Genomic DNA, 144,179 nt, shown 5'->3' with positions numbered 1-144,179 from the left:
TAACTTTAGGGGTGCATCTAGAATAACTTGTCCCCGATCTGACCAGTCCGCACTAGATAGTGTGATTGTAAGTACCCACAAGGCCCACTCTGCCCTAAAATTATCCCCAGCACTGTAATGCACTACTGGCATCTGTAACAGCCTGACCTGCGTACCTGAATTACCGTCCTCTAGCGAACGAGGAACCCACCTAATGGGAGGACACTGTTTGGCTTTTATTCTGGATTGGATGTGGTTTTCTTTTTTGAACCTTGCTTTGGGCTTGGTCTGGTAGTAGATTTGAATTAGATAATTATGCTTGTGACTTTGGATTGGTGAATCTTTTTGTCTCCCGTTGGTCTGAGCGGTTATATATTGAACATTGCTTCTACTAGATTTCACCTTTGGAAAGCTATCTATTTATTTAATTCTGGCCACACACATTGCAGTGACATCAGGTCGTTGACTTGACATCAATATATGCAGCCCTAAAACGACAGCAGTGCCTGATAACCAATCACAATCAATCAATCGGATAATTAACGGACATGTTAGTAAATGCAGTCAGAAGATTATGGCCACTATCTTGCTTGCGCAGTCAGAGGATCACCGCACTAAAAGGCTCAGTGGAAGCCGGAAGAGAATCTGGCGGCTCGATTTGAGCCTTGAATGGCCGGATCTCGGTCTGCCCATTGCTCAGGCTGAGCGGGAGGTTTAACCCATGTGAATCCGGCTTACCTTTAACAAATATACAATAAAATCATGTTCACCTCTGTTTACCTTGTAACCACTTTACCACTACAGCAACCTTCATTAACCTGCACTTGTATTGCTGCCCTGTGTGACCCAGAGCAAATGAGGCATCTTGTCTGCAGCTGTTCTCCCTAGCAATAGCCTGTAACTTATTTTAAAATTATGTTTTCCATTGTGCATGATTAAACCAGATCACTGCTCAGTTTGTCTCACTCATCTCCATTACTCGGCCATACTTGCTTGTAGTCTTTCTGTTATTATGGATAAGTAACAGGGTCTGGATCTACTAAACCTGACCACACAGGGTCTACCCTCAGGGATACGCAGACAATCAGATTGGTCTCCTGGCTAAACTGCGATGTAGCCAGACAGAAGGGGTGTCCGACGTCCAGCAAATTCACATAACGTTTTTGCTTCTGTGTTTTCAGTTTGAATGTGCTATGGCAGTGAGGGATCGCGTGGCCTTCGCTTGTCTCTTCCTAAATGACGCTCAGGTGAGACAACAATTGCTTACAGAGTAATTATACATTTGCGTGTACTAAAGCTGCTTATTACTGACTTACATGAACTAAAGTGTTTATTCTCCATTATATCTGCTTCCCGTTCATAGCATTAAATATCCCAGTGTTAAACAAGTAAGAGGAGGGGGATAATAATGCAGGACAGAGTGTCTCATCTGTAGTCGCTTGAAACTGACTTACACTCTCTTAAGTAACATAAGTATTCTCGTCCGTTGTTTAGCCATGGACACCAGGCTTTGGGATGTGTTTTGTTGCTGTTTCTGATGACGGACATGGAGATTTTACATATTAGTGGCCTTGTCACCTACTCCTAGTAGAAACGGAAAGAAAGCTTTCTATGCTCTTTATTGCAGTTAATTAAATATATCGACAAACTTACCCAAGATATGAAGGATGTTGGAAACCTGGAAGGGATTTTACTCACTGGATTAACCAAGGATGGAGTGGACCTAATAGAGAGTTACGTTGATAGAACAGGTGACGTTCAGACGGCAAGTTACTGCATGTTACAGGTAAGGCCATACTGTAATTGCCCATTATATATACTGTTTAGAATATTACTTTTAAGCCATTTCTAGTATATTAATACGTCTGCATGTAAAATAACGCTTGTGGGACACAGATAGCTGAAAGAATGCAGAATAAATGAGGATGTGATTTCAGTAACCACAGATGGTGACCTTGGAGTTATAGTGTTAATATTAAGGTCAGCACGCAGTGGGAGGAGCCAGTAGGATACTTGGCTGATATGAAGGTCAGCACGCAGTGGGAGGAGCCAGTAGGATACTTGGCTGTATAGGAAGAGGTATTGTCACAATGAGGTGTGATGTTATATTGTCACTGGTAAGGTCACTGTGCAATTTCCATAAGACTTTAATAATAGCAGAGAAGGGCGACTGAAATAATGCATGGGCCTCATAATAAAACTAGGAAAGACATCAGAGCTGAACATGTCACAGCTAGGAGGAGAGCCGGGACAGGGCTGATAGGAGAGAGAGGCATTAATAGACATCAGGATGACCGTATATTGCCAATAAGAGGATTCCTAGGACAAAGGGACACACTGTGAAACTCTTACAGAAAGGGTGATGGATCCATGGAATCACCCAGCAGTTGTGTTCGGGACTTGTACAGTGAAATAATTCAAGGATGCACAGGGAAAACATATTGCTATTAAGACTTGTATCTAAATATTACAATAAAAGGCAGACTAAATGGATACTTATAGGTTTTCTGCTACCATCATATTCTATTTCTGTATTTCACTTTATGTACTGTATATGATCTTTTCTATTTATTTCTGTTTGTCTGGTGTTTTTTGTTTGTTTTAAAGTGTATTTTTTGGAATATAATGTTGGGCTACCATATCCTAGAGTCTATTGGTCCATGATGCTTCACAGACAATTGCAGCACGGTGGCGTAGTGGTTAGCACTTCTGCCTCACAGCACTGAGGTCACGAGTTCAATTCCCGACCATGGCCTTATCTGTGTTGAGTTTGTATGTTCTCCCCGTGTTTGCGTGGGTTTCCTCCGGGTGCTCCGGTTTCCTCCCACACTCCATAAACATACTAGTAGGTTAATTGACTGCTAAGAAATTGACCCTAGTGTGTGTTGTGTGTGTTAGCAAATTTAGACTGTAAGCCCCAATGGGGCAGGGACTAATGTGAGTGAGTTCTCTGTACAGCGCTGCAGTGGTGCTATATAATAATTGATGATGATGCTTCCTGGGACGTGCAGCGATACTGGTGCGATCTACAATTTGCTCGACAGCGACAGTCAGGGACTAGTATTTCTACATATCTGTTTTTGACCGAAAAGTCCATGTCCGTCTTGGCAATCTGTCCCTGTTTTGGATCAAATTGATATGGGAAAAATTATCTACTGGGATGTAAAATGCTCTATAACCTCCTACCTGTGGCTGAAGTACTTTTACAATGATTGCAGTTTTTTTCAAATGTCTGGGTAATATTTGTATCAGGATCTACAATTGCACTGTCCTTCAGGATAGAAGACAACTTGCAGACACAAGCAATTCAACTGGCTTCATATCTTTTTATTACACCTAGTGATCCACCACAAAACTATGCGCACAAAAAATTATATAAACCAAATTCTAGTCCTTTGATCACAAACTAATACTTTGGAAAGACGCCGACCTGTCATTCAGGCAGCTGGGCATAATTATGTCAAACACGTGCACTCCCTTTTCTTTGTTGTGGCCCTTACTGCAGCCTTAGTGGGAAACAATATCCGCCCTCTTCAGGGTAACAACACTTTGTAACACAATACATACTAACAAGCGCTGGTTTATAAATATATGTCTACGTATATACCGTCACAGATCTACAGAGGACGGTCACTATCCGTCCTGGCTGAAACATTGGCGCTCTCTGCTCAACGTTTTTCTTGACTTCAATGACCTGTCATGGGTGTATATCTATGCTATTACATTAACAAATGTTGTCATTATGTTCAGGGTTCTCCGTCTGATGTCCTGAAGGACGAGCGGGTTCAGTACTGGATAGAGAACTATAGGAACCTACTGGATGCCTGGAGATTTTGGCACAAGAGAGCAGAGTTTGACATCCATCGGAGCAAACTGGATCCCAGCTCCAAACCTTTAGCACAGGTCGGTCTGTCAGTAAGAGAACAAATGTTTCATTGTGTAACCTGAAACCGCTAGAACTGGAGCTAATTCAGTGATATCGCGACAAATATCTGACATGAAACCAAACAGCTGCTGTACAATAGACCCTGGTGATGCTGCAAAATAATATTTTGTAGAAATATTTCGGCAAAAATATTTTATTTTGTCCCTGCAAATTCGGTACATTTTATTGATTGGTTTTAATGAAAATCAGAGGAAAATGAAATTATTATTTTTTTTGTGAATAAGTCCCTTTGAAGAGATGAGCTTCATTTGTTGTGACCTAAGCGATAAGATCAAGTAATAATAGTGGCCGCATTATTTTTATTTATTATGTGCACTATATATGTGACGCAGTCAGGACACACGGACCACATGTCTATTGCTTGTAAAGCGCACAGTGACCTAATTCACTTTAATACCTGAGAAGTACTTGGCACATTAGCTTTTCAGATGTTTTTTTCTGAATGTATTATGTATTTGCATGCTGCTTGCAGTTTCACCTTAACCTTATTCTGTCGGCTCCACGTTGATCTCCTTTTGAGTCCCTGTTGCCCTGTGCTTCCTTGTCATTGTCTCTAATAACCATGTCAACGAACTGGCATCCCTTGGTTTTACACACACACACACACACACACACACACACACACACACACACACACACGGCTCTGCACAGGGTGGTTATTTCAGCCTAAGGTAGTTTCATTAACGAAGAGTTGGTGGTGCCATGCTTGGAGCCCTAAGCAGGCTGCCCTTCTCTCAGTGGTTATGGGCACTGCCTACGGATCCTCTTGTCCAGGACAGAGGCGTTTGTGAGCTCTGTTTGTTCTTTTTGGTGGTCCTAAGACCAGGATGCCGGCTCTGTCACTCCAGATAGCGTTTCTACAGTGGCGTTTTGGCTCCCCCCTGGGCTTACAACACACAACTTTTTTTGGTTTGTTTGGTATTCTATATAACTTTTTTTTTTTTATTATTTGTTATTTAAATGCTCCTATTTTAACTTCATGTCTGTGTTTTTATTTTTTTCCCCACCAGGTATTCGTGAGCTGTAATTTCTGCGGTAAATCCATCTCTTACAGCTGCTCATCGGTGCCTCACCAAGGCCGCGGATTCAGTCAGTACGGAGTCAGCGGGTCGCCAACCAAGTCCAAGTTCACCAGCTGCCCCGGCTGCCGCAAGCCTCTCCCTCGCTGTGCCCTCTGCCTCATTAACATGGGAAATCCGATCTCCAGCAGTCCTGGTAACGTTGGGGGGCACACTTACATAATGTTTCTGTTTCATACATTGTTGTGTGTTTTTACTCACTGATCCAGGACTGTACAGTTGGTCAGCATGGTCCTCTGTGAATACACAGGATTAAACGCGTGCATCTGCACGTGATGAGTAAAACACATACATATGGCGACTACTTGGTATACAAGCAAAGTTAAGAAGGGTATTTTTACAGAATACAGTAAAGTGAAAGCTGACCCAATGTACATTATTTACAGTATGCCCCATCCACATCCCCAGAGTAGTTGCTCTCGATTTCCAGCTGTCACTATCAGGATCTGCAGGAAATAGCGTTGCTGTAATTAAGTATAACCCCGCTCTTCTTAGTGATTGGTTGTAAGCGATGGCGGCGCTGTTTTGTAGGGTGGCGACGGGTGTACTTTCACTAGGTGACCGTAAGCCCCAATCCCAGACAGTGTATCATCGGGTACATAACGCTGCTGTCTGGCCCTGTAGAATGAAGGCTGTGTGCTATGCCGTGTCTCCGTTAATAGACCTGTTCTCTGTCTAGGAGCATCGAAGTCTGATGAGAAGGTGGATCTAAGCAAGGAGAAGAAAGTGGCGCAGTTTAACAACTGGTTCACGTGGTGCCACAACTGTCGACATGGCGGGCACGCTGGGCACATGATGAGCTGGTTCAGGTGAGGATTTGCTGTCTGTAAACTAAGATTAAACACTAGAACATGACGTAACGTACGATACTAATGTATGGTCACTGCACATATAATAATCTAATTCTTGTCTATAAACTGTGTGTGCTGAACCATTCATCACCACCATAATGTAATAAGATCCAGTTGGGCACGGAAATGATTTTTAAATTAAGCAACCTCACTGATGGGGTTAGGGAGACTTAAACTAGTCCCTAATACTTATATGCCAATAAGTATCTGTTGCAGAAGCTGTCACTTCTGAGAACACCATTTATGTGGCCTTTAAGTATGCCTTACCCACATGGGCAAGTGCTGAGACTGAAACTTACCTATAGGCAGACTCTTTGGTCCTGCTAGGGACCCTTCAGTGTAGGATTGGGCTTTCCTGCTCAGCATATGAAGTAGTATAAATGTTGTGCATACAATCCTACTGTAGAATATGTTTGCACTACATACAATATACCCAAAAAATTATACATACACTAGGGAGATTAAATGTTTGGGATCCCTTTTCATGTGTTTCAGTTTCTTGTATAGCGCTTCACATGATGAGAAATAAACCTTTGCCCTTCACTGATGAGTAACAAACAGAAGGTGGTATTCTGTCTTCATGTTCTAATTGCTCCCGTCTCTACCATACAATTTGGTAAGATGGTAAAGTGCCCTTTGACCAGTGTGTCTCCATACAGATCTGTTACCTCCTGTGAGCTGCCATCACCTCTCCAATCACCTGTTATTTACAGAGGTCTCGGCTCTGTTTCTAACATTCGTGTTCACGTAGTTTTAAAGGGTTTACAGAATTAACGGAGGATTTTTTTTCTTTTGCTATATGAATAAACATTCAGTAAATTAATGGCCAATTCTCTGGCTTAAATCTTGGTCGGTGGACAATAATTCCAATAGATTTCCATGTCAATGCTGACTCTTTGGGGTGGAACTTGCTATGGGCTAGAACAGTCTCTTTATTCCTCAGAATAAACTAAACAAGTTTCATTCTGCTGCAAGATTTTCTTCTGCTCATTGCCCAGCAGTTTATAGGATCAGTCCTGGAGACCCCAGACCACCCACTCAGGGGTCTCACAGCCCCAAAAAAGCCAGTGAGAAGTCCTCCTGGTTTGGTCCTGGGGTTGTGGAAGTGATAAGGGCTGGGCTCCTCTGCTTTGGTAAATCCTGGGTTTGCTTTGTGTCCAACTCCTGGTTATCAGTGGGATTATTCGATCTTCCTTTCAAAGCTTCCTCTGGACAATTTCTGTCTCACGTGTTCCCCTCCTCTCCCAGAGACTGAGCATAGAAATACTTCCCAGTGTCCTGGATCATCAGAGGGGTAAAGGTATTTCTTCCAATCTCTTTATGGTGCCATAGAGAAGAGGTGCCATCTGAATTGTTGGATCTTAATGCCCTCAACAAAGGAGCAATGCCAGAAAGTCGCTTCAAGCCATGAGGAGCTTTCAAGGTCGCCAATATCAAGGCTTTATATCGCATATCACAATATGGGAGGACTAACGGTCTATATTCCCAATGTCTGCCTCTGTTCCTGGTCCTCCACTCACTGCTGTGCTTTAGAGAGTGTTCCTTTCCCAGGACAAGGTTCACTCTGTCCAGGAGCTAATCTTTGCCTCCAACCACCCCGTTGCACTAATATCCGATTCTGCATGAGTGTGATGGGGACGAGGTTCTTGCTGTTTAATGCACAGTTCCACACACACACTCCATACAAAATACACTTTGTGTTTGTGCAACAGATCTTTTGGGCATCGATTGTCATTCGTCTGTCTCGGTGAAAAGAAAACTCCAGGTTTACTAAACAAAAGCTCTTGAAAATCGTCACGAGTTCTACAAAACCTGATTTACTATAGTAATTTTTTTAGCGTAATGTCCCTTTTAGTCAACAATATGCTGCTCACAGACTTCAGTGGAATGTACAGATCCTGTGTAAGTTTAACTAAACTTCTAGCAGAACTAAGATGGGTTCAAACTGAGGAAGAATCTACAATCAATTTTGGTGAACATGGGGCTATATCAAAACATAATTACAGGGGCAAACGCAGGATTTGTAGAGGGGGGGGGGGTTCCACGCCACGCCACCAGTGGGCTGCTCTCCAACTCTTCCTATCCCTATAATATACATGGGCAATGCTGCATGCACTGCAGAGCCGAGTGAAGTGGGGGCAGGGTCCAGCCACCTCAATTATACAGTGCCCCAGGCTCGGAGGGGGGTTTCCAGGCACTAGGGCCCCCCCTCGGTTTGCCTATGCATTGCAACATAGATAATACTGTCCATTTACCAGTTTATGTATTTTGTGTATATTTGTGCAGTGACCTATTGCTACTGGTTTGCAGGGATCATACGGAGTGTCCGGTGTCGGCATGCTCCTGTAAATGTATGCAGCTGGATACCACAGGAAACCTTGTTCCTGCAGAGACTGTGCAGCCGTAATTCAGACCCTCGCCAAGGACGTTCTTGTACGAGACCGGATTCTGCTAGAGAGAGGGATTCACAGGTTACTGCAGCCAAACATTGTCTCCATCAACTCTGACAAACGCAGTTCTTGCTGCAGGAGGAGCAGATACCAGACGCTGTGGACTATAGACGCTGTGCTCTGACACTGCCGATGTTACAAGGGGTAGAACATTACACCGCTGTGTTACACTTCAATATTTTGCTATGAAGGATTTGTATAGTAAGTGTGAATTGGGAAGAAAAATTAATCAAGTAGACCTGCAAGGTAATAAAATAAGCAGCCTCTTGCAGGACTCGTTTTGTTAAAAATGAATGTGGAATGTATTTTTTCGAACAATTACAGATTGACGCAATTTATTGGTTTCTGTGCGTTTCATTATTTGATTACTGTTAATCTGACATACAGGACTCCTAAGTGCTCATTATAGACAAGGGGAGTAAAACACTGTCAAACATTAATGTGTTTTAAATCAAAGTAACTTTTCCTCTTTGCAGATTTTAGGACCATTAAATAAAAGTATAATCAGTTAAAATGTGGGATGTGTGCTGTTTAACAAATTGTAATCCTAATTGTACTCAATGTGCTGCCATGTTGATGCTCCTTCTGGCTGCTGTTAGAGGTATGTGTCCGTGTGATAGACTTACCAGCATGGCTGTGACCCCACTAACCTGTGACCCCACTAACCTGTGACCCCACTAACCTATGACCCCACTAACCTATGACCCCCTACCATGTCTTTCTCTAATTTCATGTCTGCTGGAGACCAAAGAATATTATTTCTTTTAAATTTTCTTTACTTTTGCTTCTTTTTGACCAACGAATTCTTAACCCTCATTAATGACCCAATAATTATGTCTACATGAACCTCTCTTGCTGTGCTTGTAAAAAAAAACCAAACAAACTGATAGTTGACCTTTTGACAATATTGTGCTACATAGACCTCATGACCAAGACATTCTCAGATTACAAGATAACGTACTGTCCTGTAGCCAACAGTGATGAAATGAAAATACACAATTCCAGATGGAGTCACACATGTGAAGGACTCGCAGATTTAATATAGGTCATGGTGTGAAAAACATTAATGGACCCAGTTCTATACCAGATCTGCGCAAACTGGGGTCGGGAATTTAAGTGCGGCACTAAAGCGTGTTTTTTGGGATCCTGAGTGTCAGATATGAAATACATTCTATAGGAAACGGCCTCTTTGGAAGTCACAGAACAATACCATACTTGGGGGTGAAATATTTATATAAAAAAAAAAACAATCTACCCACCACTGCTCAAAACAAATTCTTGACTTCACAGGCATAATTCTCTCTCTTTAAAATAAATCATAACTAGCTGCAAAACTTAAGAGAAAAGGCTCTGAGCCCGTTACACATAGTTATAGCATTCGCTTTCTCATACAAACATGACATTGGTTTCAAACAATTTCTTGCATTTTTGGAAATGTCTTGAGGCTCCGCTGTCAATCACCTCTAAACTGGGTGTGAGATACACTATATGGACAAAAGTATTTGGCCACACCTGTTAATTATTGAATTGTAGTTTTTCAGTCAGACCCGTTGCCAGAGGTGTATAAAATCAAGCACCGAGCCATGCAGTCTCCATTTGCAAACATTTGCTGAAGAGTTCCGAACATCCACTGGCATTAATGGAAGCACAAAAATGTGTGGTGGGAGCTTAATGGAATGGGTTTCCATGGCCGAGCAGCTGCATGCAAGCCTCACATATAAAAGACCAATGCCAAGCGTCGGATGGAGTGGTGTAAAGCACACCGAACCTGGACTGTGGGAAAAGTGTTCTTTGGAGTGACGAATCACACTTCTCTGGCAGTCAGATGGCTAAGTCTGGTGGATGCCAGGAGAACGTTACCTGTCTGACTGCGTTATGCCAACTGTGAAGTTTGGTGGAGGAGGGATACTGGTATGGGGCTGTTTGTTAGGGTTTGGGCTAGGCCCCTTATCTCCAGCGAAGGGCAATCTTAATGCTTCAGCATACCAAGTCATTTTAGACAATCCTATGCTTCCAACTTTGTGGCAACAGTTTGGGGAAGGCCCTTTTCTATTCCAACATGACTGTGCCCCATTGCACAAAGCAAGGACTACAGAGACATGTTCTGATGAGTTCAGTGTGGAAGAATTTGACTGGCCTGCACAGAACCCTGACCTCAGCCCCATTGAACACCTTTGGAATGAACGGGTATGGAGACTGAGCCAGGCCTTCTTGTCCAACATCAGTGCCTGACCTCATAAATGTTCTACATAATGAACAGTCACAACTTCCCACAAAAACACTCCAATAATCTTGTGGAAATCCTTCCAAGAAGACTGGAAGCTGTTATCACTGCAAAAGGGGGACCAACTCCATATTAAAGTATATGTATTTAAATACAATGTCATTACAGTCCCTGTTGGAATAATGGTCAATTGTCGGAATACTTTTGTCCATATAATGTATGTTGTGAAGCCTTAATCTGGGTACACACTACAGAAAATTTCTCCCAATACAATCTAACTGTTTTGCCAATGATTAAAAGTCTTGATCAGCAGCTGATTCCTATCTACACACTATACACGAGTTACAAGATTTACCTTCAGATCTGTGTTCTTCATCTGTGATAACCAGGGCTGCCAAGAGGAATTCAGGGCCCCCCTTATAGTCGAGTATGCAAAAAAAAATTGCGCCGCCTTATGGTGGCGCAAAATTTTTCGGAGGTGTGGTCATGCTTTTGGGGGCGTGGCAAATGCACCATTGGGGCGTAGCTAACATCAAAATCACTAGGCTCTCAATTCGGCGGAGCGTCACATATGTCCAAGCACTCCTGACTTTCAGGACATCTAGCACCACAGTGTAGTACAAAGAGTTGTCTTGGCCTGCACCTTACATTGGGCACAACACTCACCAAAAATTGCCATTGTCCTTACTAGAATCACAACATTTCACATACTGTCCTGCTCTCTCCTACCTGTTCTTCTCACTTTCACCACCTGTGGCTGCAGGTTTCTTTAGTTGCGGCTTGTCTGGATCCTGGAATGCTGGGAGCCCTATTTTGAAAAAAATGGCTACATTTAGATAATTCCAAACAACCCTGGCGTTAAATCAATACCACCCACGATTAATAATTAGGCCTTCCTCCAGCTCCAATATTACAATAATGTGCCCCTTCATCATCGCCATGCCTTATGATCACACTGCGCCCTCCATGCTGCTTTTGCCCCCTTCACCTGGCTCCCCTTCATCACACTATACTATGCTGCTCCCCCCCCTTTTTCAATCCCAATGTGCCATGCCTCCCCCCCTTTTTAACCCCACTGTGCCATGCTGCCTCCGTTTTTTAACCCCACTGTGACATGCACCCCCCTGTTTTTTAACCCCACTGTGCCATGCTGCCCCCGTTTTTTAACCCCACTGTGACATGCACACCCGTTCTTTAACCACACTGTGCCATGCCTCCCCCATTTTTTAACCCCACTGTCATGCCGCCCCCCCATTTTTAACCCCACTGTGCCATGCTGCCGTTTTTTAACCCCTCTGTGCCATACCCCTTCCTCGTTTTTAGGCTCCTCTGTGCTATGCTGCACCCCGTTTTTAACCTCTCCGTGCCATGCCCCCCCCTCGTTTTTTAACCCCTCTGTGCCACGCTGCCCCCTCATTTTTTAACCCCTCTGTGCCATGCCCGCCTCATTTTTTAGCCCCTCTGTGCTATGCCGCACCCCGTTTTTTTAACCCCTCTGCCATGCCCCCCTCGTTTTTTAACCCCTCTGTGCCATGTTGCCCCCCCTCATTTTTTAACCTCTCTGTGCCATGTTGCCCCCTCGTTTTTTAACCCCTCCGTGCCATGTTGCCCCCTCGTTTTTTAACCCCTCCGTGCCATGCTGCCCCCCTCGTTTTTTAACTCCTCTGTGCCATGCCCCCCATTTTTTAACCCCTGTGTCATGCTGCCCCCTCGTTTTTTAACCCCTGTATCATGCTGCCCCCCCCCCCCCGTTTTTAACTCATCTGTGCCCCCACTCATTTTTTTAACCCCTCAGTGTCATGCTGCCCCCGTTTTTTAACCCCTCTGTGCCCCCTCGTTTTTTAACCCCTCTGTGCCATGCCCCCCTTCGTTTTTTAACCCCTCTGTGCCATGTTGCCCCCCCTCGTTTTTTAACCCCTCTGTGTCATGCCCCCCATTTTTTAACCCGTGTCATGCTGCCCCCTCGTTTTTTAACCCCTGTGCCCCCCCTCGTTTTTTAACCTTTCTGTGCCATAACCCCCGTTTTCCTCCCATCACTTACCTTTTCTTCTCTCTTCTTTCTTGGTCTTCTCTGCTCCTCTGTGCTCCATTGCTCCAGACTGACTGAATGCTGGGCGTGATATGATGACGTCACACCCGACATTCAGTCAGAATGGAGCACAGAAGAGCAGAGGGTTTTTTTTAACCACCCTGCTCAACCCCCCCCAACAACCGACCCACCCCCAACGACCGACCGACCCCCCCCCCCCCCCCCCCCCCCTCTGCCGCAAAAAAAAATTGTAGGCGCTAGGGCCCGGACCAGGCCCCCTGACATGCCCGGGCCCGGGTAATTAGTACCCGCCCCCCCCTCTCAGCGGCCCTGGTCATAACCATCTGCTGGAAAGATTGCGACTCTAAACTCTATTGAGATCTGCCTACACTGCTGCTCGTGAGTGCGCACACACTGCAAAATTTGTTTATTGTGTGATTGGCACAATAATCGGTTGAAAAACCTGTAGTGTCCCCCAGCTTAAACAGTGGCTGCAGCACCTGTGTTAGTGTAACTGCTCTGTGCACACAAACATCATTTATACACTTTAAGAATCAACAAAGGGGAGGGGGGTTGGGTTATGAAATTTGCAGTAATCTGTAGCACAAACAATTGTTTACAGTCTAAATTGTACTGCGTCAGTGCAATTCAAACGATTGCTCTGGTACATGTTTACACCCTTTTAGTGGCCCCCACTTGTGTTAATACTTACATTTCGTTTATAACAGCGACACATTTAAGGTATACTTGCCTACTTTTTTGTTTTGGGTTCTAGGAGGTCCAGGGGCAGATGGGCGTGTGGGGGCGGACCTTGGAAAATCATGTTGCTAGCACCACCCCCTAAGCAGTCAGTCATTTTGCCCTATACCAGCAGGGGTTGGGGCCAAGATGACGCATGATTAGCGTCACTAAGCCCCACCCCCTCCATGTAATTTACCGATCTTTACGTGATCCAGGAGGTTGCTCTGCCCTCCTGGGAGGATTCCCAGAAATTCAGGAGTCTCCTGGACATTCAGGGAGAGTGAGCAACTATGATTTAAGGTGTGCAAGAAAACAGCCACATCACAAACTTTATCTGCTCACAGCCGTACGGTGCTACGTTAAACTCTGTGGGGTATATTTACTAAACTGCAGGTTTAAAGAAGTGGAGATGTTGCCTATAGCAACCAATCAGATTCTAGCTGTCATTTTGTAGAATGCACTAAATAAATGACAGCTACAATCTGATTGGTTGCTATAGGCAACATCCCCACTTTTTCAAACCCGCAGTTTAGTAAATATACTCCTGTCTCTCAATTCCAGAAAGTAGTTTTTGCCCCATGAAACAGACTTTTGATATTTTATATCTGTCCATCACAGACATCTTGCAATTTTCTAAATAAATATATATAGCATGCCCACCACAGGCGCAATGATAGTAGCAACTTGAGATATACAGTTCAAATAGGATCTACAATATTTTCAAAAACATGAAATATAGTTCATAATCTCTCAGTAATCAATAGTCCGTGACAACCGCTAATGATTGATAGTAACAATAAAAATTGCTCCCACGTCTAAAGAACTTTCAAAATATGATACAGTTCATAGTCTTTCAATAGTTAGTGACCCGTGAGAGCCAGTGATGGTTAGTAGAGTGAATAATCGCTCTCCCGATGAGGACAGGGTCTCTTCATCTCTCGGCCACAAGATCATTTCGTAACACACATGAAAAAAAATGAAGAAGATGGATGTGAGTATGTTACAAATCAAGAAACAGATAAACCACCCAAGAGATGTTATTCGCCCTCCTTCATCTCCAGTGGTCGTCTTATATTAGAATTACCACCTTGTGAAATCAGTAATTGACAAAAACTACAACCCATATAGGGATGCACTTACATAAGTCAAGGAATCTTTTAATCTGAAATGATCTTTAGATGTGATCTCCACATTTGATCCAAAATGTCATACATGTAAAGACGTACATAGAAAACATCCAGGGTGATACCTTCTTAAAAACAATTTCAACCCCTTATTATAAAAAAATATATATTTATATTCATGAAGTAGCTTCCTATATTGGAACCACTCTATTCTCTTTCAGAGACAGAAAAAAAAATCCTCGTTAGAAAAGAAAATATACTCCTATCGGAGCCTCATGAAGAACTCAGCATATCATAGCTGTAACAACCTGGGGATTCTTTGCTGGAGAGCTCAATCAGCGTCTTCTGTTCTCTATGCCAGTAATTTACCAACGCGTTTCGACCCGCCCCATGGAGTCTTTTTCAAGGTGTATAGCCTCCCGGGAAATCTTAATTCATTTAAATACCATCTTTTTGATCATACTTATAATCCTTTTGGTATTACAAAAAACTCACATAATTGTCCCAAAATGGTAGAAAACATTTCATCAAACATTAAAAAATATTAAAAAATACTATATTCATAGGGCTCCAGATTTTTATCTCTCCTTTCAACCGCAAATAATCATGTTACTAGACCATAGAAGTAGATCAATGGCAGCAGGTGGTGAAAGGTGGGACTACAAAAATCTACCAGCCCATTTCAAATTCGAACTCTCAAAATCATGAGGAATATGTTGAATCTCCATGAAGAGTCGTGATGGAGATAATACAATAGATAGATACCAAATGGTAAACATCAAATGGTAATGTACATAAATATTAACATATTCCAACCTCCAATCAATCTCCCGAACTTAAATCATGCAGCTTCCATAGAGACATAAATACATAAATGTAAAAAAAAAAATATATATATATATATATATATATATATATATATATATATATATATATAAATCAGTGACATAAAAGCTAAATAAACATACATTTCAAAAGGAGAACAAGAATAAACATGTAATTGGACCATATAGGACATAAATGAACCACAAACATATAGAGGGAACGTTGTTATTCATAATACAACTTAAACTTCCATCTAGATTATCATCATTCCTGTAAAAACCATTTAAATTCAAAATCAGCATAAAGTGCATCAGGAACTAAAGGTTTAAATGTATTTATATTTTCCATTTCTGTCTTAGCTAATCTATTTTGTACATAATTACATCTCCAGTTGTTCCTGATTAGTCTAATACCACAAAAAGACTTAGGGCTAGATTTACTATACTGCGGGTTTGAAAGAGTGGAGATGTTGCCTATAGCAACCAATCCGATTCTAGCTATCATTTTGTAGAATGTGATAAATGACAGAGAGAATCTGATTGGTTGCTATAGGCAACATCTCCACTTTTCAAACCCGCCGTTTAGTAAATCTAGCCCTTAATCCCACTAGTGGAACATTGATGTTTCTCTGTACAATGTGCCGATAGTGTATGGTTAATATTCCCTTTGATGTTACGCAGATGTTCACCCAATCTGATCTTTAAACTTCTACTGGTATTTCCTACATACTGTTTGTTACAAATACATTCTATTAAATAAATTACATCTGTGGAATCCTATAGTAGTGTAGTAGTAGTAGTAGTAGTAGTAGTGTAGTATACCCATCTTGTATGTTTCTAGGCAACACACTATGTACCAAAGTCTGCTTAAGATTTGGCGCTTTCCGATAGATACATTTTGGTTTAGCAGGTATAAAGTCCCTAAGATATGGGTCGCTAGTGAGAACCTTCCAACATTTTCTCATAACTTCTTCATATTTTTTATGATGATTATATTGCGCTTAGAAAGCCACATTGGATTCTTTTACCATTTTAGATTTTTCTTTAGGTTTTAAAAGGATTGATCTTTCGATTTACTTTCTCATATGCTTTTTGAATCGTTGTTTCTAAATAGCCTTTCTGTGTAAATTGATCTTTCATTCTTACAATTTGTTCTTCATATATTTCTTCTGTACAGTTCCCCTTAATTCGCATAAATTGACCAAATGGAATATTTTCCAACCTTCTTTTATGATGGTGGCTATTGATATCGATATAAGAATTGCTGTCTGTTGGTTTAGAATAAGTTTTTGTATTAAGCTTACCATCCTTGAAATATAAAGTAATGTCAAGGAAGTTGACACTTGCTTGACTTATAGCAAATACCAACTTTACATTAAATGTATTCCGATTAAGATGATCACAAAATGAATTAAGTGATTGTCTACTCCCTTTCCATAAGATAATATCATCGATCTATCTGTGCCAGGACACCAGGCCTGCCCAGTGTCCAACAGATCCCCCCACATACAGATCTTCCCAACAACTCATGAAGATATTGGCATAACAGGAGGCAGACCTGGTGCCCATGGCAGTACCCACTAATTGTAAATATTACTATTAAATCATTATTTCCAATAAAGATTTAATAGATTCCAATCCTTGTTCATATTCTATTATAGTATAGTATATTCTATTAAGTGATGATACATCGGCTGTTTCAATGTATGAATCCTCCTGCCATTCCCAATCTCTCAATTTTTCCAAAATATCTCTCGTATCTTTCAAATATGATTTAATGTTAGTCACATATGGTTGTAGTAGATGGTCAATATACATAGATAGATTTGAACTAATCGAATTCTTTAATGATTAAATAGCCTGTCTTTCTTTTTTGTAAGAATATTACTTCGTCCTTACTTCTTCTAATACTAATTTACCAAAAGTCTCCATGGATCCTTTTGTAAATAGGTCAGATTGAAGACAGATTTATTTTTGAATATCTTGTTTCCTGTTCTCTTTCCAGATATTTTTTTTTTTTTTTAAAGACAACTTCCTCAAAAATTTCTGCATATCTATATATAATAGAAAGAGGTTGATAGTATTGGTAGGGGAGAATTTTAAACCTTTCTTTCTTACACTACTTTCATGTTCAGATAATATGTAATCACTCAAATTATAAATTTTTGTTGAACTTTCTTCCAAATTTATCTTTTTCACTTTATTATGATTCCGTTTCACTTGATTACATCTCTGTATTTTATACTTAAACTTTCAACTTATTAAATCTCCTCCTCTTTTCCCAACTCCTTTATTACAGGTATTTATTTGTGTCGTGCAAGTGTCTCCTTGCAATGTCCTAAAAAAAATGTGCAGACTTCCTTTTTTCCATGTTACACCTATTTACTGGGGACAGAGGCCCAAAACTACTAGGTGCTGTGTATTCATCAAATACTAGAAAGTCATTTTTACTTCTATAGTACCTGCTTGGCACTATGTTTTTTCTGTTTCTTGATTTGTAACGTACTCACATCCATCTTCTCCCATTTTTTTTCCGTGTGTTACAAAATTATCTAGTGGCCGAGAGATTAAGAGACCCTGTCCTCATCGGGAGAGCGATTATTCTCTCTATTACCACCATTTATTTATTTATATATATATATATATATATATATATATATATATATATAGCGCCACTAATTCCGCAGCACTGTACAGAGAACTCACTCACATCAGTCTCTGCCCCATCGGAGCTTACAGTCCAAATTTCCTAACACACACACACAGGTCTATTTGAGAGCAGCCAATTAACCTACCAGTATGTTTTTGGCGCATGGGAGGAAACCAGAGTACCCAGAGGAAACCCACGCAAACACGGGGAGAACATACAAACTCCACACAGATAAGACCATGGATGGGAATTGAACTCATGACCCCAGTGCTGTAAGGCAGAAGTGCTAACTACTTAGACACTCTACTAACCATCACTGGCTCTCATGGGTCACTAACTATTGAAAGACTATGAACTGTATCATATTTTGAAAGTACTTCAGACGTGGGAGCAATTCTTATTGTTACTATCAATCATTAGCGGTTGTCACGGACTATTGATTACTGAAAAATTATTAACTATAATTATGATATTGAAAATATTGCAGATCCTATTTGAACTGTATATCTCTATTTGCTACTATCATTGCGCCTGTGGTGTGCATGCGATATATATTTATTTAATGTCTATTATTGAGTGAAGTGGAACTGTTCATGTTAGACTGTGGCTGCATTATAGAGGAAGCACTAAGTAAGGGAAAATAATTCATTTGTTTTAATATCTTGCAACTTTCTGTCAGTCTTTTTTTTTTTTTTAAAAAAAAAAACAACTTACAAAATAAAAAAAGGGTCACTTAACACCAGAGAGCATTTTTATAAAATGTACCTTAGTGTATTGTTCGATTATCAAACTGTGAAAAGACAGGAAATAAAAGCCACATCAATTTATATAAAAGAGTAACTGTATTGGAAATACACATTTATACGGTCCATTAATGGGACATAACCAGGTGATATGTTTCTCACTATAATACAATATGAAATTACCCCTAATTCTACCAGTTTACCATTTATTTTTTTATATCACTGACATTTCTGATGATTGGCTTTATTCACGTAGGCGACTTTGTAACAGTGGCAGAAGGTGAATTACGAGCAGATTATTTGTGTTACTGAAAGTCCATTTATTCTTCAGATGAGAGTCTGGAAATAATCTCCAAATCTCCTGCTCCCATTTGTTTATGAAAAGGATGTTTTGTCTGTAAAAGCAGAGATGACATTCCAGAACTGGTTGGAGCAATGTGTAGTAAAATTATAAATATTTTTGAAAATGGTGGCAAAAAAACAAAAAAACAAATGTAGCAGTTCTTGTGTTTTGGGCAAACAAACAAAATTATTCAAATCCTTTGTGTCCGAATGGATAATACTTGGGAAATTCATGAATTATCTTTAAAGCTTCATCGTAAAGTGCGATATCTGGGGGAGGGGGGTAAAAAATATATTAATAGTGAGGAATGCAAATAAAGACAGGAACAACAATTACAGTATAGGATATAAAGCACATCAGGGCTCATTCATAAAGACTGGATTATTCTGTAGCATTGCTGAGTGACAACAAACTCTAAAATACAAGCTGCCTTACATAACAGCGATTAAATCTCAATTTCACATACTATAAGTATTTCTCAACTCCGGTCCTTGAGTAGCCCCCAACAGGACATGTTTTCACAATTTCCTTAATCATGCACAGTGGACGGGGTCAGCAGTTCCACAGATGGAAGTCCTGAAAACATGACCTGTATTTTAGGGCCCGAGTGGAGTTTTATGCTATAACAGAACTGGAGAGTAACAACATATTGTACAAATTCAGCCAACTTATTGTTCTCTGTGAATTTAGACAGAGGCTGACAGTTGTGTCCATTGAATTACTAGTATCCAGTCTGCTGTGTGTAGAAAGATGTCTCCCTCACAACATAACTTCACATATCTTACACCCTGGAAAGCCCCAAAAAACATAACCTAAAAGGGGAAAATACACACAGGATAGTCCATAAGTGTGGAAACACAAAAGTATGGAAATATTAACCCAGTGTCTACATCTGGATGTGGTGGAAAACTTTGTAGGGTATGTGACCAGTATGGCAGCCATCTTGAAAGCAACTATTTTTTTTAAAATAGGAAGGTAGCCATGTTCTTTGCTTTAATGTACCATTATTCATTCAAGTTTTAATTAAGTTCTCTTTCTTCCAGGTAGTGACGTTAATGACAACGGCACCAACATAAACTGAACGTATTGAGATTCTCCTGATATTTGGAGAACGAAGCACACGTGCTATAGCAAATTATTTCAACCAATGTCACCCAAATAGCCACCCATTAGTCACACTGCAGTTGCCAAATTTATCTGCAGTTGCAGATAAACCAAAAAAGTGGTCGAGCAAAATCTGCAGCAGAGACAATGGATTCATATTTTCTTACTCATATCCATTTTAAAAGGGTGTTTCCACACTTATGGACCACCCTGTACATAACATTGATTATCTTGTTACAACGGCACCTGTCAAGGTGTGGGATGCGCGTGGTGAACAAAGGCTAGAACGCCTGGTGCAATGACACAGAGCTACTGTAGCACAAATTGCTGACAAAGTTAATGCCGGGTATGATAGAAAGGTGTCAGAACACACTGTGCATCGCAGCTTCCTGCGTATGGGGCTGCGCAGGCTGGTGAGAGTGCCCATGCTGACCCCTGTCCATCGCCGAAAGAGCCTACAATGGCCATGTGAGCACCAGAACTGGATCATGGAGCAATAGGAGAAGGTGGCCTGGTCTGATGAATCACATTTTCTTTTATATCACGTGGACGCCCAGGTGCGTGTCCATCATTTACCTGGGAAAGATATGGCACCAGGATGCACTATGTGAAAAAGGCAAGAGGGTGGAGGCAGTGTGATGCTCTGTGCAATGTTCTGCTGGGAATCCTTGGGTCCTGACATGTGAATGTTACTTTGACATGTACAACCGACCTAAACATGATAACAGACTAAGTACACCCCTTCATGTCAGAGGTATTCCCTGATGGCAGTGGCCTCTTTCAGCAGGATAATGCACCCCGCCACACTGCAAACATTGTTCAGGAATGGTTTGAGGAACATGACAAAGAGTTCAAAGTGTTGACTTGGCCTCCAAATTCCCCAGGTCTCAGTCCGATCGAGCATCTGTGGGATGTGCTGGAAAAACAAGTCAGAGCCATGGAGGACCCATCTAGCAACTTACAGGACTTAAAGGATCTGCTGCTAACGTCTTGGTGCCAGATACCACAGGACACCTTCAGAGGTCTCGTGAAGTCCATGCTTTGAGGGGTCAGAGCTGTTTTGGCGGCACAAGGGGGACCTACACAATATTAGACGGGTGGTTTTGATGTTGCAACTGATCTGTGTATCACACTAGACTATCTTTTGGCCAAGTACTTGATACATACATCACGTGTTACCATTACTGAGTGAACCTGAACCCTACTCCAGAGGACCTTTCCACCCAGACATGAGACTCAGGAGAGAGATGCTCATAGTTTAAGTCTATAAAATCAGCTTATGTTCTGCATTCTGTATGCGAGTTATAACAGACTTGTCACTTACCAAAGGAGTTAATATCTTCTCGGAAAGACACATAGGACACCCCCATTATCGTAGCCTTTGGTGTAACCTTCCCGACAACTTCAATCACCCCGGATAGCTCTTCCTCCAGCTTTGTGATAAAGCAAAATTATTCATATTAGAACAAAGACACTTTCATATATTAAGTAAAAGGAAGGATATTGTGATATGGGTTTGACGAGACAACAAGACTATACTTTATTCTGTGTGTTCTTCTGCATTTGAGCGATTAATGTTTAGCTCAGCAGTTAAGGAACCCTCACCATCCAGGTAAGTGATGGGAAAATATTTAATTTTTACAACCACTCTTTAGAAAGTGCTGCTCACTTTAAAAGGACTTAAATGCTCCCAAAAATATTTTTTTTTTACCATCCATCACTCATTTCTAATTACTGCAGTGAATGACGACACAATGGGCGTATAATAAGCACAGCTTCCCTCAAAACCCTCCATCAGTGGAACAATGCAATCTATGGCACAATCCCTGATGCTCTACTGGCCGTCCACAGACTAGATGGGGACACAGACTTTCCAACCAACTGAACTAAGCACGCACTGGTACACCCCGCTGTCCAATTCAGCCCCATGTTTGCCCCAGCACAAAGAGGGTAGAGACTGCAGGGGTAAAATTTTCAATTTTTTTTTCTATCATCTTCCTACTGAATCAAAGCTGCCAACAAACCCATGCAGAAAAAGCAACTGGATTTCTTACAAGAGGGATTAATAATCTCAATTAATCTAGGACTAGTTTAATAGAGTGTTAAATATATAAATCTAAGATAAGTCAACCTGAAGATGACCCCATATACGTGCATTATCCATTCTATGAGTGTCCTGTTTTACCTGAACCACAGTTATACCCTGTGTTTGACTAACAAATATCCCAATTCCCATTATCTAAGCTCACTCCTATTGTTTCACTAAATTCATGGGCAATAATTGTAACCAGACTATTATTTACACTAAAATGGTTTTCAGAGACCCTTTCATAGGCAGGTAAATACTAGGGGGTAAATTTATCAAGCTGCGGGTTTCAAGAAGGGGAGATAACTAGAATCTGATTGGTTGCTATAGGCAACCTATCAGATTGTAGTTATTTATTGCTATGGGCAATATCTTCACTTTTTCAAACCTGCAGCTTGATACATTTATCCCTAGGTCAGAGCTACACGAGAGACACATGCGTTTAAGCCTTATGGGGCAGGTACATTATTGTAGCAAGGGCAGCTCTGATTACTTCTACTTATAACTAGTAACTGAAGTTTTCCAGCCCATACAGCGATATACTTACTGGTTCTGTTAATTCAACAGTTGCATTCTTTCCTGCTCCGTCAGAAAGCACAAATGATTTCCCCGTCGGGTGAACCTACCGTGGAAAATGCACTGGTCAATGTCACGTCACTCAATTTCTACAACTTGATTTCTTTACAGTTGTATTAATAAGAAATGTGCTATGAGCCTGTATAGGTGCTGGCACCTAAAGAGAAAAGTGATTGCACTGCAGCAGTTAGTTTTATCTGATGAGCCATTCACCGATCGACAAACATGGAACTATATATGCTGCATGGCTCTTTTGCAATTATCCGGATGTCTGCTGCATATTTATAATTAAAACATGTATCTGAGCCAATTACAGAATGCATATTACCTGTATGCCCAGCTGACCTGCCAACCTTTGTAGTAGAGTAGAAATAAAATCAAAAGATGCAAACACACTTTGCACTGGTGGACCATATGCACACACTTTTCATAGAGATCAACAATTCTAATGCAGAAAGCACTCAACTGTAAATACTGGACTCATAATAGGGCAAAGATAAAATTACAAACCATGCCCATGGTCTATCCAGTCACATGAGTGCTTATACTACTGTATGACCCACCTTTTCATAGGTATCCATGATCCCTTTCCAGATGTGCATTCACCCTGCATATGAAAAGCTTCCATTTGTAGATGGTTTAAACAGCTCACCCATTTCTAACTGGGGGCGGATTATCGCCCCACTCAATAGGTGGGGTACTCTGCTCTGTATACTAGAATGCCATCATGTAAAGAATGTACCTGTGCTCTCCAGCTGTAGAGGAACTACAAGTCCCAGGTGAACTGAGTCCAAGCACAGACTGACAGCTAAGCGCTCACAAGAAGCCTTAAAAACTTGTCTCATTGGCTGTGGCAGAACTACACATCCCAGCATGCCCTGACAGCCATATTCTATTACTACAGCTCGTGGACTACAACTCCCATCATGCCTTGTTAATTGCAGCCTGCACAGCATGATGGGACTTTCAGAAGAGCTGGAGCGCCACTGATTGCCATATGGCAGCATGCAGTGAGCAACAGTCCCAACACTTTCCACAGAGCTGGCACATGAGGCAGACAGGCCCCAGGTAGATGTATAATAAATACAGCAGCTACATAACACATCTATATGCACAGTGCCGTCACCTTCTCCACCCGGCCCACGAAGCACACGGGCTGCCCCACGTACTGGGCCAGCATGCTGGTGTTGATGCGGGTCCGGGGAACCTCCTGCAGATCTGCCATCGTGCAAGTAGCCTCTTCTCCGTACAGCCGGCAGCTCTACACTAGTCCTGGCGGGAAACCTGCGACACAGCCGCCAAACACCGCGTCGGCCAATCAGTGGGCTCTGCCATGCGCTGACGTCACTGGCGACGCCGTGCTCGCCAATCAGGAAGAACTGACAGCCACTAACGTCATTAGTCCACGCTATCACCACACCCGCCAATCAAATGAGACCTGACATCGCGCTGCCGTTTCGTCAGCCAATCAGGGTAAACATAACGTCACACAATCGCCTCGTTGACCAATCAGGGGAGTACGTCTGCACGTAACTACTTTGCAAGCCAATCAATGGGCACGTTTAGAAAGCAGCAAAGTCGGCTGTAAACCCAAAGACGCCATGATTGATAGGGGCTAACGATTTAACAGTAATAACCTAGCTCCGACTACTGAGTTCTGTGATCAGGCAGCGAAGCTTGTTGTGACGATATGATAGCTAATAATGACACCGAGAACTTGGTTTACCGACCTGCTATTTTCTAGGTAGGAACTATTAGAGTAGCGGAACTTAAGAAGCTACCACGGGAATTATATATGTGCCGGACACCGGCGCATGCGCAAACTGGTCACATTTGACGTCTTGTGCGGAGTCACCTGAGTGACATGTGAGGGGGCGGGGTCAGTAGCGCTCGGTGCTGTGAGGTAAGTGGGGACCGGACACTTGTACACATAAAACATATGACGGGGGGAGTCTATATATGTCATGTATGTGGGCTCCAGCCCCCATGGAGCTGCTGTACAGCAACACTCTGCGCTGTCTAGTAGGAGCAAATGCGTTTCCATGGCAACACACCGCTTGCACCTGACAGCCATAGGCTGATGGGACATGCTGGAACTTGTAGTACCCTTGTGCCTATGCTGGTGTATAGAGTTGCAGCTAATTCCTGTGGTCAGGGTATATATAGATGACATGGACAGGGTAACCCCTGGAAGCATTGCTGGGACTTGTGTTCTCTTCCTCTCCCAGAACCACAGGTGTCTGCTTTCTTTTTTAAGCTTTTTTTAATGACTACTTAACCTGTCTGCCTCATCGTGTGTACATACTGTTACCTTTATCTTGTCTTCACCGACATTACATGCCAAGCCAATAACAGAGCTGCACCGACATACTTTATATCCCTCTCCCTAATATCTGCGCCTCTCATCCACCCTCATTACCTGCTCCTATTCCCGGTTAAAGGACTTTTCTTGAGCTGCACCTACCCAATTCCCTCATTCACACAACAAGACATTCCTATAAGTTTGGGGCTGGTGGCACCCATTAATATATACATTTAAATGAATAAACATTCCCTTTAATACATTTTTACCTCCCCAGCGCTGGGGTTTCAGGGGCGCACACAGGATTTTTAAGGGGGGATACCCCCCAAATTTTTTTTAGAGAGAGAGCAGCAGCAGCTCCATTTCGTCGGCACTGTATTGTACAGCAGCCGCGGCGCTGTCAAGGAAGCGTCCGCGGTGGTGCTGTATTGTACTACAATACAGCACCGCCGCGGACGCTTCTTTGACAGCGCCGCGGCTGCTGTACAATACAGTGCCGCTATGTAGGGGCACTGCTTTGCCCTCGTTCTTCACTGGGGGGAGTGGTTTCTGGAGAACCAGAACCCCCCTACCTGCGTGCGCCCCTGGGTTTAACCTATTTGGCACAAGAGCATTGGGTATTAACCCATTTGATGCTGCAGCAGCCATCTTGACCATGTGGGAAGAGCCATGATCCTACAATTTGACTCCTGGTCCCCCAGTCTCTTGGGGTTACCGGGGGGGTGAGTGCGGGATCCAACTCTTCATGCCAAGACAGTACATTCTCTTTGCTGTGGTCCTTTCTGTGCTTGTTGACAATATGAAAGTCATAATTTTGAAGTGCAAGGCTCCACCGCAACAGTCTGCCATTCTCCCCTAAGGTACGTTGTAGCCACTTTAAAGGTTTGTGCTCAGTCACCAGTCGTCCATACAAATAAGGGTGAAGTTATTCCACTGCCCAAACATTCATCCTGATTCAGCAGTTTCCTGCTCAAATAGGCCACATGTGCTCCTGCCCATCAAGCCCCACCTGAGTACTGTTCCAATTCTGTATTGTGACCCATCAGTCTGTACAATGAAATCCTTGTCATAATTGGGCACCAACAGTACTGGAGCATGAACCAGGGCTGCCTTTAATGACTGAAATGCCTGCTCATAAGCAAGTGTACTGTCCACTTCTTTGCGGAATTTATTCGTGATGTCGGTCAGGGGCTTTGCTCCAGTATTAAAGTCTGTGACAAAATGTCTGTAATACCCTGCAGTTCCTAATAAGGTTAGTACTTGTTTCTGGGTTGTGAGCTGGGGCCAGTCATGGATTGCCTCTACCATAGCTGGTTCTGGCTTAACCCTACCTCACTCTACATGATGCCCCAGGTCCTGTACCTCTGACATTCCCATTTCACACTTGTCTGCTCTGATGGTCAGTCCTGCCCATTGAATTTTCCCCAACATTTGTCCTACATGTTTCAGGTGGTCTTCTCAGGTCTTACTGAAAATGGTAATGTCATCCAAGTAAGCCTGAGCAAAGCCTTTACACCAGGCAGTCCAACCTGCGGCCCTCCAGGTGTTGTGAAACTACAAGTCCCAGCATGCCATTCCAGCTATCAGCTGGTTGTCTACCGGCAAAGCATGCTGGGGCTTGTAGTTCCACAACACCTGGAGGGCCGCAGGTTGGACAGGCCTGCTTTACACCCTTCCAATGGAAAAATCAACCACACACTGGAAGGTGGCTGGTGCTGTCTTCATACTAAATGGCATGGACTTGGACTTGAACTCAAACAGGCTGAATGGATTGATGAACGCAGAACGTTCTTGAGCCTCTGGTGTTAGTGGTATCTGCCAATACCACTTGCTCAAATCAAGTGTTGAAATATACTTTGCTCCAGCTTACTAGTCCATCAGAGCGTCAATGCGGAGCAAGAGATAGACATCAGACACGGTCACCTCACTCAAGCGGCGGTAGTCTACACAAAACCGCATTGTCTTGTCCTTCTTGGTAACCAATACAGTGGAGGACACTAACTTAAGCATCTCCTGCACCTCACTGTATATACATTCCTTGGAATCTGGTGAAATCCGATAAGCTGATTGCCAAATTGGCCTATGCTCACCAATGTGAATATCTTTAACCCATTGTGTCCGAGCTGCGTTTTGCTGGAGCGGGTTACGATCTCACTTGGATGTAAAAAAAGATCTTTGTATCCGGTCGGACTTCTTACTAAACTTAGTCACAAAGGGCCACAGCACTGCCTCAAGCTTCTCTCTCTTGCGGGCACTCAAATGCTCATTCCAGTCCTTTTCTGCTACACCACCTTCACCTCTAGCATCCGCGAGCAGGTAAGGGAGGGAATTACTTCCTGGTACTTTTCGTTGGCAAGCAGCACACCACCGCTACCGACTCCAGACGTTCGTGGGATGCCTTTAACATATTCACATTGTAGGTCCGGTGCCGCCTACTTTCGCTATCCAATGACGCCACATAGATGTTGTCACTTAGGCGACTTGAGACCGCGTACGGTCCAGCCCAGGTAGCCTGGAGCTTGTTCTGATGTGTGGGCATCAGAACAAGGACCTTCTGCCCCACCTGAAGTACTGTGACACGCGCCAGGCCTTGTTCATACCATGTCTTCTGCTTGGTCTGTGCTTACGCTAGGTTAGCTTGTGCAATATTCTGTAACCGATCTCTGAACTTGATCACATTCTCCACCACAGAGACATCCTGGGTGGGTAGCTCCCTTTCCCTAGACTCCTGGAACAAGTCAAGAGGTCCCCGGATTTTGCGGCCATATAGTAATTCGAAGGGGGGAGAAACCGGTAGACTCTTTCAGTACCTCCCAATAAGGAAACAGGAGGTGTGGCAGGTTGCGTTCCCCCCCCCTCCAAAGTTACATGCTGCTACCGCCGACATCAGTTTCCTCCTCTAGGGGACATTGCCAGTCCCTCAGCGCCACCCTCATCTCCTCCATTTACTATGAAAAATGCTGCAGGTGTGAGCAGGTGAAGATACTTTTGATAGCCACTGTATAGGCAACACATGAATACTTCTATATCAATGGATTTTGTAACATAAAAGAACAAATCCCTCCCCAGTGTTATTATATGGAGATGTTTACTTGTACATTACATTATACAAGTGCCTTTACGACTGATTAAATGTGTAATTTCAATAAATGGGTTTCTGTGACTAGCACTTACAGCACGTGGCTTTTTAAATGCGTGTTAATCGTCTTTATTTTCTTCCCACCTCTGAAACCCTTCCGTTGTCCTTCCCCAGCAGATAAGCCAGAGTAAAACCCGGAGATGTTCAGTTTTTTATTTAAAAACCAGAATGCAAAGAAAACGCCAGTGCCAGATAAAGAGGCGGACGGTTTTGTGTTCCTGGGTAAGTGGCTATTACAGATATAATGGCTTACTTATTAAAGGTAAATAGACATGCTCTGTATGGAATGTACTGATTAAAACAAGGAATTACCCGTGTTCCAGAGAAGCTTTGTAAAAAAAAAAATGTGAACTCAAGCATTGTATAGTTTTCCTTAATAATAGATATGCCATGTATGTACTTGAATTTCTATATACATGTTCAAAGTCTTTTAATCATCATAGCTCAGTAGGGAATGAGAGCTTGTACCCTGCAGTATTACTTGCTGTCACTGGATGGCAGCCTAACAGTAAGTGACGCAGTTCGGAATAATATTATTTTCCCAAACATGAAATGTCCTGCAAATCTACAGAAAGTACTGTCACATTGCAGCTTTCCTTACCTTTAAGTGCCATTTGTTGACTTCTAAGAGTTAGTTCTGGTTAGATTATATGGGAGGGAATTAAATTGCAAAGAAATCCGCGCAGGGGTCACATTTTCTATGGCATGTTTTGCATACATTTACACCATGTTAAAGTCATGTAATTATAAACAGGCAAAACATGTACAAAGCAGATTAAAACACCATGTAAATGGGCTTTAAGGCATCCATTTTTTAGTGCACAAATTGTTTTATTTTTTTTCACTGGAATGAAACCTATATATATACCTTTATACTTCCTGAAAGCAACAATAACACATTTATTGTGTAGATACGGATCCAGTTTGTGTGGGAAATTGCTACTCTAGTTACTTCCACAAGGTGGCGACACATTTTGTATCAAGTTCATCGTTGGTTTTTCTAAATCCATTGTGCTTTCATTAAAGAACTCGTAGCTATTGTCCTTCCTACAGTATATATCTTCTTCAAAGGTCCCCTGTGTTTACTTAACATACTCTTAAAGATGCCCTACAATCTAGGAAAATATTTTACTAACGTGCGACCTTCCTCCTTCGGGACCCCTGTGAACAGTGGGTGTATGTGTAACACAGGACTGGCAAATCCGTTAAACTAACCATCTTTACATGACGGAGGAAGTGGGAGAACCAATCAGCATCATCACCATTTATTTATATAGCGCCACTAATTCCGCAGCGCTGTACAAAGAACACACTCACATCAGTCCCTGCCCCATTGGAGCTTACAATCTAAATTCCCTAATATACACACACACAGAGAGAGAGACTAGGGTCAATTTTGATAGCAGCCAATTAACCTACCAGTATCTTTTTGGAGTGTGGGAGGAAACCGGAGCACCCGGAGAAAACCCACGCAAACATGGGGAGAACATACAAACTCTACACAGATAAGGCCATGATTAGGAATTGAACTCAATACCCCAGCGCTGTGAGGCAGAAGTGCTAACCACTGTGCCACCGAACCAATCACTGTGAATAGTTCTCCTGCTCACACCCCTCTTCACCCCTAATTTTTAGCTGATGCTGTGAAAGAAATGGAGAAACTCCAGGGAAACCGGCAGAGTTGAGCGGCCCCAGGGCTGTGGTTCGGGAGTGATATTTCTCTAGGTGGTAGAACATATTATATATATTTTTTTCTAACTATACATTACTTATGAATGATTGCCCAAATTAATGTTTTGTTTACAAGTTATCTTTGCAGCCCATCCCAGTATTTGTAGCCCTCACACACTACCATATCACTGTCATCAGTATTTTCTGCCAGAACAAATCAATATCTGATTAATCCCAAGCAATGCTAATCAGTATTGGGCCCACCCATATAGCGATTTTGGGGTCTATTAGATATGTGTATTTGTAGTTTTGCTATCAACTTTCTCCTTATTTTAGGGGGTAAATGTATCAAACTGAGAGTTTTTCGGCAGGTTTAAAAAAAACAATCAGATTCTAGTTACCATTTATTTAGTACATTCTACAAAATGACAGCTAGAATCTGATTGGTTGCTATAGGCAACATCTCCACTTTTCAAACTCGCTGGAAAACTCTCAGCTTGATACATTTACCCCTAGATCTGACTTAAGAAGTGTCACCAACCTGCCCCCCCCACCTTTTTAACTCCCTACCCCGACTCTCCCCCAATTTACAATCCATAAAATGTTCCCTCAAAACCCACCCCTTCATGCTCATCTATCCTACCTCCTCTTGTCCATCATCTCCATTTTATCTCAGTTGCTTCTCCTGTCTATCACCTCCCCTCCCTCTAGAACGGGCAGCGTCCTCTCTTTTTAAGGACAATCATTAAAATATTGTTGATCTATTTTGAATGATCATCTGTAAATTTGTAGCTGTAACCAAAATCATATTATAACAGATATTATTTATTTTAAATATTTGGTTGTTTATTAACAATAAGATAAAATGAAAAAGAAAATACGACTTTGAAGCTGATTTACTAAAAGTCATAAAGATCACTTGTCCTTACAGTTTGAGTCAGTTTATTATGATGAAATTCTTGAAATACCACGTGTTAAGATTAATGATTTTTTTTTAGAGATACTGTCACTGAAAATTGTACTTACAGCGTGATTTGCTAAGCTGGAACATGTGAAATAGCTGAAATAATTGGAGATATTAATGTTCTTTTTTTATCATCTAATTAATTTCTATGTAACCAATTTTTTTTTAGTGATGAAATGAACTCTGATAAAAATATAAATGTGTATAATGATTCTGAAAGGAGCCAGCATGTAGCATATGTGATATACCATGCTCACAAACTGCGAAGAGGGGCTGGGACCCATAGCGGTCCTATAGTTTGACACACAAGCCCATCATTAGTGGTGATGGGGGATTGCTCTCTTGATTAGGTACTTTCAACCATTGAAGAAGTTGGGAAGAAGCTTTATCCCACCTTTCTAGGGGGATAAAACAGCAGGTATACTCTCTTCCTCGCACAATAAGACTCTCCTCTGGTCTACAAGCTTTCAAGCGTTCTCTGAAAGCCCACCTCTTCGGACAAGCTTATAATATTCCTCAACCACCCTCTTAACCTCACTACATTACCCTATTACCACCCGTTATACAACTACCCCTTGACCAACATTGTTGTGTGACAGGATCATTTAGCTTATGAGTCACTTTTACCTTTACAGTCTGGCTGGGCTGACTGCAATTGTAGACTTAACCTCATGTGTCAAACTCCCATTGTCCCATAGATTGTAAGCTTGCGAGCAGGGCCTTCTCACCTCTTTGTCTGTGTTACCCAGTTTGTTTATTAGTTTACTATGTTTGTCCCCAATTGTAAAGCGCTACGGAATATGTTGCCGCTATAGAAATAAATGATGATGATGATGATACAAAATTAACCGGGGTTATAAAAGAAAACCAGGGCAGAAGGGCAGATGGGGTGACCTCCCTAGAGCAGAACGAGGACCCCCGGCTCCAGCACCATCCAACTTATAGGCCACAAGAGGAGCGTGGGGGCGTAAGTGACCAGGATAAAGTGGGCGGGATATGTGACAAGGGGAGTGTGGGGTGGAGGCATACAAAAGCCTTAATCCACCAATGGTGAATCTGACCCTCCACGATGGAGATCATTCCATCGCTGCCACATACAGAAATCCTCTTTCCAAACTAATGACTGCAGCTCTAGCAGTTCATGAGATTCTGCTGATAAAGCGCTACGGAATTTGCTGGCGCTATATAAATAAATGATGATGATGATCCTCCCAGGTGACACACCGGTACCTCTGGGTATCGTGGCCGTGGGCTCTGGACAGTACCAGGGACAGAAGAGATGGGGAATAACCACTGAGGGTACATTAATGACCTCAATAATACATAGACCCTGATCTATCTTAATTTTCATTACTTGTTGTAATGACATTTTCTGACATCTGCCGTTTTATCAGTCTTTTACTAACCTGCAGGTAGAGCAGACTAATCCCATATACTAAAGAAAAGCGTAATCACAAAATGGTAAAGATTATGTCAATACAGGTTACGCTTTTTGTTTTTCATAACACAAATTTTGTTTCCATCTCATTTTCAGTCCGTTATCAATGGTTTATATAAATAAGATTTGTTATGGAACCCTCTCTGCATTTAGTGGTTGGTTTCATATTTAACATTACATAACTGTCCTATTGTGTCACTGTGTTACAGCACTGTCTGCTGATGTCATGACATGACAATCATACTGTATATTACTGTGATTCCTGGTCCTCTCAGATGGGAATTAGGGCAGTTATGGGTCTGGCAGCCATCTCTTATTGGCATGTAATACCTGCCCTGCTGGCTGTAATTGTACATTGTGAAACCTGACTCTTTCTGTAGTTATCAGACAGGAGGAGAGTTCCTTCAATAATACAATGTCAGCGTATGTGCCTGGTTTATGATAGGTCACCAGCCTCCATTCACTGTAATACAATCACCTTAGTGTTACACTGGGATCCATGCGACACAGGGCCCCTATAACCTGTTTGTTTTATTCTAGTTCATCATTCTTCTCAAAATTCTGCATAACAGTATTAATAAGAGTAACTGTGAGCTCATTACCCTCATTCACATTACTCGGTCAGTGGTGTCTGTGTAAATCATCCTGCTGCAAAACGCTGGATTGTCTGAATTGGTTTATACTGCTCAGGCTCCCATGTACACGTGTCAGGAATGCACATGGGTTAAATGCCCCCATGAAACGTGCTGTGGTTATACGTGTATAATTGTTGCAACAACATTCTGTGATAATCAGGAAATAGTCTTTGTACCCCACTGTCACAGTGTCAGCTGCTAGGTTAGTAATCAACACCTGCAGGCATCCTGCGGCATATCACCACGTTCTTCATGTGTTACTGTAAGAGATGTGCTGCGGCGGGAGTAGAGGAGGAAGGATTCTTTATTGCCACTAACAGTCACTGTCCGAGGAGGCACTGAGCTGGGGTGCTGGTGGTACTGAGGAGACACTGAGCTGGGGTGCTGGTGGTACTGAGGAGGCACTGAGCTGGGGTGCTGGTGGTACTGAGGAGACACTGAGCTGGGGTGCTGGTGGTACTGAGGAGGCACTGAGCTGGGGTGCTGGTGGTACTGAGGAGGCACTGAGCTGGGGTGCTGGTGGTACTGAGGAGGCACTGAGCTGGGGTGCTGGTGGTACTGAGGAGGCACTGAGCTGGGGTGCTGGTGGCACTGAGCTGGGGTGGTGGTGGTACTGAGGAGGCACTGAGCTGGGGGGGGTGGTGGTGGTACTGAGGAGGCACTGAGCTGGGGTGGTGGTACTGAGGAGGCACTGAGCTGGGGTGCTGGTGGTACTGAGGAGGCACTGAGCTGGGGTGCTGGTGGTACTGGGGAGGCACTGAGCTGGGGTGCTGGTGGTACTGAGGAGACACTGAGCTGGGGTGCTGGTGGCACTGAGGAGGCACTGAGCTGGGGTGCTGGTTGTACTGGGGAGGCACTGAGCTGGGGTGCTGGTGGTACTGAGGAGGCACTGAGCTGGGGTGCTGGTGGCACTGAGCTGGGCTGCTGGTGGTACTGGGGAGGCACTGAGCTTGTGGTACTGAGGAGGCACTGAGCCTGGGGTGCTGGTGGTACTGAGGAGGCACTGAGCTGGGCTGCTGGTGGTACTGGGGAGGCACTGAGCTTGTGGTACTGAGGAGGCACTGAGCTGGGGTGCTGGTGGTACTGAGGAGGCACTGAGCTGGGCTGCTGGTGGTACTGGGGAGGCACTGAGCTTGTGGTACTGAGGAGGCACTGAGCTGGGGTGCTGGTGGTACTGAGGAGGCACTGAGCTGGGCTGCTGGTGGTACTGGGGAGGCACTGAGCTTGTGGTACTGAGGAGGCACTGAGCTGGGGTGCTGGTGGTACTGAGGAGGCGCTGAGTTAGGGTGCTGGTGGTACTGAGGAGGCACTGAGCTGGGGTGCTGGTGGTACTGAGGAGGCACTGAGCTGGGATGCTGGTGGTACTGGGGAGGCACTGAGCTGGGGTTCTGGTGGCACTGAGCTGGGGTGCTGGTGGTACTGAGGAGACACTGAGCTGTGGTGCTGGTGGTACTGAGGAGGCACTGAGCTGGGGTGCTGGTGGTACTGGGGAGGCACTGAGCTGGGGTGCTGGTGGTACTGAGGAGACACTGAGCTGGGGTGCTGGTGGTACTGAGGAGGCACTGAGCTGGGGTGCTGGTGGTACTGGGGAGGCACTGAGCTTGTGGTACTGAGGAGGCACTGAGCTGGGGTGCTGGTGGTACTGGGGAGGCACTGAGCTTGTGGTACTGAGGAGGCACTGAGCTGGGGTGCTGGTGGTACTGAGGAGGCACTGAGCTGGGCTGCTGGTGGTACTGAGGAGGCACTGAGCTGGGCTGCTGGTGGTACTGGGGAGGCACTGAGCTGGGGTGCTGGTGGTACTGAGGAGGCACTGAGCTGGGGTGCTGGTGGTACTGAGGAGACACTGAGCTGGGGTGGTGGTACTGAGGAGGCACTGAGCTGGGGTGCTGGTGGTACTGAGGAGGCACTGAGCTGGGGTGCTGGTGGTACTGAGGAGGCACTGAGCTGGGGTGCTGGTGGTACTGAGGAGACACTGAGCTGGGGTGCTGTTGGTACTGAGCAGGCACTGAGCTGGGGTGCTGTTGGCACTGGGGAGGCACTGAGCTGGGGTGCTGTTGGCACTGAGGAGGCACTGAGCTGGGGTGCTGGTGGCACTGAGGAGGCATTGAGCTGGGCTGCTGGTGGTACTGAGGAGGCACTGAGCTGGGATGCTGGTGGTACTGGGGAGGCACTGAGCTGGGGTGCTGGTGGTACTGGGGAGGCACTGAGCTTGTGGTACTGAGGAGGGAAGGGTGGTTAGAATCTTGATTGTACTGCAGGTGTCTCAGTGGGTAAATCCACTAAGTTAGATAATTTTACATTTGTTTCTCATGTGTCATCATTTGATATTTTTGTTTTGCTAAATGGACAAACTCCTTCATTTAAAAAAGATTTGAAAATAAGTAAATCATGATGATGTCCCTTTTAACCCTCTATATATTTTCAAACTACATGACATTAGGTCGTTGCATGTGACTCCTCCGTATAGTAATAATAATACAGACTAATCCCATTTAATCAACATTTATGGCGAGCAAATGTGCTTAATCTTAAACAAATTCTAAGGAGGCGTCTGATCCGGAGATTAGTTGTTCTGACTGTAGGTTGTTATTAGTCCATTTTGTGATGTTGATGTTGTTTATCGCTAATTATTCAGAATTGCTGTCAAATAAGCCAATTTTTTTACAGATCACACTTTTTTAAAGAGCAAAACCTGAGCACATACCATCCATTATCTATACACAACACATGTATTATGTGTGTGTTCGTAATAACGCTACTATCTTTCTATCTTTGGAATAAATCCAAAAACATATATGAAAACGAGATAAGTGTTAACAGCAATATATTTTCTTCCCACATTAAGTTAATTATAACTCAGTTTTAAAGGGCAATATTAATGCAAATATTTTTTTCCCCTGCAAAAAATGATGTAATATGTGTATTTATGCCTCAGATGTGTGTCACATTTAACAACACACCAATAATACAATGTTCATGTTTCTGGTGTTGGACATATAGGTCTTCATTTATTAAGGCACACAAAACGCACGTCCGTATTAGCAAGAAGCTGATGCAATGGTACGTCTGTTGTTGAATACGGGGCTAGGTCTTCCCCGCTCTAACAGACAATACACTGCAGGATACGTCCAATACCTATATGGAACAAGTCACAGAAGAATGCACAGATGAAAAAATTATGTATATATGTGTTACCTGTTAATTTTATAGAGCCTGATTCATTAAGGAACGTTAAGCAAAAGTAAGTAAGGCAGGACAATATTGCATTGGAGGGGGAGGTAAATTTAAAATGTGGGGACAGGTTTATATTTGGGCTAGGGCCTAGGTACCCAAACTGTGCGTCGCCGCTCCCAGGGGTGCCGTGGCGCTGTCACAGGGGTGCCGTGGCGCTGTCACAGGGGTGCCGTGGACAGGAAGAGGGGGGGGGGGGGAACCAAAAACTTACCAATCCGGCGGCGCCCGGAACCCAGCATCCTCCTCCCTCCTCGCTTCTTACTGAATGTAGGGCGTGACGTCATCATGTCCGACAGTGAGTGGCAAGCGTCAGGAGAGAGGATGCTGGGTCCCGGGCGCCGCCGGATTGGTAAGGTTTTTTTGGGGTTTTTTTTTGTTTTTTGTTTGTTTGTCTTCCTGGCCATGGCAGGATGCAGAGGGGGCGCAGAGAGTGTGGATGCAGAGGAGACGCCGAGTGTGTGTATGCAGAGGGGGCGCGGAGAGTGTGGATGCAGAGGGGGCGCAGAGAGTGTGGATGCAGAGGGGGTGCAGAGAGTGTGGATGCAGAGGGGGCGCCGAGTGTGTGGATGCAGAGGGGGCGCAGAGAGTGTGGATGCAGAGGGGGTGCAGAGAGTGTGGATGCAGAGGGGGTGCAGAGAGTGTGGATGCAGAGGGGGCGCAGAGAGTGTGGATGCAGAGGGGACGCCGAGTGTGTGGATGCAGAGGGGACGCCGAGTGTGTGGATGCAGAGGGGGCACCGAGTGTGTGGATGCAGAGGAGACGCCGAGTGTGTGGATGCAGAGGGGGCGCCGAGTGTGTGGATGCAGAGGAGACGCCGAGTGTGTGGATGCAGAGGGGGCGCCGAGAGTGTGGATGCAGAGGGGGCGCCGAGTGTGTGGATGCAGAGGGGGCGCCGAGTGTGTGGATGCAGAGGGGGCGCCGAGAGTGTGGATGCAGAGGGGGCGCGGAGAGTGTGGATGCAGAGGGGGCGCCGAGTGTGGAGATGAAGGAGGGCACAGAGTGTGTGGAGATGAAGGAGGGCACAGAGTGAGTTAGCTGTAAATTATTCTTTGACAGAAATATATTTGAAAAAAATATATAAAAATATTATTTTCCCTTGGATTTATGTGTATTTTTGCACACAACTAAATAAGTATTTCTGTCCTGATCTAAATACTTATTACGTTTTTTGACCCAACTACTTATAAAATGGGACTGCTCAGTAATTATTTTGGAGGGGTGCCTTAAAACAATTATGGAGACTCTAAGGGTGCCGCAAACTGCAAAAGTTTGGGAACCACTGGGCTAGGGCATGTTCTAGATCAACTTTAAATTTCAGTGTGCAAATAAGCTATCAGGTATTTGTGTGCAACATGAAAAAAAACAGACAGTATTTTCCTTATGTGCAAAATAATAAACTCATTTGCATCCCTTGCATTGCAACATAGTTTTGTTCAGAAAACTTGAGTAAGAATACTTAATCAATTTTTTGCTTATCTTTCCTTAATGAATCAGGCCCATAGTCATTAATGACAGAACATTAGAAAGGGATAAGGTTTTGGACTCTGCAGCGTGCACTCAAGCTTGTCATGCCCCTACTATACATTACTACGTGGGTCCTTTGCACTCGTGGATGAATTGGATGTAGCTGCGTTCACTGGCGTATGCTCTAGTACTGAGCACGCCCAGAACGTTTCTATGAAAAATACAGCACATAGCTGCATTTATATTCCTTAATCCAGCCCATGATATTTCTTAGATGTCACAATCAATAAAAACATCATTCCTAAATGCAGTTTGTAGTCGCACCCTAAACTGCTCCACCATTGTAAATCCTGCTCCTGTGACAATTTACACAAATAAATAAAAGTTCATTGCATGTTCTTGTAACCTAGATATTCCCTTCTGCAGTGAGTCTCAATAATGTCACTGGTTCCTACTGAATTGGTAGGCTGTATGTACGCATTTATATTAAGTTTAGATTGTAAGTTCTTCAGGGAAAGGCTCTGTGTTAACGTGTCTTTTGCCCTTATTGTAAGACCCACTTTAGATATGAGGCACATTTTTCTGTCCGCCTCTTGTGGCACTACATACACCCTGTGTATTGCAAGGCATATTGACATGAAAGTGATTGCATTTATATGTTAGCGGTACGTCAACATTATATAAGTAACTGTATGTCATTTCCTTGTGTGTTGTACAGAACAAGCGTCTGCTGAGCAGAGAGACAGTACACCTCCATATCCTGGGACCGATCTCCCCTACAATCTGCCATACCAGGTAATCCAGCACTCTCCTGCCATTGATAGTTGTATTAAGGATCTCAAGCAGTGCTTTTTGGCTTTGGTTCCCTGCCAATTTGCTGTAGCCTTTTAGAATTAAAAGCTTTGGAATCCAAGAAAGGTCAATGAATAATGGAAGTGTGTGTTTCAAGTGAGCAGTGTCGCTGGGTTTCTTGAAAGCATGCAAGATTCAAGACATTCTTACGTCTAAAAGCCTCACCATGGTTATTCTGTTCCGTCGTTCATTTTACACTTCTAGTATTTACATATATTCTGTATATATTTTACATTAACAAAAGATCCATTTAGACAGTGTCAAATTTATATATGTGTATGTCTAATGCAATATCTGTCACAGTGCCATTAATAAGAAATGAAAGCTTTGGCCCCTTGTCAAATGGAGCCCACCCCCTGAAATCCTGCCATGTAGACAACATATATGTTTAAAGAAACAGTAAATTTGAAGAGGAATTAATGGCACTAGAAGACATTAATACATAGCAAGGGCTGTGTGAGTTGAGTAATGTAGGTGAAATAACCATACAGTAACTATGTCTGTGCCATATTAGGAGGAAGGTACTGCTCTTACTACAGCAGAGAGTGACTGACAGCCTTGCAGACATAACCGGAGTCCACAAATACCTCACTTCTCACAGTCCCTCCCTTCTGGTCTGTAGACAGGAAGAGGTGAGGACTATGAAGACTATTCGTGATGGAAGCACGAGATGACTGAGCGGGGAGGAACTGTACATCTCTGCTATATAGAAACATTGACACAGTCACCTCAGGATGTCAGGGCCTACATTAGTCCGTCACTCAGCTTCATGGCTTATTGTCCTGTTTTTCTGTGTTTCTTTTTATCACTTTGTTGTTGACAAGTTAGAATTGGAAATTGTGCATTTGTTTTAGAAATTATGATTAGTAATTGTGTACTAGTTGGTAGTATGCAGTAAGTTTTCTAAGAAAGGATTTTATATACAGATTGATAGCTGCCAAGTATCCCTAATATCCCAGGACAGTCCCATATCTTATAGATTTGTTTTTGTACCGTACAAGCCCTCTTGCTCTGTTCCGCGCGCGCGCCCCCTCCTGCCGTGTGCCGCGCGCGCTCCCCCTCCTGCGCTGTATAGTGAGTGTGGTTCTTCCTGTCTGTTATTCCCTTTGAGTGGCATATTGAACAGACACCCCACTACCAGCCATGTGCCCAACCCACACTTTACATTATATTGCCACGTGTCACCCATATATCATACTATCCCACATTGTGCCCCCTTTATACCAGTGCCCAACCCACATCACATTATACCAGCTATGTATCTAGCCCACATGTTACCAGTCATGTGCCCAACCACCTGTCACATTATACCACATCATGCCTCCTTCACGCTCTACCTGCCAGGTGCCCCACTATACATTATACCAGCTATGTACGCACATTACATTGCAGTAACGTGTGCTCTCCCACTCTCTGCCCAGTGTGATGGGATATGGGCAGTAAGGGCAGATACTAGTGCTGTAGTGACTAGGTTGGTGTGTGTCTCACTGGTGTTACTGATGGGCCATGATTGGCTGTGTGTACGGGTTCGAAGGTGTATATGAAGAGATGTGTGTTTGTGGACACAGCTTTGTCCATGGACACACCACCACAACATAGTATTTGTTTTCAATTGTATGATTTGCTTTAGCACATTGCTGTCCTATGTATCCGCTTTACACGAGTTGAATCATCTTGTTTCTTAGGCTCACTGGTCTTTACTTGCAGCCTGTCTGTCAGTGATAACATGTTCTGGGCTCATTGTGTCTCACTAACCGTAGGACGTTGCACCTTGTTGCAGACAGCCAAAGCGTTTTATTTGTGTGTTCTTTCCTTGACGTTTTCATTGCACTATTGAAGCAATGTAGGTTTCTCAGGTGGTTTTGTATTATCTTCCAGATGCCACAAGGAAATGTCCCGCAGTTAAACAGAAATGACTCTGAAGCTGCCAAGATGAGTAGTCAGGTGTCGGAGGGTAACCCAGCGAAGGCGGAGGTCCTCAGTGACATCCCCTTTATCCTGGCGCCTCATGTCCTGCAGGTGCAGAGTATCTGCCAGGAGCTGCCGGAACCAGGCCCAGCGTACAACGTGGACGAGAACTTTGCCAGATTCCACTACGACTTCACCCTGGAGAACTCCGTGTTGTGTGGACTTTAAGTGTTTGCTGTGTGTTGTGTTACATGAACATTTCTTACTTACTCTGGCACTTTGTGTATTATTACATACTCACTACTCTTCGTGTGTAATATTACAACCTACCAAACCCCTTCTTGGAGTGATATTGATGAAAGTGCGGCCTGTTCAATAGGAACCGATGAGATAACTGAGAACGTAAGTTACCAGCTCGCTAGGAGCCGGTCACATGACCGAGCCGGTCACATGACTGGGGCATGAATTGGAGGAAACCCTTTTGCAGTCGGAAGCAATATTCACGACAAAGCAGCTTATGGATCCACTGGGAACCGGTGACGTCACTGAGGGGCTTCAGGACTGGTATTCACCAGGCACAAGTGCTGAGGGAACCGATAGGCCGCGTTCTCATGGATATTGCTCCATCCCACAAAATGGCTGCCTCCTTTGTGTGCAGACGACAGGTACTTTTATATGTTCTTCAGACCATGTGGCTGTCAGATAAGGCTTCTTAGAAGTACTTGGCCATAGTTCAAACAGCAGGTATTACACTTTGCATCATTTAATAAATATCCATCAGTGCTTCTGATTATATACTGACTGCTGGAATTGGTTCTGTTGTGCATATATATAATTTTTGTACATTTGTGTGATATTTGGGTATAATTTGGGACTTGATTATGTAGTTGCAGAGCTCACCCTTCTGTACAGTTGCCATTGTTTCCCTTCCCATGCTGCCTCTATTTCCTTCCAGAGCCCTCCGGCCAGTCTTATTGAGGTGTATCATCCTCTCACAATACAGTAACTGGGGGCGTGTTTAGCAGCCAAGGATATGTCTGACATCAGTGGGGTGAATTATGATGTCACTGGGGGCGTGGCCAGTCCCAGGAAGGACTGAAATATGTCTGACAAAGAAGTGGCAGAGACAACCCTGACTTTGCTTATAGATTAGGGATAATAATGTTTATACTTTCCCCTAGGTATAATAAAGCAAATACAATTTTTGAGATTATAATTACTTTACATGAAATATCTAATAATGTATATTTTATAAATAAAGTTAATCTGTCACCTACATCAATGGAGGCCAGGATAAATGGTCCGGGGTACTCCAAAGTCTAAACGTAATGATGTTACGTCCTGGGTTCATTGTATGTCAGCGTTATGTTGCTCTAATGTCTCTTTTAGTGAGTACGTTTGTACATTCGGATTTGAATCCACTTCTTTGTATGTACCCATCACCCCGATACATTGAGGCAGCCATTTTGTGGGTTGAACCAATATCCCTGAGAATGCAGCCTATGTGTACACTAGAAGCTGGTGACATCATTCCTATTATGCCTCAGTGATGTCACTGGCTCCTAGTGAATGGATTGGCTGAATTCTCATGAATATTGATTTGGTCTACAAAATGGCTGCGTCCATCGTGTGGGGACACTTGCATTATTCTGTAACTGCTGAAGTTTACTTCAACATGTACCTGCTCCTCAAATTATACTTTCATTTATTTGTCATGATTATTTATTTCTTTTTTGCTATACATCCAAAGCTAAGGTACATAGTCCGGATCATTTAGCTATCCCTATGGATTTCTTTCAATAACACTTTGTAAATGTACTGTATGACATAGCAACCAATCAGGTGTTAGCTTACATTACTTTACTTTTCATCGGTGAAAGCTGATATCTGATTGGTTACTATAATTTATAGCACATCTGGGCTATTCACATTCTTATAGTGTGTTACCTGTAATGATCCGATGATGATGGAAATCTCTGAGGTTTATAATAAATACGTTTACATCTTTCATCACTGTTTTTACAGATCTCTTTATACATGTGTAATACTGATGATAAAATATCTCTGTATTCGTTAGCTACACTGGTCTATGAAAGGCATTGAGTTAACGTACTGCGAGGATGTTAGTAGTCGCTGTGTGATCTGTTCATTTCTATCAGACTTGGATAACCTGTGGATTTCCACCTGTTGTGGACTACAAGTCCCAGAATGCCCAACCTGTGTAGCAGTGTACATCGGCTGTAGAGCCAGAAGTTACCTATTGTACATATGCTTATACCTAACACATGGGGTTCATAATGTCTCTAATGTATAGTTTTATTCAAAGTGTCTGCACTACAATCGTTAATTGTACAAGAACACTCAGTAATTACTATGTACAACACATGCACTTTGCACCATAGGGAATGCAAAATCTCCTGATTTATCACATTAGCCTTCAACTATCCGCTGGTGACATGCTCATTGGTTTATCCCTCATATAGAATCACACTATATGTCTGTATTTATAATTATATTTGTGTTGTATATACTGTTTACATGCAAGGAAATGCCCCATCTCTGATAATAAAACCTGTACCAATTCCTTGTACGTTGGTCTTGTGATATCAGTTTACTTATTAATGTTTTATTTGATAAAAGTACAATATAATGAAAGTGGAATGAACTATGGTCACATATAGAAGTTAAAGCTGTATCATCATCTATAACTGACTTGTCCCTTCCCTTACGTTATTCCCAGAGATACTGTAACACTGTGTGACACTGCGGAAGGTGGGTGTGAGCGACCAATCAGAAGACACAATCACAGAGACCGACTTCTGATTGGTCGTGCCACTCACACCCCCCCTTGCAACCAATTTAAAGAGGCAAACTGAAATGTTCTGTTCTGGGTGGGGAGGAAGTGCTCAGGATGCAGCTTTAAATAATTTTCTCTTTTCATCCAGTCTGGGGGACACTGCTTACCATGGGGTGTGAAGGGGAACATGGGAGTTGGCAATTCTAGCATTGCTGACAGACCCCTCCCCTTTATAACTCCCCCCCCCCCCCCCCCCCCCCCGCCTCTTCCTCCTCAGTTTTTTCTAGGTGCCCATGGAGTTAGGCACTGTTTTAGTTGCTGCTAAATTTTTTTTTTTTTTTATTTTTTTTTAGGGAGAATAGCTTGGGCAGACCTGGAAGTGTGTTCTATTATAGAGAGCACACTCCCAGAACAGCAGCGCAGGCACTGCTCTGTCAGCTGAGAGCCAGAGGCTCTCACTGGCAGAGCAAATTAGGGTGCTTGAATACAGAGTGACTTGCGGTCTCTCCGGACCGCTGTCACTCTTGGGGCCTCACCGATAACCGGCGCTGCCATTAGGCATGGAGGGCCGGTTATCGGAATGAAAAGAATGCCGGCGGCCATTTTTAAGTCCGCGGAGGAGAGGAAACGGAAGGGGGCCATACCAAGATCCCCCCCTCATACATAGGAGGGGGCATCGGGTCCTGGTCTTCTGTCCACACATTTACCAAATTCTATCAATTTAATGTATTCGCATCCGCAGATGCAGATTTCGCTCGTAGTGCTCTGCGAGCAGGGGTTTCAGAGCGGTCCCACCCTTAGAGGGCTGCTTTGGAATGTCCCCATGGTAAGCAGTGTCCCCCAGACTGGATGAAAGAGAAAAGAGGATTTATATACTTACGTTAAATCCGTTTCTCTGATTCCGTCTGGGGGACACTGCGATCCCTCCCTTCTGCTTTTCCTCTGTGTGCTCTTGTTTGATTGACCCTTTAAATTAACTGAGGAGGAAGAGGCAGGGGGGGAGTCATAAAGGGGAGGGGTCTGTCAGCAATGCTAGAAATTAACTAGCTAGGTGCCAACTCCCATGTTCCCCTTCACACCCCATGGTAAGCAGTGTCCCCCAGACGGAATCAGAGATACGGATTTAACGTAAGTATATAAATCTTCTTTTTTCATGGCTAATTTTATATATTTACAGTAATCCCAGAAAATGACCCTGAAATGTATTTAATTCTCCTGGTTAGCAGGGATAATAAATGTGGTCTTATGGAAAGTAACTGGATACATTTATTTTATTTTTACAATTATTATTATTAGTTTACCAGTAGAGAGACCTAGGAGTCAAGGTGATTCCCATACATGATACCAGGGCTTCCAATCTGGAGGAAATCCCTAGTGAAATCTGGATATTTGTAGCACAGGGGTTGTCAGACTTTTGCAGCATGAGATCTACTTTTTGCACCGTCTGTGTTTGTTCGTCTAACTTATTTATTTGGTCCCCAAATCCGTAAAGTCCTGGAATTAATCACTTGAATGAAATATCTGGATTCTGAGGCCCTTGCATCTCACCAACCCAAAATCTCCTGTCGTTCTTTTATCCAGCAAATAGGGCAGCACCACCTGACATATTGCCTAAGGATAAATAATTAGTGGTAGCCATTTATTGCAGAGTACTATCTCTCACTGCAAACCACACTCTGCAGTGATATACGCCCCAATTACAACCAGTATAGTGCCCCCCCCCCCACAGCAAACACCGTACTGCAGAGAAATAGCCCCCACGCTGCAAACGACATACTGCCCCCCCTATTGTAAACTGCATACTGTACTGCAGATGAATATATCCCACATTACTAACCACAAACTGCAGAGAAATACACCCCCTGCCCATTGCAAACAGCATATTGCAGAGTAATATCCCCCCCACATTGCAAACCACATACTACAGCTAAATATAGCCCCCCATTTGCAAACACTTTATTGCAGAGAAATAGGCCCCAGATTGCAAACCACTCCTTGCAGAAACAGCCGCGACCGTCCAGTTGGACTACACTGATCTAGCGCAACAAATATGAGCTATTGCTTCATATCTTGATGAAAACACTGGGGGCTCGTACACAGGTATGCACTGGGAATATGGGCATAAATGCATGAAAGCTAACTTGCTTTAGACGTGTTTTACTGATGCGTTTTTAAGATGTTTTCCATGCACTTGTCCTGTCTTGTGCTCTTCGCCAATATAATCTACTGTGCTGGTAGTGGGCTTTAACGCATGAGAAAACGATGATGCGTTTACTAAACTTTTAAAAGTGATATTAGAATTTTATAACGCAATGATAGGAATGGCTCTACTCACTTATTTGACCTATTTTTAGTCCACGCGTTTATTAAAATGAAAAGTACAGATAGGTGTGAACAAGTCCAAAAGTTTGCAACCCAATGTCAAGGTTCCTAATTTTTTAGGCGTGAGAGGATTGTACCTATCTAACTGCATTTCCGTGACATTTAGCACATAGATGTTATTGTAGCATGAAATGAGAGCCTTGGCGTTTCACAAACTTAAATGTTTTGATTAGTATATAAACCAATATCTGCTATTTTCGTTGCACTAGATCTATACAGATCTGTACAGATTTACACTGGCAAGGACAAGCAATTATAAGAAGTGTGTTCTTGTTTAAGAAGTTGTGTTCACTAAGATATTGTCTATAATATAATTTTACACCTTTCCGTTTCGGAGTAGTATTTTTGTTTTTCAGCTGTAGGTGTTATTATTAGACTGCAAATTTGTTTGCAGTGTGGAGTTTGCAGTGTAAAACTGTCCATTAAAGTAGTGCATTTTTTTTTTATATATTTTGTACCAGAAGTCATTTAACAACATTTTAAATTGGTGTTTTTTTCCTTACACCACTTTATACCCTTGTTTGTGCTGTACAGAATGTAATCATCTGAGCTGAGGTTTCACAGCTAAGCCTCAACAAACAGGTGAGTTCTTAAGCTGGGTACACACCACCGAAGGTTTCGACTGAACGACTGAAAGTCCCGGTCAGCCTGCTGGTTCTTGTGTACACACTTATGGTGATCTGCCTGCGCTGCTGGTCGTCAGTGCGTGCACACTTCAGGATTTGCCCGACATTGTTCCATCGTTCATAGAGATTTTTGGTCAGTTTATAAAATCAAATCAAACAATACAATGTGCTTTGAAACGATAAAACGTGATCATGGGTGCGTACACACTAATGCAATATCGGACCTAACAGTCTTTTATCGTGTGATTGGCATTATAATCGGGTGAAAAACCTGTAGTGTGTGTCCAGCGTTAGTCGTGTTACATAAGTCCTGGGATGGGGCCTTTCGAATTGTAATGGACAATGACTCCAGTGCCAGAGCCGTGTGAAGAGAAACCATACAATCGTACAGTGGATATATTCGTACTCTGAGTTATATAATTATACCCATCTTGCAAAATTTTGGTTCAAATGCGAGACTGAAAATTTTGGTATAATTTTGTAAAGTACTATCAAAGTGGCTCTATGCAGTTGCCTGTGTGTGTGTGTGTATATATATATATATATGTGTGTATATACACACACACACACACACACACGCTTTACCATTATACCAACAGGGACTGTGATGACATTGTACTCAAATACATATACTTTAATATGAAGTTGGTCCCTTTTGCAGTGATAACAGCTTCCACTCTTCTTGGAAGGCTTTCCACAAGATGTTGGAGTTTTTCTGTGGGAATTTGTGCCCATTCATTCTGTAGAGCTTTTATGAGGTCAGGCACTGATGTTGGGCGAGAAGGCCTGGCTCGCAATCTCCATTTCAGTTCATCCCAAAGGTGTTCGATGGGGTTGAGGTCAGGGCTCTGTGCGCGCCAGTCAAGTTCTTCCACACTGAACTCCTCAAACCATGTCTTTGTAGTCCTTGCTTTGTGCACTGGGGCACTGTCATGCTGGAATAGAAAAGGGCCTTCCCCAAACTGTTGCCACAAAGTTGGAAGCATAGCATTGTCCAAAATGAATTGGTATGCTGAAGCATTAAGATTGCCCTTCACTGGAGATAGGGGGCCTAGCCCAAAACCCTGACAAACAGCCCGATACCATTATCCCTCCTCCACCAAACTTCATAGTTGGCATAATGCAGTCAGGCAGGTAACATTCTCCCAGCATCCGCCAAACCCAGACTCGCCCATCTGACTGCCAAACAGAGAAGTGTGATTCGTCACTCCACGGAACACATCTCCGCTGCCCCACAGTCCGGTGTGTTTTACACCACTCCATCCGAAGCTTGGCATTGGTCTTGGTGATGTGAGCCTTGTATGCAGCTGCTCGGCCATGTAAACATATTCCATTCAGCTCTTGCCGCACAGTCTTTGTGCTTATATTAATGCCAGTGGAAGTTAGGAATTCTTCAACTATGGAATCAGCAGAGCGTTTGTGACTTACGCACCATGCACCTTAGCAGACGTTAACTCCACTCTGTGACTTTACGTGGTCTTCCGCTTCGCGGCTGAGTTGCTGTTGTTTCTAAATGTTTCCACTTTCTAATAAATCCAGCAGGGTTGAAATTTCACAAACCGTCTTATTGCAAAGGTGGCATCCTATCACAGTACCACACATCCTATCACAGTACCACACATCCTATCACAGTACCACGCTTGAAGCCACAGAGCTTTTCAGAAAGACCTATTTTGTATCACAAATGTTTGCAAATGGATGAATGCAGCATTAGTAGTTTGTAGTCTGGATGGAGCATTATTAATTAGTAGTCTGGATGCAGCATTATTACTTAGTAGTCTGGATGCAACATTAGTAGTTTAGTCTGAATGCATCATTAGTAGTTAGTAGTCTGGATGCAGCGTTAGTAGTTAGTAGTCTGGATGCAGCGTTAGTAGTTTGTAATCTGGATGCAGCATTATTACTTAGTAGTCTGGATGCAACATTACTATTTTGTAGTGTGGATGCAACATTAGTAGTTAGTAATCTGGATGCAGCATTAGTAGTTAGTAGTCTGGGTGTAACATTAGTGGTTAGTAGTCTGGATGCAGCATTAGTAGTCTGGATGCAGCATTATTACTTAGTAGTCTGGATGCAACATTAGTAGTTTAGTCTGAATGCAGCATTAGTAGTTAGTAGTCTGGATGCAGCGTTAGTAGTTAGTAGTCTGGATGCAACATTAGTAGTTTGTAATCTGGATGCAGCATTATTACTTAGTAGTCTGGATGCAACATTACTATTTTGTAGTGTGGATGCAACATTAGTAGTTAGTAATCTGGATGCAGCATTAGTAGTTAGTAGTCTGGGTGTAACATTAGTGGTTAGTAGTCTGGATGCAGCATTAGTAGTCTGGATGCAGCATTAGTAATTAGTAGTCTGGATGCAACATTAGTAGTTTAGTCTGAATGCAGCATTAGTAGTTAGTAGTCTGGATGCAGCGTTAGTAGTTAGTAGTCTGGATGCAACATTAGTAGTTTGTAATCTGGATGCAGCATTATTACTTAGTAGTCTGGATGCAACATTACTATTTTGTAGTGTGGATGCAACATTAGTAGTTAGTAATCTGGATGCAGCATTAGTAGTTAGTAGTCTGGGTGTAACATTAGTGGTTAGTAGTCTGGATGCAGCATTAGTAGTCTGGATGCAGCATTAGTAATTAGTAGTCTGGATGCAGCATTCTGTAGTTTGTGCAGCTCCTGGTCTGGCAGATTTATATACAGGACATTTATGTTGTCTTGATGGATTTATTGTAGAATGTATATTATAGTTGGTTGCCAGCAGCAGCACCGCGTTGTTCAAGAATCTCAATGTGTTGCACTCTTTTTCAGATGCATTTATCAGCAAAAAGCTCAGATATGACTATGGTTGTCTCCCATTTATTTCTAGGTATTTCACTAAATTTAACCAGACAAAATATGAGATACACAATGCTATATATCTTCCTTTTTAGTTAAAAGCAGTTGATTTTCATCCATCCTTATAAATTATCTAGCCTAGTTTTGCATTGGTGGTCTAATGCTGTTGCTCGGCCTGAGGATAAAACTCCAGTTTGGTGACTCAATAGTCAATCACCTCCGGCGGTGTCAGGCTGTGGGGTATGAACGGCTCCCAGGGTAAAACAGGCCAACAAAATAGTGCACTGCTGCAGGAGCAACGCAAGCCCAAGTAGGGGTTGTGACCTGACCAGAGAGGCCATGACTATCTCTTAACTAGTCCACCCTCCAACCACCACATTCCCCATCCATTATTCCTGTCTATGTGTAGGGGGAACACCAGGAATTTCCACAGCATCCACGTGAGAACCCGACAAGGTTTCCGGCATAATTGGAGCTTGTTGATGCAGGCGGACGGTAACCACACACAGGCTGACCGCAGTCATCTTCCAACAGCCTTGACCCAAATGGGCAGCAATGATTTACAATCAGATATGTCCAAGTGTCTGATATCAGCCGCAATATTGCAGCATGTGTGGTCAGATTTACTGACGCTGGATGTACTTGATGGTTTATTAGTACCAGCTACACATTTATCCCTTGTAATCCCTATAACAGGTATGTCACATAGCATGGACTGAGTGTATATCATGGACACAGACTAGTAAATGAAACAATTACACAAATAAATGCTGATATATTTAAACTCCATATACAAGGTAAACTTTCACAGCACTGTACAGAGAATATTTGTCATCCACATCAGTCCCTGCCCCTTTGGAGCTCACAGTCTAAATTCCTTAACACCCACTCTAGAGTTAGTTTTGTCAGCAGCCAATTAACCTACCAGTATGTTTTCAGGGTGTGGGAGGAAACCGGAGCACCTGAAGGAAACTCACGCAAACATGGGGACAATATACAAACTCCTCATAGATAAGGCCATTTTTTAGGAATCAAACTCATGACCCCAGAACTGTGCGGCAGAAGTGCTAACCACTGATGCGAGTGCCTGTCCATAGGCAAACCGAGGGGTGGTTTCCTAGTGCCTGGAAACCCCCCTCCAAGCCTGGGGCACTGTATAATTGAGGTGGCTGGACCCTGCCCCCGCTTCACACTGTTCTGCTTGAAAAGGGAGAGCTGCGTGCACCTAACAGTAGTGCATGCAGCATTGCCCATGTATATTATAGGGATAGGAAGAGTTGGAGAGCAGCCAAGCACTGTCTAATATTATAGCCACGCCCCCATGCGTGTTGGTCACGCCCACTGGCGGCATAGTGTGGAAACCCCGCTCTACCAATCCTGCGTTTGCCCCTGCTGTCATGATACTCTTCTAGAAGGTGGTAACTGCATATTTTACAAGAAAATCCAATTACAGGCTATGGATTGGATGTTGTGTACTGGCTGCTTTTATTTAATAAATAAACTTAATAATAATAAAATAATAATAATAATAATATTTTATGAGGTAAGAAGTGTTTCTTGGAACAGAGTAGTTTATATATGTAACCCAAGCTTAGTGACTTGGAATGTACAGATTCTGCAGAAATACAGCTGCAGTGCACAAATGACTTTCTGAATATGTAGAGAAGAAATTCTGACAAGTATAATTATTTCTTCATTTTTAAGTGCGTGTTTACCAAGAAGAAACTTCTTCACTTGTCCAGTCCTGTTTTTTTTTTAATACTTAACTATTTCATATCTAGGTGTGAGTTACACTTTAGTGACCAATCCTATAGTCATGTGTATGTTTCACCGGATCAGCTTTCTTGGCCCAGCCAAGAAAATTGTATTCATTGATTCTGTCCATGGCTACCTGTGTACAAGTACCAAAATATAGTTCTATAGATTATAGTGACACCAGGGAGTATATTTACTATACTGTGGAGATGTTGCCTATAGCAACCAATCAGATTCCAGTTATCATTTATTTAGTACATTCGACAAAATGACAACTAGAATCTGATTGGTTGCTATAGGCAATGTCTCCACTTTTTCAAACAGGCAGTTTAGTAAATATATCCCCTAGTCTGTGTTATCACAACAGCTCACATGGTGCAAAGCCCTTAGGATAGGTGTAAGAGGGTAGTGGACAGACAAAAAGTAGGGGGTCAGTACCAAAATACATAGTTTTGAATATCACTTTAATTTCCATTACATTTGTGCAAAATGATGCTGAATTGTACAGTATGCAGGTTGTGATGTGTGTTTTTAGAAGTTTATCTGTTTTTACTAACTTTTTTGTTTAAATAAATGTATTTTTGATATTTTCAAACGGTCTCTTCGGTAATCCTCCCTATTACATCTACATGACACAGGAACGCATAGATCTAATGGGACCTGATCAAGGACTCTCCTGCTTCCCCTATAGCTGTGGATTCTCTGGAGAGGTCACTATGACATCACTACATTACTCTCTGCTGAATACAGGATCTCACGGTACTTTCCTATTGAGAACACTGTATAATAATGACATTCATTAAGCACCATATTGATAAAGCGGGTTGTGCAGGCAGTTGTCCTATATCTGTGCCCCTTGTAATTTGGCACAATAATGACTAAAAAGGGGTGCTTTTGGCACCAGAAAATGTATAAGATGAGGGCTAGATCAGCGACATGAAGCCACTTGAAGTACAACAAGTGTAAGGTGCCAGCTGGGGACATTTTATAAGAGCATACTTGCCAACTTTTTCTCATTAGCTTCAGGGAGATCCCGGGGGGGAGGTCTGCATTCGGGGGCGTGGCTTGACAAATCGCATTCTTTTGGCCCCGCCTCCTAAGCGATTGTCACAATTTTGCCCAATTACAGCAGGGAATGGAGCTAAGATGATGCGATATATGCGTCATTTAGCCTCGCCCCCGCCACTTATCTATTGTGGGGGTGAGATCTGGGAAGTTGCCCTGCTCTACCTGGAGGTCTCCCAGAAATGCGGGAGTCCCCCGGACATCCCGGGAGAGTAGGCAACTAAGGGCTAGATTTACTAAGCGGCGGGTTTGAAAAAGTGGAGATGTTGCCTATGGCAACCAATCAGATTCTAGCTTTCATTTATTTAGTGCATTCTACAAAATGACAGCTAGAATCTGATTGGTTGCCATATGCAACATCTCCATTTTTTCAAACCCGCAGTTTAGTAAATATACCCCTATGTGTTAAAGAAAAGCAGCTAATGAATCTCTAGAGACTGAAGTGTCTTTTACATTTCTGTCTCTATTACTGAAGTCATGTTGTCTTACCTGTCAGTCTTTGATTAAATCTTGGTCTCCATGAAAATGGCCACCTCCATAGTCATCAATACATGGACATAGGACACAATTTCTGATGGTGAAGCCAACCACGTCTTGTACTGGCTCAGCATCAGGGAGAATGCCAGACTCTTCAGGGAGTGAGGGAGATCACCCCTATTTCAGGGAGTCTCCCTGACATTCAGGCAGAGTTGGCAAGTATATATAAGAGCTGTTCATGGATCAAGCACAGCATAACGTGCAAATAGCTTTACAAAGCCTGAACACCGTGGCGGCCATTTTTGAAAACCGATGCATGGGTAACCGTGTAGGAAAACTGGTGTAAACCATGGCAACCAATCAGAAGTTTGCTTTCATTTTCTTAACTGTACCACTAAAATAACAGTTACAATCTGATTGGTTGTTATGGGTTACACTGCATTCTATGCACCGTTTTCAGCTTAATAATTATCAGCTCTTAACTCAATTTAGCAATTTTTTCTTTTTTTTCTGTTGACTAAAAGTCTTTTGCATGAACCATCTGTCACCTTACCACATGCCCCATAAAAAATGAATTCCATTTACCGTTAAACACTTAATTTACTTGACCCGCACCTGCGTACCCCTGCCCGCTTCAGTGCCGGAATTTACATGAAAGGGATGCTTTTGTTTTCTCCTGCAATTTTTTTTTATTTGTGGTTTACATGATATGCAATAAAAAGACAGAAAAAGGTTAATGGGTCATAAAAAAATATTCCTGCAGATGTTGACAGCGTTCGCTATAGAGGAAATCATCGTTGTAACAGTTGAGGTTTGCGTGTGGACTTGTGGGGAAGTATCATAAACATCTGTTTAGCTAGGTACAGTCCCTAAAGAATTCTTCTAGCTGTGCAAAGCGTGTGTGAGCCTCTTGTACACCAGCCAATGCACTGGTATTTAGAATTATTACAACAGGTGGGGGTCAAAGATCATTCGATAACCTTCACCCTTTATTGAACCCCTTCAGGACAAACTTAGTTGTTGAAATAAACAATTTGACAGAGTTCTTCAGTAGTTGTCAGGTTTATATCTCCTACCCTCTTTTTTTAGAGGCAGTGGTGCTATAACTTACATGCCCCCCGTCGTGTGCTGGCAGTACTATATCTAGAATGTGGCTGGAGAAATGGTTTCCTATGTGTTTATAAGAGCTTTGTTATGACAGGACAGCAAAAGGCTGTGTAATAATGGAAAGCGCAACATTTCGAGGGGCTTCTCTTCCCTTTTTCAGGTGTAGATAAGTCCTGCAGAAGAGCTAGCACTCACTGTCACTGTCTCCTCATACACTGTTCTTCTTAGCAACTCCCCTGATTTCTCAAAATCAGGGGGTAAATGTATCAAGGTGCGATTTTGCAAATCCAGCGATTTTCTCGGGAGAGTTGAAACTCGCCGATGTATGAAGCTGAGATTTCATGTAAAATCGCCAGAGTTGTGCTTCTGTCAAAATAGCTATTTCCAAAATTGATAGAGAGCAAGCTCCCGACTGTTTGCCACTGTAGCTATACAAGGCTCAAATGTATAAAGCTGCGATTAAGCAAACTCAGGAGAGTTTGCTTTCAAACACGCTAGAAGCGTGTTGTATAAACCCATTACTGCTACACTGTCCTGTCATACCGCCGAGGCTCCGGCATCTGTAAAAATTGTTAAAAATAGATCAAAGCGTGGGGTCCCCCCCTCTATTCTTTATTAGCCCCAGTGCTGCCAGACTACTGCTGGTTGCATGAAAATCGGGGAAAAAATTTGCGTGGGGTCCCCCCGATTTTCATGGAACCAGCACTAGGCAAACCAGCCGGGGTTGGAGGCACTATAGCAGGGGGATACGTGGCAGGGGTCCCCCTGCCATAATGACAACCAACCCCAGGCGGTTCAGCACTGGGCTGGATTCCCTAGGGCCGGAAAAAAAACGAGCGGGCCCCTTCCTCTAGGGCCACCAGAGCCCCTTCAGCGTTGCGCCGTGGGCGGTCGCCCCTGTCGCACAGCCCTAGTTACGGCCCTGCATCATACCCAAACGGACCACCCAGAACAAGTGCTAGGGTTCGATTACAGAGGATTTCTGAAGAGCTTTTTCTTGAGTCTCAGAGGGCAGTTTTTTTAAATCCTCAGATCCCGCCACTCAGGTTCGTTTGTTACTCTCAATCTCCTTGTTTATGGGGAACAGTCCACTAAATGGCGTTTAGCCAAAGGGGCTACTTACATTGCAGAGTGCAGCTGGGGAGAAAGGCTTTGGAATATGGGCAATAACAAACCATGTAGGTGAATGGATTTCATTCATTTCAGAATGGGGCTTATGTAGTACTCAAGGGGATGTAGGTATAAATTTGATACTTAGGTGGCGGTGGATATAGTATAATATGTCTGTGATAGAGGTAGAACTAGCAAGCTGTGGGCCTGGTGCAGGGAGACAGGGATAAGGGAATCGGGGCCCCCGACCCTCTGCATCTGCCATGCAGAGGGCCCCATTATCTCCATGGGCCCCGGCGTGGCTATATTAGGGGGACACAGTCTACCGTGCAGAACTTTGAGATATGTATAGAGGTTTTAGTGTAGAAAATATAGTAGATTATTGATGCCAATCTATTTGTAGAGTAAGATGAGGCATATATACATAAAGCATATACTAGGCAACTTTCTCACTTTTGCTGTCAATCAAGGCTAGTATATTGAATACCACTGATTGAAGACTTGGATGCAAGCTTTGCTGTTTATGCAGAAAGTTAGACTGAACTATACATTTACCTCTGTGTAAAGCTCATTTTTCAGGTTTAGTTCATATGCGTCTGTATTTAGGTGTCTCACTGAAAACAGTCATCTATACACTAAATAGAACGACAAAGTACATTTTTTGCATATTTCTTTTTTGCTTTGGATTTTACAAGCAGAACATTAATGTGCCGTATAGGCTCCTACCTCATGACAGACCCTCTAGTTTACACCTCTTACTCATCTGCACTTAATATATATATATTTCTTACTGGATGACTGTGGGAGACCCCATTAGAGTTTTACGTGGTTTTAGTTTACATTGTGGTCCACGGTGTTACCAGTCACAGAGAGCAGAGCTCTGCTACAGTACAGGTTTCTGTCATCTCTCGCTATATCAGCACATATAACATTGAAGACAGAATATAACGCAAGCCCCCCATGACCTTGGATCTTACGTGTAGTTTCGCTGTACCATCTTTTTGTGTTTTTTTTAGGCTCTTGGACAACGTGAATACGACATCTGTGCAACCTAAGACATAAATACATTTAACTCAGGAATGAATGTCAAAGAGAATTATGACTAAAGAATTCTATGTAAGTCAAAATGTACAATTAGTCAAATTTGTGGCTGTCAGTGTGAGAAAAATAGAGATCAGTAATAAAAATAGGACATTTTTACTTGCAATCCCAACAGCAACTGTTTGAGCCCACGGTTTTCTGCCACTGGACCCCTTTTTTGGCTAGATACTTTCACATTTTCATATTATTATTATTATTATTATTATTGTAGACTTGTGAGTTGCCACAGTGCTTCGCAGAGCCATACAGTAGGGAAAACAGGACATACATAAAACAGGGACATTTATTACTGTATGAGGTTCTGATCAATGTATGTGCTCCAGATCATCATCATCGTATTTTATTCATATGGCAGCACATAGTCTGCAGCGTCGCACAAGCAACAAAAATTAAGCTGAAAAAATAGAGATAAGTAAGGGACAAGAGAAACAATAGAATCAGTAAAAAACAATACAAGAGACAATATAGAAATCAACTACATAAGAAGGGATAGAGGTGGAATGAAAGGGGCAGGTGGAGCATGAGGAGGGAATTGTCTTAAGATTTGGCCAGGTAGACAAAGGTGAGTTTTGAAGGAGCAATTGAAAGATTCGAGGTTGGGGGTGAGTCTGGTTGGACAGGGCAGGGAGTTTCGAATGTGGGGAGCAGAGCGGGCAAAGTCCTGAGTGTGAGGCGGTAACAGACATTTGTCAGGCGAGCCAGTGAGGAGAAGATTGCAATAATCAAGGCGGGATATAAGAAGAGCATGGATGGTGGGCTTGGTGACATCCAGGGAGAGGAAAGGGTGAATCTTGGCAATGTTATGAAGGTGGAAGCAACAGGATTTTGCAAGGGACTGGATGATAAGCCCCAGGCAGCGGGCATGGTTAACACGGGAGAGGGCGACACCACCAACCTTAAGGGATATTAAAGGAGGGGGTGAGGCGCTAGGCAGTGGAATGATAATAAGCTTAATTTTTATATATGTTGAGCTTGAGGTAGCATCTAACCATCCAGGTGGAGATGGCAGAGAGGCAGACGGACATACGGGAGAGAAGGGAGGGAGAGTGGCCAGGGGAGGGAAGTAGATTAGAGCGTCGTCGGCATAGAGTTGGTATTAGAGGTCGAAGGAGCGGAGGAGTTGACCAAGAGAGCAGGTGTAAAGAGAAAAAAGTAACAGGCCAAAATCAGAGCCTTGGGGAACCCCAACAAAGAAAGGGACAGGAGGGGAGTAGGCACTAGAGGAAGAGACATTGAAGGAACAATCAGATAGGTAGGAGCTAAACCAGGAAAGGACAGTGCCGCAAAGAGAGTTAAGTGTGTCAAGGAGGAGAAGTTGATCAACTGCTGTGCTGAAGTATTATTATTATTATCATTTATTTGTTAAGCGCCACAAGGTATCCGCAGCGCCGCACACAGTACTAACAGTAGACTATACAGGGTGAAACCATACAGAACAATGAACAAAAAGTACCAATACTTCAGAAACTCCGGCTAGTCATATGCAGTAAAGACGGAGAGGAAGAACAGGTGTGGAGACAGGAGGGGAGGGGGCCCTGCTCATACGAGCTTACATCCTAAGGGAGGGTAAGCAGACTAGGCACAAGAGGAGCCAGTTGAGGCAAGAGGAGAGAAAGGAGGACGAGCAAAGGGAGGAGATGGGGGTTTAGTAAATGGTTGGTAGGCTTTGAGGAAGAGGTGAGTTTTGAGTGCACGTTTGAAGGAGCACAGAGTAGGAGAGAGACGGATAGAACGAGGGAGGTCGTTCCAGAGAAGGGGGGCTGCACGGGAAAAGTTTTGGATTCTGGCATGGGAAGAGGTGATAAGGGTGGAGGAGAGGCGGCGGTCGTTGACCGAGTGCAGGGAGCGGGCAGGAGTGTGAATGGAGAGGACGTTAGAGATATAAGGGGCAGTAGAGTTGGAGAGAGCCTTGTAAGTGGTGGTGAGGAGTTTGAAAAGGATTCTGTAGGGGAAGGGGAGCCAGTGTAAGGCAAGGCAGAGAGGGGAGGCAGAGAAGTAGGCAATATATATATATATATATATATATATATATATATATATATATATATATATATGTAGCGTAGACGTCCATGGGGGATTGTAGACCGACTCAGACCCAGCTGCATTTCTGTCACGAGGTCAGGTGGGTCGGACACCTTGGGGTAAATGTAATAATGTCCGGATTCTTCAACTCCGGCGTGTTCAGCGTCTTCGGCGATTAAATTTAAAGCGGCACTGCATTGTAAAGGGAAACTTCCCTTTACAATGTAGCGCCGCTTTAAATTTAATAGCCAAAGACGCTGAACACGCCGGAGTTGCAGAATCCGGACATTAATACATTTACCCCCTTGTCTTAAACAGTGGGATGGGAAAATAAGATATAAAACAACATTTTGCATTAACTTGAAAACTTTAAACATTGTTTCTAACCTGCTTTCCAGCGCCTATCACCTGTGACCACACCCCTCACTCTGATGCAGGAGGTGATTGGTCAGTGAACGACATTGTCACCTAGTGCCTTCTGCTGAATGCCCAGGTGACGGAGGAGATAGAGGTACTTGCGACAAACGCCATCCCTTGCACCTCTATTCTTCTCCTCCCCAGTAAGTTCCTCATACATAGATGAGTTAACTCTTAACACTCCACATCAGCTGACTATTCCTCCTCTGTTTTGGCTATATATTTTTTTTTAATAAATGTTATCAATAAATGATTTTCGATGATGTTTATCAGGAATATCTAAAAGGAAACATTACACCAGAGTGTACACAAAGGCGTATGTGAGATTTATTGTGTGAGAAACGTGATTTCCATAAGGTGCCTCCAGCCCATTTGTAACTCTCCTTGGTTTTATTTACTAATAAAGTACAAATGTGCAGAAGCCCATAGCAACCAATCATCAGTTAGCTTTGATTGATTCAGTGCAAGTTATGCAATGAAATTAAGTTTCTGATTGGTTGCTTTCTGTTACGGTATATTTGATCTTTATACCTAACCTCCATTGTTGAACAAGAGAAACTTTATTAAATTCCCCTGCTTGCCTCCTGTGGCTGCTTGTAAGCCATGACTGCAAATGGTCCGGAGACTTTCCATGCAGTGGCTACACCAGCATTGACCTATCCGTCTTGCGCCTTCTGAGACAAGAATCCCTCTGTGATATTTAGACGCTATGTAATGATTTCCTGATTACCAAGAGTTTGAATTATTCAGTGTAATCTTGCCATTCCATAACTCCCATATTCCCACCGTCTTCACGCTCCACATATTGTCATTTCCTTTCACGGTGGACTTTTTTTTGAGTTGTGTAGCGCTGGAATATGCAGTGATCCCATTACTTTTATTATGCAAAGGAAAATGTGTCCCCCCACAACTTAGTTTCACATATCTTCTGATGAAATATGCATTTGTTCCAATGTCACTCCGCACTCTAGGTCCACAAATGTCTGCCCACTTGTCTCTCTATTGCTGTAAGCTGGGCTGAATTAATTATGTGATGCTGGCTTTTAAACACGACATTTAATTGCTTGGGCACTGACACAGAAATGAATTGTAGTTGGAACTGGTATTTATACATTTTACAGTCACTAGTTATGAATCTACAATCATTTTTATGTGATAAAGTTTAAGTGATTAAATCGCGGTGCTTAAAAGACAACGTTATGGTGAATTGATGGATATACACTTTGTGTTTTTTTGTTGTTATTTTTATGTTATCATTTTTTCAGACAACTGTATCTTGAAAACTATTATGTAACTACCGACTACTAATACAGCTAATGAGTATTATTTAATTAAAACATAATATAGAATTATGGGATCTATTATCTCTTAACTTGAGTTCTTTACTATTTGTTTGAGCACCCTGAAAAAAATATACAATATACCATTTAAAAGTTGCCCTTGTCCTTCCCCTTATTATTAAACTAATAAAAAAATTCACACTGACTATAGAATTAGCCAATTTAGAATCTTTGTGTATGACAATCCTCCCTCCTCATTGCATTTAGTAGCAGTGCTCCTCACAGTAACTGTAGGAGACTATACCTAATGACTGCATCTGGGTGTAGAATGTTCTTTCTTCTTTGTTACTTTCTGCAGCAGTGCTCCTCACAGTAACTCTAGGAATAAATATCTAATGATCATGTCTGTGTATATGACATACCCATCTTGTTACCTTCTGTAGCAGTGCTACTCTCAGTGACTGTACATGGAGACAACTAATGATCATGTCTGTTTTCTAACTTAAGTTTTAATGTTGCAATGCAAGGGGTGCAAATTAGTTTTTTATTTTGCACTTAAGTTAAATACTGCGTTTTTTTCCTAGATCAACTTTAAATTTCAGTGTACAAATAAGCTATCAAGTATTTGTGTGCTACATGAAAAAAAGCCAGTATTTAACTTATGTGCAAAATAAAAAACTAATTTGCACCCCTTGCATTGTAACATGGTTTTGCCCAGAAAACTTAAGTAAGAAATATTACTCAATTTCTTACCTAAGTTCCTTAATGAATCAGGCCCTACATTATTAATTTCACACTGAACCTTAGTTCCCAAACTAGTTCCTAGACATGAACCTATTTCTGCTTTGAACCCAGATTAAAGGATAACTCCAAAAGCAACAATATTGTATCAGATGGAATTGAGGCACAATGCTCCTCTAAGTGAAATGGGTCATTCTGAAAACTGTGAACTTTATATTTTATACAGCATCTTTGAGTGTTCATTAATATAAGAATTTTTATTTCACCCAAAGTTTAACCCACATTTGACACATTTAATAATTTTAAAGATCTCAAAAACTTTCCCTTAGTAATGGTATAAAAGTACAAAAAATAATGTGTTGCACAATTATTGTAGTCACATGGTATCTCTGCAAGGCTGTATGTACTTAAAATGCAAGCCCTATCCAATCACATCATGTGGCTCTACATAGCCTTGAGAGCTCCTCCCACACCTGTGATGTCAGCATTGGAATGACGTGAAGCAGAAGAGAATTAGGCTGGGTACACACTACATAGAATTTTTCCCAGTGTGTACACACTACTGCGATATCGGGCTGAACTGTTGTTTATCGTGTGATTCACACGATAAACACAGAAGAGAGTTCCCCATTCACGTCAATGTTTCAGCGCAGAGTGATTTGAACTCCATGAACACTAGCGCTTGTCGCCTACTGTTCAGAGTTAGTGACAGAATGTGTCATTAAAAGTACACTCATTTGAAATTGTCTTCTTCAAATTGAACCTCTATCCTGACAACTTACCTCTAGAACATACTTGCCAACAATTCATATTTTTGATCCGGGAGCTGCAAGTAGGAGGTGGGCGTGTAGGGGGCGGGGCCCCGAAAAGTGCGTCATTTTAGCCCGGGAATTGCTGCGTTTGGCCCCGCCCCCACGGTAAAATGACGCGATTTGCATCATTACGTCACGGGGCGGGGCCAAACGCAGCAATTCCCGGTGAATCGCGGCGTTTGAACTGTATTCTGCCCACTTCACTAGGAAGTGGGCAGATTAGGGAGATTGCCACACTCTCTCGGGAGTCCGGGAGACTCACGCGAAATGCGGGAGTCTCCCGGACGTTCCGGGAGAGTTGGTAAGTATAGAACCTGTATCCTGACAACTTGCCTCTAGAATCTGTATCCTGACAACTTACCTCTAGAACCTGTATCCTGACAACTTACCTCTAGAACCTGTATCCTGACAACTTACCTCTAGAATCTGTATCCTGACAACTTACCTCTAGAACCTGTGTCCTGACAACTTACCTTTAGAACCTGTGTCCTGACAACTTACCTCTAGAACCTGTGTCCTGACAACTTACCTCTAGAACCTGTGTCCTGACAACTTACCTCTAGAATCTGTATCCTGACAACTTGCCTCTAGAACTTGTATCCTGACAACCTGCCTTTAGAACTTGTATCCTGACAACTTACCTCTAGAACCTGTATCCTGACAACTTCACTCTGACAATAAGGGTCAAAGTTAATCAGATTTATACTGGTCAGTGCGGGTCTGAATCAGGCCTATTGCTCACTAAAGTTCATTAGTGGGGAAATACATTTATTCACTAATATAGACTGCATTCCAAAACCGTTTGTGCTATAAGTGATGTGAAGAATGCATTGAATGCTGGGGAATTTCTGTAATTTCTTACCCCAGGCCAAAGGCTGCCGGCAGAAACTGGGAGATTTATTACTTCGCTGCCCCGAAGTTCTGCTGGTTTTGATGTAACCATTTCCTTGTGCTTAATTCATATGCCGAATATTGGTTCAACACAAGAAACGTCTGCATCCCATGGGTGTAAAAGACAGATGCACTTTAAAGACACTGAAAACGAAAGCTGCAGGTTTTTAAGTTACCAGTTTTAGTAATTTGTTAATGTCAAGGTGAAAAGGCAAAGAATAGATTTATTCCTGCAATGGTAAAAATAATCAGTGACGCTTCTACAAAAGCTCTAAGTAAAATGTGCTCGGATTCTGTCCGCATTTATAAATAGACAAATTTCACTTGCATTTCATGTGTATAATTGGAACATTTTCTAGACGTCACATTATGGTTTCAGACAGTAGGTTAACATCTGCCACCTACGTCTCTGTTCTGTCCTACATTTATAATACTATAAAATTAGCCCTATACTTGACTATATCAAACGTGAAGTCATCTCCCAATATAATCAGAATTACTCAGCTCCTGTCATTGTGCTACACCTGTAACTACTAACCACAAGGGAGGACTGCTAGATTTATTCACACATCAACAAAAACACGTTCTCTATGTTTCTTCAGCCTCGATCAGGAAATTTTTTTAAATAAAAGATTTTTATTGAATTTTACATATTTTACAGGGCAAAAATATGAAAACATAAGTCAAACAAACAGGGGGGAAAGAAGGTGGGTAAGAGATCAGGGAGGGGGAAACAGATAACAATGTATCAGTTAAGTACAACAGAACAATGCAATAAGAATACATAAAATATGAAACAATTTAATCCGAGCCAACTCTGATGGAGGAGGAAGGTGGAGAGGCTGGAGTTTCCAGATAATAAACACTACAATCGAGCCATTTGATTAGGGGAGATGTAGGAGATGTTGAGTACAGAAACCAAATAGTTTCCATTTTGGATTATCACAGGCAGGGATGAGGGGTGGGGGACTTCCAATGCAGAGCAATTGCAGCTCTTGTGGATATACAAATATGACCAAAACATATCTATTATGACTTTGGATTTGAGGGGGGTAATGTTACAATAAAGCCACCATAGGCAAAGGGTGTAAGTCAACATATACCATGTTATGTATCAGTACAAAAATCTCTGACCAGAAAGAACGAAGCCGAGGACAGGTTCACAAGACGTGAAAGAGATTTCCAACCTCTCCACAATTCCGCCAACAAGATTGTGAGACAGCGGGTTTAAATCTATGCAGTATTTCGGGAGTCAAATGAATCCTATGGATGAGCTTAACCAGCATCTCAGAATTGTTGATACATTTTGTCATTTTGAAAATATTTTGGAAAATTCTGGTCCAAGCATCATCTGACAGAGACAACCGGAGAGCGGACCCCCCCTCCCCACTCCAAGCATCTGTGGGATGACAGAAGAGGACTAATTCGGGGGGGTCAAAATAGGTAAAGATTTGTCCTGAGAGCGGATCATAATTTTAAAGGATTATAGATTGATTATTGTAAAATATATAAGGAAATGTACATTTTTCTGGGCTATTTTAATTGATTAGTTTTTAATGGAACCAAATTGTGTCAATATATTTTCCTGTCCATAAGATTTAGATACACTCTCCAGCAGTGTGTATCTAAAGGTATTTGTACTTAAAGATTGTCCTCTTTAGATGGAGGGACATCGTGGGGCTGAGTCATTAAGGAAAGTAAGGCATAAAAAAGGAGTAAATATTCACTGGGACAAACCATGTTACAATGCAATGGGTGCAAATTAGTTTATTATTTTGCACGTAAGGAAAATACTGGCTGTTTTTTTTTCATGTATCACGCAAATACTTGATAGCTTTATTTGTACACTCAAATTTTAAGTTGACCTAGGACATGCCCTATCCCAATTATAAATCTGTCCCCACATTTTAAATTTACCTCCCCCTCCAATGCAACATGGTTTTGCCCAGGTGCACAGTTACTTCTTTTTTATGCTTTGCTCTCCTTAATGACTCAGGCCCAGTGTGTGTAAGTCCAGCCGGTGCCCAACGTCAGCAGTTTTGAACTCTCTGGAACTAATGGTTTTTTTCCCTGCTGGAGATTTCCTAATTGCTAATGTTGGCAGAAGAGGACCGGTCAGTATTTTGGCAAAATCAAATTTTTATTTTATTAAATCTAATTTAGGATAAAAAGAGGTCCACATATGTGGAAATTTCCATTAAAGGAGATTAAAATAAAATAAAAAATAAACAAAAATATCTGTATAATGAAGAAGTGATGCTAATATATGTATAAACTCCTGTAAATATCTGTATAATGAAGAAGTGATGCTATTATATGTATAAACTCCTGTAAATAATATCTGTATAATGAAGAAGCGATGCTGATATATGTATAAACTCCTGTAAATAATATCTGTATAAACAATGAGTTCTGATGTCGTTGCTCCAGTGCTCATTACATGTTCCACAGTAATGTGGGTGCAGAAATGTGGCCTTGGTGCGCTGGTTTCATGCCCAAGTTGGGCACCACTTATCTCCCACTCAGGATACCTCCGGGATAGCTCAGTCTCTTTACATCCCTGGGCTCTGTTGGTTGGAAGGTGCAAATGGCTCTAACACCGGCACGTTCATCGATACAGATCACGTCACAGTTGGTATGCTTACGGGCACCAGACTATCTCTTGATAAAATCCACTCTTTTATTGAACACCTGCAGCTCAAGTTTAGCAGTTGCAAAAAAAAAAATCAATATTGTTTCTTTGATATGACACAAGAGCTGACACTCCACACATTAGGGATATTCGCTCACACAATAGAGATAATCGCTCTCACTCTTGTCCTCCACACAGGTCTTATGATTGCCCAGCATTCGGTTGTTCTTCCACCACTCTAATGTCCCTTGTCCCTTTCTCTCTCTCTGAAGATGGTTATCACACACAGGTCACACGTACTCAGACTCTGTTCATGTGATTGGATTCTGCCACAGCTCTACTCACAGAATACATCTGCTCAGCAGGTCCTGTCTTGCACACAACTGGCCCCAACATTACGCGCTGTCTCTGAAGCTCCACAAGGCTCTTTCTAATGTCCCACTCAGAGCTCTGCCTGGTATATCTCCCTCTCTGCATCTCAGCTGTTAGTGCTGCACTCATTGTACCAGACAAGATCAAGGCTACCTCAATGGGCCTCAGTTGGACACTGTTCCCTCTCCAACCAACTTCTCAGAACTCAGCTACACTACGAGACGGATCTTTATATTCCATCCCTATCACAGCAGTGATTATTTCTCCCTCAGTATATCCGAACCCCATGGGACAGTCACAAACCTCTTTACATTCTCTACTCTCAAGAACACCCCACTGGGACGAGTTTAAATCCTCCTATCCCGCCACTGACTAGCTGGCCCCTTCCCTGGGCTGGATCTAGCAGCCCTCCCCCCCCCCCCCCTCCCAAAATTAGAGATGCTCAGGCTCGGTTCCCCGAGAACCTAACATACCCGAACTTAGGAGATCTGAGTACCGAGCCGGTTCGGTACTGTCGAGCTTTTTCGGATTTGAAAATGAGGCAAAACGTCATCGTTACGTCATCGGATCTCGCACTTTTTGGATTCCTTTTTAAGATGCAACATAACGGTGGGTGGGAGGGAGGGAAGGCGGACCCCCATTTTTCTTTTCTGCCACTACTGTGTGCCAATGTGTCCTAGATGTGCTAGGAACTGCCGTGTGTTTGTGTCATTGCTCTGTCGCTTACCATCCAGCCAGGTCGCTGCAGTGTTTGTCCGAAAGTGTATGAAAATAATATTGTGATCTGTGAGGTGGTCAAAATTGACTGCAAATGACTTGAAATTAGTGTTATTGAGGTTAATTATAATGTAGGAACAAAAAAAAGTACAAAATTATGTGATATTAGCATATTTTAGGATTTTTTCTGAAAAATCCAAAACCAAAACACACGAGGGCAGTTTTGTCAAAACCAAAACACGAAGCTAATCCAGATCCAAAACCAAAACCAGTTCACGGGGGTCAGTGAGCATCTCTACCCGAAATCTAATAAACTGCAGTCAGTCCTGTTAGATAGCAATGCTTTATTTAAAGCATTTTCTTGCTATCCTGTGGACAGCAATTGTGATAGGGGGATTGCAGTGGTACTTTCACTGGTAGAAGCAACAGTAGCCATTAATAAATATGGAGAAGCCATAGTAGGCTTTTCACCAGAGATAGGGCCTTTCTTCCTATAATAAATAGACCCCTGGGGCACGATTTACTAAGCTGCGGGTTTGAAAAAGTGGGGATGTTGCCTATAGCAACCAATCAGATTCTAGCTTTCATTTATTTAGTACCTTCTACAAAATGACAGCTTGAATCTGATTGGTTGCTATAGGCAACATCCCCACTTTTTCAAACCCGCAGCTTAGTAAATCTAGCCCCTAATGTTTTCTTATGAATGTGCAAAAGTGCAGTGCAAATCAACCTGTTTTTATGGGTATGCGTATACATACAGCTACCATTGCACAATCGAGAGCAGAATAGTGTGAGCAGTAGTGTGAGGTTCCAGCAGTGCACACTTTGGACTAGATTTACTAAACCTGAAAAAAGAAAAGTGAAGGTGTTGCCCATAGCAACCAATCAGATTCCAGCTAACATTTTCTAGAATGTACTAGATAAATGACAGCTAGAATCTGATTGGTTGCTATGGGCAACATCTCCAATCTTCTCTTTCATAAGGTTTAGTAAATCTAGCCCTCTGAGTTATGCACTGTGGGCCTGAGGAATGTAAGACAGAAAAAGGAGTACATTTTCTCCGGGACAAACCATGTTACAATACAAGGGGTGCAAATTAGTTTATTATTTTGCATACAAGCTAAATACTGGCTGTTCTTTTTCAAGTTGCACACAAATATTTGATAGCTTTATTTGTACACTGACAATTAAAGTTGATCTAGGACATACCTATAGATTATAAGCTTTCGAGCAGGGTTCTCTTACCTCTCTGTCTGTATGTATTACCCAGTGTTGTCTTATTAATGTTTGTTCCCAATTGTAAAGCGCTACGGAATTTGCTGGCGCTATATAAATAAATGTTGATGATGATGATGATGCTCTACCTCAACTATAAATCTGTCCCCACATTTTAAATTTACCTCCCCTCCAATGCAACATGGTTTTGCCCAGGTGCAAACTTACTCCTTTTTTATGCTTTGCTCCCTGTATTTGTAAATTTGCGCTGAGATGACAACGGTCAATTTATACTGCTGGGTGGTGGGGCTGGTCTATTACCAGGAACCCTTAAGGCCAAATTCCGCCAACCAAGAGTCTGGTATTTTTAAATAAAGAATAATAGGTAAAATGGTCTATTTAACACTAACCCACAACATATTCTCAGTTAAAGATTTGTAACAGTTCCCCCTTTGCTGGATATTTTCCCTTCATGTTTAGTAAAGTCTGTTTTCCCAGCCTGTTCTGCATGGTTACTTCTCTCCGCTCCATAGTTATGTAAGTGCCATTGAGAAGCAGGACAGTTACACCCAGCACTGTGACTATATTGACTTTACACAAGTGTTTCTCTGCAGTTTGCATTCCATGGAATGGACACCTATTCCTTTTGCCAAAGCAGCCTCTCAGCTTATCGACTAAAATAGCTGGAACATTAGTCATGAGAGTTCGCCGGTTGTACACAGAGACAGATGGTATTGTACCAGCATGAAGACTGTAAACGTTTGCTGATGCCGTTGTGTACTGTATGCAGCGTGTACAAACAAGCCAGTTGGAAGGGCATTGATGGAACTGATTAATTTCAGCACAGAGAAGAATGCTGTTGTGATAAAATGAGAATTACAGGAGGCCGGTGTTTGTTCCGTCACTAATTAGGCCTGGCAGCAAATAGCGCCCTTATCCACCAATCGGATATTAGCTTTAATAATAATAATCACTTTTCTAATTGGTTGCTATTGGTTAAAGCAAGTGCATACCTCTCAACATGTCTGATCCCGGCAGCGGGACCGAGGGCGTGGTTACGTCACAATGGGGGCAAGGCCACCTCACGACGGGTGCCCATTACATACCTCTCTTCCCACAACATTCCCACCCACGGGACAAACATGTCCCAGAGCTCTAAAATTGGGACTGTTCCGCTGAAGTTGGGACTTTTCATAAATACATTGATTGCTATATCATTGTGGCTTCTTTCATTATTTTGCTTTGCTCGTTGACATAAAGGATTGTATGCATTCAATGCATACAATCCTTTACAGAGCAGTTTTTGTCGTATCCAAGGCATACCTCCCAACATTTTGACATGCAAAATCGAGACAAAATTAGCCCGGTCTGATCCACCCAAACCCCGCCCAGAAACTGCACTTTTAGTTGGAACTCCACCCACATTCATAGAAGCCCAGCCCATTTTGAAGTTGACAATTTGGGCTATGGCACCAAATTCAAGATAGGTACATTCAAGGACAAAAAAGAACATATTTCTTCATACAGAAAATATTTCTGTTGTTATATTCACCTGTGTCTCAGCCACTGTCTAAATCTAACACTGAAAACTCCAAAATATGTCCAAAAACACTGTCTACATTTATCGGCTGCTGCTGTCTCTCTCTTATGCGCCCTCTATCTATCTCTTGGCTAAAACATCCCCAATCTGCCCATGTCATGTTCAAAATTCACCCAGCCTGCTTAATCCATCCAATCATGTTCCATTATTTTTTGAAGTCACAACCTTATTCCAATAACAACAAAACAGTGTTGTAAGGTGGTCCTGAGTTTATTTTGCTGGATGTGTGTGTATTTTTGGTGGATGAATGTCCCTCTGACCAGTATGTCCTTGGTGCATATAATAGACGCCCTCTTAATGTATAACTTGCTTCTTCCCCTTTAACCGTGGGTTAGTTTTGCATTATTTGTAAGTACATTTCGCTGCTTTTTAAAACTGCTCTGACATGGTTCATTCATTTACTATAAAAAGAAAACACGTTTTATTCTAAGCTTATTTTACACTTGAGAAGGCAGCTGCTCTCCTGGGATAATGCTTTCTTAATGGTGCAGAGAGTTCCATTTGCTCTAATCACAAGGTGATCTGTCAGTGCGCTCTGTACACACTGGAGCCCGTTCTCAGTTTTAGGTAAAACCCCAAAATAGCCGCTGATCGGTGGTGTTACAGAGGGTAAACACAATCACACACCAAAGTATAGAATATGGAAGTGATTTACACATCGTTCTATTACTGATACAAAGCCTATAAATATGTTACATTCATTTGTACTTCTTTATTAATTCTGTGGATTTGTTTTTCTATCATTAAACATTTTCCCAATGACACAAAACTTTGTAGCGAATGTATTTCAAATCAATGTCACTCAAAATAAGACGAATCTTAATGAGACATTCTAAAGCTAATGTACTAATTGCATGTTAAACGCGCCTGTTCCACCACTCCAAGCGCAAAGAGACACAAGGGCAGGATCCGTGTAACTCTAAATACAGATACAGGTGAAAATGCAAAGTGCGTGCATCAATTTTGATCAAAGACACATCTTTTTACGTCGGGCAAATGCTCCCTAAATAAGGCTCACAGTGATCTAAACAGGTTTAGGTCTGATATTTTGAAAGCACCGTTGTAATTTAATATGGGGATGGATTGTCCATTTTAAAGTGGAAATAAAACAAAATGAAAACACTTGCCATGTGGATTTCTGTTTATACATAAGTGTTACATCGGTCTCGCTGACACAGCCTTACGTAACTGGAAATCACCTTGATGGTCCCTCTGCAACTGTGCTGTGTTGTAATGCTGAGAGCACAGTAAATTGTGAAATATTGCAAATGCTTTGTTTTGTCTATTTTTAAATGTGCTTGGACTCATACACACGGGCGTTGAAAAATGGAATAATGGAAAAAAAAAACATGTACATTGTCCTTGATTTAATAACGCACTCATTGACATGTCTCACAGATTCCTTGCCGAATAGTGTATTGTGTTCTTATGTCATTTACAAAACAGTATAAAACCGGCTTTGGTCCACCCTATTTGCACAGGTACAATTATATTTTCCACCAAGGTGCAAGGACTTAGAGGGGTTTAGTGGTGACTGCAGGAGTTTTCATAGGCTGAGGGGAGGCGGTGTGCAGAGTGATGGCGTTCCTTGCAAAGTACCAAGTAGGTGCACTGGCGCGTTTCGATTGGCAGAGCATTGCAGAAACAAGATTTCCTTTTATGGAGTAAGGTTAACGTGATAGAGAGTTGGACAAGGTGTATTCTTAGAGGTGATCCTTGCTGTACACACAGCCAGAGAAGCACCCTTTTTGGGGCACTCCGAAAGTGGAAACATTTAATTAATTTAAAGGGGTGGTTCTAAAGTGGAAGGTGATGTGACTTTGATGCGAAATTTACACACAAAGGCTTATTTCTAGTTCCCGTAGTTGTATCCTGGGAGGAGAGAGTAGGTGTGCACCCTGATGTGTGCTGGGTGAGCCATCCAGGAGCAACAGATGCAAAACCAAGGTATTTTGTGGTGCACATCTAGTGCGCTTCGTAAGTTACCTCAAGTGATAGTTTCCTGTATTTTTATTGATCCATAAAGCTTCTATACTCTGTAGATAATGATGAACTTGATCATGAGTAGATTTCCCACCCAGACCTAGTGCCAGTTCCAAGTCGAATTTGGCTCCAGCAGGTTTGGAGCAAGCTATCAAGAGTCCAGCTACGAATTGCTGGCAGCACAGCTGTAGTGATTGGCCTCCTGGGGTCCCTTTAGGAGATGGTCTAAATGCTTCCAGCTACACCTCTGGTCCTCAGGCTCAGAGCCAGATTATCAGTAGACTAGTACATCCAGGACCTCACCGGCCACACTAGATCACCAGGGGAGCATTTTACATTTATACATACATTTTAAGGTTGACATATACTACATAGTAGTAATGTTTGCCCCATTATGTGCGGGAAAGTGATGGGAAGATCAAGCCACTGCGGTAATTACAAAAAGTAAAGTAATCTCCAAGGCTTGAGATGGCCCTGGAGGGCGAGGGCCATGAGCAATTGCCCTCCCTATTGAACAACAATCCTGATTAATACCAAATAAACTTATAAGTAGCAGTTTTACTGAGTGACTCTGCTGTTTTAGCGAATTTAAATGTGAACATACACAGGCAGATCCAGCCACTTCACCAAGCAACCAAGGGCTGGATATATGTCCAATATATTGTCACAGTTCTGGCAGCTCCCAGGAAAGAACCACTTGCTGGGGTAGCTATCAGAGACACACCATATCCGGCCAAGTCAGGGATTGGAGAAGGTATAATAGAGGGGGATGAAGCCGAGGTTGAAGGATTGGAGAAGGTAAAATTGTGATGTACAGTTCAACTAAACAAGTCTTCTTTAAACCACAAGCAGTGAGATCCAAAACAAAACGTCTCTCCTGCAAAGGTTTGGTAGAACTGAGGGTCTTTATAAAGACTAAAAACAGGTGAGATAAATTGTTCTTATTGACTTGACCTTTTCACCGAAGGCCTGATTGCAGAGTAAGAATAGCTGTGCCGTAGTCCAGGTGAGATGACTAGCTAAATTACTTTTCTTAGAAGAATGCTGATTACAAGAATTGAGAAAAGGTGTCTGTAGCTGTATTTGTGAATAGTTATCTGAAAGCTGTCACCTGGAGCTAGTATTGTGAATCCTCACAGTAGTTGCTTTATGACAGCTGTCATCTGGAGCTAAGGTTGTGAATCCTCACATACATGTTGAGAAAGGATGGGTTTACATTGCCACCTTGTCTGCAGGGAAATGGTTTTACAGATTTATCCTAATTTGGCTTGGAGGTGGTACTAGATCCCAGTGATAAAGCTCTAGAAATAATTCTGCGTGGGAAAGTTAAAGATAATCAAGTTCAACATTGCCGATAGTGCTCAGAAGATTTAACTATCAGTAAAAATACAGTGGAGTTATAAGGGGAATGCTCATTAATGATAAACAGCATCAGTTTGTAAATGCCTGCTAGGCACCAGTTCTTGCTTGGGATGAGGACTGCGGAGTAGCAGCTAGAACAGTGACTCAGTACATTCAGTTCAACACAGGACAATTTGGGGATTGGATTAGAGGATTAGCTCTTATCTGTAGGTCACAGGATTTCAGCAGATAATAGGCATTGTGCAGGATCTTATAGAAAGAGTAATGTTTATTGCTCAACAGAAGCTGAAAGGTAATGATGCTATACACAGATGGGATATACGCCATAGAATACCAGATGGAATACACACAACACACACAGAATATATTAACGTGCTCTTTATATAGAGTCAAAAGCAGTTTCCAATCTGCCATAAATTCATATAAGCACTTGAAATACTGGACCAATCCTTGTGGGTGATGTGATCAGGGTGACCAATCCGGGAGATGGGGTAGACTGCACCGAGCCAACCAATTAGAACAATTACCGGGTCAATGAACAAGGATTATATGTTCATTTGCAGTACATTTCTTTCCTGGTCAGTCATGAGAACAGACCTCTTCTCTTGCAAACAGGAGAGTTTCAGCACAGCAATGTTACATATTAATAGTTACCACCAGGGAGTATCTCTGGAGAACAATGATTATCTAAAATTGTGATTTAAACAGAAATCCATTAAACAGGGATTCCAAAATAACTGCATGGTTCCTCATTGGGATAGATTCCACCACTAGCTCTAACTCAAAGGAATGCAGTTGTCAAGGTGATGCCTTCCCTTCACCTGGGCTCAGGCCAAAGACCTAATTAGCATGCAATATCCTGTGTCACAGCATTGCACAAACATGCTGTTGGCACTTTGCCTCATAAATGGCAGTACCTTAGTACATTTTCTGCATTAACAATAACATACACAAGGCTTGCTCCTCTGATAATAGAAATACATTTATGCAATAAGTTAATTTTCCCGTATCTGCGTATGGAGAAGGTGGATCTAGTTAAAGCCTAAGAGCTGAAATTCCAGATCCTACTGGGTACAGTTAGTGTAGCCAAAGGTGTCAAAGAATGAGCACAGAAGTGGTCAGATGGAGGTCATCATCAATCTGCATTTTTCTCCAGTCCCAACCATCCCATATCTGATAGATCACAATTACATGTTAACCAATATTGGCAGAGGTATGGTTCCATACACAGGGCCGACAAGAGAAATTCTGAGCCCCAGTACTGCCCTTCCTTAGCCAAGGGAGGTGGTGGGGCTGCACCAGGTTGGTGACTCTTCCCACTACACAGGCAGGCCACAACTCCCATCCTAATTAGTGTGTTTGGCCATTTCAACAACAAACATTGCTAACGAGTTTAAATACAGCTACGCAATCACCATAGTCATATATTAGCAGTAGAATGGGTAGTACCGATGAGCTCAGTGACTTTCAATGTGGCACTGTCATAGGATGCTATCTTTCCAAATTTCTTACCGGCTAGAGCTGCCCCGGTCAACTGTAACTGAGAATATTATTCAATATTGTCCTTCCTCCTGAAGTGCCACCACAAAAGTACTCAAACAAGCCTGTCCTAAGCCTGCCCAGACATTCAATTATGCCCGTTTACATTATCACCATCAATAACTTGGAAGAGTGCCACAAAAACCAGGAGACCTTCCCAAGTGGCAAATCACACCCTGGTGACTGAATAGCAACCATGTTCTTACCTCCGACGGCTATTATTAGTTGTACTACTCTGCTACACAAAAACCCCTATTGACAGCAATATTCATAAAGCTCTAAATCATGTCAACATTTTTTACCGGTTATACTGTACCTGGTCAAACAATGACCTTTGAAACTATGACTAAGCTGCCTGCTAGCCGAGGTCAAGCAACACAGAGCTCCATCCGTTGCAAACACCACTCACCACAGTACATACTATCCAGCCCCTACACCCTATAAAATTAAAGGTCTCTCTTATTCTATCACACTGGACTGAGGCCTATATAATAAGCTTTCAAGTGTCCAACCATATCTATTGAGCTGCTCCTACTAGGCCCAAACTCAGCAGACACATTGTAGGAAGTACTTATTGGAGTTTCCCTTCACCGTGCTCCACAACCACCCAAGCTAAACAGCTGATTATAATTCCAACACTCTGCCATTTTTATAATTGATGTTTTATTCATCCTTCGGGAATGTAAAACTTCTTATGTTTAACCTAGTGCAGGCTTGGCTAACCTGTGGCACTCCAGGTGTTGTAAAACTACAAGTCCCAGCATTACCCTTCCAGCAATAAGCTGCTATATATTGGCAAAGCATGCTGGGGCTTGTAGTTTCACAACACCTGGAGTGCACACAGGTTAGCCAAGCCTGACCTAGTGTAATACCACACTTTCTACTCACCTAGATCTCCAGTTTTTCAATAAGAGATGCACAAAAAGTCACAGCAAAGAAAGCGCACACAACATAGACCCCTCATCGCTGCAACCCTCGCTCCGGTCACACAAGCAGATAATTAATTATGCATCTCAAAGGCTCTTTCACTACTGACAGAAAACAGTTGGGGACATCTGACCTCAAACAAAAAGCAGATTTGAAACTTTAATTCCAGACTGAAAATGGACTATCTCCACAGGGAAATCATATTCCTTAAAGACAAAACAGAGGGAGGAAAATCATCAAAAACAGTACAGATTAAGCATACAAAATATAACATAATCAGTGGAAGGAGATAGCTTAGAATCCCATTTTACATGTCTGTTTAACTCATAGGTCTCTGTGCCTGAAGACTCTAAAGACTTAAAATTACTCTCCTTTAAAAGCAAAGAACCCTTACGACAGACTACAATTTCAGGGGTGGAGCGGGGAGGGAACTGGTCGTATGCACATAGTCACTGTACAGTAAGACAAACAAATAAATAAGGTGAGCTCCGAGAGCAGCCTAAACATCAAATAATCAGCAACGCAGATAAATAGAATAAAATGAATACATTTATCAATAAACCTTAAACATATATAAAAGTATATTCAATATCCTGAATAATGTTCACTATATGTCATAAACTCTACTATTGGTTGGTACAACACATAAACAATTTCCTGTGGGGTAAGAAATGAACAACTATATCAAATTATAGTCAATGAGTTTCTGTTCAGCACCAGTGTTTTAACACTCAAGCTTTGTGCATCTCAAGGTACCTGTTTTTATTTTTTTATCATATCATTTGCACCAGCTACAAGACAGGTGTAAGTGCGGAGTGATAGAGATGACGGTTGTGTATACATGCTAGAACATGTTTGCAAGCAGCATCAACTGTAAAATGCATTTTATACAGTAGACATTAAACATATTCTGTGTGTTCTGATGGAACTTTATATTCCACAGATACCTTGGACGTAGCCTGCAGTGTCTAGTCTGTCAGAGCAGAGTACAGTCATGGCCAAAGGGTTTGAGAATGACACAAATATTATTTTTTACAAATTCTGCTGCATCAGTTTTTATGAAGGCAATTTGCATATACTCCAGAATGTCATGAAGAGTGATCAGATGAATTGCAATTAATTTCCCTCTTTGCCATGACAATGAACTTTATCCCAAAAACAACATTTCCAATTGTGAATATACCGGGTTTTCTGGCCCAATTTTCCCACTTTATTCTGGCTGGCCACCAGGGCCGGATTAAGGGAATGGAGGCCCCTGGGCTAAGGGGAAGGACCGCAGTGAAAGTGCTCAGCACCATTCATCGCGTCGGGGGGGCGCCCCCGCCCCCGACTGATCAATACCGCTGCTGAGCACTTTCAAGGGCCCCCTGGATGCCCGAGGCCCCTGGGCTGTAGCCCAGTTAGCCCTAGGGTTAATCCGGCCCTGCTGGCCACCCACGGGTGCTTTCCTAAGCCAGGGAATTCTACCCAGTACCTTCTAAGGTTCTTAGTAGTCACTCAGGCAAATGCAGTTATAAAAGTACAACAGTACATTTATTGCAATAGAAACAACACTAGAATACTATGTACACAGAGTAAATAAATGCCAGTCAGGTTTACCACATCATCTGTCCCTTACCCCACTAGCTTAAGGAGCTACAGTCACCTGGATGTCCTGACTTAAAGGCCCATGGAGTTCTTCTCTTAGCTGCAGCTGTAGTCCATTGGTAGAGAATGAAAACTCAAAACTAGCTACACTGCTCCTTCCATGAATCAATCTTCAGAATGAATATCCCCTCCCCCCAGGAGTGGCTCCTTATTTCTAGGGTCTAATTTCCACAGAAATTCCTATCCCAGATTGTAGACCAAACATCTGGAGTAGTCTTGTGAGAACAATGGATATTAATTGGCCTTCACCCTCACCAGTATCTCGCAACCTGATCCCTATCCATAACCCCCCTGACTTCACTTTAAGGACATGTTCTACCATGCATACACAGCTGTCATCACTAGTAATCAGCACTTACACTAGACCTGTAGCTGGTGCAAGATAAACACGTACTTTAGAGATGCCCAAAGCTCTGGCGCTGCTGCTTGAGCTTGAAACATTCTTACTGTACAATGACTATGTTTATACGCTCATGTCCACCCCTAAAATCATAGGCTATAGTAAGGATTCTTTGTGCTCAAAGAGGAATTGGACATTTCTGCGTTCTCTGTTGTATGGTCTGGTTCTGGGCTTGTTGAGGTTGACTTTTGCATCCAATCTGATTTCTTTGCATCAGATTATATGCTCCCAGTCCCAGAACAGCCACAATCAACTCCAGCTCCGCGTCATTCATCAATTGCTTAGCCAGCCTGAGCACTGTGTCCACTAGGATGGTGAGGCCCAGTGCTGTGAGGAAGACGGCATTGCAAAGTGCGATTACTACTTAAATCCGTGTGTAACCAGAGGAGGCTCACGGATGTTGGAGGCAGTGATCTTCATACGGTAAGAGGTAGAGATGGGATGGTGTCTTGAATGAGTCAGAGATCAGGACAATGCAGTTTCCCTAGGAAGCCTGACTCCAGCTCAACCACAAAGCAGATGACAATAAGTTCCTGTGTAATCAGTAGTCACGGTGTATCAGGGGAAGGAGGCAGGAATAAGGCCCTGTCAGGTCTCTGTCTGGCTAGCGGCTGAGAACTTTGTGCAGTGTCTGAGGTCAGAGGGCATATAGCAGCAGGCAATATGCAGCGTGTCAGCCGGTGTAAGGTGTATAGTGTGCAGTGATCGGAAAAACTAATTCTGTAAAATATTACTTCTGGGATGGAGGTTGCTATTCTGCAGATGGAATCGTCACTGTGACAACATTTTCCAGCAGTTGTAAAGCAGAGAGGCCCCAGTGCTGGTTTTTAGGTATAGAGTGGAGGTAGAGGTGGGACAAGCAATGACCACACATAGAAGGAGGCAAACAATATACAGATAATGTTATGATTCCTAGTGCATTCACGAAGAGCAACGGAAGTATTAAGCAAAGTGTCTTTATTCAGGTAAATACATAAACAAAGATAACTCAAATCCACGGATAAGAACAAAAGAGACTGTATAGTAAAATGGCAGGAACAGGTATAATAAGTTTACCCCAGTCCAGAAGGCACAAGACTGTCCAGGGAAGCAGACAGAGTCCAGGGATCAAGCAGAGATCAGAAAAACAGAATCCAAATAGCCAGGCAGAGATCAAGGTCACAAGCGAATAAGTGAGGTCCAGAAGTCGAACCAAAGGTCAGGGCAACATGCAAAGGAGCAGGGTCCAGGAATCAAGCCGAGGGTCACAACAGAAGATCAAGCAATGAAGCAATCACAGGAACAGGGCAGCAGCAGCCAGGAACAAACGAATGAACTGCACAGAGCACAGCTTGAGGCAGGTATTTGAAGCAGTGCAACAGGTGCAGTTCTAATTAGGAATCAGACAAGGAGATTAACTCCTTTAGGCATGTTGCAGAGTTCAGGAGCAGAACAGCAGCACCTCTGGTGGATTATAGGTACTGCTGCCAGATAGAAAACATAGGCAGTCTTAACAGGTAAGGGAAATAATGGAAAGAGAGAATAGAACGCAGATCACATAAAATGGACCACAGACAAGATACAGCAGGAATGGAATTTGGTTGAATAACAAAGGGGGTATGACAGAGAGATGTAAGGACACAGGGGGGCATTAGGGATAGTTTGAGAGATAAGGTGATCAGGAAATGAGACAGCATGTGGACGCAGAGCAGAGAGCCAGGCATCAATAATAATAATATTTTTGTATTTTACTACATAATGTTAAAAACTACCAAATTCCCTGAAGCTTCTGGGGGCCCCCAATCATTCACTTACATTTTCTGTACCGCCACTTCTAAAGTTCCAAATTCAACCACTGATTACAACCCAAAGTAGCAAAATGGATGTGGTTTGACAGTGTTTGTAGCACTTGATAAAAGTCGCATTACACTATTTGTACAAAATATATTTATGTAATGAAGTGTCATATACACAAGAGAGAATATTGTTTAAGGTTATTAATAAAAAATCATACATTTTTCATATATATTATTACATACCAACACCTCTAAATCTTTTGTTTTTCTCTTTTAGATCAAATGGGAATGTTCTGTCCTCCATTAGTCCAATCAGAAATGTAAATTAAGTAATAGGACTAGATGGCTGCAAATTTATATAATATAGCCGCGACACTAAATACTATGTTATCTATAAAAAGACACTATATTCTTGATGCTATTACATTCATATTAACATTCATATTTAATATTTGATGATTAATAGTATCTACATTAAATTGACACAGCTATGGGGACGACATTTGCCCCCAGCTATGCCATGTTATTTATGGGATGCCGTGTGTATTTACAATAGGTCACTTTATTTGGACATTGTCACTCTACAACGGAGCTATATTAATGATATGCTCATTTAAAAGGCTGGTGAGAAGTCCGACATTGTCAGTTCTATCACTGTACTCAATTGAAAAAAACTGGAACCTCTCTTTCACATACACGATAAATCAATAGAGAATATGTTTTTGCATTTATTTTTAGAGAGGGGCTAGTGGTTCTATTACTACTTAACTTTATTTTATAGCCATAGATGCAAATAGCTTTATCCTTTCAACTAGTTATTATTTACCCAAGTGGAAAAAAAAATATTTCATACTCTCAGTATTTGACAAGCAATTCCAGAACTAAGGAAATATTTAAAGAAGAGTCTAAACTATTAATTAACAAGCTTATAGAACAAGATTACCCAAACAGGTGATCTTTAGTGCAGGTCACATGACCTCCAATTGGGAAAGTTCTAACTATAGGTCCAAATAATCACCTAACAATATACAGCCACTTATTCCTCGATATAAATTCACATGTAAAAATAGAGTAAAGCCTATAAAACACTAGACAGTACTGCAGATCCTGTTTAGGCCCAATGTTACCTCCTCAATCAACTATTATACATAAAAAACACTAATTTCAAATCAAAATTACTTCCATGCACGATTTGGGATCAAGAGGTTACTGATAATTCACTAGACTGGCTGCAGAAAGACCCAGTTAAGGGATATTTTCCATGTTCTCACTGTAATATCTATAAATACATTTCTAATGCAGAAGAACATAAAATTAGAAGCCATATAACTTGCACTACAGCATATGGTATATATTTAATCAAGTGTGGATGTGGCTTACTTTATGTTAGTAAAACTAAAATAAATTTAAAGATACATATAGAGGAACATGTCAGAAACCTAAAAAAAATAATTAAACACTCAGTGCTTTCCATGGCATTTGTCAAATCCCCATAACAGCTCTTTAGACACATTAAGGTCTGATTCATGTTCGGACATGTCCCTTTGCATGCTGTATCTTGAGTGATTTTGCTCTGCGGATGACCATGACGTGAATTACATCAATGAACGCATACGCATGCAATTTATGTTCGAATGCAAATAACAAGAAAGTCTACTACTTAAAGGGCGTAACGAGGGTGGGTAGGACCGGAGGAATGTAGGCAATGTACTGTAAGAGCGTTCCAATGCGGATATATCAACTCCTCGGTTTCCTGTACGCTTATTTTAGCTGTATCATTTGCACAAGCTACAGAGCAGGGGTAAGTGCCGACTGATAGTGATGACTGTCACGGCATCGTCTGTATTAAAAACTACATGTGTGCAAGTAAAAGAGACTATAAAAACTAATTGTATATACAGTACACATTAAGATCCTCTTGATTTATGTATTTAAAGTTAAAAACATTGGTTTTTTTTCTAAACCCATATTTTTATATATATTTTTATATATGATTACAGTATTATTAGTTATTCATTTATTTTCTACAATTTTTTTTTCACATGCGTTCTGATGTCACTTTATAATGCACATATGCATATCCTGCACTCAGTTGTGTCTGTCTACATACAGCAAGTAACGTTTAGGTAGAGAGAACTTACATCCAGATTCAAGTTGAAACACATCTCGAGATCTACTAGGATCTGAATACGGAGGGATTGCGCTCAAGTTCCATGTGCTTTACTTAAAAGCAACTTTGCTTTGGACTTGAATCAGACCCACTTATGTTTATATGATCAAGCCCTGAGTTCAAGCCGTGGGAAATCCATGTATTGCATTTTTTTTGTGTTTACATCTAATTTATTTATGCAGACATTTTGAATGTCAGCATAACAACCCTGTAGACATTATGACATTGTGTTGACATTTTGAATGTGTAGACATTATGTATGTTGTATGCAAGGTCGGTGCAAGGTTTCTCTGCACCCTAGGTAAATGATCAACAAATCCCCCCTCCAATACCCACACCCTGACATACTTGTCTTTTATAAAATAAAAAATAATAACCTACCTTCTCCTGACTGGCAGGTAAGGCTGCAATCCTTGGGCACTGATGTCTGATGCAGAACACTGTCCCATAATTAATAACCCCCACTTATAGTCATTAAATCCTTTAGTCTCATCAAAACAACCCCTTCAATATCATTAACCCCTTTATAATCATTAACTCCCTCATCCCCATAATTAACCCCAACATCATTAAAAAATCCCTTTTATAGTCATTCCCCTCTGTGTGATTTCTCTCCCACAGCGCACCCTGCAGGTCGGAGGTTAAACAGCTGCCTGCTATCCTGAGCAGCCAGCTGGGCAGAAGGGGCTGTGTACACCGATGAGCTCCTTCACCCGTGAGCGCCATGCGTTCCGTGCACAGACCACATAAATACTTGGCACCAGACCTCAATGGTGCCCCCAAAAGCTTGATGCCTTAGGCATCTGCCTAAATCTACCTAATGGTAGCGCCAGGCCTGGTCGTATGTAGACATTATGAACATGTAGACATTATGACTGTCGACATTAAGGTGTAGACATTTTGAATGTTGACATTATTATAGGGGCAGGCTGGGCTGGGGGGACAGGGGGCATCTGGACCCCTAGTGCTTTTCCAGCATCGGTCACAATGAACAGTGAAACAAACAGGTTTTTATGCCTAACACTCCTCCCACAGCCCTAGCTTGATGGACAGGTGACACACCCACCTTCCCTTTACGGGAACTCATATATATAGGGGGTGACAGGTCTATTAAGTGTTTAGTATCTAGTGGGTGAAAAGTGGTTTATTGTGTGCAGACGTGCCCTGTAATGCGCTTTGCACTCACCCATACTTGCCTACCTGTCGTACCTCGCTTTCAGGAGATATGAAGCGGAGGTATGAAAAGAAGAGGTGGATGTGACTTGATGACACCGTTAGCACCACCCAGTGGGTGGGACAGAGCACAAATTTTGTCATCCCATCCCTGGCCACTAAGGGCCTAATGCTAAGTTGGATACATGTTGGCCGCAATGTATACCCAAAACAAGCACAAAGGTCAGATCCGCACATATACTTGAGCTCTTTTTGTGGACATGCACATGGCAAATTTTCATATTTTACTCTACGTAAACAGGTGAACGTTTAACTCAGCATCAGGCCTTAAGTGTTCACTGAAGTCAGTGAGGCTTGCAGACACACACATTGCCATCACAGCATGCTCTTCTCCCAACTTGCAGGCAGGCTCCTGGAAAATTGGCTGCTCTCCTGTGAGTCTGGGAGGTTTCATCCTAATCTGGGAGTCTCTAGGACATTTTGGTAGAGTAAGCAAATATGCACGAACCTCTTAACAGGTCATGGAGAGTTGATCAAGCTTAACTTTAATATGACATAGCCATTTAAAGCCTAACAGGACAATAACTATGGCAAATCTAGGAGTCTCCTGTAGAGACTTGCAATGTTCCTCAACACTGAACCTCCAATCTTTGTAATCTCCAACCCCACCTATCATGATATGGGACCTTTCATTCCTACGTTTGTAAGGTTAGATGTTCGGATACTGACTTTAGGCTAATGGAATTAATCAAATTACAGTTTAGGTTTAATGGCCACAATATCATGCCTTGCCTCTGCGTGAGCTCAGGCACAGAGCTAACGTTCAGATATCTTATCTCCACTCACCACAAGGCTCTCCGTGTCACTCTCTACATCTTACTTGTGGAAAGGCTGAACAGGAGGAACGATAACAAGATAGAAACAAACACCAGACCTTTCAGATTATAGCTCAGATTAAAATACTTACATTGTCTGTCAACATGGAAAGCCATATAATATAATAACAATGACTAGCAGGTCATGTGGCTTAGTATAACTCTGGGTAACACACACAAAATAAACTATTAGCACTTCTATTGTTGAAAGCATTCTTAATTTGCAACATTTTTTCCACACCTGCCTAAAACTTTTGCACAGTACTATATATATATGAATCTGGGTTTGGTGGATGCCCCAGGAGAGGGTCTCCTACCCAAATGCATACTGTAAAGTTTGGTGGAGGAGGAATAATGATCTAGGGCTGGTTTTCATGGTTTGCTTTGGACTCTTTAGCTCCTGTGAATGGAAATCTTAAAGCTACAACATACAATTACATTCTAGAGAACTGTGTGCGTCCAACTTTGTGGTCAAAGTTTGGGGAAGGTCCTTTCCTATTTCAGCATGACAATGCCCCAAAGCACAAAGCGCGGGCCATCAAGAAATTGTTTCCCGAGTTTGACATGGAGGAACCTGAGAGACCTGCGCAAAGCTGTTTAACCTCATGGAACACCTATGGGATGCATTTGAATGCTGACTCCAAGCCACGTCTTACTGCCCAACATCAGTGCCCGACCCCACTAATGCTCTTGTGGAAAGCATTCTTAGAAGAGTGGAGACAAGGAGGGAGCAACTCCATATAAATGCCCATGGTTTTGGAATGAGATGTTCAACAAGCACATATGGATGGTGTTATATATATATATATATATATCTTTATATATAAAGTTATATATATATAGTTTTATATATATATATATATATATATATATATATATATATATATAAAACTATTTACTTAAATTCCTCACTAGAGTGATAAGTGGATGGTCTCTATGTATACTGTTCTTGGAGATAGCAAAAATCTTCAACCAGTCAGATATTGTGGCTAAACTTCATCAAAATCCGCAGGAAAACCCAGGGGTCACTGATTATCCTTTCTGGAAGCACAAAGAGCTGGAAGCAGTATAGATAAAGCACTATTAAAATATCAGCACGATGACGCCTTATTATATATTGTTCAGTGCTGTAACAGTTTTGAGGTCAGAAACAGACAATTAGACTGGGACAGTGTACCACACAATCAATAAGCAGACAATCACTGCTTATAATCTCAAACACTGCCTTGTATCTGAGCGATCCCACTGTGCAAACGTAGTTACTGTGGATTCAATAATCGGTTCCTACTATCATTAAGTGATCACTGTGATTATGTTATAAATCGTTTTGCTCCAACCGAAGCTCAGATCTTAACACTGCCACAGAATGCCATGTATAGGATGGTGAGAACTTACCGTCCGACACGTCATAGAACTGCAGACATCATTAGCTGGCTGTACAATCAGAACTTCGTTAGTAGAATATAAAACTATTTAAAGACAACATGACGCATTTCTTCACTTAGCGCTATTTCTTCAGAGGCATTATGTACGTAGTGGTCTTCAACCATGACTACATCCAGGGATATATTTACTAAACAGCGGGTTTGTAAAAGTGGAGAAGTTGCCTATAGCAACCAACCAGATTCTAGTTATAATTTATTTAGTTCATTCTACAAAATGACTGCTAGAATCTGATTGGTTGCTATAGGCAACATCTCCACTTTTTCAAACCTGCAGTTTAGTAAATATACCCCCCTAGTGACCAATCAAAGACCAGCAACACAGCCAGCAGGATATGTAACAATCAATATCTCAAAATGCCAAACAAACCATTACATATTGAAGTAAAAATACAATATATATCTATATCTATCTATCTATCTAAAAACATGGTACATATGATTAATATGATTCATAATTTTTTTGTCAGTGTCTACAGTATATTCATAATTAGCATATGGCAGATATCTAAATCACCGCAAATGACTAATATTACAGTGTACAAGACAAAATAAAAATATAAAAAGTTATAGGCAATATAAATCATGCTTAACATTAAGCAGCAAAGGAGAAACAGTGAAAAATAAAACTTATGTAAAAGGAGCCAATCTCAAGCCTCCCACACCTTAATACAGAGATCTACTGGTGAGCCACCTTGAATAACAGCAATAATATTTTGCCAAAAAGACATATAATACATTAAACCTCCTAATAAACTGGAAGGAAAAATAATACAAATAAGTATGATGCAGTTGACCACTTAGTAGACTGCACATCTACTGTTACACCACGCTATGTAGTCTTAGAAATGTGTCAACGCAATAGTGCTTAGTAACAAGAACACACACCGAATAGGAAAATAACTTAATAAGATCATTTACATCATTAAATATATTGTGGTATACTTACCCCATGGAATATATGACTTGCTTCATCAATAACAAATAAAATAAATAATTCTGTAAAGTCTGGGAACACTGGAAGTCTCAATCTGAGATACTCACTCTCACTATAGTAACCAGACCAGACTTACAGAGAACTCAACTCCATGGGGGTAAATGTATCAAGCTGAGAGTTTTCCGGCGGGTTTGAAAAACCAATCAGATTCTAGCTATCATTTATTTAGTACATTCTACAAAATGACAGTTAGAATCTGTTTGGTTGCTATAGGCAACATCTCCACTTTTCAAACTCGTCGGAAAACTCTCAGCTTGATACATTTACCCCCTGGAGAGATTGTCTCTCCTAGCCTGTCCATTCCCCCTTACCCCACCACACACAGGACTTTTAATGATTTTTCCCTACCCCCCTCCTTTCTCCTCTTCTTTCCCCCTTTGTTTAAAAAAGAAAAAAAAAGACAAATTACAAAAATGAATTGTTGTTGAAACCACAATATAATGTGCACTTATTGCACAAATTCATTTTGATTATCTTGTCTCAAGTAATGTTCATTTTAATATTTTTCCCTCCGTTGTTTTTGTTATTGTTTGTTATGTTCCTTCAATAAAAATATAAAATTATACAATATATTGGTATAAAGTGTATTTATAATTAATCATGTTATATTAAATATCTATAATTGTGACCAAAATAATTATATAATAAGCAGGAAAAAAGAAGGATGCCAAGTAAACCAATTTATCTAATTAAGTATTACCATTAAACATTGTTTAATTCCATCAAATCGTTAAGACCATCTAGATCTAGATCAGCCATCGTAGCACTGGTCTCTCCTGATTCACATTCTCGAAACACTCCATAAGTATTCCCACCCACCAACAACAGCATACCTGACATTTCTATCTCTGTTGATAACATGACCATAAATCCCACCCCACAAGCTCGTTGCCTAGGTGTAATCCTTGACTCACACCTATCCTTTGTTCCCCACATTGACTCTATATCTAAATCATGTTACATACATCTCAAAAACATTTCCAGAATTCGCACATATCTCACACAAGACACTGCAAAAACCTTCATTCATGCACTTATCATCTCCCACATTGGCTATTGCAATTCCCTCCTTACTGGTCTTCCCCAAAACAGACTCAAACCCCTACAATCTATTTTGCACCCTGCGGAAAGATTGATTTTCCTTGCAAATTGTTATTCCTCTGTTGAATCACTCTGTATGTCTACATTGGTTGCCTGTTTTCTACCGAATCCAATATAAAATACTCTTACTAACCTACAAGGTGTCACGGGCACTAGGAGTCTTTACCCAGGGATCACCAGGTGATAGGCCTACCAGAGCAGTATAGGTGGTAATATGGTACTCTGGTAGCAGGGTGATCACGGAACAGGAAATAGCAGATGATGAGATGCTCAGGAAAGTCTATGACTAGCAGCACTGGCAAAATGATGGTAATAATACACGAGGAACTGTATGGACAAAGGACACGTGAAGGTAGTCAGTGGTCTGCGGTAGCAAGTTGTACCACTGCTATAGTGAGGAGGAATGTCCAACAGAAACGAGGAGGTGATGAGAGTCAGCGGTCTGCGGATAGCAAGTTGTACCGCTGTCAGAGTGAAGGAATGGAATCCAAGTGGAGGTATCCGGGGAGTCAGTGGTCTGCCTTAGCAAGTTGTACCACTGCTATGTGAGAGGATACTGGAACAGGTGAAACTGGAAACAGGGGTCAGTGGTCTGCCACTAGCAAGTTGTACCACTGAATATATATGTGAGGAGGTGCACGGGGAGAGACTGCAACACAAGATATACACGGGCACCTTAACTTTGATCCACAGTAATATGCACAATATATATGTATATATGACTGAACAGCACTGCCAATATAGAAAGTCTCTTGAAGTAATCCAGCACGAGATAACACAGTCAATGATGGCAATAGACTCAGCGGATAGCAAACTCCAGAGGAGAACCAACACAGTCCAGCAAGGTATGCAATACACAGCACAGTCAATGAGAAGTATGCATACCGTGGTTCAGAAGCAGGCAGTCAGACAGGAGTGCAGAGATACCTGAACGGCAGGAGGCCGGCAGGATGCAAAGTCCCTGGATGGGTGAAGCGGTGGTCTAGTAGGTGCAGCGCACAGGTAGGTAGACCAGCAGGGAACACAGGAAAGCGTGGAGAGCGGATCAGCAGTAGATGGATGAGTAGCGCTGAGGAGTAGCAGCAGCGGGTCTCTGCGGAAACACGGAGGTAGCCAATAGCAACCAGCAGGTGCAGTAACGATGGGACACGGGAGAGCAGAGTTGAACTGGAACTGTTGATCACGGAGAGTAGCGGGTAGCAATAGTGGCAGCAGTCTCAAGGAAACACGGGAGAGTAGAGTTGAACTGGAACTGTTGATCATGGAGAGTAGCGGGTAGCAATAGTGGCAGCAGTCTCAAGGAAACACGGGAGAGTTGACAAGAACTGAAGACTGAAGCGCACAGAGGCAGCGGATAGGAATCAGCCAAACAGTCACGATGAAACACAGACGGGTTGCAGGTTGAAGACTGTAGTGCACGGAGGCAGCGGATAGGAATCAGCTAACAGTCACGATGATGAAACACAGACGAGTTGCAGGTTGAAGACTGAAGCGCACAGAGGCAGCGGATAGGAATCAGCCGTACAGTCACGATGAAACACAGACGAGTTGCAGGTTGAAGGCTGTAGTGCACGGTGGCAGCGGATAGAAATCAGCTAACAGTCACGATGATGAAACACAGACGAGTTGCAGGTTGAAGACTGTAGTGCACGGAGGCAGCGGATAGGAATCAGCTAACAGTCACGATGATGAACAGGTGAGTGGAGGTGGATGGAAGACTGTAGTGCACGGAGGCAGCGGATAGGCATCAGCTAACAGTCCCAATAATACATGGTAGAGTTGAAGTGGTTAGAAGACTGTAGTGCACGGAGGCAGCGGATAGGAATCAGCTCACAGTCACGATGATACACAGAGGGGTAGCTGTGGTATGGGAACCACAGTAGTAGAAGTGGTTTGGAAACCACAGAGGTAGAAGTGGTTTGGAAACCACAGGAATCAGCTGGGCTGAATAAACGAGGAAACACAGGAACACCTTCAGAGACTCATGGGGAATGAGACTCCAAGATCAGGCAACGTGGTGTTGACCACAGGTGCTTAATATAGGGAGTGTTGCCTGATCTGCCAATTAAGTTAAAGGAACATACACTGAAGGTTTAGAAAGGGCTGCGCATGCGCAGTCCCTCAGGATGGAGGACGGCCACGGTTCCTAAATGTCCGGGAAGAAGCACTCACAGTCCGGTGAGTGACACAAGGCCATCTACAAAGCTGCACCAACATACATCTCCTCTCTTGTCTCAAAATATCTCCCAACTCGGCAACTCCGTTCTGCACAAGATCTGCGTCTCTCATCCACACTCATTACATCCTCCCATTCCTGGTTACAGGACTTTTTCCGGGCTGCACCCACTCTATGGAATTCTCTCCCTCGCGCAATTAGTCTTTCCTCTAGTCTACAAGCTTTCAAGCGTTCTCTGAAAACCCACCTCTTCAGACAAGCTTATAATATTCCTCAACCACCCTCTTAACCTCATTACACTACCCTATTACCACCTGTTATACAACTACCCCTTGAACAACATTGTTGTGTGACAGGATCATTTAGCTTATGAGTAATTTTTACCTTTGCAGTCTGGCTGGGCCGACTGCAAATGTAGACTTAACCTCATGTGTCAAACTACCATTGTCCAATAGATTGTAAGCTTGCTAGCAGGGCCTTCTCACCTCTGTCTGTTTTACCCAGTTTGTTTATTAGTTTACTATGTTTGTCCCCAATTGTAAAGCGCTACGGAATATGTTGGCGCTATATAAATAAATGTTGATGATGAAGTGTCTCCAGGGCCGTAACTACGGCTGTGCGATAGGGGCGACCGCCCAGGGCGCAATGCTGAAGGGGAGCGCAGTTTAGGAATATTTTGGGTTCATTTGGTTAAAATTGAGGGCTAGGGGGGTGGCATTAGTCTTTATCGCCCCAGGCGCTAGAAGTCTAAGTTACGGCTCTGAGTGTCGCTACTTCTGGCACATCCTTCCCTCATAATCCATCTATCGGGGTATCTCACGACTGTTTTAATCACTCTTTTTATCCTTTCTAAACTTATATGCTCCTTTGGCATTCACTAACACCTCTATGCAAATAAAACCCACATCTACCTCTCCTTCGCTGATTGCTTCTTAATGATCTTGTTTGACTGCCTCTTCGTCATCTCCACTTGTATGTCTCATTTCTACCTAAAGCTCAACATGTCATCATCATCATCATTTATTTATATAACGCCACTAATTCCACAGCGCTGTACAGAGAACTCACATCAGTCCCTGTCCCATTGGGGCTTACAGACTAAATTCCCTAACATACACACACACAGACACACACAGAGGAACACACAGACTATGGTCAATTTGTTAGCAGCCAATTAACCTACCAGTATATTTTTGGAGTGTGGGAGGAAACCGGAGCACCTGGAGGAAACCCACGCAAACACGGGGAGAACATACAAACTCCACACAGGAGTCGGGAATTGAACTCATGGCCCCAGTGCTGTAATGCAGAATTGCTAACCACTTACCCACCGTGCTGTCCACATGTCCAAGACGGATCTCATCACATTTCATCCTCCTAGAGTCACTAGCCACCTTTTAGTCCCCCCCTAATTGACATCACACCTCCTCAGTTCCCCAAGCCCATTAATGTCATCTACGACTCTGCTCTCAGCTTTACTCCAGCCCTTGGAACTGCCTTATTCCCTCCTCCTTTAAAGCATTGTCAAAATATGCTCCCTTCTTATTTAGGATATTGCCAAAACCCTTATAGATTTCATGATCTCCTGCCTTGACTATTAATCTCCTGCTATCTGGGCTTCTCCTCCCACAAGTTTCCCATGGATAATCCTCCCTAAAATCTGCAGAGAAATGTTCCATTCTCGGCACTCCACATCCGCGGCACCACAAATCTCAATGATAGCTTCCCGCTACCTCCATAATTTAAATCAATGTTCTCACTTTCAAAGCCCTCACCAACTCCCCCCATTATACATCTCTGATCTCATCACAAGATACTGTTCCCCTTGGCCTTTTAGCTATGCCTCTGACCTGCACCTCTCCACCTCTCTGATAACCACCTTTCACTTCCACCTTCAAGACTTCTCCCGTGCTGCTCCCCACTTAAGAAACTACCTACCCAGCCTGACCAGACTCTCTTTCAACCTTCAATTTCTTGAGTACTTTCATAAATCCCGCCTCTTCACCTTAGTTTATCCTACCTCCACCTGACACTACTGGGTGTTCTACCAGCTACAGTAACAATAGTTCCTATTACCTCACATCTAAATCTCCTTTGTCAACCCTATATGTACTTGTTCGTTTTTATGTATGATTTGTATTATGTATGATTTGTCATTCTGAGTTTTGTGGTGCCTATAAATAAAAAATAATGATCTTTCTCAATTCACTCATCATCATCATCATATTTATCATCAGTATCAGTACTGGTGTTTAGATCATTAACCAATATAAGCTCCTTCTCAATGGCATCAACCATTATAGATTTTATTTTCAACTTAGTAACTGTATTTATCGAACAAGTTGTAATTCGTTTATAGGAACTAGCCTACTGCGACAATGGCTTACAATGCTTCAGAATAAACACTGGAGGGTGGGCAGCTTAGGTAAATGATAGTCAGTTTGAACAAGAGGCACAAAAGAGACTTCTTACTATTAAATAATAGTCTACCATTCGAACAAGACAGATTCTAGGACCTGATTCATTAAGGATCTTAACTTAAGAAACTTCTTATTTCAGTCTCCTGGGCAAAACCATGTTACAATGCAAGGGGTGCAAATTAGTATTCTGTTTTGCACATAAGTTAAATACTGACTTTTTTTTAATGTAGCACACAAATATCAACTTTAAATTTCAGTGTACAAATAAGCTATCAAGTATTTGTGTGCTACATGAAAAAACAGTCAGTATTTAGCTTATGTGCAAAACAGAATACTAATTTGCACCCCTTGCATTGTAACATGGTTTTGTCCAGAAGACTGAAAATGAGAAGTATCTTAAGTTGAGATCCTTAATGAATCAGGCCCCTAGTTATCATTTCGTCCAGCGAAGTTGTGCAACATCCCAATGCAGGAAGTGCATAAAGTTCAATACTTTGAATGACCAAGAGTTTCTTGAGAAATAAGAGAGGAAGGGAAGAAGAAAAGAGAGGGAACGGGAAGAAGAAAAAGAAAAATAAGTGGAGTAGCTAATTCCATGAGGCGTGAAGCTAAAGGTAAGAAGAAAGAAGCAATAGGAGGGGGAACAAAAGAAACCATGTGAAGTCAAGAGAATGGAGAACAAGCTTAAGAGAAAGAGAGCCATGGGTCCCAAACCTTGGTGAAGAATATCCACGAGTTGTGAAGAATGCTGGTCATATCTTCCATGCAATGTAGGTTAATTGGCTGCTATCAAATTGACCTTAGTCTCTGTCTGTGTGTCTGTGTGTGTTAGGGAATTTAGACTGTAAGCCCCAATGGAGCAGGGACTGATGTGAGTGAGTTCTCTGTACAGCGCTACGGAATCAGTGGCGCTATATAAATAAATGATGATGATGATGATGAATGTATCTGCCAGACTCTATTGATTATGGGATGGAGAGATTGCTGCCGCAAGTCCGCTGCAATTTGGCATGTAGCAGCCGAAATGATATGTCTAGCCAGCTTATGTTGGTGACAGGTTTCCGAAGGCGCTCCCAGCGAAAGGAGAATTTTTTTTGGCTCCAGTGGAACATCAGTCTGGAGAATCGATTGAATCAGGTGTTTGATGCTAGCCCAGAAGGAGGTCAATTTTGGCCATGTCCACCAAACGTGGAGAAAAGTGCTCTCCTAGGAGCACCCCAGCCAACAGCGATCAGAGGAGTCAGGGGGAATCATCATCATCATCATCATCACCATTTATTTATATAGCGCCACTGTTTCCGCAGCGCTGTACAGAGAACTCAGTCACATCAGTCCCTGGCCCATTGGAGCTTACAGTATAAATTCCCTAATACACACACACACAGACACAGAGGGAGTGAGAGACTAGGATCAATTTTGATAGCAGCCAATTAACCTACCAGTATGTTTTTGGAGTGTGGGAGGAAACCGGAGCACCCGGAGGAAACCCACGCAAACACAGGGAGAACATACAAACTCCACACAGATAAGGCCATGGTCGGGAATTGAACTCATGACCCCAGCTCTGTGAGGCAGAAGTGCTAACCACTTCGCCACCGTGCTGCCCCACGGGGAATCCTTTGGAGTTGCGAGGGCACATAGAGTCACCGAAACAGCACCTTATAAACATCTACTTTTTCAAACCCGCAGTTTAGTAAATATATCCCTAAGAGAGAAATTGGCCTGACCACATGTCATAGTTTCTGACAAAGGAGTGTTGTTCTAAGTCATTATCAATGTGATTCCTATTATAGTTCAGTTTGTCGTGGGCAGTAGCAATCGCATTTCCAGCATAAGTGATGGAACAACCATGTCTTGTGCCACTTAAACTGAAGCTATTTACATTTCTTTACATCTGAGCCTGTTGGAAACAAAGACATTACATTTGCCTGATACATAGGATCAAGCATGGTTGCCAAAAGGTGACGCGTTTCATCACATCAGTGACTTTTTCAAAGTTATATTCCTGCCTGACAAAGACTACAGGTACCTTGACATATGTTGAATGTTTGAATCTTACACCTCAGTGATCTTCTGAATTCTTATATATGCCTTTTATGGTGGTGATATAACTTATACTTAGAGCAAGAACGTGATTCATGAGAGGTTTCAGAAGATGCATGAGCTCGAGGGGCCCTCTCTTTGGCACTGGATATTGTAGTTTGAGCAGTAGAGACCATAGTCTGAGCCTTCTTATTCCACTGTGGGTGGTGTAGGGATGTTGTTTATTTTCTTAGTTTTTCTAAATTTGCAATCATTATGTTTTCCTTTATTGTTTATAAGAGCTGTTGTATTGGGAAAGAGTATCAAGTGTTTTGGAGGGCCCTGTGTAAAACTTTTTTAGGTGACCATTTTTTACTGGTAGATGTAGATGTACTACTATCAGTAGTGGGATTGGCTTGTTCAATAGACTGATCCATGAGGTCAAGGTGATGGTTAGTAATTTGAATTGTATTCTGGAGGAAATGGAAATAAAGTGTTGAGATTTTCAGAGTGCGAAAGATGTGGAGTAAGAGAAAAAGTTAGGTGGTAACTCTGGGAGGTGAGAAGGTGATAATCTCTGTTTTGGCCATGCTGAGCTATAGGTAGTGTTGGGACATGTAAAGATAGCAGAGAGACAGTTGGTTACAAGAGATAGTACAAAGGGGAGAGGTCAGTGGAGGTAGATTTGGGTATCGTCGGCGTAGAGGTGGTGCTAAAGGCTGAATAAGTGAATCATACCCCATTCATACTGCGCCAAAAACACGTGTTTTTGCCAGGGCAAGCCCAGACGACCTGGGTCGAGACGCAGTATCAATGGTGTCAGGTCTAATGAACCGGGAATTAGACATGCCCTGTTTATCATGCACATATGACAAATGTCATATGAGTATGATAAACAGAGCATGTTACACATATATCTATGATAATCAGGATATGTTATATGTATATGACATGCACTACATGTTATATTGTTATATATCATATATATATATATATATATATATATATATATATATGATGAGCAGGACATGTTATATGTGTGTGATTAATATATGTAAATGATGAGTAGTACTATAGATATATATATATATATATATATATATATATATATATATATATATATATATATATATATATATATATGATTAGCATATGTAAATGAGTAGTAATAAATATTATATGCTATATATATATATATATATATATATATATATATATATGTATATATATATTATGAGAGTGACATGTTATGTGTGTGATTAGCATATGTAAATGTTATATACTGTATACATATTTAGTACATGCTATGTGTAACTAGTATATGTAAATGATGATTATTACAAATATATATATATATATATATATATATATATATATATATATATATATATACAATCAACATATGTAAATGCTTTGTAGTATATTCTATATATATATATATATATCATTAGCATATGTAAATGATTTGTAGTATATTCTATATATATGATTAGCATATGTAAATGATATATAGTATATTATACATATATGATTAGCATATGTAAATGATATATAGTATATTATACATATATGATTAGCATATGTAAATGATATATAGTATATTATACATATATGATTAGCATATGTAAATGATTTGTAGTATATTCTATATATATGATTAGCATATGTAAATGATATATAGTATATTATACATATATGATTAGCATATGTAAATGATTTGTAGTATATTCTATATATATGATTAGCATATGTAAATGATATATAGTATATTATACATATATGATTAGCATATGTAAATGATATATAGTATATTATACATATATGATTAGCATATGTAAATGAGCAGCCCAGCATAGTACAATGATCCCTCCAGTTTACTTTGCTGACGTCATCGAGCCATTCTACACTACAACCTCCACTCGGCTCCGCCCCCCTGGCCGCGCAGCTTGAGAGAACTCGCCATCCGATTGGCTGGAGCTCCTCCGTCACGGCCGGGTGCTGCCCCCTTCCTCCTTCCCGGTGTGTGACAGTCGCCGGCCATTCGGGGGCCGAGGAGGAGCTGCGTCACCGGCGGCCGAGTGACAGCGCGGGGGAGACCGCTTCCCCTGTGTGCATCCAGCCGCCCTCATGTCTTCCACTCACCCCCGAGTCAAGCGCGGCTCCGGCTCACCACCCAACGGCAACTCCGCCCGCCTGCTGCAGCCCATCCGGGCCACCGTGCCCTTCCAGCTCCTGCACAGCCCCAGCCGCTCCCCGTCAGCCTCCGTGGGGAGCAACACCGAGCCCGGCCCCCCCAGCCCGCCCTCCCCGCTGCTCCCCGAGGCGGCCAGAGTCCGCAGGAGGAGGAGCACCTCCCCGGAGCGGAGAAACGCCGGGTCCCCCGGGAGCAAAGGTGAGCCGGGAGCCCCCTCTGCATGGCTCTCCAGCTGCTGTGCGACGGGCATGCTGGGACTTGTAGTCCCACAGCAGCTGGCAGGCTGTGCTGGCATCATGAAGGGATTAGCCTGTGATTATCTCACTTCCACTCTGACTGGGGCAATATATCACCCATCTGCCCCCTGCACCCTCTGTCTAACTTTATTTCTGCAACTTTAGTCCTCTCCTTGCATGTGCCCCTTTTCTTGCATGTGCCCCCCCCCTTCTTGCATGTGCCCCCCCCCTTCTTGCATGTGCCCCCCCCCCTTCTTGCATGTGCCCCCCCCCCTTCTTGCATGTGCCCCCCCCCCCCTTCTTGCATGTGCCCCCCCCCCCCTTCTTGCATGTGCCCCCCCCCCCCTTCTTGCATGTGCCCCCTCCCCCCTTCTTGCATGTGCCCCCCCCTTCTTGCATGTGCCCCCCCCCCTTCTTGCATGTGCCCCCCCCCCTTCTTGCATGTGCCCCCCCCCCCCCTCCTTGCATGTGCCCCCCTCCTTGCATCTGCCCCCCTTCTTGCATCTGCCCTGACTCCTGCTTTATACACTTCATAGTAACTGCTATAGCTGACTTAACTGAGGGGCCTCTTTAAGTATCAGTTATCTAATTGCTATGGGAAAATTATTATTATTTATATTATAATATGATGGCCTGGCAGGTATGCATTAATACTCTGCCCCATGCATCTCTCCATGTGAGAAATTCAGGCATGTGCTGTTCAGACTTGCAGTAAACTACCTGACTGGTGGCTTGGTATGCAGGTTTCCAACTCCAGCACTTTTCCTTTAGGATTTGGTTAAAAGGCCCTTGAGGTGATGAAATGACATCAGGGATTAGAGTTGGGTTCATTAATAGTAATTGTTGATTCATGTTTACTCCTTTTTTTATTAGAGGTTGTTAGAAGCATCCAGAGATCAAATAAGATGGCTGGAAAACATGTTTTTATTATGTGTTTGTGTGTGTGTATATATATATATATATATATTTATTTATTTATTTATTTTTGGTACATTTTATTGTAGTGTGTTTCTGCTGCTCTTGCATCAGTCAGACGGCTTGCACTCTATTAATGCTGTTTATTCTAGTAGTGACATCATTCACAAAACACCAGAGACCTATTTGCCAAGGTGAATTGGGTGAACGTTTCCTAATTAGAGTATCCAGCTTATGATTGGTACTGCGTGTAGACCAGCTTTGTGCCTCTCCCATAAGCATAGGTATAGATTTAATTTTAATGTCTATATTTATTTTGTAGTGGTTTTATTGTCATAGAAGCCTCAGCAAGGGGCGGCCTGTTTTATTAAATAAATGTGTTAAAGTAATTATTATGCAACTTGGCCTTAAAATCTGTTTGCTGGGAACTATTTCTCACACTGAAGACAATACAACGTGTGTGTGTGTGCAATGTTTTAGTTGTGGTGGTTTGCAGATTAAATTCACCATAGAAAATAAACATTTTGGCTTGGTGGTATGTGGGCTGAGTTTCCTCATTTATTAGTTTAGTAGATTGCACTTCTACTAATATTTTAGCTGTTTGTCCTGCATTGCATGTTTGATGGTACCGACCCTTTTAAATACTGTATATGTTCTTGCTGGTATAAGTTATGGTGATAAAAATACCAGGCTATTGTTTCTGAATTGTTCATACACGGAGTCCTGTGGTACTAATGGTTTTATATATTGATTTCTGTTGTTGTTTTTTTGCTGTGGTTTGAGTTTTGAATACTGAGTTTTGTTAAATTTAAGCTAACTATAAATTCTGGATTTACTCTTTAGTGTATATCACAATTGCTTGTAAGGCTCTAGTTTAGCAAGATCTAAAGTTCTAAAATGAGTTGTGAAAGTTGTGTGTGGGGTTTGTTCATTTTTTTTTTTCTATTGCTGAATTCAATTTGATATAATTTCCTAATTTACACAATTTATCTATGTGCATGTTATGCAATTCTGACACATCTCTGGGGGAAGGAGGCAAATCTGGCCTGTATTTGGCCCTGAAAACCACAGGTAGAAACTATTTTCCACGCCATGAGGCCTGTGTGGGAGTTGCTGCTTCTGCAAGAATAACTGTTGTCTGTTATTGAATCTGGAGTCTACAATTGCAGTGCGATTAAAATCGGCTCCCGTTAATGTCACACCCACACTGACAAATATGCTTGACAGGTCTCTAAAGAAAAACAAAATTAAGGAGATGGCTTTTTTTTTTTTTTTTTATTCCTTTTGAATATAACCAAGTAGTTGCAGGTTTTGCAACGCTGTGCAAGTTTTCCATGCTTGCATTATGTCCCGGATGCATATCTCGTCTTTGTCCCTTGTTGTCCCCGCATGCAGTTACTATGACAGTGTTGATGTTTATTGTTTGATGTTGTAACTGCTGCAAATGTTCTCACAGCCTTCGATGCTTGTCTTGGCATTAACTGTTGAGCATCGCTTGACTTGTTTCAGAAGCAAGTTATGGACTTAAAAACTTCTTATTCAGTTTGTCTATTTTGCTGCTGCCTTTTCTGTTTCCTTTCTGTTTTTTATTTTATTCTACTAGCCCCCCCCCCCCCCCCTCTTTTGTTTTGTGATATTAAGTGATCGGATGAAACGGGATACCCGTTATTATGCCTATTAACACCAGCAAGTTTATTATCAATAATGAGACGTGTGTGTGTGTGTGTGTGTGTGTGTGTGTGTATATATATATATATATATATATATATATATATATATATTTTATTTATCTTAAACCCTGTGCAATTTTGCTCAAAAAGGTGGCACTATTTAAATCTGAACTCTAGCAAGGATTCTGTGATGAGATTCCTTGTGCAGAGGTCACAAAGTAAAGTAAAACTGCCCTTAAAAATTGTTGATGAGACCGTATATTGCTGTACAATGCATAGGCCTGTACAACTCTAGGCTAATATATATTTTCAGTTCTGTAGGGTTGTGAAACAGAATACAGTGCACTATTTTGATAGAGTAAATGACTATTTAATTCGGCCCGGCCTAAAGTTTAACATTGCCAGACTTTCCCTCCCAGTGGTGCTTTTTGCATATATTTGCAGAGAGGATTAGAAAGCAGAGCTGCGGCTGCCTGCACTGAGCAGATGGGAGAGAGAGACCACGAGGCTAACAAGTAAGGAGATAGCACTTTATAATCCTGGAGGACTGTCTGCTCGGTGTCCGTGATTGTAGATGCTGCATGGATTCTCTCTCTGGGGCACATGGTTTATCTCCAGGCCCGGTTGACACAAACCAAAGCAAACTCCGTCTGGAAATCCGGGCCCACTATTTAATTGTTTGTGGCAAAATTCTCTGCTTTTGTCACTATCTCTTTACTTTTGTATTACCTCTTCAGCTGAATGATGGATGTTGCGTTTGTGGATAGTAGAAAAGCTAGATTTGTGCTTGTATGGAATGTACTTTTAGCTGATATTCTTAGTAATGTCTCATTCAGTGTTCTATGATATTTACATGTAGCCGAAATGTTACTCTGTGCTACAGCTTTATAGTGCAATAACTGTTCTTATCTAGAAGTTAATGTTTAAATCCCTTTTACACTATGGATATTGTGATTGTGTGAACAGCTTGAACTGCTGCCAGACCAACGTTTTTTTTTTCCTTCTGATCAGTTGATTTTAACTCATATCTTATCTTTTACATGTTCAGTGCCTCAGATATAAGTGTAGGGTGTCTATAATACAGTAAGTATGGGTTTTCTAAAGGGAGAGGAGGAAGATTGAAAGTCTTTTTTTTTTTTACCACTTAAGAAGCAAGTAAATGCGTAGTTGGAATATTTACATATATTTGCATTCAGCAAGATTGTTACTTTCATAAGCATAAAGTAACCAGAACCAATCGGAAGCCAAGAAGAGGCGACATCTGCTATGTAGTGTGTCCAACCAGAGGGCAGCTCATCCCTGGAACATCCGTTCTAAGAAAGTGCCCTGTTCTCACCCAGACCCGGCTTATATGTTCCCTGCTGGCTGCCGATATGGTTACATATTCCTTCCCCAACTTCTCCACCCAGCTACTGTACAGCCTTTAATCCAGGGCTCCAGTACTTATGTTCTCTCTGCTCTCTTGCGTGTCCTTGGAGGTGGCGTGCATTTCTCTCCTGCTATCTCCATATGAACAGTCAGTGTCTGCAGGTGAGTGCAACTGGCCCTAGTGCATTGAGAGCGCTCAGTGGCTTCTATCCCTGGCCTTTTTCCTTGTGTAGTTATCCAATATTGAAAAATAGGGATACATTGTGGGGACAAGTTTTTAAAAACCAGGACTTACCCGGTCAGTTGGCAGCTATGCATTTGGAGCTTTAGTAATAGTAGCGCAGTGACAGCCTGTGCTCTCTGAACGGGGCCGCTGGTACTGTATTGCGGGGTCTTGGAGAAGAGATAACTTGTTCTTCAGCCCCAGTGGTGAGAAGCAGAATATGGAGGACACCCGCACTAGAAGACAGGGCAGACCACCTGTGACGCTCTAGCTGTTGTGGAACTACAAGTTCCAGCTTGTCCTATGAGCATATTAAAGTTTTGTAATTGGTTGGGGTTGGCATATTGCCACTCACAGTTCACTAACAACCCACATTATATTGCTTCCTCATTAGTGTTGTACAAACACGATGCTAATACCCCTCCTTACATGCCACCTACACAATACGAATACCCCTCCTTACATGCCACCTACACAATACGAATACCCCTCCTTACATGCCACCTACACAATATTGCCATTCCAAAAACCCTAACTATGCTGCCAATCGATTTAGGACTATCAAAATACTAAATACAACATACTGCCACCCTAATATCTCACACTCATACTGGTTCATAGTACCACTAAAATTCTCCCAACAACAAATGCCCACACCATAGCCAAATTACCCGTAAATATTGCCACCCTAACATAGCAATATAAAATGATGCACATTATACTGCCATCAAAATACACCATACTACATGTTACCTAACATCTAATTACATTACCACTGTAATACCTACACTGCACAGCCAACAAGACCCATATAACATACTACCGTCTAATCACCCCATATTACCCTACTACTGTAATGCCCCTCACAGCATGCTGCCACTCTTACCTCCTACGTGTCATGCTGCACTCTAAAGACCCCCTTGTTGTACCTGATGGCTCACCAGTCAGGTCTGACTGGCTGCCAGTATGAATGTTGAACCCAATGTTAGATTTTGACTGTATAGAGTAGTTGCCCGTTGGTTATGTATGGTACAATTCTGGCCTAATTTGATTGACATGATGTGTATGTTTGGCCACCTTAACACATCTTAATATACTGCCACTAAAATACCACACTCCGATAATTGTCATACTAACACCCCCATATTCAGTCTCCCCTACCAACATACTGCCACAGTAGAAATCCCAGAATAACAATCGTCAACCATTAATGAGCGACGTCTCCCCAGTGCTGTCACTAACGCCACTGTCCCTCTCTGCTATGTAGATACCTTATCATCCTCCTCAGTGAACATCCAGCAGAGGAGACCATAAGACAGCGTTTTAGACATCCACTAAGTCTAACATCACACCCCACTTGTAGCCTCTCAGTAGGGAAGGCAGGATCTCTCTTCTTACCTTTGCGGAGCAGCCTCTACTACTGTGGCATTGAGAGGAGAGGTCTGTAAGCATGGCTGGGTGGCTAAATGTACCCGCACTATGGATATGTAGAATGTGGCAACATGGTGGCTTAGTGGTTAACATTTGTGCCGCAGCCCTGGGGTCTGGAGATTGATTCCTGACAAGGGCTTTATCCGTCTGGAGTGTGTATGTTCTGCCCGTGGTTGTATGGGTTTCCTCTGGGTGCTCTAGTGTCTTCCCACACTCCAAAAACATATTGCTAGATTACCTGCCTGCTGATTAAATCAACCTGTGTGTGTTGCTGAATTTAGATGGTAAGCTCCAACGGGGCAGCGACTGATGTGAATGACAAATATTCTCTGTACTGCGCCGTGGAGTTAATGGCGCTATATAAATGATGATGGCATCCAGTTGGATAGAAGCCGCAGCCACTTTAATCATGTCTCATACTCGGCGCACCCTCATCCTGGCTTCTTGAACACCTGGAATAGGTTGAGTCCACTGTGTTTTATGGTCTCACATTTTTCATGTTGATTTGATGATGATGTGAGAAAAAATGCTCATTGCTGTAACTGTGAACCTGTCTGCATGAGATCTGTCCGGACCCCTTGCTGGTTGGTGCCATTCTTATAAAGCTGCAAAGGGTGCAGTTGATGGTTTTTTGCAGGGCATGACTGCTTGTCAGTCTCCAAATGAACAAATGATTTGTACATACCTATGTATTTTTTTTTAGCCTCACAAAAAGCACTTTATTACATAAAATTGATATATTGTTTGGGGTTTGTCTTATAGTATGTATTTACAGTCTCTCTACACTTTTGTATACAGTTCTTAGATGTTCTTGTCATTTAAAGTAGGCAGCCATTTTGTTAGCTCAAGTCGGGGTTGCTGATTTTACTAGGTATGGTTCATACCCATATTTGGGTGCAAGCCATGAGATCAGCAAGTTAAACTTCCTAGGCCTTATGTAAAGATATAAAGAAAATGTGCAAATTTGCTCCTGGACAAACCATGGTGCAATCCAAGGGATGCAAATGCATTTTATATTTATTTTGCATGCAGGTAAAAATACTGCCTGCTTTTACATGTAGCACACAGAACCTAAACCATTTTATTTTTACACTTCAATTTAGAGTTAATCTAGGACCCCCTCCTAGTTATACATCTGTCTATACATTTTATACTCCCCTCCCTTGCAGTAGGAAAAAAAGGCAGCCATTTTGTAAGTCATTAGTTAATTGATGCAAAATGGCTACCCCCATGTATGGGTACATAAAATAATTTTAGGTAAGTGGTTTTTGTTTCTTAATCGTTTTAGGTTTACTTTATAATTGCCGTGGACTCCTAACAGATTACCGTATCATTCAGTCCACATAAATAAATAAACAAAAACACAGTTTTGGGTTGAACTAGTAAGTGGGCTTTATCTGTTTAACTATTTTTAAGAAGAAAAAAAAAGTTGTTTATTTGTGCTTCTCCACTCCGTCTGGTCCTGCTGTGCGTCTAACAAGAAAGGTACCCTCTCTCCTGCTTGGGGTTGGCCTTTCCCTGATAAATGTATTAAACTGTATTCCTGGAATGTATGGCCATCTCTGGTAAGTGGGAAATGTAATCACCTACCTCGCTGCAAGCTTCCAGGTGTCTGTGAAACTCTGACCCACTTAAGTCATTGAGTTTTATACCAGTGACTGCAATTATGCTGCAACACTTTCTTCCCCTCCTTGGCCTGTACATATCGCATTGCTAAAAAAAAAAAATAGAATGGATAGAAAATCAAATTGATTTGGAATAGCAAAGGTCATTATAAACGGTAACTGCCACACAAAAACCAAAATAAACCAAACAAAATGAGCCCAAAAAAAGTAGGAAAATCTAGACCGTAAGAATAGTCATTTTGCAATTATTTTACCAAATTTGTTTCTGTGTGTGTATTTATAAAGGTGAGGAGCATCGTTAGCCATAACTAGATATATTTTTTTTGCAGGTAATGATTAAAATGACAAAGCTCCTTCAAGTCTCTTTCACATGACAGAACTTTGGCGTGCGTTAGTTACCCGCCATTACAGGCTGCGGAGGGGCTGGCTGCATGGCTTTCAGTGAGATTTCTGGGCTGGAAGTCTTCTGTGTGTGGTCAAATATTGTACCCACAGTCATTTGTGATAAGCTCCTAAACTGTTGTATCTGTTTGTAATGCCTTTAGTAACACTCTTATACAAGACAAACGTGTATGTTGGTTTAGTGGTCCTGTATGTACCTCAGCAAGTCATGTTTGCAGAATATTCCCCTGGAGTATAATTGGTGACCCCAATCCAGCAGATTAAGTTGAGCCCTGTAGTAGGGAAACACTTCTCTACACAACAGGCTTTCTGTTCAAACAAATAATGATTCAGTTTATTATCTCTAAGCAATTTACATTTTAAACTACTTTCTTGTGAGCGGTGGGATCATGTAACTTGTCTAGTGACTAATACATAACAGGAAGGAAAGCTGTATCTGCACCTTTGCATGTACTGGAAACTGAGATGTGTATATTGTTTAGCAATCTGTAAACGTGTAACTCGTGTTTCGCAAAGTGCTTGCAGAGCATAGCAGAAATTTGGGTGATCTTATAAGACCTCTTTGACCTCCTATTTTTCAAGAGCTACAGGAACCAACTTTTGCAATTGAAAATACGTAAAGCCCACCTCCATTTATCATTGAGCGCACCAGCAGCAAGAGAGGATTATCAGAGAGTACTGGATGGAATGTGGATGCAGTATATCGCGTTATCGTCCAACAGTCGCTCTGTGCACCCGTGTGTATGTTACATATGTTCCTCAGAGAGCAGTGTTCCCTATGTCAAGTGCGGGTTGTCCCGTATTCACCAAGGCCTCTGATAGACCATACCGTGGGTGTAGAATAAGCCTCAATGTGCACTTACGTTTGCTATTGGCCACCTCAGACTTGTGAACACACACTATGTCCTTTGGTAAACTTAGGAAGTCTGCTCTGCATAAGTAAAAAATGTCCATGCTAACTTAATCACAAATATCTTGTTGTAGTAACCTGGAAGTGTAGTGCAAAATTCATGGTATTTATAATCTGTCGAATACAGTCATACTATGGGATGATTTTCAGGACAGCAGATCTGTTCCTTGTGCGTGATTAGGCTGAACATTGCTTCACTTCACAAAACGTTTGACACTACTGGGTGTAGGTGACCGTTAAACAGGTAAAGCCCACTTACAGATGACATAAACGCTATAGAATTTCTCCAAGCATAAAATATGGGTATCCCCCCCCCCCCCCCCCCTCCAAAGACCTGTTGTAGTATTCACATACATATTACCTATACGTATGGCATTTTGTGGGCCCATCAAAACGGATATAAGAGCAGATGACACGGCCGTGTTAGTTGTCACAATAGTAGTTTGTATTACATTAGCGAAACCTTCTCTTAGTAGAAAACCATTGTCCCAGACACTGCTTTTTGTCTCCTACAAGGCTTTTTGTTTTACAAAAAAAAAAAAAAAGTCAAGCTAGATTCTGCCTCTCTCCTAGTTTAACCACAGGGGCACTGTTCCATCTGTGTCAATCTGCTCAATGCAATTAATCAATTGTGTTGTATGTTTGTTGATGGGAATTTTATCTACAAGAGATTGTAAAGACGTTCATGAATTCACTTAACTGAACAGAAGATATTTAACACCTGAAACTATAGGCCAGCCTGGGGTAGCGGAGGCATTTCAAATGTTCATGTATCTTAAGCTGGGTACACACTACACAGTTTTCATCCAATAATCGGCTAAATCAGCCGACATACGACCGTTCGTGCAAAAGTCGGGTCAGTGTGTGCAGTGACACGATTGTCGAAAGTCTGCCCGAATGCACGATTATCGCCTCATTTGATTGGTCGTACTGTTTAATATTTTCGTTCCAATCTGGTTTCCGTTGTGTAGTGTGTATAAACTTCCGACTGATCCACAACAGTGAGTACGAAATTAGTCATTGCTCACAACAAGATGGCTGTAAAAAGTCACTAAAGGGACGTCCGCTCTTCCCTTTATCGTCCTAAACAAGGCTAGTGTGTATGCAGTCCATGGATCGAGCGATCGGACCATCAATCGCATGTAAAATCGCTCGGCATAAAAAGTTGGTGGTAATTTCTGTAGTGTGTACCCAGCTTTAGGCGGTAGGTTAAAAATAAATTTAGTAAAAAAGGGAGATGACTATATGGATTAGACAAATTCTCTTGGGTTTTGTTTGTGTGTTTTTGTTTTTTTTCCCCCCTGAAATATCTGCTGTACATTTATCAATTTTTGTAAGCATTAGTTGGATCTTCATTTTAATAACTGATTTTGGTTTTTGATTGTCTTTGTGCCTCCATAGTATAGTTAACTATATTACAATTGCTCCTCCTTAATCTGCCTTTTCATCATTAGAGGAAATTTTAAATTGCTTAACGATTTGAATTTGTAGTGCCTGAAATTAGCCCAATCCAGGCTCTCTGATTAAATAGATATCATATCTATGAAAGTATCGAAATAGGAACAATTGCTAAATTTAATGAACTTTTCCTTTTTTAACCCATCCATAATATGTTCAGTTTCTCCTGCACTTGGTTTTGTCCATGACATTCAATGTATTATTCTTCAAATCCCTGCATATTATGCCTAATACCAATATTATCCACATCTTGTTTCTTGACTCTTGTTTAATATTTATAAAAAAATAAATAAAATATATATATATTTTTTATTTTATTTTTTTTATTTTTTTTCCCAGTTTTCAACGAGATTAATTTACCTGCAGCCCTGGGGTGAAAAACCATTATTCTGTGGTAATTTTAATATTGGATAAATCATATTCATACAAATCTACAATTGCACTTTGAGTGGTCAGATCCCCTGAAATATTGTGACTTTTTTGTAATAAAACTATTCCTGCTGGAGCTTGTTTGTTCATCCGGCCTCTTCCTCTCCCTCCCCTCCCCCCTCTGATAACACTGGAAGCACGGTAGAAGGTTTTGCTGCTGTTCTATGGGGTAGGCTGGATAAATAGGAGGGCACCATCTTTGTGACACTTCACCTTCGCTGAGCAGACAAGAAGGCCGCGTTCCATCATCTCTGCAACATTCTGTGCAGAGTAACTTTTCTCCATATGTTTTGTTGTGTGTTTTTTTTTTTTTCTTTTTTTTTTTTTTATAATTTTTTATTTTCAGTGGTCAATCAAGAAAATACAGACAGCAAAACGATAACACTGTGTAGCATGCACAGTAAAATCACAACAGTTATTGTGGTGTATCGCATATTAGGAAACCTTTAGACAAAAATGACCGGTTTTTACATTTTTAAAGATTAATATAAAATGGGTGTAGGAACAAAATGGATTGTGGGGGAGGGGTGAGGGGGGTAGGACCACAAAGATAAGCACTGTAAGTATTTAGAGGATAACTAGGGTGTGTTGAGCCTATAGCAGAGGGGGGAGATATGTGTCGGGAAGAGTTAGGGTCATCGCACATGGGTCAGGTCGGAGGACGTGGAGCGTTGAGGGCGGAAGGTGTGTTCCACGACTAGCCATGGAGCCCAGACTTGACTGAAGCCGTGGCCTCTATCGTGGAGGTAGTATGTAATCTCCTCCATAGCGGCCACGTGCCAAATCTGCTTCTTGAGAGCCAAAAGGGATGGAGGTGAGGTATTTTTCCAATTAAGAGCTATGAGTGATTTGGCTGCTGTCAGGATGTGGGCAGTTAATTTCTTGGAGAATTTGTCCAGGTCTTGGGGAGTGTAACATAAAAGAAAAATCCAGGGATCTTTCGGGATAGGGGCGTCAAAAAGGGTATTTAGGAAACTATGGACTGAATCCCGGAAGGTGGTGATAATCGGGCAAGACCACCAAATATGAAACATCGTACCCCTTTGGCCACAGTCCCGCCAACAGCAGGGCAAGGAAGAGGGAAACATTCTATGGAGTCTTGTGGGAGTGTAATACCAACGGTAATACATTTTGTAAGAGGTTTCCTTGAGTTTAGTTGATATAGAGCATTTAGCTATCCCCAGTCTCATGTCCTCCCAAACCTCTTCATCCGGGGGAGGACCAAGGTCCTTTTCCCACTCGTCTTCATGAGGGTTTGGAGAGGGAAGGGCAGAAGTGAGAAGAATGCTATATATTTGAGAAATCATGCCCTTGTCCAAGGGATGTTTTCTACAAAGAGATTCAAATGGAGTAAGGTCCCTAAGAACATAGGTTGGTGGCAGGGATCGCAAGAAATGATTAATTTGGAAGAATTCAAAGGGGCTGAGGATTTGGGATGGGGATTGGGGTTGGAGATCCGCTAGCGAAAGCCAGCGGCCCTGTTTGGAAAAATCTACTTGAAATTTAAGCCCTACACGAGACCAGTTACGGTGGATTGTAGAGGCAGATCCGGGATATGTTTTATTGTTTAACAGTTACAGCAATACGACGTGAAAGTTAAACCTAAATAGATATATTCTTAATGTTTGTCCATATTTTTAATACTATTGACTTGCATTCAACGTGCTTCAGTGAACATGTGGACCAATGGAAACGTATGTGGTTGTGGTGCCACGTTTTTAGAAATGAAGATCCCAGAGGTTACCCTTGGCTAGGTAATGGCTGCAGGGACATCATCATTTATTTATATAGCGCCAGCATATTCGGTAGCGCTTTACAATTGGGGACAAATGCCGTAATAAAACAATACTGGGTAATGCAGACATGTAAGAGCGCCCTGCACGCAGTCTATGGACATCTTTGCTGAGATAGATTTCATCCCCTGGCAGCCAGGGGAGTCTGTTAGACAGGAAGTCATTACATGACCTAGGGCCTCTGTCTCCAAAAACTGTCCCTGGTTTATGTGCTTATGTTAATAGAAATGGCCTTTTTAGTTGCAGGTTCTTCCCTGTCTATATACAGTCTACTGGCGCTTCCTGCCCTACCCAAATTATTTATATTCTGGTGATTGACTGATGAACATCAATTATTTCCTTCTTGAAAACAACACTTGCAGCTAACAAGATAATTACCTTGAGTCTGCAAACAGCCAGCGGCTGCAGAAGATGGCACAGCACGGGTATACAAGGCTGCAGCCATGCATAGCAAAGAGTGGCAAAAGAAAGCTTAGAGTAATTACCCATAACACGGTTTCCTGGGTCTGGTTCCCTTCTATGGTTTGTGAAACTTGTAAAAAGTTTCCAGCCTGCTCGGTTATACTGAAGGTGCCCTTGTCTGCTCCTCCTTATCTCGGTGTCAGGTCTGACTCCTACAGATCTATCCATCTGTGTCCGCAGAGTCCTCTGTGTCACACATCCTGTATGGAACACTTGTCTTCATGTGGAAAGCTCCTGTGTAAACATTACCACGGCTTATCTCTGAAATCTTTTTATTTCAGAGCTTCTAAACCTAAAACTACTATATCCCATGTGAATAGGAACAAAAATAGTTTGTTTAAACTTTACAGTGGTGCTGCCGGATTACCGTGGAGCTGGTGTCTCCTCTGTCTCTACATGGACTGACTACCCTACATTACACACTGCTGCACCTCTGAGTTTACACAGCTCCAAACGTTTGAGCAAAGCGCCCATTTGTCACTATCTGTAGTCTGAATAAATGCCTCCGGTGGGGGATTTAAACTTATGTTTAATTGTTAATGGGCACAGATATGAAATACAACTTTTCATGACGTTTGCCTGTTGTTACCTTTTAGACACTTTTTGGAATCCCGGAAACGGATCCAGAAAAGTAATTAACTATTTATGTCTCCAAAGTATATCACTACAGAATGTGTGCAGAGTAGACATAGTCAGTCTCTGGGGACTCCAATGTGTCCTCTCTAACCTGGATTAAACTGGCATGTTGCTGTATTCAGTCATATTGCTGGCTCCCTGGACTCTTATCCCTCTAGTCTATCTCCTAGAAGCCTTATATTGTGGGTCATTGTCCAGCGATGGGTGAGAGCATGCTGCCATCATTTTATTATGTAGAGCCTGAAAATATGACATTTATGATTACCCTAAGTGGTCGTTGGGAATCAAACCTATGACCCCAGTCTTGTGAGGAAGCAATGCTAACCACTGGTGCCCTCCAAAAGCAAAATAAATACAAAGTCAGGGGGCTGAACTGTTGAACTTTTAATGTAATGTAAAACCATTATAAAACGACCCTGGCACGTATGCACAGTGGAAGCAGCCATTAAATAGGTTGAATCCATATTCTGCCCATGGATTTGTGGGTAAATGTAGCTAGAATTATCATTTTAATGAAAGTCCTTTCACATTATTTAAAAAGACCAGGCTGTTTCTTCAGAGAGACTGTGCTGCCAACACGACCGTCCCTTGTGATGTCACAATGTAGAGTCTGCAGGTGAATAAGGAAGTCTGCAGATACGTGGTACTCGGGGACTGGGCAAAGGGGGAGATGGAAAGTAAGGAGACCCAGGGAGGTAAAACTAGGAGTAAGCTGACCTAAAAATGGGTAATGTTTGTTGTCGTTTGTTTGTTTTGGTATTATGTTTTTAAGAAACAAAAAAACAAACTTAAAGTTCCTCTTTAATATTTAAAGCAATGGACACATCAAAATCTTTCTGAAAAACGCCATGTTGAATCTGTGTGTTACGAGTTTACAGTCGGTATAATTTTATAAACTTGCATTTGGGTAAAATAAAGTTGTACGTTTTGTGTTCTATACGGAATGTTTATTATGAGCCTATTGTGATACGTACAAGAATAGAGATAAAATATGAACAAGACAACCTACCGATAGGCGAGAGTTGTCATGCCAGTTATCTTGTAATCTGTTATAAATATTCTTTTGTTTCATAGTTCAACCAATCAGTGCAAATATTTTAAAAACTAGTTACCATCTACTCCTCTTATACCAGTGGGAATTGGGGCTTAAAGATAAATCCATCTTTGCGCATATATCCTTTTTTCCTATACCTATTCTCTTCCACTTTCTAGTGCAACCTGATGCACTTCAGAGGCCGCATGGTGCGTCCCCCTAACCTTCAAAAGAGACGCACGTTACTGTTTTACACCATGGAGGCTGAAAAGATAACACTTTCCCTGTGTTGCTTAGTATCCCCCTCATTAAATTGTTTCAGTGCTCCTCACAGTGACCGCAGGAGGTGATGATGTCTCTATGATGCACTTTATTTACTACCAGCCCCCTTTCCATGGTTTTCAGAGCTCTTTGGATAATAGATGATAGATTCCATACCTAAAATATATATTGTACTTATTTGTAAACATGTGATTTGTCAGAATACTATAATAGAGTTTACGAGGAAGGAAACGGCCAACTCTTTCCACTTTCTCACTTACCTGTAATGCCCTAATGTTGTATTAGATTTCTACAGAGTGTTTTTTTTTTATATAGTAGTTCAAAAAGAAAACAGCGTTCCATCATGGCCGTGATCCCCCTGTTGAGGGCATAGTAGTACCTAGTATACTCTTTATGTGCTACCCATGTAGACCTCGCTCCTTGAACATAGTAAATTTAAGAGGATTTTATGCTTCTGGGTGGAACTTTTGGCAAACCTCATACGGCACCCTGTAAATAAGCAGTTACTATATCCTATAACCTGGTGATGGGTCGTCTTCAAAATTATAAGCATTTTTACTGCACGAGCTATGGAGTTGAACAAGTGCAATGTTCGCTTCTTACCTTGTGGCAGATTATACTACCTATAAATGGTGCATTAAACCTTATATCCAACATGCCTTATTCTCCATGCCTCACGTTTTATTTAGAAAACTTTAAATTTCAAGTATTTTAATTGTATGTCCTTTTTATAATGTCTAACGTGATGCAAGGTTTAGATTATAAATATATTACAAGTCGTACCCACTGGTGTCTGTGGGTTTTGGGTTTTTAAATTTTTTTCTTCCTTGCTTGTGTCTCTGCTGCCCCTAGCTGCAGGGTCTTAGAACTACAGCACAGGCAAGATTCATATCACTTGGTCTTCTACTCCTGTGACTGACAGCCCCCAAATTTGTTGTTAACTTGCCGAAGCCTGTAATTTCTGTAATGGGGTAAAGATAGAGGCAGGAGGACAGAAAAAAGTATTTTAAACACAAAAATAATTTGTACACTTTTTTTTTTTTTTTTTTTTTATAAACACAATTAAAGCAATATGGGAATTTTAAGAATGTTACCCCCTGCTCGCTAGAGCTAATGGTGATACAGGGAATAGAAGGTAAAAGGGCTTTATTTGTAGAAGTATGGTCCCTCCAGAAACTGAAAACTAGAAAGAAAACATGTAAGTTGTCATTCATGTAGCCATGATCATGTGTTGTGGGTAATTCCAGGACAATGTGGGGAAATACAGAGGTATTTTTTGAACATCACCAGGTACTGTATACTTCAGGCATTGTGGTCCTATGTTGAAACATGGTGATCCATACAATTCCAAAAAAAAACAGAAAGGAGGGGAGGATGGCTGCTTCAGCTCGGATGTCATTTAAACAGACAAGGCTATATAGGTGTTTTGACTACAAGTCCCAGCATACCCTGTCAACTACTGGCTTATTATCAGCTAGCAGAGCATGCTGGGACTTGTAGTTTCTCAACACCTGGAGAGCCACAGGTTGGCCGTGCCTGATCTGTAGCTTCAAGGAGGAGCTTTGACTACATAATTCCAGGTAGACTTTGTAGTCATGGTGCACCAGATAGCACACAGCCCCACCTTCCAAGAATTCTTGGCAACGTCTCATCACTGTGTGCAATAATAGAAATAAATGTTGGTTTTAACTTCCTCTGTAAACATTGTTCCACTCCTCTTCTATTATGTAATTCTGCTAGAAATAACCTCTGCTATGCTGAGTGCAAAATGTTATAACACAAATAAATACTAGGATCAGATAAACCTAATAAATAGGCCTTATAGTGGCGAAAGTAAAATGTGGCTGCTAATCCTTTCTGTTGGTTGCTGTAGAATAAAACGAGGGGAGCGTGGAAATCGATCTGTGGCAGGTTCGCTATCTTTGTGTCTGGTATGTTGCTTTTTGTAATGGTTAATGATATTCATGTGGTCTATGAAGTAGAGGTTTAATGGAGAAAAATCAAAGTCTTTGGTAGCCTCTGAAATGCTGACAACTGATGATGTGTATTGGCAGCACTGGTTTGTAGGGCTGTGATTGGAAGTTGTCGGATGATACATGTAAAAGTTAGGACAATGTGCCAATATATTCTAGTTTTTAAATGTCAGATAGTAGTGAAATAGTGCAAAATGTTTTATTTCCTGCCTGCTTATTCCTCTTCAATATACATATACTTGCTGGCATAGCCTCATGGTGCGAGCCTCCTGTACTTGGATGTACTGTGTACTTATCCATTTCACAGTGGAATGCGTTGGTTTCGGTGGGCTCTCTAGGGATGAAGAAAGAAATCTAGTCCTGGCCTCAATTATGTTATAAAGAGAGAAAGTTTGTTCATATCATCATTGCTTTATCTTTGAGAATATAAGGGTTTAATTGACCCATTATTGCAAAGTTTAGATGCACAAATTGCAGTTTGTGGCTCTCGTGTCCTGGCAGTGCTGGTTATTTTTTCGTAGTGTTTTGTGGAGCTTTCCTTGCCTCATGGGGGGGGGGGGGGATATTAAAGACCTTGAGAGCTATGACACAACTGAAGGATGTCCCTCTCTCTGTAGTAAATGCTGCGCATGTTACAATTATAAGCAAGTTATTGCAGCCTCTTCAAGTGAATACAGTCACCCAAAACATGGTGTGCACTGCTCTAAGGGTGCTGTAATGCAGGGATTTTATGCATTTTAATTGAAAGGTTATTTTAAACTATTTGTATACAAACTATTAAAAAAAAAAAAATCTGATAAATATGATAGTGAGCATGTGAATAAAAAAATTTGTCTTTTTTTATTTCTAGCATCACTATACGAAGTGCTTAAGAGAATATTTATTGACATCAGTTCCTGCCCTGTTGGAGCTTACAGTCTAAATTTCTTTTACATCACACAACATTTTTTGGTGGATTTAGTTCCATGTTACAATACATTTCACTAATAACATGTTTGTACCTATGAATAGTCTTCATGCATTGACTGGCATTTCTTTGACCCTCCCTGATGTTGCTCTGCAGGTTCCTTGCGGCTGTCTTGTTCAGTGTGCGCAGTGGTTGCCATACTTTTGATTATTTAATCCGCTAACAGGTTTTAGCTGCTTTTGACAAGGGGCTGAACCCAGTATATTTTCTGTATGTCTGTGTAGTCAGTTTACAATTGAGAAAAGCTAAATGCTGCTGCAAGACTGATATTCCTCTGTCATTGCTCCACATCTGCTGCACCACTTTGTAAATCCTTACATCGGCTCCCTGTGTCCACCAGAATCCAATTCTAATTACTCATTCTTACCTGCAAAGTTCTCAACACTACCCCTGCATACATCTCAAATCTCATAACAAGATCCTCTCCCTCCCGCCCTCTTAGATTTACTTCTGACCTGCACCTTGTCTCCTCTCTAGTAATCACCTCACCCTTCTGCCTATAAGACTTCTCCCGTGCTGCTCCCCACTCATGGAGTTCCCTACCACACCCCATCAGTCTTTCCTACAACCTTCAAATCTTTAGATGCTCTCTGAAGATCCCTGTTTATTAGAGCTTACCTTACACCCTCACAGCTTTCCCAATCTCCACTCTGAGCCTCCGTGGCTCCTCTTGTTCCAGCTGTGCCCTCCTCCACTTAGAATGTAAGCTCTCTAATGAGCAGGGTCCTCCATACCCTTTGTTTTCATGTCTGCGTTTATTTTGCCTACTTTTTGTAGGTCCCTATTTTATGTCCTGTTTTCCCTACTGTATGGTGCTGACAAGTAGTGGGACGCCGTATACATCTACAGTAATTAAAACTTAAAGTGGAGCAATTAGGACGTTAGCAGCAGAAAATATTTTAAGAGACTGAGCTGGTCCACAGGTCTTGTGGTAAGAGCTGACCTGTCCACTCAGGATTTATTGAAGGCAGAGATGCATGTGAGGGGCAGTGTCCTGATGTGGGAAGATGGTGTGACAGTAAGTGATAAGGGACCCTAGAGGCTGCGATGTTACAGAACACTGTCCGCATCTTTGTGGGACAGATACAGTAGAAACCACACTTACCTGCTCTATAAAGGATTCTGAAGTAAATTATAAAGAGCTATAAGGGTTGGAGCATATATCAGAGGAGGGGAAGCATTTAGGAGTGCTAGAAGACTTCTGTCAAACTTTCATACTAAGCTGCATCTGATGCCACATTCAGCACATTCACAAGTTAAAATGTCCAATATAAATGTGTTTTTTATGTTTTATTGTGCAATAGTCTTAAAGGCCCTTAATAAACAGCCGATGTTAGCGGACAGGTGTGTGGCGAATCCTTCAGTTGAAGGATGTAAGGATGTTCTACCCGATGCTTGTAGAACATCATGTTCTTCCACTAGTGTTAGTCAAAACAGTCGCTCACAAATATAGTTCTATTAGACATAAGGATTTTGTTGACAATAAATGGTTGTCTTTAAGCCCCTTACCTGCTGGCAACAGAAATCCATGCTTTTATTCTTTCTAGTGAAGCATGGTACAGGTATGGGAATAAACCCATTGTTCCAGTGACCCCACACTCATGAGGGATGGCAGCAGCTAACACTACCTGCTCTATTTACTTGCAAGTGAACACCTTGGGGTCATCCTGTTGTGAATACTCCTATATCCTTAAGGTCTGTGCACATTTTGCTGTATATTGATCTTAAAAGGAAGTGGGTTAGCTGCATAATGCGCTGGTGTCCCTTTGCTGAAATTATTCTGTATTGTCTCATGTTAGAAATTATGGACTTCTGTGATATAGAAGCACAAGGCTGAAGACAGAGCTTGTATACAGGTCATAAATCAGAGGTACTCCTAGGGGCAGATTCAATTAGCGCTCATACGCAAATAAAGTAACGCTCATTTTTGCTCGCGTCTCTGGGGTGCGAGTAAAAGTGAGTGGATATTACACACAACAACGAAATTAATCTACCCCCTTCCCAATGTCCATAATTTACAGTAGGGGTGCATTATATTAAATAAGTGCTATCTAAACTCTCCACGATATGCAGATTATAAATGTATGAAGCTAATGACTTTCCTTCATTTCTCAGCTGATAGGTCCAATTCCCATCACTTAAGAACATCTAACACCATAAGACGGACTTCTTCCTTGGACACGATAACTGGATCATATCTGAGTGGGCATTGGCCTCGGGACCCCCATGTGCACCATCCGTCGTGTATGAATGATAAAGCCACCCAGGTAACGTACTCAGGCTTCTATCTATATGGTGTCTGGTCTGTTGCTAGTCCAGGTTACATTGCTGTGTTCCCCAATGCATCTATTTCACACGTCGGTCTTCTCCCATCTGATTGTTGGTTAGATACACTCTAGCACAGCGTATCTAGCATGGAAGTCTGTGCTTTTCAGGGCGCCGGGATCTTATGCAGGCAGTTTACTCCTGGCTCCGTCACCTCGTCTGCCCAAAGTGGCTTTGTAACGGCTAACGTGGGAAGTTGATGGCCTTAGTGTACGCAATGGACACTAAGGATTATTTTGGGTCTATAAAAGTAGGATAAACTGTTATTAGTAACTGAACTGCTATGCTACAGCCTATTTGTGTAAAATATATATTGGCAACTTTTATATAAAAGGAGAGCGCACGCTACTTTTTATCCCAATGTTCTTGCAGTATGGAGATGGTGAAAACATGTAAATTACATCTGTTATAGTAAAAATGCAGAAATTGAACATGAAGTTTTAAGCGCACTGCTGGTCACCAACCAGTTACTTACCTGATCCTCTTCTGACATCTGTCTAGGGGTTGATGATAGATACTGAGTGGTAAAATCCTAAAAGGGAATCTCTTTACTATATATGCACATTGTATTGGCTAAAATACTAGTCTTGATTAAAGACAACATTCATGAATTTTATTACTGAATATATTCTCGGTTTCTTTGATTAGGAAACTCGTGACCCTATTCTACAGCCTGCTTGATGTAGTGATAACTGAACACGCTGCGGATATTGTGTGTCTGAAGATTACAATTCATAGTTCTGTTCTCTCCAACGTTTCTTCCTATTAGTGTATGTTGCAGATCAGGGTTTAATAACTTGTGGGCTGCGTCCCGTAGAAGGCTCAGACTCGCTGTTTCTGGTGGGTCCGCAGGGACGTCTCTTGCGTACTATTGGTTTCATAAACATCCTTTTAGTGGTGCTATGTGAAAGGTATAATCTAATAAACAGATTGTACTTGTAGCAAACAGTCAGGTTAATGCTAATACATCTTCACTTTTAAAATAAGAGAAACAAAAACTGACAGATGTATAGATACTTTGAGCCTTTATGATAACAAGAACTTGGGTAACTGCAAAAAGAAAAGGAAATGATCAAATTGGTAGAAATGCAGCTTTTCTACCCTAAGGCTGCGTGATCGGATCACTTTGGAAGACAGGACAGCCTGAATAATGCTATTGAGGACCTTATCACAGCATTTATTGCGATGCTGTGTAATAGATTGAGATTATTTTTTGTAACTATTTTAGGTCAGTCTTCCAATAGTGCTGTGTGCGATGGTTTGTGTATTTCATTGTTTCTATACCCATTAAGTAGTAGACTGTATAATGTGGGGGGAAGGGGGGTTGCAACAAGCATAAAGAAATCAGATTACAGACAGCTGATGTCCTAGTTACGTCCTATGTCTTAGTAAGTCAGTATGCCGGGTTCCTGCCGTGTCATTGCACACGCGCTCTTTGTGAAATTGGCTGATAATGTTTAGTGACTTGAGAAGCTTCTTTAATATTTCACACTGGCTCAGGATTAGTAATAGAATAGCAGTTAGTTCTTCTGCACCTCTAGGTGCATTGGGAAGGTGCATAATCTTCTGTTTGATATGTTTCATGTACGTTATTTCAGGCTGATTATTTCCTTCTGCACAATATTGGTCTGTGCACGATCATTAAACTGGCTGATTTTACTGACGTTGGGTAGAACTGACTCATCGCCTAGGATAAGGGTGGTTACTTGGAGCCCTGAAGCACACAGTACTTATCTTTTGTCTGGGTTTTCATAAACTGTCCCACCCCCCTTCCTAATTCCTGTAGCTTTCCATTTATAGACAGCAAGCAGTAACTACCTGCCCCACACCATTTACCCAATTCAGCTGCATTCATTTCTATTATATACTGGATATATACTAGGACCCCCCCCTCTTTATTTTTGTAAAATTTTGGTAGGAGTTTGAGCTTAAATTCGCGCCTCTGCCTGTGTGTGAAGCTAGTGTCAGTCTAAGCCAGTGTTGGCTAACCTGTGACACTCCAGGTGTTGTGAAACTACAAGTCCCAGCATACCCTTGCGGGAATAAGCTGCTATATATTTGCAAAGCATGCTGGGACTTGTAGTTTCACAACACCTGGAGTTTCACAGGTTAGCCAACACTGGTCTAAGCTATACCGATTCTACTCTCACCTGGCTGATGCCAAATGGACCAGACTCTTCCATTTGTCAGAGCTCAGTTTGTGGTGCTGGGTACTTGATGATACTAGAGAGTTCTAAGGGAGACTTTGGCATGCTGAAAGCTGGGCAGTATGCAGGGTGTACAGTCTACCCGTACCCCTCACGACCCTGCCTCCATATATCTGTTTGGACCAACTAGCATTGGTTTGGGGTGTCAAGCAGATGTCCTGTGATTGGGCGGAGTGGGGTGTCCAAGTGCAGGTGGTTGTGTATAAAATGGTCACTATTTTGGGAGATAATATGGCTCTTGTTGGCTAGAATAATCTGTAAATATGCTGTATAATGCATAATCGTATATTTATTAGAAAATAAAACTGCAGACCAACTATTACATAAGCCCTGTCCATTATGATTTGTCTGACCCAAACACTTTTCCATGTAAAACTGCACCCAATCCTGAAGCGGGTAAAAAAATGGCCATGGATTATTGCTTTTATGCTACAATTTGATTGGACAGGCAGGTAAACACTTTCATCATTCCCAGAACTAAAAAAAACGTTCATAAACCATAAGGCAGTGGCTGCTTCTCAGCCTACTAAACACAAACACACCAATAGTTATTAACATGTCACAATTTTAATAATCAAAAAAGTCCAATGCATGAAAACCTGTCATTTGCGCAAAGATTAAGAGATCAGGAAAATTACTTGTGCCTTAGTTTTTCAGTTTCTCCCTCATTTTGCAATTAGACATAGAATATAAAAATGATTAAATGTAAATACTGTAGCTATAATTCACTCCCAAGTGGTTAACATGGGATAGGACCCAGGGTGGATCGCAGTGCACATATCTCTCAAAGACATATGTACATTTTACAAGTTTTTACATCTAGCAGACACAAGGATCATTTAAACAACCAGTTAAGATGTACATCCAGTGACCTCAATACAAATGGACACCAGGGGATAAATGTATTAAAGTGATGATTTTGCAAGTTTGGCGACTTTGCAGGGGAAATTTAAAACGGCAATGACTTTAAAGGCGCACTTTAATACATTTATCCCCAGAAGTGAGCTCATGGGGTTTTACCAGCCTGCAACCCTCCTGGTTTCTATAGCAGAGGGGGGTGCAGTGGATCAGTGATGTTGCAGGAGCTCGTATGACGTGTTCCTGTAGCACTAATATACTTCCCAGCAGGGGTGGGCAATTTGCTAGTTACGTAATTCAGTGTTCCGCTTTGCCACTTTTTGAGCCATGTATGTGTATAGAATTTGACTCTGCTCCTGTTGTAAAAGCACATCGGTTGCAGCCATCCCTGCCTCTGTGACATTGCTGGTTCTTTGTAACCAAAGTCAACAAAAGGGACCTGAAATATTTATTCAGAAAGCAACCACACTGTTGAACATTTTGCAATATTTAGCACCAATATCTATTTCGTTATCTGATTCAGTATCCTGTCATCCCACTCCTTGTGTCTGTAAAATTCTGGTGATTCCGTGGCACATTGTACATTGAGCTAGATGTATGAAATGACGCCCCGTATCTCTGGTGAGACGGGAGATGCTGCCGTCAGGCTGTAAATTTATACCTCTTGTTTAGACGCCAAGCTGCTGGGGAGAAGAGGGCACGGAGAAGAAACCCGGACATCAGCGTTCCGCATCCTGGGGTAGTGCAGATCAACTCAAAGAGGTACGGTATTCATTCCCTATTGTAGTATGTACTTGTATATCCAAAACCCAAGTGGGACTTAGCATTTCACTGTTCACATTCCCCTTCATCAGTAAATGTTTAGGTGGAGTGATCTCATGAACGGTGCATCTAGAGCTTCTGATTGAACTCTACAATGAAATGTCAGAGTAGCCCTGACCTGAGAATCCTCCAACCCGTACAGTGTTGCACTCTTTCTCTGTGTTGCTGAATTTCCTCTGGACCCTGGAGGTTAGGAAGCTGGATCTTGATGTGGTACCCAGTTATTTTAGCCAATCCTGTTCTGTCAAAGCGTGATACATTTCTGGATTTTTTTTCCTATTTGTTTAAAATAGACCCACACAATATTTTGGGGAAACTTTTTAAATATATGTAGTTTTTCTAGCACTCGCTACAGATCTCATTTCACATTGCTATTTTAAGAACATGAAACGTATGATATGCAACCTAGCTTGCTAATCGGTAAATTCAGTCCTCTGAATGTGGGACCCTTTTTTTTTTTTCTTTCCCTTTTGATCAGGTAGTTTCTATGTCTATGGCTTTGTTGAAAGTCACATCTCAGAAACTTCCGCCGTGAAAGGAAAATTTCCATGTGCATTGAATGTTATTTCAGGTCAGGAGCTATTACGCTCCTGAATACCCCAATCTGTCATCCACAATGAGAACTGCGCAGTTGAAATAAAAGCACAGGCTGCAAATTACTATGTGTCATGCATGCTGCGCCCACGCCCCTAGATTTACACTTCTCGCTATCTGCTTTACACCCACTCTCCGTAACCTAGACATCGGTATTGTTCTAGTTGGTTTAATTACAAAGAGCATGTTCAATTCTTCCCTGTGCCGTATCCGCATCACTGGAAAGATTTTGTACCACCAGATTTACTAAATTTACAGCATATTTATTTTTTTCCCCCCTTTTTTTTTTTTTTTTTGTAAGGGTATTAAGAAATTGTTCAAGTAAGTTGCAAAAATTGGCAGTAATTGTTATTTTCGATCCTGTATTGCATAGTAACTGTTAAACCACGTCTATATCCACAACAGTGAATGTTCGCATTTCTTATGTAAATGACCTTGTCTTAGGTTGGCCATTCTTTGAGTCTAGTAGAGCAGGATGCGTATGATCACAAGCGGTTGTGAGAGGGTTATTCTATATTAGTAAGATTTACAGTAGGTTATGGGAGGACATAAGGGGTTTGCTAGCTTTGTGCCATAGTTTTGGTTAGGCTCTGGTTTTTAGTATGCATTGAGATAAGAGCGCACTTTGTAGAAACTAGTTGAAGTGAAATATGATTCTACATTCATCTACTTTTTACATTGGACAAATGCACAAGAAAAACTAGAACAGCTTAGTGTGCTTTAAGGATTTCTAAAACTGGCGCGGAGTTGTTTTATGCTCTTCCGTTTCTTACAGATAGCCAAGCTAAGACAGCAGCTCCAGCGTACAAAGAACAGCAATCGTCATATCAAGGAGAAGGACAGTCCATTGTCTCTCCAAGGAAACCATATAGCACTCGGTCATTCTCAGGTGAGTGCACTCGTATTCTATGAAGGGCTACCCATACTTGCCAACTTTGGAGATCTCCCCACCGGAAGGGGCAATCTTGCTGCCACGTCCTGGGGGTGTGGTCATGCGAATTTCGTCTTTAGGCCCCACCCCTGTGCTAAACTATACCAACTTTGGCCTATTACAGCTGGGGGTGGGGCCAGGATGACACATTTGCCCCGCCCACATCCACTTCGCAAGATGCTGAGTTTTTTTTTGTTTTTTTTTTTACACATCATTCAGATGTTCTGTATGACAAAGAAATTCATTATTTTGTTTATCAAATATATACATATTTTTAGGGGTGTTTTTTTTTTTTTTTACTTTTCTATTTTAGAAATAACACTAGGCATACACTTTCAGACTGTGGGTATAATCTTCTGTATCTTGTAGTAGAAGTACACTGAGAGCCTGACCTAGATGGTTTCTGTTACTGTGTCTTACATGCATGGTGTTGGGGGAATTCCAGCAGTGTTGCAACTATTGTATTGTGGCTGGTTAAAATCTTCCCTAAATATAAGGCCACAGAGCTCTGGTTATTTCATGTGCTGTAACCTTAGGGAAACACGGCTTTCAGCACCTTTTTGAATTTCAAGTTTGAAGTTTTATCTCTAGTTTTAGATTTGATATAGTCAACTAAACACCAAGACTGAAAGCTTGTCAGACATTGTAGTTATTTTTGTCTGCATTTTACAAACATGGTATTTTTTTTTCTTTTGTTTAATATTGGATCATGTTGTGTTTGTCTCCCTTCGGTTTATATATACCATGTTATGTGTTGAGTGTATCCGCCACATACAGGAATTGATGACGGTAATGGTAATAAAGCCCAACTGTCCCAATTTCAGTAGGACAGTCCCAAATTTAGGGCGCTGTCCTGCCCAGGGAACATGTTTGTCCCGTTGCTGGGAATGTAGAGGGTGAAGGGATCTATCTAATGGGCAGCCTAGTGTCTTGACACGCACCCTGTTAGACATTCGGGGACTTGCGTGTTAGGAGGTATAAATCAGGCCACATTGAAACTGAAAGTTGCAGATTTGGGGATTCCTCTTTGACCTATGCACGGTGTAACTAGTTTTGCATATGATGATAGATGAATATTACGTTTTATGCACCCAAGAAGTGTTCACTTCTAGGTTATGTACGGTCTGCAGATAGCCTGCGTTTCCAAAATCTGGCGTCTTTTCCCTTACAGCGACATATGGCTAAATGATCACCTTTTTTATATCCCTAACTTTAGCACATCTTCATAGAAGGCTTACTGATGAGTAGAAATATAAATGAAGCCCACACACTACAATTACATCTTAATTACGTAGTGCTATAGTTCAGTGGAATGCCCTTTTCTGTGATCTGCAAGTAGAAGTATTTTTAAGCTTCAGAAATGGTCAACGTCATTGGGTTTGAACGGAGCAGCACAAACGTCTCCAGCAAGTCTGTTGTGGTTTTATACTACCTGCAGTTAACCACATCTTCCCGGGGGGCTATATAATTGCTTTTGGCTGCTGAGGAGATTCACTTGGGTCAATAATTGCTACTTCAAGTGTTTTATCTGACATTTTAAGAGTACTACAATCCTTTCTGCAATACATTATTCCATCCCTAAAATAGGCGCTCAGACTTTCATGAATGACAAAAACAAATGATCTCACTAGGACAGAATATCAAATATAACTTTTATTACGCATGCAAATATGAAGTGACATTGAAGGTCGCATTAGAAGGGGACACTTAAAAACAAATAAAATAGATTACTCCTCAGCCAGGTTTGCACCTTTAAAAATCATGGTGTAAATGAGCCAATTAAACTGACTAGGAGCAAACCAGATTGACACCAAAAAGTCTCTCTGACTGAGCAGCTCAAACAGCTTGAAATGACCAGTTCAAAATAGAAATATTATTCCCCTTTAAACGAGAGCGAGAACTAGTTCAGAAAAATAACCTGAGCACATCTTACGTAAAGGTAACACAAATACAACTATATAGATAATCAGAATGTAATGGAATACAGGTAGGATCAGTCTAGAGCTATGCAGCAATTGGTGAAACGTCTATAAGCCACTGTTACTATACTCACTGGGTTGCGGAGCTTACAGTCCATTACAGCTCGCGATTATGCCATGTTTTAGCATTGACTTGTTCCGGCGGTAGCTGATACACTCCACCAGAACTTATCACGTCTCAGACTGGATCACATGTGCTGACTAGAATATATAAACTGACTCTGCAATCTGGATAAACAAGACGTCATTGACTGTAGTGGTTCTGATTTAGGTTCATTCACATACATGGTGTTCTAAGAGTTAGGTTAAACATAAGAGTATTTGAAGGCTCGGGCGTTCCATGCCCATTTAAATGGATGAGGCTGCTGCTTAAATCCACACTTGAATACGCCTAGATACATATGAATCATTTTAGGAATAATAATTTCATTTAACACACTGATTGTATAAACTCCTTGGGAAGTTTTCTATGGCGCCTTTAGTACTTCCACCCGCCACCCTTCCTTCCCCTGCTGTGGTAATCTCGTATTAGTATTTATAGTGTGTATGGCAAATGCAGATACACAATAAGCTCCCACTCACATGAGTGTGTACTCGCTGCTTTGCGAACACTGTTCATTCATAGTCAGACCTGTATGTCTGTACAGACCAGCTCATTGTATATATAATGCATAGTAAACCAAAATGGGAAACTAGAGGTACCACTGACATGGCCTTTAAGTGTTGGGCACATAGAACGCTTAATTGTTGATTTCTATTTGCATACATGGTAAATGCTACAGTTTTAAAATATCTATTTCTCTGCATCACAAAAGGACGATGTAATAGGAACAAACACATCACAAAAAAATCTTCCACTTGTTTAGGAAGAACTCTACCTTCTAATGCCTATAGCGTTTCTCTGAGGAGCACCCAACAGGCTAGACATAGAGCCTTTCATTCATAAAGTCTATATTGAGGATACCAGTGAGAGAGACTGATGCAAGCTATTGTATATAGGTACAGCTAGAGATTTGTGTGTCATCTTCCGTCATAGTTTGTATTTCACATCATTCTTAATAAACACATTGCTGATGTAGCTGGTAATGTATGAAGTTAAATGCTTTGAGTATAAAGATGTGCTGGACTTTAGGCAGCTTTGGTTGGCATCGGTGTTCACCTGCGCACTGTTCGTAACTGGCTTCCAGCTCCTCTCTGGCGGCGGTTCCATTCCAGTGCTAGATTAAACCTGTTTGGGGAGTGCACGTGGCAGATGTTTGGTTCTGCTGCCTTCCCCAGTGATCAGGGACAATGGTTTTATTCAACAGTTGAGATAATGACAGGTGTTTTTTTGTATTCTAAATGTAGCACAACATGTAAGCAATGAAATGCGTTGCACATCACACACAACCTTACTTCCACTTGTTTAGGAAGAACTCTGCCTCCTTAGTGCCAAATAGCTTTTTTTCTAAGGACATATAAGTAGATATAAAGCCTTTCAATCATAAAAGCCTTTCAATCATAAATGCTTAGATCATGCATGCAACTGGATTAAATGAATGTAGCAATTTGGAACATTGTGAAACGTATTGAATCTGACCACAGCAAGGAATGAGCCTTGTGCAACTGGATACTTTTGTCTGCCTACTGGGCAAGCTGTAAACTGTGGATACGGAGCCAATTTCAATTAGCCACGAGGTCCTGTAGATTCAAAGCTTAGCCCTTCCCCAGTACCATTCATATATAATTCTGATGGTGGGATTATTGCAACCTGATTGGTACATCTACTGTACTCTTATTGGTTATAGCCGTCAGGAGAGCGCAGTTATATCGGAACTGGATCTTTCTGTTAAATGCTGCAAGTATAACCTTACAGCCAGATCCCAGGAGGCTACGAAGACCAACGAGCAATAGTGGTCAGCTGTAGGCCACGATTGGAAGTGTCTGATTTAAGGAGTTGGAATAAAATAAGTTTCTCCGGCAGTCACTGAGGGATGGAAGGATGACAAAATATAAAATGAACACATTTTATTCTTTACACACCTCCACTACTCCCACTATTGTGTTTTTAATTCTAAATAACTGTCCTCTATATCCTTTGTTTTAGGCTTCTACATCCAGATCAATGCCTGTGGCCACAGCAAGTATCCTGGTACCAAAATCCATAAGCTCCAGAGTCCCGTGTAATGTTGAAGGAATAAGTCCTGAACTTGAAAAAGTCTTTATTAAGGAGACCAGTGATAGAGACGGATGCAAGGTATTGTATTGTGCAGCTAGTGAAAGATTTCTGTGCAATCTGTATTCCTATACTATCCTATTCCTGTACTTCACCTGTGCACTGTTCGTAACTGGCTTCCAGCTCCTCTCTGGCGGCGGTTCCATTCCAGTGCTAGATTAATCCTGTATGGGGAGTGCACGTGGCAGATGTTCAGTTCTGCTGCTTTCCCCAGTGATCAGGGACAATGATTTTATCCGACAGATGAGATGTAACCTACAGGTGGTTCTTCAGGTCTTTCTCTCAACTGATGCAGCTCTGTGTACCCTGCGATTCTGTATAAGTTCTATCACTTACATGACACAGAGGAACTTGTCCAGGCGAGTCGTTTCTCACACTGCGATCTAAATGTAACACGATGTGTAAGCAGTGAAATGCGTAGCACACAGGAATCTATTTTCTTGCATGCATGTCCATTTGGTGCAGTGCATATTGACAACACATTGCATGCCATAGAGAGAAACTGATCACTATACTGCTGTATTTTACTGGTGGCTTAGTAACATTGCCTTCCATTGGAGCACAAAGGAAAAAATTACTTCTATATAGAGCCAACTTGTTCTGCAGCATTGTACAATCAAAGCGGTGTATTCAGAAATGAATCCCAGTGGTACTTACAGTCTAACTTCCCTTCCACTCGCACCAAAGAAACTTCATGTAGATTCCATCCTGGCCGCAGTAAAACATGAGATCTAGTACTGTCAGTGGGCAGTGCTAACCACTGTGCCACAGAGCATTGGAGCAATGCTTCATTTATATATTTGTATTACAATTTGCTTCTATAACAATGGCTGACCGTTTCCGTTGGTGGGGGGGGGGGGGGGGGGGAGTTTGTGCTGACAGCACAATGGACAAACCTTCATAGATCCTGCTAAGTGTAGAAGTCTAAAAATAACACCATCATTAACTGTTCTTGAGCAGAATATCTCACATAAAGCCAGTGTGTCCTCTCCTGTGGGATATAGATGACCATATTCTACAGGAGGCCAGCGTTATTTGTTATAAGTTGGAGCTCTCTGGGAAAGACAGAGCAGGGGGTGTACATTGGGGACAAAAGGAACTCGCTTGGAAAGACTATAACCTAGTAAATGAGTTCTCTCCAATAGTCAACTAATACAGGTCCTAAAAATGTAGACTTAAGGGTTCAGGGTCCTGTCAAACAATAGAATGTCAGTGACCTTATGGGCTCTGAATTATCACCTCCATCATCCTGTCCTATAAACATTAGAATACACAGGATTTCAAGAACATCCTCCCAGCCAGACTCATCTTCAATGGCCCCCACTTTGTCAACTCGCAACCCCTAACCATAGGAGAGGGATTTAAGCTCAGTAGGGATGTATACGATAAGTGTTTGGGTTTTGGAAATTTTACATGACCCCCCTAGCAAATAACGGGAACTCGGGGGGGTGGACTAGAGAACTTTTCTGAGGGGCCGTGAATAAGCTAGAGGGGGCTGATAAAATTGTGTACGAAGATTGCAAGGGCTTCACGCTGCTGTTCAAATTAACTTGGCTGAGGTGCCAATCCCTCTGGCACTACCATAGAACTATCTGGGATTTAGTCATCATGTCATGCTCCCTCGTTGTAAGGGTTTTTATTGTAGGGTAGTAATAAGCCCCCTGGGCCGCTCAGTCTGTACTAGAACGTAACCTAGTATGCCCCTGGGTGTCCTGGTAGGGCATGCTGGGAATTATACACAACAGCTGGAGAGCCATAGGTTGCCCGCTTCTATGGGAAGGGAAGAGCTGGCACAGAACATTCATGTTACAATTTGCCACATTGTAACTTTCCGTTTTCTCTCTAGAGTGCATTGTGAGTTATTTTTATCTAGAATATTTTTTAACTGTTACATAAATCACGTTTTTGAACAATAAGAGAAAAAAGGTTTCTGTGTTACATAATTCCCTAAACTCCACATTGACTGGATTACTCCCAGCTATTCAAGCTCTTTATTGCTCTAGATGTGATAATTTGGCACTTTATTTGGGTTTTGAATCAATTTAATGAAACAATATTGTTTGCAAGATCTGTACCTTAAAGCAGAAATTAAGTATTTAATTTGCACATGAACGACGGCCACCTGATAGAAGTATCAGTCACTAAACAATCACAGGTTGATCCAAACTGAAAAGGCTTTATGTAGTAACAAATGTATATCTTCCCATGTCCCATCTGTATTTGCGTCTGCGCTACGGAATCTGTGGCGCCCTGTAAATAAGTAATTGCTGCCTACTTCAAAGAAACATTTCCTGCAAAGTTGCATGTAATGGAAAAGCCATTTTAAGTTCCTAAAGATCTGTGCAATGAACGGCTACTATTTGCTTAGATTACCCCTGGAACTCCCAGACATAAGCATCATGTAATGCAGGGTCATGTTGCTATTGGTTAATAAAAGGATCATTTATTTAAATCTCAAATTTTCTTTTCTTTTTTTTTTGTGTTTGTTTAATTCCTGTTTCTTATCTGAAGGAAACTTGATAGTTAGCAGGTGGGGTAAGACTATCGGCATTCATTTGTGGTCTCCAAGTGTGTGTAGTGTTGGAGACTGGAATTACACTACAACATTTGGTAAATACTGTACTGTACTTAGATGTAGCAACGTGTGTACAGAAATTGAATTACAATTTTGGCAACTACAGTCACCTCATTATACCAGAAGTGCCAGTCTTATAACATCAGATTCTGTTCTACTGGGAGAACCAGTCTTATTCCTTCTGAGGCTGCCATCCTCTTCCAATCTCCGCTACGTGCAGTTTAGGGTTAAAGGTCACTTCTGGGGAAGATTGGGGCCAGTTTCTTTCTATACTGTTACTATAACCCCATGTATTGTATCAATAATAACTGGCCTTCAGAGTGGAGCTTGGTTAGGGAGAGTCAGTGTGTTGTTTTTTTTTTAGATGCCCACACGTGTTCCTTAACTCAACAGTCTCTCCTCTCACTCCCCACATGGACTATCCATCTATTTAGGTGTGAAGATACCGGGTTTTCTGGCCCAATTCTCCCACTTCACTCTGGTTGGCCACTCACAGGTACCTCCCTAAGCCAGGGAAGCCTACTCAGTACCTTCTAAGGTTCTTATTAGTCACTCAGGCCAATGCAGTTAGAAAATTATAACAGTACATTTATTGTAGCAAAAACAATCACTAGAATTTTATGTACACACAGTAAATAAATGTCAGGCAGGTTTACCACATTATCTGTCCCTTACCCCACTAGCGTAAGGAGTTTTAGTCACCTGGCTGTCCGAACTTGACGACTCATGGATCTGCCAATGTATTTCACTGGTAGAGAACGGCAACTCTAAAACCAGCCACCCTGCAGCTTCTGGTCCCCTTTCCGTGGAGTGGCTCCTTATATCTAGGGTCTAATTTCCAGTGTTTTTTGGGTTTTGGTTTTTTTTTCCCCCGTCCCTGGGCAAGCCCCTGTGTCTATCTTTCTTAACCATTGGAGGGGGATTGGAGATGAGCTGTACTTCCACAGATGGTACCTGCTGGGCTCTAGACAAAATGTCTGAACTAGTGTTGAGAACAATGGATACTAATTAGCCTTCCCACTCACCTATATCCTGCAATCTGATCCTTACCCATAACCCGCCTGACTTCACTTTAAGGACAATGACTAACAGCCTCCATGCAATATCAAAAAGATACAATAAACAATATACATATTTACAATGAGTTACAATGTCCCCTTATCCACATGTAATTAGACACTGCAGTTGTATGTTGTTGAGCTGGGAACAAAAAAGCAAGGGCTATAAAAAGTACATGCTATACTCCACATTTGTGGGAAACGAGGGACAGGCTGGTTAGGGTGATAGTAATAGCTCGTTTCACCACAACAGGTCTACAGAATGAATAGAGGAATAACCTACAGCAGCTCACTGGATGTATGGCAGCTAGTCAGAAGTGGCTACTTAAAAATGTGAATGTTGTGTATTGAAATGCTGTATACCACCAAGGCTACACTTACAAGAGTAGGGCTTGCACCTACTCAGACTCTCGCTTTCTTTGAGTTTATTCTATTTAGGAGTGTGAGTCTTATGTGTTTCTTCCATCTTCACTTTCAGCCTCTAGAAATCCCGGATGGCCGCAGAGCACCATTACCCTCCACATATCGCAGCAGCAGCACACGCAGCATCGACACTCAGACCCCTTCTGTCCATGAGCGGAGCAGCAGTTGCAGCAGCAACCATTCTCCATGCGCGTCTCCCTCCTGTCCTCCCGAGTCGCAGGAAGGCAGTCCCTGCTCCACAGACGACCTGCTCTATGATCGGGATAAAGGTGAGTGTGCGAATGGCCGTGTCGCTCTCCTAGCGTTTGTTGCTCTCATGTTAGTTTATATACATCCTGTCTTGGTCTATGTTTCCATTATCTGTCACCTTCATCTCTGCTTTTCCTTACCATTTACTTGTTACAAACATCTTCCATATTGCTTGAGACCTGCGCTTTGTCCATAGTACAAGAAGCGTATATTACGGAGAATGCAGCTTGAAGACGCCATTAATCCTTACTAACACCAGTGACACACACTTTGTCTTTCCGCTCTTATCGGGTGAGAAGTATCGAGCAATAACCATTCTTCTCCTACAGACGCTGGGTTCTGATCCAGCTCAGATCCAGAGTATCCTCCCTAGTGCTGAGCAGTATTGCAGACTCTGGATCAGTGCATTTTATACCTAGATTTAATAACGTTAATTTAATAACATATTGCCCTGATGAGATTGACAGCCTCCCATTCTTTATCACGTGATATTGTGTATATTATGCGAAGCATTTCAGCTAGTATCCTGTTATTTCTGTAAAATATGGCCCAACAAAGTTATGAACAGAGCTCAGATGAAATCAGTGGCATTATACATATTTTTTATTTATACATTTTTCTAAATGAAAATGTATTTGTCTTGTCAGCTGCACAGATTCTGGGGCAATCCTGCTGCCTCTCCTTGTGTTCTACCAAAGCGTGGGTAAAGGTCTACTTTATTTTTATTTGTTTTGAAGAAAACGCCGTAGCAGAAAATGCTGCTCTAATCTATTTGTAGTGAGGAGCTTGTGATGGAGCTGATCGTTGCAAAACACTTACTAGCCACATAGACCATCTCTAATATAAATATTAAAAGCAGAGAACTTTGTTAGTACAGGGTTGCAAACGTAGATTTAAACTTCTTGTCTGTGAGGTTTAGGCAGCTGTATGTAGTCTGTTGTATTGATCTATCTGTGTTCACATATTTGCTTTATTTTCACAATGAATTGGACCACAAGATATAAACACTATTCTTTGTGACTTAATCTTTAGTTTTTCTTTCTACCGCTATTGACCACATGAATTCCATGTTCTGGATTGGGGAAGGGGGATCTCTGTAGAAAAAAAAAATGAACCACCATGATGGGTATTACAAGACCGGAGCACTACTTTTAAAGCCTACGCTTTTTAAAATCGCCAATGGGATTCTACATGGGTGCTCATTGTTTGATGAATCTAATTCTTGTTGAGGGAATAAAGATACTGAAATACATAGAGAACTAAAGAATAGCAGCTTATTGAGTCATACAAAGACTTTAAAATTTTACTAAACGCTGATTCAAGCCAAAGAAAAAACAAACAAAAAGGTACTGAAGATGGAAGATGATGGAAATAGAATCAAGAGGTGGAGTAGTTCTAATACCCATAAATAAGACCAGGGGGTAAATGTATGAAGCTGAGAGTTTTCTGGCGGGTTTCAAAAGTGGAGATGTTGCCTATATCAACCAATCAGATTCTAGCTATCATTTTGTAGAATGTACTAAATAAATGATAGCTAGAATCTGATTGGCTTTTCAAACACGCCAGAAAATTCTCAGCTTGATACATTTAGCCCCCAGATCTTTTGATTTGGAATATGGACTATAAAAACCAAAACTAATGTGAAAGGAAGAAATATACATTCTCTCCAAAGATAGCATAACAGAATCTAATCCTTGTTCACCTGTGCACTGTTCGTAACTGGCTTCCAGCTCCTCTCTGGCGGCGGTTCCATTCCAGTGCTAGATTAAACCTGTTTGGGGAGTGCACGTGGCAGATGTTTGGTTCTGCTGCTTTCCCCAGAGATCAGGGACAATGATTTTATGATCTAAATGTAATGCAATGTGTGAGCAGTGAAATGCGTGGGGGACATAGCACACAGGAAGTTATGCAGAGTCTTATTTGTTGGACGCATGTCCAGTTGGTGTATTTCATTGCTGTGTTCTCTCCAGCCATTTATTTTCCGGGTGCTCCACCTGGCTGGTTTTGCTCGTCACCCGGCTCTTGGAGCCCAACAGAGTCCTATTATGTTAGAATAAACCATTGTTTCTCCTATTCGAACAGGCACTGTGTAAGCACTACAGCCAGCAATGTGTGGACCACTGACCACCAGTCTAACCAGGTGTGGGCAATAACATCCAACATTTTTCATTATTATTGCAAATTATTACACTGCCCCCACCCGGCTGCTTCTTAATGCCACCCGGCTGGCAAAATTTTCTCGGGAGACGACATATTGATGACACATTGCATGCCATAGAGACAAACTGATCACTATACTGCTGTATATTACTGGAGGCTTGGTATTTAATATGGTGAAGAAAAGTTATGTTTATGTGTGTGTGTTATATGTAGTTACGTGAATGAGGCTTCTAGACTGTTTAGTAGTAATTTTTAAAACTTTTTAAAGATCCCACTAAAGAATTTGTTATATATCTAACTACCAATTTTAATTCAGGTTGTTGAGAAAAATAATGTTCGCTACCTTATGCAAGAACACATATCATCCCTGTCTTCTCTTACATCCCAAAAATTCATAAGATAACCAGATCACCTGGGATATATTATTGCTGGCATTGTTTCCCTTTCAGCAGAATGTGTGGGTACATTTACTAAAACAGTCATATTTAAAATACACTGATACATTGCTAAAATATTGAGTTTAGTGGCAAGAAAATTATTGGTGGGGCCACTATAGATGTAGAAACACTTTATACATCTATTGTACACAAGGGTATTTTAGCATGAAGGAAACTTTTTTAAATTTGGATTTCATTTTTGAGTAGTGAACCTAAAGAGTTTATTTGTGATCTTTTATATTTTCCAACATAATTAAAAAAAAAAAAAAAATTTAAATATTTTTTTTTTTTTTACCTGCAGTTGTGGGACTGCTATGGGTACAATGTGTGTGCCACCTGCTTAAAACTTTTTATGGGTATCTGGGAAAGAGATTGTATATTTCAGTTTTTATTTTATAAATGTTTATAAGAAAAATTATTTTTCTTTTTTATTAGAATACAAAGAAAAGCAACCAAAAATGGACTTCCTTTTTCATTACAATTTTATTTCATATTAAAAGGTTTTTGTAGATCCCTGAATAATCATTGTTATATCCGACATTAGCGCAATTGCTTCTTAAAAAAACAAACAGATTTTGTGTTAAGAAGGCCAGAAGCCTTAAGGATATTTTAGCACCAAGTATGCTGAGAAGTAACACCACATCAGATATGAATATTTTTGCACCACGAACAGTAGGATTCTACAAATGCAGCCACTGCAATAATTGTAAATTTAGCACTAGTAATAATTTTCTAATCTTGGTAAGACCAACTTAATACATTACCCCCCAGTGGTTTACAAAATAACCCATTCTCTGTAAGTCTTCTTCTTTTAGCCTTTCTCCCCCCCCCCCCCCCCCCTTGTTATTCAGGAACTGTATAGAGCATATTTTATTTCACCTTTTTATTTATCTCCATTGTGCCATAAGTCATAAGTGTATCTGGTTTTATGTATTCTGTTATGTTTATACACATTTTATGTGTCTTTTTATATAACGTTTTATACATTCTTATTTTCATATAAATTATGGGTTGTATTCTGTCCTTAATTACTGCTAATAAGTCGTCCCCTGCTGTACACAGACCTTCATATAATCTAATGTCCTCCTAAAGCTCTTATGTCTGACGCATGCGCGGCTTCAGAAGCCATTCTTATAGTCCTGTATAGGAAAGTCCCGCCAAGAACACGCAATACATGATTTATGTTTGAGCTCAAAATATAGCGTCATTTCATATTGAGGTTCTTTCCAGGAAATGCCCTCACTGTCGACCTTTTGCACTTTGCGGGCAATCAAGCTGAATATGGAAATGCCGCCCGCACATACACCATATATAAAATTTTTATCCCCACCAATATTTTCGTTGTTTATTGCTCTATATACTAAACTATAAGGGCACTTTTTCGTTTGTTATTTATAGACCTATACATTAAACCAATCTTCTGCAACGAGGCATGCCTGCAATAGGTTTGTACCAGAGAGCGATGGCTCTAGAAATGCAGTAACATTCAGCACTGAATGGCTCCTGTAGGGACAGGTTGAAGTGAAGCTGTTTTAGAGCCTGTGTGACACCACCCTAACGTACGGTGAGAATGACCATGGCGGCTCAGGGAACTGATATGGTGACAGCACCCATGTCTGTTTACATGTATACGGTATATAGTAACCAGTTGGCCTGTTCTTGTATACAGTTGCTGGATTTCCTCTGTTAGTTTAAGGGCTGAATATGGAAGACACCTCTTTGTCCTTGAGCGTGGTTGGAACTAGATTATAACACTATATACACTGAGCAGTAGCTTATATCTGAGTCCCCCCTTTCTCTTTAGAGGATTGGGGGATGGTTCATAGAAAACATTCCCTCGTTTTCAGATACTAATCTTAAACTAAATTTTGCCTTCCCTGTCTCTGCTGGACTCAGCAGCGAGAGGATCAGAGATGGCTTTTATGTTTGGACCGTGATTTTAGATCTGTAGGAATTACTTAACGCCTTCTATCAAATGCAGACTTTCTGCATGGTGTATCTTTTGGGCACACAAACAGATCTTCTGCAGTCCTAGCAGTGATATATTGTCTGGGGTACTGACTTGGGAACGGCCCTGGTTCTACTTGTTTAGTGATAGGTTGGGTTCTCCCAAAATGGCTGCCTGCAGGATTTGTAGATAGGTCCTTTGTAACGCTTTTGAGAATACTTATGTGGTATGGAGACATACTATATACACTGTTATCTGCTTTGACATTACAGTGTAGGTACAGATGGAGTTCATTCCCCCTATAAGGCATTTGTTAAATGTCACCTTGGGGCTGATTCAATTCTTCATGATTTAGGGTCGGAGTCTAGGGTCATGATGCTCTTTGGGATGTTCGGTACCCGAAATGTTGCGTTTTATTCCACCCTTTTTCTTTCTTGCACCTCAAAGGTAGAAAAGTGTCCTAGATGGTAAAAGAACTTGGACATAGCGGCTGTTGATAGACAGTGCGCTGTGACTGAGGTTCCATTTTATTTCTAACAAATGCGTTGGGGGCGCTGACTCTAGTACTGACATTACCGGGAGCAGCAGTAATGCTATATGTTTCATTCTAACACTGATGTGCAGTTCTGACTCTTATAGACTTACATAGACAAGGTAACTGGTCCCCTTTAGTATCTGCTAGACCAGTACGTCTTTAACAGATGCTTGGCTTCACCTTCACTTGCCCTTGACAAATGCAGGTTAACAGTTGGGCGTTATAACTTTGTGCTGTGAAACGGACATATATTGAGCACTCTTGGCTATAGAGAGCTGAAATTGGGCTGTACTAACCTTTTCCGCATCTGTCAACATCATTCTCTTGCTGGCTCCAAGTTCTTACCCCACCCATGTTGTCATATGCTTGTCAATGTGTCCCTTGTGTCATTAATTCATACAATATGTGCTTTGACTTGTAAAACATGCCTGAAAAAGGAAAGGAGATTGGTGGAGAGCTCAGAGCATACATATAGAGGGTGCACTGAAATAGGGGTGTTTATATGTACTTATATTATGTTTTTAGTTTAGATCAGTTTATTAATGTAATAAGTTATCAAAGTAAAAGAATCCTGCTACAATCTGCAATCTAGATTCAGTGCCACAGAACACAGACCGTGCCAGCCATGATTGGCACATGTGAGGGACTCTTGCTGTTAATGTCTGAGGGTTGATGGAAGCTTGAGAATCGCTGCTCTTGCCAACGAGGAAACAGCGCTTTGTTTCAGAAGCCACAACTTTAGCAACACCTTAACCCACATCCACACCCCACCAGGCAACGATCATACAGAATACTTTGCATACCAGATATCTGACACACCAGCAGCCCAAGTTCTCCAAATGTAATCCAGTCCTTTGTGCACCTGTTTGTTGATTTGCGATTGTAGTGTGGCTTCCAATGTACATAGAACAGGTGTCGTGTAAACTGTTGTTGAGCTATTCACATATGTATTTAGCAGAAGCATGTATTTTTCTTTGCAAACATTCCCATGCCTTGAGACAAAATTAAGGTATTATTTCATGTCTGCTTCATGCTGTACATGGTTTTCAATTGGAAGAAAAATCACTGTGTAGTTGCATCTAAGCATTTCATTAGGGGGAAAAAAAACCCAAAGTCCTACATCTTCATGAACAAGTCATTCAACTTTGATGTGGCCTGAAGCCAATATTACAATGCAGCCAATTCACTAGAGATTAGTAGAATCTGGTTATGGGCAGCACCTCCACTTTTCCGCTATAGAAGGTTTGATAAAATACCCCTGAATAAAAGACCATATACCCTGGGTTACATTAGTGTGCACACCCTTCCATAATGGAGCTGGAGCTGTGTTCAGTGTTAACCAGCCACATTCAAAATCACGTTCAAAGATAATTGGCTTACACCTGTCAGTAATGAGATTGTGATTAACACTAAATAAAGATCAGCTGTTCCTGTAGGATTTCCTTGCAGTTTTCTTGGTTGCACCATTCTGGGATAGCCATGGTCTACAATGGGCTTTCCAAACATCTACCTGATCTCATTATTGAAAGGTACCAATCAGGAGGGGGGTATAAAACTATTTCAAAGGTGATTTGGGATAATCATCAATAAGTGGAACAAAAATGTGGTACAACAGGGACCAACCAATATCGGGACATCCCTCCAAAATTGATAATAGGTCAAGGAGCAAACTCCTCACAGAGGCTTCCAAGAAGGCCAGCTACAACATTGAAGGAGCTGCAGGAATTTGTCAGGAACGGGTCACTCCCTGCATGTGACCACAATCTTCCGACATCTGCACGTTTGGGCTATGGGGTAGGGTGGCAAGATGGTACTTGTAGTTACACAAGAGCTGGAGAGCCATTTCTCTAGTCTGATTGAATAAATTCTATATCCCATTTCGTTTTTCTCTGTAGAACAAGCCACAAGAAGGCTCCTACTGGAGGGAGAAAATTTTTAAAATGGACTTTATTACATAGGATCATCTAGTAATATTGCATCTGTAGCTATTTATTTTTGGTCACTCGCACCTGGAAAATTCTAATTTAAAGGAAGAAAATTTAGACCCTTTAACTATGTAGTAAATATGCATTTAGTACCCAATTAAGCCCTCCCCAAATCCATATTCCAGAATGGAATTTATTATGCTGTAAACTCGCTGTTTATGATTGTGACCTGATGCCAAATGACACAGTTTTAGGAAAGTATTTTCAAACTCATGTGCGCTGAAATCTTTCCCAAAATATCCACCCAGCTAAAATAATGCCTGACTTCCTCTCCTCTCTGCATGTCCTATACCAACCGTTCTCCTCTAGTTATCCGTCTGCTCCATGCTTGTTAGTTGTCTGGATTATTTCCAGAATGAAGTATTACTATTCTTTTTTTCTTCCTCCTTTCCAAATATAGATGAGCACAAATCAAAATCACTAATCTGAAATTCTGCTGGTTTGGAAGCTGGATATATATCTGTATTTTTTTTTCTCATTAAAAATAATTGGTGCTCTCACCCACTGGTAATATTGCTGTTTAAATTTTCAGACAGTGGGAGTAGCTCACCGCTGCCCAAGTATGCCTCATCTCCCAAACCTAACAACAGCTACATGTTCAAACGGGAGCCCCCCGAGGGATGCGAGCGAGTGAAGGTCTTTGAGGAAATGTCGTAAGTAATAACTTTTTTTTTTTTCTCAGCTGGCGGCTGTTATAACGGGCTAAGGCAACCTGCGGCTCTCCAGCTGTTGAGGAACTACAAATCCCAGCATGCCAACTCTCGGGTGTTTAGGGATTTGTATTTCCCCAATAGGCTCATGTGCCACAAATTGCCTCCTGCTGTTGTCTTCTGTGTTCAGCCATTTAACAATGCATAATAAAGTCCAGCTGATAAGTTGCTATACGGCAACTGCTACCTACACGGTACGGTCATGTTGTGCCGTATATATCTTATATAGCGTAGAAGCGGCTACCTACGCGGTACGGTCATGTTGTGCCGTATATATCTTATATAGCGTAGAAGCGGCTACCTACACGGTACGGTCATGTTGTGCCGTATATATCTTATATAGCGTAGAAGCGGCTACCTACGCGGTACGGTCATGTTGTGCCGTATATATCTTATATAGCGTAGAAGCGGCTACCTACGCGGTACGGTCATGTTGTGCCGTATATATCTTATATAGCGTACAAGCGGCTACCTACACGGTACGGTCATGTTGTGCCGTATATATCTTATATAGCGTAGAAGCAGGCTAGCTCCTTTTTATTCTCACCAGGAAATTATTTTACGCACCATTTTGGTTAGTTATTAATCTACCTATCTCAAGCTTAATGAATGGATCATTTATTCCAGGCACTAGTTATAGGGTTTGCTAATGCATTTTATATAAAGAGATTGCATATAGTATAATGTGAATTATGACACAGGCAATTGTAAACAGAGAGTGACAGAAGGCGCTCCTGGCTGTATATGTGGTAATTTAACAAACCTTTGAAATGCTTATTATAGCTTCTCTGGTTCAACATTGAAAATTATATATTTATTGAAATGAAACCAACCAACTTGGTGGGTTTTAAGCCTTTGCGCTCCTCAAATGAGTCTGTGCACTGTATAAATGTGCTAAGTAGAGCTTTGACCTGATCTGATCCTAACTTTTTATTTGACGCGCGCACGTTTTGTTGCGACAAACAAAACTCAGGTGCAACATGCTTATGAATAGCATTTAATACTTTTAGAATATGGGATCAAAAGGTTATACTGGAATATTCTCTTGGCCATAGTACTCCACTGCAGCACCTAGATCACACTGGTTATGCTCTATATTTAGGAAGTTCCGATGCCCATGCAAAGGCCCAACATAAGAGATTTCAAATATCTTGTTGTAGTGACCTTTCCTCTTAAAACCTACTGTTTATAATGAAGGAATGGTGACATGAGTCAAACATTGCCTAAAGATGTTATCAACTTACTGTAAATACGTCCATAAACTGCTCACAAGTTTCATTTCTGAATAGCTGGAGTGTGCATAGGCCAGGACCGTTATTTAAAGTGGGTGCAGCCATCTTGCCGTCTGAATCAATATTCCGTGCATGCAGTATGGGCCCCTAATTTCTAGTCAATTGGACGGCTGCAATTTTTTTGAATGTTGGCGTCTGCCCATTCCAAAATGGCTTCCTCTTCTGCATCAGTGACGGGGGCACCAGAGTAGACCTTTTCTTATGTCAGTTTGTAGAATATCCCGTCCTATTTACCCTCTTACATTATTCGTGGTGAATAGGTGTAATCAGTAGGTGCTGTTGGGTCTTTCCGTATGCATACACAATGGACTGTATAGTAAATACATCGATTGGATTTCATGACCAGTAAATTTCATGCATCATTTATTTATAGAGCACCACTAATTCCGCAGCGCTGTACAGAGAACTCCCTTTCATCTGTTCCTGCCCCATTGGAGCTTACAGTCTAAATTCCCTAACACATACACACACACACACACACACACACACACACACACACACACACACACACACACACACACACACACACACAGAGACACACACACACGTCAATTTAATAGCAGCCAATTAACCTACCAGTATGTTTTTGGAGTGTGGGAGGAAACCGGAGCACTCGGAGAAAACCCACGCAAACACGGGTAGAACATACAAACGCCTCACAGATAAGGCCATGGTTGTGAATCGAACTCATGACCCCAGTGCTGAGAGGCAGAAGTGCTAACCACTGAGCCACCATGCTGCCCATGTATATGGAAGATGTTGCCCATCCCAATAGTCTTTCATTAACATTGCAGCCAAGTTGGAACCATTCATCTGTCGAGTTATGCACTGTATTCTGTGTAAATATCAGTATGTATATATTTTTCTTTCTCCTCCACAGGTCTCGTCAGCCGTTCCCTGCCGCTCTCCTTTCATGCCCTGACAAAAACAAGGTTAACTTCATCCCTACCGGATCGGCATTCTGTCCTGTAAAATTACTGGGCTCCTTGCTCCTCCCCTCAGATCTAACCTTGAAGAATCTTCCGCCCCCTGTCCAGAGCTCAGCCGTGAGTGCCGCCACCGTTGAGCACCTTTCATCTCAGGTCTCCAATTCCTCTCTGACAGACAATGCCACCAGCACAGTAGACAACACTGAAGCCAACGACCATGCGCCCTCACAGGAGCAGCATGGGGTGGAGCAACCGGCCGAAGACCAATTATCGCAGTCTCCTCCCCCTTCTCACAACCACGTTGTAATGTAACCTGCGCAGAGCCGGCCTCTGCGGACATCAAGCTGACTTAAAGCCAGATTTCCAACTTTCTGCATGTGGATTGGTTAACGCTATCTGATCGATTTAATAATATAAAGAACTTAAGTACTGCTTAGCGTAAATTATCCCATCTGCCAATGTTTATCCTGGACTGGGACGAAATTCCCACCCCCTTCCCCTTTATCTTCCCTGTTGTTCCTGAATAGTGGTAATTAGTGCAAATTTCCACCAATATCTTTGAATGATTTCATTGTGTACTATGCATTTTAAAGTATGGCTGAACAGGTAACTTCTGCTTTCTGTGTTCCAAACATACAATAAGCTCTGTATTTCCACCAAATCAAGCACCTGTCTGAAGAGAGACTTGGCTTGCTGTGTTGTGTAGTGTAGAGAGTACTGTACTACAGGATTGTTTTACAATCGCTCCAGGTGTTGGCAGATTGTAAATCCGCTTGATAAGGGCACGTTGGTCTGTTGTACTCCGTGACGTATGTTTGAACCACCTACCGTGGAGAAAGTCTTAACACACAAAGGAAATAACTGAAAACCACATCAATTGCACAGTGCCCATCCTAAGGCCTACCTTTTCAGGTACTTCAGCTGAAGTTCTAAATCTCAGGTAACTTGGAATGTAAACCACATTGGAAATCTCAATTCTTACAGCTTAAAAAGAAGCAGCTCAAGAGTGGGCACAGCTAACTTTATGGTTTTTTTGTTTGGTGTATTCTTGTTTTTGTTTTGTTTTTTTCCTTGTGACATTCCACTTGGGCATTTGGTTCCAAAATAGTGAATGTCCAGGACATGTGTCACCAGTAAGAACCAGCAATCCTTGTGACACATCGACGTATGGTGGTCTAATCACCTTTTTGGGGTTCCTCCTCCCCCCTTTCTTTCTGGTCTTAAAGACTGTTAAATTTTGAACCCCACAAACACTATTCCAATTTTTGACAGGTACTACAAAGACGGGGTCCTTGAAATGACCTTCCTTTGCTCTCCCTGTTCATCTTTGTTTACCCCTTTTCTGCTCCCTTCTTAAAGTGGATGTCTTCTACAGGGAAGGTGGCTATTTATAGGCAGGGCCAATGTCTATCAGTTCACTCGGAACTAGTGACCTCATCAAAGTGCGAGTGAATTCATAGGCTGAATATTAGTCCAGGCCACACAATGGCTTCTTCCACTGTGTACGTGACTGGGTCCACTTCAAGCTTGATGGGTGCTTTTTGTTTTTTGTTTTTCTCCTTAACTGAAAATAAAGTTAAGTTTAGTTTTATGATTTTGGAATTGTTTAGAATTAGGGTTTTTTGTTTTTGTTTTTCCCAAAAAGATTAAAAATAAAAAAAAAGCTGTACAAAAAGAAAAATTTTAGGTTTTGAAGGCTAGCACAAGCAATATTTTGAACTCTTGCTAATCAAAATCTCTAAAGCCCACCAGAGAGGTGGGGCTCTATTTTTATAGTTCGAGCAACTCACTTATGAACTTTCCTACAATCAGATATAAACTTGTCTGTACTTTCCATGCCCCGTGCATTGCCAATCTTTGTAACGCGGCCCAGAGTCGCGGCCCGTACCAAAATTCCTACTGATGGATTTTTATTTTTTTTTGTTTTCGTTTGCACACTTTCAATGTACATTAACGTTTTCCTTTCACACTCTTTACACTCTGATCTTCCTGTACAATGTTGCCTTTGTCTGTCCCCAATATATTTCCTGTTGCTGTTTTTGAATGATTGTAAAATTTCAGTATATGATCGTAGGTGGAGAATTAAGATATTTAAATTTTTTTTTCTATTTATATTTTTATACTTGTTTAAGCCTAAGGATCATTTTTTTTTGTTTTTTTTTGTTTGTTTTTTTGTTTCTCTTTGCTAAAGCCAGTTCCTACAGTATTTAGAAACACTGCAAAAGAAACAGCATTTTATTGCAATCAATCTCAGGTCTCTAATTAAAAAGAATTGAACATGACTGTGGATAGATAATATTAAAATCTGGAAGTACAACTTTGATTTTCTTACCTTTTTTCTCCCCCCCCTGTTAATGTTCAGTATGGTATTTAAAATGTTCATGTTTATTCCAAAAATTTGCACCATTAAAAATTTACAGGTATTGATCGATTGTCTTTCACGCACCTTCAAGATGCTAAACATTAACTATTTCCTGTACACTTTTCTTTTGTCCTCATTCATTGTGTTGAATCAAGGTTGTAGACATATCTATCCTGATTCTATGTACATGTCCTAGTTATTCTCCTTCCAGTGTATCCTAAACCGCTGTAGACTTTTTTTTTTTCGTTAAATATCGATTGAAAGATTTGTACATAGTTGTACTGTTATTTTTAGCCGGTGTGCTTTACAGTATTCCAGTTACCACACAATATTGCTTCAGAAAAATGATGTGTGGCTCTTGCTTTGTATTTTTTTCAGTATAGAGGTTCTTGTGTCTTTATTTAAATAAAGTTATTAGTAAAATAAAAATAAAGAAAAAAAAAAAGCAATCGTGTTTTTGTCCAGCTACCGTACTGTTAAACATGTACAATATATTCAACTGGGAGCTACGCTCTAAGCTTATAGGTCTGGCCAATCTGTTCGACTGGTTATCTGCTGGCAAAGCATGCTGGGGTTTGTAGTTCTACAACACCTGGAGAGCCACAGGTTGGCTAGGTGTGGTATAAACCATGCTGTAAGAAAAATGAGCATACAAATGATTTGGGGATGCTTTGTATCAGAACTTCCTGCATGTAATGTAATAGAAGCCAAGTTAGGCGCTCTTTTATTCAGCGCAATTAGTTTCACTGTTAATTGTCAGAGCATAGCCACAGGCATTGTGCCTAACGTTCAATAGCAACAGTGAGTTTTGAGGTGATATAAACAGTTCCTTGCTGATCTTCACCATCACATTTTGCATTCATAGCTTATGTCTTGCATGTTCACAAAGGTCATCTTGATTACTCGGGGACTAAACATTTTATTTTACAGATGCAGTGTACATTTCAAATTTAATGCAATGAAACAATTCCTTCTAGGTGGTGCCTTCTGCATTGGCTCTCTAGCTAAATAGATTTAAACAGGAAGTGAAATTATTAAGCCTTAAAGAAAATAATTTTGGAAGTGGACAATAGATTGTAAATTTGTACACCGTGTAGAAACCTGAGGATATGAGAAAATGTTACATTTGTATACCGGTTAATCAGTTGATTGTTCATATTCTGATTGGTTGCTTTGAGCAGCAATACCTTCTCAACAGTTACATTTTTTATATGTGGTTTAGTGTATGAACCAATGTTGTCTGAGAAGAGAAGTAATGTAGACGTAGGGTGTAGCTATGGCTCTATGAAAGGGTCCCCTACATGCTGCTCATGGGCACGGAGGTACCAGAATGCTGCTGGTAGACTTGTTTAATGGGCTGCAGGGGTCACCCTTAGAACTGGGCTAGTGATGGGAATTTTAGCAATTGGAATCTTGGTAAAAAGCTGAAGGAATTACCAAGGTTGACTGCAATCAGACACACAGTAGGGGGCTCATACACAGTGAGGGAACCTTAAGTGGATGACAAACCCCACAGCTGGAGGGGAAAATGACTGAGGTGGGAGGGTGGCGGCTGCTGTTGCGTTGTGTTCCGGCTCTACTAGACTTATGCAGTTGTACCCTTAACAGTAGGGCACACTTCCATGCAGCAGGTCATATAGTGCACTGAGGGTTTACCAATAAAAAAAATTAATTTGGCTTAATTTAAAAAAACAAAAAAACTCTGCTCTTTGTGAGTGAGACCTTTATTGAAACCTGACATAAAACAGAACGAGGATGTCTGGTTACGCACATTGCCGGCTAATACCGTACATAATCTCTGCATGGTTTTTTTCCTTACATCTCTATGGAATGCGAAAGAAAATGAGCGTAGATTTTTGTAAAATCTCAGCCGTAAGATGTGCCGTGGACTGTTCCAAAGACGTGTTGCCGCTAATTGAATGAAGTACACCAAATGTGTCTGTAGACTAATCATTGACAACAGTCCCTATGATGGACCGCCAGTTAAATGTTCTATTGAGCTGTTTGAACGCACACTTTTCTGCTACTGTTCCAGCTATAAAGAGACTGTTTTCAACAAATGCTGCCCTTGCAGCAAGTCATTATATCACAGAAGGCAGCGCCAACGGTAAGGTGGCAAATTTGCTAACGTTAAAGTTTCTGGGCACCACAATCATTTACTACAACAAAAACCATAATGCGCACATCTAAGTCCTGATGAGGTTTCAAAATATTAAAAGTTTAAATGCAGATAAGTCAAATAACCAAAATAGGTGCTACACTAACAGCTGATGAACTGACGGGATCCCAAACGGACAAACTTATAAAGACTGAACTAGAGTAGACAATTAAGTAACAAAGTCTGACTATTATTCACAAAGTCATTCTATAGGACTCCTATAAATGTACATAAGTTACTGTAAGTAATGCTTGTACAATTGTGTAAATCATTTGCAATTTAAAGAGGCAAAGCAATTGTTTTTCGTAAGCCATCTTTGTCTTTATCCGATTACTTTATTCAAACAGCTGGCCTTACTGGTTCTTTATCATCTAGTGGTCAACCCTATAAAGTTGTTCCAGTTGACTCATTATAACTGTACTGTTCACAACGCTAGCTCCAGAAGACAGCTGTCAGAAAACAATTCCTGTGAGGATTCACAATGCTAGCTCCAGATGACTACTACAAATATGTTCTCTCAATTCCTGTAATATGCTCTCTGCTAAGAACAGCAATCTATCGTATCGCCACACCTGCATCACTGGACAGCTTTCCTTATTCTGCAGCCCTTCAATGCAGAGGTCAAGACAATCGGAACAATTTATCTCCCTTTTTTTTTGTAGCCTTTATAAAGTTCCTCATTTTTACCAAACCTTTGCTGGAGCAAAGTTTTGTGCTGTAATTTCTCTGCTTGTGCTGAAGACTTGTTTTTGTTTGACTGTACATCACGATTCTACTCTCTCCAATCTGTCAACCTCTGCTTCATCCCCCCTCTATTCTACCTTCTCCAATCTCTTGACTTTGTCCATCACTTCTTCCATCTACAATCATTTGATTTCAGTTTGTGTTTTGCGACCAGTACTCTCAAGCGATTTGGGCGGACGTGGTGCATCTCCGATAGCTACCCCAGCCAAGTGATTCTTTCCTGGGACTTGCCAGCACTGTGACATATACTTAAATATCCCTTGTATCCCATCCAAGCAGTCCTTTCCAACTCGCTTTACTTACCCCCATAATAAATGCCTTTCCCTTAAGTTTCACGCTCATTGGTATCTCATCCTGG

The 144,179-nt window shown here is 41.7% G+C and overlaps 4 protein-coding genes and 2 non-coding genes across 8 annotated transcripts in view; 5 read left to right on the top strand and 1 right to left on the bottom strand.

Annotated features, from left to right (window-relative positions):
• Nucleotides 1–8,819, top strand: part of MIOS (meiosis regulator for oocyte development) — a 16,863-nt gene extending 8,044 nt beyond the window's left edge. For both annotated transcript variants that reach the window (XM_075211757.1, XM_075211758.1), the window contains exons 6-11: nt 1,161–1,226; nt 1,607–1,765; nt 3,730–3,882; nt 4,936–5,140; nt 5,684–5,813; nt 8,166–8,819. In XM_075211757.1, coding sequence (XP_075067858.1) covers nt 1,161–1,226; nt 1,607–1,765; nt 3,730–3,882; nt 4,936–5,140; nt 5,684–5,813; nt 8,166–8,262 — 810 coding nt within the window. In that variant the 3' untranslated portion in view covers nt 8,263–8,819. The remainder of the gene's footprint in view (nt 1–1,160; nt 1,227–1,606; nt 1,766–3,729; nt 3,883–4,935; nt 5,141–5,683; nt 5,814–8,165) is intronic.
• A 9,901-nt stretch (nt 8,820–18,720) lies between these two features.
• On the bottom strand, nt 18,721–24,073 carry RPA3 (replication protein A3). Its single transcript, XM_075211756.1, has 4 exons — nt 23,876–24,073; nt 22,721–22,795; nt 21,412–21,520; nt 18,721–19,252 (listed from the first exon to the last, which is right to left on the bottom strand). Exons 1-4 carry the CDS (start codon nt 23,972–23,974, stop codon nt 19,170–19,172), a joined length of 366 nt encoding a protein of 121 aa, XP_075067857.1. The 5' UTR covers nt 23,975–24,073; the 3' UTR covers nt 18,721–19,169.
• A 487-nt stretch (nt 24,074–24,560) lies between these two features.
• UMAD1 (UBAP1-MVB12-associated (UMA) domain containing 1) lies at nt 24,561–42,951 on the top strand. The gene is made up of 4 exons (XM_075211755.1): nt 24,561–24,652; nt 28,308–28,412; nt 38,315–38,391; nt 40,327–42,951. Exons 2-4 carry the CDS (start codon nt 28,331–28,333, stop codon nt 40,582–40,584), a joined length of 417 nt encoding a protein of 138 aa, XP_075067856.1. The 5' UTR covers nt 24,561–24,652; nt 28,308–28,330; the 3' UTR covers nt 40,585–42,951.
• A 51,361-nt stretch (nt 42,952–94,312) lies between these two features.
• Nucleotides 94,313–140,980, top strand: GLCCI1 (glucocorticoid induced 1). Of its 2 annotated transcripts, none has more exons than XM_075211752.1 (8): nt 94,313–94,710; nt 114,441–114,592; nt 118,388–118,477; nt 119,907–120,020; nt 124,128–124,277; nt 128,368–128,581; nt 136,159–136,279; nt 138,509–140,980. In XM_075211752.1, exons 1-8 carry the CDS (start codon nt 94,446–94,448, stop codon nt 138,867–138,869), a joined length of 1,467 nt encoding a protein of 488 aa, XP_075067853.1. In that variant the 5' UTR covers nt 94,313–94,445; the 3' UTR covers nt 138,870–140,980. The 2 variants fall into 2 exon arrangements, with proteins under 2 accessions (XP_075067853.1, XP_075067854.1); XM_075211753.1 differs by lacking the exon at nt 94,313–94,710 and adding an exon at nt 108,744–108,797.
• On the top strand, nt 123,203–123,334 carry LOC142159730 (small nucleolar RNA SNORA54). Its single transcript, XR_012692989.1, has one exon. It is a non-coding gene; the product is annotated as a small nucleolar RNA SNORA54 (small nucleolar RNA).
• Nucleotides 130,266–130,397, top strand: LOC142159729 (small nucleolar RNA SNORA54). The gene has a single exon (XR_012692988.1). It is a non-coding gene; the product is annotated as a small nucleolar RNA SNORA54 (small nucleolar RNA).
• Nucleotides 140,981–144,179: the final 3,199 nt, after the last annotated feature.

The sequence above is a fragment of the Mixophyes fleayi genome, chromosome 5, assembly GCF_038048845.1.
Source record: "Mixophyes fleayi isolate aMixFle1 chromosome 5, aMixFle1.hap1, whole genome shotgun sequence".
Taxonomy (NCBI): Eukaryota; Metazoa; Chordata; class Amphibia; order Anura; family Limnodynastidae; genus Mixophyes; species Mixophyes fleayi.
This window is presented reverse-complemented; position numbering and strand designations above follow the sequence as displayed.

Coding starts and splice junctions, on each gene's coding strand:
- UMAD1 (XM_075211755.1), top strand. CDS start 28,331: ATGTTCAGTTTTTTATTTAAAAACCAGAATGCAAAGAAAACGCCAGTG. Junction 28,413..38,314: donor GGACGGTTTTGTGTTCCTGG/GTAAGTGGCTAT, acceptor TGTGTTGTACAG/AACAAGCGTCTGCTGAGCAG. Junction 38,392..40,326: donor CCTACAATCTGCCATACCAG/GTAATCCAGCAC, acceptor ATTATCTTCCAG/ATGCCACAAGGAAATGTCCC.
- RPA3 (XM_075211756.1), bottom strand. CDS start 23,974: ATGGCAGATCTGCAGGAGGTTCCCCGGACCCGCATCAACACCAGCATG. Junction 22,796..23,875: donor TCGTGGGCCGGGTGGAGAAG/GTGACGGCACTG, acceptor TTTCCACGGTAG/GTTCACCCGACGGGGAAATC. Junction 21,521..22,720: donor CTGTTGAATTAACAGAACCA/GTAAGTATATCG, acceptor TTTATCACAAAG/CTGGAGGAAGAGCTATCCGG.
- GLCCI1 (XM_075211752.1), top strand. CDS start 94,446: ATGTCTTCCACTCACCCCCGAGTCAAGCGCGGCTCCGGCTCACCACCC. Junction 124,278..128,367: donor GTGATAGAGACGGATGCAAG/GTATTGTATTGT, acceptor CTTCACTTTCAG/CCTCTAGAAATCCCGGATGG. Junction 128,582..136,158: donor GCTCTATGATCGGGATAAAG/GTGAGTGTGCGA, acceptor TTAAATTTTCAG/ACAGTGGGAGTAGCTCACCG.